The following is a 121,896-nucleotide window of genomic DNA, read 5'->3' on the forward strand; positions in this document are numbered from 1 at the left end:
AGACCGCTCAGCGCTTCATTTACGATACTTCATCAAACAACTCTGTCTCTTCTTGTCGAGTATACACTAGTTCTTCCGCATTTAAAACGTTAAGCCCTGACCGAGCTAGAGGACCAAAGATGGACTTTTCATCTGACTCACGTTGGTCCCTATTGATATCGCGGGACATTTTCGTTTATTTTGCCAAATGCGGGACGTTTCGCGGGACGGAATCTTACGCGGGACATTTTGTTGAAATGCGGGACTGTCCCGCGTAAAGCGGGACGTCTGGTTAGTTTAGTGTAGTGCCAAAATTATCTGCGGAATTGGGTCGCAAAGTCACCGCGGATAACGAAAATCGTGAATAAACAAAAATAATAGAATAAAATAAATGACTTAAAATTAAGTGCAAGCGCTAAAAAAGATATTTCAGCATGAGAAGTATGATCTATTAACAAAACTAAATCATTCAAGTCACAGAAGTTCTGCTCCACCTCAAGAGGAGAAGGGTGTTCAGTAGGGTGCCAATGAATGTATGGGAAAAAAACGACCCTAAAATTTCAAAAAGTTACCCTATACAAAATGTTCACCACCTCGAAAAAAACACCCAATGCCAAATTTCAGCTCAATCGGACTTAAGGGAGTCTTAAAATGGCATGGAACGTCGAGATCAAAATCGTCAAAATCTGGGACTTCGGAATACGAAACGAAAAGTATGGTTTAGGATGCCAGTAAAAATAGTTATCTCGATTTTTCATTCGGAACCAGCTACGAAATGTTGATTTGCGCGATAATATACCCTATGCAAAATATTTGCTCATTCGGACTTCATTTTGCTGGTGTCGCAGACGTTAAAATTTGAGTTTTTTGAAAACCGAAAAATCACCGGAAATTGGGGTTTAAAAAAAGAATTTGATACCAAATGCCTTAAAATTGCATGACACGTCGAGATTTAGACCCTTCCGGTATTGGATGCAATTGAAATACTTTCACCCTCTAAAATCAATAAGGTTAAATCTGAGACTATTTAAAATTGCTTCAGGAAGCCGAATTTTTCTATCAATGATGATGGTGATATTCTGCTGGTATAATTAATGCGTCGTGAGCTTGCTGATGTCGACAGTACAATAGCGTTCGATTGCTCAATGTCTTTTAATGATTAGTGCAAAAAGGACCAAAACATGATTTGCTGTGATCTGATTACAGATACCGATATACTGGAAAGTGTTGAAAAAGCTGAGAAAAACGCTGAAGATAGTAGTTCCATTGAGATGGAGAATATTCAGGAAGGTTCAGATTATTGTGTCGAAATTACATCTTCGAACGTTAAATCAAACCTGAAGAATATGTCCGGAATATTGAAATCAACTGAAAATATTCCTGTGAAACTATTCGAAAATTTTTTTGTGATTGAACAGTTCCTGCATGATCGTTACGATTTAGTTTGAATAACATACTTAATCAATATTTCTTTGTTAACTTAGTTCCTCATGCTGGTCGGACTCAATTTTATACAGACTCGATTATATATGATTCGATTATGTAAAATTTAGGACTCGATTACATACAGTTTGAAAAAAAAGGTTTTTTTTATAATTCAAATATGAATAATTTCAAGAGCAAAAATTAACCTTTCAACATTAAAGTGAAATTTAAGTGGCTTTTATAAGTACAGTGGGTTAAAAATCGCGATTTTTGAAGATTTTGATTGAATTTTCATCAGGAATTGTTTATATCGATATTGCAGCGAAATTAAGAGAGATAGAAGTTGGGCGTCAAAGAACAAATTGTAGAGGGGTTAGAGAGCTTTAATTTAATTGATAGAGACAATCAAGTTTAGTATGAATTTTTGGGATAAAATTAATAATTACAAATTAAAAAAAAAATAACTGTTAAATTCCCCACTTCCAAAATGTTATTTTAATCCACTAATTTAGATGTTCCACTACTATATCCTGTACTAAATTTTCTCATTTTTCAAATGAAAGCAACATAATTGGATTACGTTGCGTACTTTTCAATGTAGAGTAAGCTTGAGCCAACAGAGTCCGAAACAAAGAAAAAGTTCTATAACTCTGTTATCATTGAAGTTCGAACATATGCGTAGGAGGATTTTTTTTTTCGTGAAATATAACCGTCTATCACCTCCTGAGAGATTTTGGAAAAAATATTGTTTTTATATGAGAAAGGTGTTTTTTAACTTTAAGGGATTGAATCAAAAATTCAAATTCATACCATATTTGGGACACTTACCCTAATATATAACAATTTATGACATAAAAAAATATTATGAAAAAATGTTCTGTATCTCGATACCTCCCTAACTCGATGATTCTTTTAGATATCGAGTTAGGGAGAGTTGACTGTATTAGGTTGGGGAGAAAGTTATCCATTATTTTCTCGATAGCTGGCTTCAGTGATCAATATCTTAAAATTCAGATCTCTACTGCAAACAAATGGACCGTTTGAAGCTAGCAACTGACCAGAAACGACCAGAATCGGCCGACATTGGAAAATTTCCAGAGTGATAAGAAATCGGAATCAAGAGAAGATTGTGAAAATCTATTGCTGGAGTTTTTCGCCTATGAGGACCAAGACTTCTATGATGAGACATTATGAAGCTACCTTTAGAATGGCAACACATTTTCCAACAAAACGGTGCATATTTGACCAAATTAGATAATCCGAAGTATATTAAAAATAGTTCTGAATTTCACCCAAAAATAATGCATAACATTTTCCTCAACCTAATATACAGTGAAAAGAAATAATAGAATGTATACAATCTAATCCGCCCTGTATATAGTGTTTCATGTAGAATCGCATTTGTTAAATTGGAGTTTTCCAATAAAAATATACAAATAATATCGAAGGGAAGATGTTTTGAGATATAAAAGTTAAGCAAGATTTTTTAACAATGCATTTTTTAAAATGTTATTTTTCCTTGTTTTCCAACAACTTTGTCATATATCATACTTCAATCAGACATCTGGATTTTGAATTACGATTTTTTTGAAAAAAGATCCAAGAACAATGAAAAAAATCAGTAGTAATTTAAATTAGTCATATGATAATGAAAATTGTGATTTTAGTTAGTTTCCTTCGTAAGTACACCCAGGTTTTTTTTACGCGGGGGATACGTACCTCGTAAAAAAACCGCGTTAATTGGAGATGGAATTGGAGATTTTTTAACAGTGCATTTTTTAAAATGTTATTTTTTCTTGTTTTCCAACAACTTTGTCATATATCATACTTCAATCAGACATCTGGATTTTGAGTTACGATTTTTTGAAAAAAGATCAATGATCAATGAAAAAAATTAGTAGTAATTTAAATTGGTCATATGATAATGAAAATTGTGATTTTAGTTTTTTTTATCCCATTTATTTATTTTAGGCTCTTTAGCATTTTAGCTGTAACAGAGCCGAATTTGAATCGTGTACATGTCACACGGTTATCATATCTATAATTATAGCACATTACATTACACAGTTGCCATTGCCAGTATTCCTTCTATACCATTGCATATGGTACATTTACACAGTAGCCATTTAGGCATAAGAGTACTCTTTCTGTTCTTCCATTATCCAGTTAGACCACCGGACAGCGGAGACAGTTGATTGATCATTGTTGAGTTATTTATAGAACAGCAGCCCGATGTGTCTTGCAGAGCAGAGCAGTTGTATGGATGAATCGATCTAATTTCGACCGTGGATCGATCTCCATCGCTGTTGATTGTTGCGTGGACGTAGCTATTCTGTAACAACACAAAGATGGTTAATGAGGGCCCTGAGTTTTGAACTCACGATCGATCGCTTACTAAGCGAACGCGCAACCAATGTGGCTACGGAGACCCCCAACGTGATTTTAGTTAGTTTCCTTCGTAAGTACACCCAGGTTTTTTTTTACGCGGGGGATACGTACCTCGTAAAAAAACCGCGTTAATTGGAGAATCCGCGTAAAAAACCGCGTTAATTAGAAAAACTGCGTTAATTGGAAAATCCGCGCAAAAAAACCATTTCACCAATTTTTTTGGTTACTGGTAGCTATAGTTCGGTTTTCCTTACGAATGAGGACATCTGCTGCTGCTAGAAGATTCCTTTGTGATGTGTACACTCTACTGCCGAGGCACGTGCAGTACCACTGTTGGACCGTCCAGAGCTAAGTAGACAGAGAAATCCATTCACGAATCACTGTCCGTAAAAACCCCGCCCCATTGTACAGCCCGCTGAGTTACCCGTTACATTACACCTAAAATCCACGTAAGAATCGTGATAAGGTGCAGCACTAATTTCATTCATAAGCGCTAAGCTCCGTTACAAGCACTAATTACCGTAATATGCTCTGAGGAAACATAAGAGAAAAATGTGGGCTGAGGGGGAGATGTGATATTGCACTGGTCTTAATTAATTGGCGTTAATTGGAAAATCCGCGTAAAAAAAACGCGTTAATTGTTAAAAACGAACTATTGAATAATCGTGAAATATAAGGCATTATCTAAACGCACTAAATCTCACGTCCCGATTTGTGTTACTAAAAAAATTTAATCTATCAAAAAGCAACGACGAAAACAACTTGAATATATCCATACCATTATAAAAAAATCGTAGCGGCTCATCGTTCATCAAGCTATCCAAGGGGAAAACAAATATTGCGCAAATGGATTTGGTGGTCTCTTGTTTTGGACAGGTAACTGGCCGCCTCGATCGTGCGATTTGGCACCGTTGGACTATTTTTGTGGGGGTATGTCAAATATCTTGTATATGCTGATAAACCAGCATCGATTCAAGCACTAGAAGACAACATCACACGTGCTATCAGTGAACCGGTTGGTATGCTCGAAATAACTCAAAATAATATTTAAAAAATAATTTCCTAATTTACCTTCTGCAAATTAAAACGCCTAAAGATCACCCTTTAATCCTAAAGTAGTTTTTGTTGTGGATTTTCGAATTCAAGCTTCCAGCCAAATGAAATAAGTCGAGTTTGTGTGTAAGATTGAATCACACGTAAGCATCTTGATATTTTCATGCCACAAGGCCACCAAAACTTCCTACTAAAGTGTTATTTCGAATATTTTTATGCATTCTAAAGTAATATCTAAAGTAATAGAAAACCAATTTATTTTTATATTTTCTTCGGTCGGAAGAGCTTGTGTGAATTCAAAAAAATTCTACTTGGAAAACTCAGTGTTTCAGTGTCACTGTGTCACGTATCAACAGTACATGCTAATTCTGAAGGCTAATTTGATGATTTGCTTTTCAGTGCAAGCTTTCTTTCATCGACACTTGAATTTATTAAATGTTGATATTTCGTAGTCCTGCGTTAACAATGCGATCGTATCTTGGATGACACCCTTCCGTTTTTTTGTAATTTCAAATCATTCCTGAAAGCTCCAAATGATGACTTTCGATATGGTATAGTAATTATATTCTTGTGAATGTGCGAACGTATAACGGATTAATAGATGTTATCGAAGCTACAATTTGGTATGAAAAATCCAGAGAAGTCGATGTACTGTTGACAAGCATCCCAATTATTCCGACATATGTGTAAATTTGGAATAAGTTCGTGAGATATTACGCCATGTCGTCCATGCGTTTAGCTTTCATCCAGAAAACTATTCCATAATCGCTTTGAACCGTTAAAGAAAAGAAGAAATCCGCAGTGGTAGAGAAGAGAGCTGTATCTCGATGGTCACGAAGTTTAGGATATTTCATACAAAAAATTGATTGTTGATGATATAGGTAGCTTTTTTTCCAGAACTCTAATCGAAGAATAAAACCCTAACCTCACTGAGTATGGAAGATTTTCACTACTCGCTTGAAAATGTCCCGTCAGTTATGGAAACATACAATAAAGGGTGTATCACATCAAATTGCATCACGGAAAAAACGCTGTAGAAATTCGCACAGTAGACCGATCTTTTTGAAAATTTTAGACAGTAAAATAAACACTATTAAACAACTTTTGGCATTTTCTTTTTATTCATACTTCGAGCCCAAGCTCTCACCTTCCTCTTTACCCCGTCCATAAGGTTCTGTACAACGTCAGGTTGTAGTTTTTTTTGAACAGAAATCCATTTTCTCCTTGAAGTCCGCCTCCGATTTGACAACTTTTGGGTTCTTCCGGAGGGCCTGCTTCATAATCGCCCAATATTTCTCTATCGGGCGAAGCTCCGGCGCGTTGGGCGAGTTCATTTCCTTTGGCACGAAGGTGACCCCGTTGGCTTCGTACCACTCCAACACGTCCTTTGAATAGTGGCACGAAGCGAGATCCGGCCAGAAGATGGTCGGGCCCTCGTGCTGTTTCAATAGCGGTAGTAAGCGCTTCTGTAGGCACTCCTTAAGGTAAACCTGCCCGTTTACCGTGCCGGTCATCACGAAGGGGGCGCTCCGCTTTCCGCAAGAGCAGATCGCTTGCCACACCATGAACTTTTTGGCAAACTTGGATAGTTTCTGCTTGCGAATCTCCTCCGGAACGCTGAATTTGTCCTCTGCGGAGAAGAACAACAGGCCCGGCAGCTGACGAAAGTCCGCTTTGACGTAGGTTTCGTCGTCCATTACCAGGCAATGCGGCTTCGTCAGCATTTCGGTGTACAGCTTCCGGGCTCGCGTCTTCCCCACCATGTTTTGCCTTTCGTCGCGGTTAGGAGCCTTCTGAACCTTGTATGTACGCAGGCCCTCCCGCTGCTTGGTCCGCTGGACGAATGAACTTGACAAATTCAGCTTATTGGCGACATCCCGGACCGAACTTCTCGGATCACGTGATCACGCTTGTGATCTTTTTCACTGACGGAGCATCCATTTTTGCCGTTCTTCACCATCCGGTCGATGGTTAGGTTCTCGAAGTATCGTTTTAGTACTCTGCTGACCGTGGATTGGACGATTCCCAGCATCTTACCGATGTCCCGATGTGACAACTCCGGATTCTCGAAATGAGTGCACAGGATTAATTTACGACGCTCTTTTTCGTTCGACGACATTTTTCCAAATTTATGAAAAATTGACAGTGAAGCAAGGCCAACGTGATCTATACACTCTTATCTGATTATAAGCGAAAGCTGAAGATATAATTCCTAAAAATAAAATTTCTACAGCGTTTTTTCCGTGATGCAATTTGATGTGACACACCCTTTATTCCACATCACTCCCAATAATTTAAATTCTCAAACCTCAGTTGAAAATAAAATGCACAGCCGTACTGGACACGTAACACATTGCCTTCAAGATGGTCAATAAAGTTTTCGTCAAACATAACAAGTTCTACACGCAGTTGCTCACCAAACCGAGTTGCATCGTGATGGATGACGAAACCTACATCAGGCCTTACTCTTCCTTAACAGGAACATTACGTCGCCAGGTGCAAATTTGACGTTCCGAAGCATATTAGGAAAAAGTAAATGTCGAAATTCACGAGAAATTTTTTGACCTGGCAGACGATTTCCGGATGTTAGGGCTCACTACATCTCTTCTGGAACTAGAAGCGTAGAGATATCCAAGAAAGAGGATTTGAGAAGCGTCCCATTTCTAATAAAGCACACACATTCAACTTTGTTTTGGGCAGATCTTGCGTTTTGACACTACTCTCGAAACGTGTTGGACTAGTACGACGTCAGCAATGAGAATTTTGTGCCAAAACTACCCATCCTATTCGTCGGAGTTTTGCCTTACTGAAAAAGTTGGACTATCATAAAGATAGAATTTCGTAAGCACCCTAAAATTATTGAAAGCGAGTTGGTACAATAAAGCAGCAATGAAGATATGGTAATGGGTGGAATGGAGAGAAAAGTTCAGGCATTCGGAATGAGAAAGAAAATGGAATAAAATAAATGAATCAATTCATCAATAATCAGTAGTTTTTTTTCGGAAAGTTTTAAGGGAGTTCGATAAAAAGTGTAATTTTAGTGAGCAATGTTGTGTGCCATTTTCATCCAATACCCATTATCTTTATATTTGAACTAACGCTTCGTTTTGCGGTTATATTCGGATCAATTATTTGAACAAACGTATCAATTTTTATGACAACAACCAAATACCTGGATGTCACATTCCGGCAAACTCTCCATATGTTTACATCGTCACTCACAGCATAAATGTTTCTCTGTTACTCGATCTCTCACTCTCCTCAGTCACTTTGCCAGACTATGATGGAATTTTCCTTCTCTCCGTGAATGTGGTGGGCATATACAGTTTTCCTTGTCGCGAGCGACCCACGACCCGAGTCACCCACTTTATGCTTCCTCCCACTATACGAAAGAAAACTTTGCATATACTGTTTCTCTCGTAGCATATGTTCCTCTTCTGGGCTGGGAGTGAGAGAACCACCCAGAGTACTCATTTTTCCATGGGGTCTCTTCTCGCGGACGGGCTTTTAGCTTAGCCCCATATAAAATGCCCCCAGCGCATAACCCATGGTTTAGTTCAATTTCCAGCTTCGTACTGTGCGCATTCCTCTCGGGTTCATTTGGCAACGACAATAAAAAAAAGTAAAAACAACGCAAATCAGGGCTTCGAAGTGTTTTTTTTTGTGGTGGAACCAGCAGCAGCAGCATTTCCTCATTTCTTTTTCGGTTAGTGTTTCGCCGATTGGGTGCGGATGAGAACTCCTGCTTCCCGGAATAACTCGACTTGTGGATAGACAGACAGACTGACTGCGGCGATCATCGTGCTGTGTGTTTGTGTGTGTATATGTTTTAGGTGGACTACATTTTCCCGGTGCTACGAATTGTGAAGAGAAGTGGGTCTATTTTCATCAGCATCAACAGCAAGCATGGACCAATAAAACCTAAACGATTTCGAAGTGAAAATTAGTGGATATTTTTGGATGTCTCCCAACCGTTTGTCATCGCCTGGTGAAGAGTGATTGAAAGCCGAACAACTCTATGCGTTTTTTGGTGCGTTCGAAGAAAATTCAGAGATTTGGTGCCTTGCGTGGCAGTGAATGAAGATGAACTGCATATTCCAAGTGATTCTGTGTATGTTGTGTACGAAACGTTGCCACCATCGAAATGTGGCAAAGCACTGAAAACTGAACTGTTCGGATTTGGACGAGTTTAATGTGATGTGATTCTTGCAAAGTATTTATACGATGTAGAGCATTGCTATTCTGTTTGCCTTCCTCAGAACCACAGAATGGCAATAAAAGGATTGATGGTTTTGTTTATTTGGTCACCATTAACTACAGTTAGTATAATCGTTTAGTTCTCGTCGATTTTCCACCATTAAACGGATCTATGCCATTCTGCGAAGGGCTTGCATAGAGCATACACATTGAATTCACGTCGCTTTGTTGTGCTCTTCAGCATATTGTGAAATATAGATCGATGGACACTAAAACCATTCAAATTACGCTGATTATGATCAAATGCAACGTTTCTTGTATTGATTGGATGAATATTCATGGAATCCACTGGCTTGAATACCTCCACAAGATCATGTATAATTTTGGAAATCAGTTTGAATAGAAGTGCTCAAATTATTATCAGCAAAATTTTTCATTCCCTTGAAAAAAAAATCACCTTAAACTCAAGACTGTATTGAACTACAAAATATGAATGTGGGAGTGGATGTGATTCTGGGAGTACAAAGTTTCTAAAAATGGGGTATTGAGATCAATTGGGCTAATTGTGTGTTAGGAGCTCCGAAACAACTTGTCTCCTGTCGACGATTTGATGGATTTTACAATATTTTTAATACCCTACTGAAATAGATTCTATTTTTCTTTGTTTTATATTTTGTTTTGTTGTACGAAAATTACAATATAAACATTTAAACATAGAAGTGAGAAAGTTATGAATTTCACAACTGAACGTTTTTCTATATTCGTTCAATTTGTTCTCTTCTTATGACGGGATTGTTGATTAAAAAAACAAATCTTTACATGCTCATCAAAAAAGTAAGTAGAGCGGAAAAAAACAGGAGATTTTTGGGACTTTTGTAAACACATCTGAAGTACGATGGAAACACATCATTTAAAATGTGTAAGTTACTATTGTTTTCATCTATTGTTAGAAAAATAACGTGAGACAAAAATTATTGTTGCCTAATTTTTCATTCATGTTATTTATGGTGATTTTTTAGATCGTATTGCATTCAAAGACAAACGACAAAAGTTCGCACTGAGACGATCAAGAAGTATCAAAAACAATCAAATCCATCGAAGAAGCTCAACATTTGATGTTACATAATACTGATGTCACTTCAAAAAATGATTCTTTTAGTAAAATAAAAAAAATACTCTTGAGGTGTTCCACCTACCTACCTTGAAGTGTTTTTGGTTTTGTATTCTTGAAATATTCAAGACTTGTTTTCTAAATTTTTTGGGTCGCAGAAACATCCATTTTAAAAATTTGAATCTTTTGAACTGTTTGACCGATGTTTTAATCTTTATGCAACAAATGAAATGTACCTTTCTTCCTTCTGGAGGAATCATGAAACTGCATCACCAATACTTTCAGCCTCAAAAACCATGAAGACGACTTTTGAAAAGCTAAAATTTAAAAAGGGATACATTAGATTGAAAAGTGGGTATTTAGAGTAATATTCAAAATTACAGTAAGTTTTCTGAAATCAACAAAAAAAAACTGTTTTTAATACTTCTTTCATGTAGGACTATGTCTTTCATTCTAGACTGGGGTGTAAATTTCGAAGTTTTAAATTGAGCCGGGGCACTTTTGTATCCGCGTGCATTGCACAATGGACGAATGCACAGAACGAGTTTAGGTGAAAATTTACATCTTGAACTCGACATTTATTATCTAGACAAAAACAGTCTTCGACAAAGTTGTTAAATATGATAGAGCGCTGATTTTCATGTTGTCAAAAATAGAATGACAAAATTTTAGGTGAAATCTAATTTTCTTATCCTTATAGATAGAGGTAAACATAGTTTGACAATGTTGTACCTCCGGTTATTTCAAGCAACATTTTAGAACAAAGTTCTATTTCTATTTTGCAACACAATCGAATTAGCTCTTTTGTTCTAAGCTACAGTAGGGTCACCATGAAAACAATTTTGATGTTTCAAATTCTACATGCAGACTGTCCTCGGACGACTTTTAGAGCTTACCAAAACAATGCTTGAACTTGTCAATTTCTTAATCCTACTCAAAATTGTTGATATTTTTCCCCAAAAATATGCCCTTTTCATTTGTTTGTCGTTCTTTCTGGGGCAAACATAAAAAAGTCTATTGGCGGCATTTGATAGGGCATATTTGACTCTACATAATTTGAAAGTTTCAGAAATATGTTGTTTTCAGAATTTGTGAAAATTAAATTTGAAATAATGAGTTTAAAAAACCTTCAATAACTTTGTAGGATGGAATAGGATGGCGATATTGGCAAGTTCTGCGTTGCAAAATATTGGTCTGGATCAGCTCTCGTTCGAAGACATTGTTGATGTAGAATTTGAAGTATGAAAGTTAGATAAAAAACCGTTTTTATATATTAAGGATAGAAGAAAAAATTATTACAATATCTGGGGCTACAACATTTCCGAAGTATGTTCACCTCCATCTGTAAATATAAAAAAGTTAGATTTTTGATTCTACCTAAAATTTTGGTCACATTTTTTCTGACAACATAAAAATGAGCGCTCCATCATATGTAAAATTTTGTCGAAGACAATTTTTGTCTAGATAATAACCGTCGAACTGTAGATGCAAATTTCCACTTTTCCACATTTCCATTTTCATAGATCATTACGCATTGTTGCGCATCGGATTGTGTTTCCCTAACGTGGACTACTAAATGATTCCTTGATCAGAGACTGATGAACTTTGAGCCTCTATAAAAAAAAAATCAATAAATTGACGATTCATTCACGAATCAACAGTCATCCAACTCAAATGGCCTTTCTCAAGACCGAGAGTTCGGATTAAGTTTTGTCAAATTGACCTTTTTCAAGGCTAAATGTCAATGAACTGAAGAAGTTTACAAGCTCTGTAATTAGAGACTTTTCTCTCCCTCATTCACTATAGAAGACGAATGAAATTTGTAGTTTGAATTCTCTATAATAGAAAAAAAACAATAAATTGACTATACAAACAAGCCAGGAGTACTTTTGTACCGAGCACTTCCACGCCAAATCAGCCAAAAAATAGCCGATTTTACGTGACTCTCTCCGATTTGTTTTAAACTTTGTACCCATACATACCCATTAGGGTGCCAATGAAAATGATCATCTCGAACTTCAAAAAGTAACCCCATAAAAAATGTTCACCACCTAAAAGAAACACCCTATGCAAAATATCAGCTCAATCGGACTCAAGGGAGAGTGGCGCAAAGCGGTCAAAGTTTGAGTTTCTTGAAAATCGAAAAATCACCCAAGGGGCGAGAAAAGGAAATCGGGGTTTTCGAAAAAAAAAATGTTGATGCCAAGTGTCGAGATCTAGTGTCAACTCAAAAAAAAAAATTTTTTTGTCAGATATCGGCATTATGGGACTTAGTTTTTTTTTCGGAGTACGAAACGAAAAGTATGGTTTGAGGTGCCATTAAAAATGGTTATTTCGATTTTTCATTCGGAACTTGCTACGAAATGTTGATTTGCACGATAATATACCGTTCTGAATCATATTTCGGACGCTTAAGGCATATGATGCAGAAAACAGATCTAAACTCTATGCACAGGTATTATTTGGTTGATATTTTTAATAAATTAGTTCAATATGCTTTTAAGCTTTCAACTTTGGTACCTATTTGATTGAAAACATAAAAAAATCATCGAATAAAAGGCTTTTCAAATGAAGCGAATAAGAATCAAACTTCGGACACCAAATCAAATTTTGGACAGATTGAATTCAAATTTCGGACACTTTATTTCGCAATTTTTTTTGCGAAAATTACATTACACTTGATTATGTTTTATAGTCAACTGCGAAACACTTACCTAGCAATTACAATAAACTGTTAACGATGATGAGAACTGATGAAACACGGGAGAAATTTAAATATATATGAACGGGTAAATTTTACGTCCTCACGCTATGCAAACGTCAAACCAAACGATAATGAGTAGTGTTGTAAGATTTCTGCCGATTATGTTATAATTCAAATGTAGTTCTCATGTGAAATGATAGTGAATCCAAGGGATCACTCTAAAGAAGCCATTGTGATATTAATTTGATATTTATATCATCAGTGCATAAGGCATTTCAAGAAATTAGAACAAAGTGTCCGAAATATGATGTTGTCCGAAATACGAATCAGAACGGTACCCTATGCAAACAATTATGCAAAACGGTTTTCAATAAACTCAAATGTTAGCGTCTGCGACACTAGTAATTGAAGTCCGATTGAGCTAATACTTTACATAGGGTATATTATCGTGCAACTCAGATTTACGCAGCAATTTCCGAATGAAAAATCGAGATAACTATTTTCATTGGCACCCAAAACCATACTTTTTGCCTCATACTCCAAACAAAAACAAAAGACAAAAAGTCCCAGAGTGTTGATTTTTGATAAAAAATTGTCTTCGAGATGACAGTAGATCTCGACGTTTCATGCAATTACAAGACATTTTACATCAATTTTTTTTTTCGAAACCCCCTTTTTCTTTACTCCCTCTTGGTTGATCTTTTGATTCAAAAAAAAAAAAGACTTTGACCACTTTGCGCCACTCTCCCTCAAGTCCGAATGAGCTGGCTTGATTCTGCATAGGGTGTTTTTTCGAGATGGTGAATATTTTTTATGAGGTAACTTTTTGAAATTCGAGATGATCATTTTCATTGACACCATAAAGTTCACCTTCAGTTTTCAACCGAAGAACGCAACCCTCACCGTTGAAAAAATACCTCATTCGCATCCGGCTAGCAATGTACTACGCTCTGACGCCACTTTTAACTTGGAAGAATTGTACGAATCCTCGAAAATTGAATGATCGATCGGACCCCTACAGGGTCGATATTCGGCCAAAAATTTTTGTTCGAGTTAACTCCAGATGTCGGCGTTCTGTGCATTTTTAAGTCATTTGGCATCCATTTTTTTTCTCGATTTTCATAATTTCCCTAGCTGAGCCGGCAAACTTCGTCCCGCCCAAAATTTGTTTTTGTTATCAATACCTTCAAACATTCACGTTTTCTTACTAAGCGCAAATTCATGAGTCCAATCTGTTCATTGATTGATCTTCTAATCGACCCCGTTGAATTTACATTTCACTAAAAAAATCCTAGTACTTCAACCAAAACTCATCATTCTAATATAAGATTATTTTCAGACACAATTCTCGTTCAAGAGTTTTCAACCACTTGCAAATAAGATGTTTCTCCGTTACATGGAATAAATGTTTGATACAGAAAATATGATAGAATAAAGACAGACCCCTTCCCTCTTCTCCCCTTAGAAAGGGGGAGGAATGTCCATTCACCATAGAAACGTTTCGTGCCCCCTAAAATCTTCACATGCCAAATTTGGCTCCATTTGCTTAATTAGTTTTCGAGTTATGCAGAAATTTGTTTTTCATTTGTATGACAGCCTACCCTAAGAGAGGGGGAGGAGTGTCCTGAAACCTCCACATGCGAAATTTGGTTTCGTTTGCTCGATTAATTCTCGAGTAGTGCAGAAATTTGAGAGGGGAGAGGGGTCTCAAACTATCATGAAAACCTTCCCCGGCCCCAAAAACCCCTACATACCAATTTTCATGTCGATCGGCTCAGTAGTTTCCGAGTCCATAAGAATCAGACAGACAGACAGACAGAAATCCATTTATATATATATATATATATATATATATATATATATATATATATATATATATATATATATATATATATATATATATATAGATGTACGCCCTCCTTGGGAGATTTTCGGGGGGCAAAAAATCAAAACATTGAGCGCTTTGAGACACCCCTAAATCATGTCCAATTGAGCTGAAATTCTGCACAGGTCTTTTTTTTGGACCAACGAACAAAATGTGAATGGTCGGTTCTTTAAATTCGATGATGGATTTTTTCCATACATTCATTGCCACCCTAACCTATACTGATGGCCGGTTTTGATCGTTTTAGACGGTTTTAGACGGTAAATTATCTCTTATGCCGGCTCGCTGTCTGGACCATGACTAGAATAGAAATCGGATAATTCATCGAAATTATTTTTTTCTTCTTCACATCATATTTTTTATTTTCGATGGTAGCCAAAATGTCACATTTCATTATCATATGACTGATTCTAGTTGGGATTATTAGATTGAGATATTAAGATTAAATAAGGGCGTATTCGGAATAAGAGACACATTCATCAAAAAAAATTATTTAAAAACTATTTGACTATCTATAGTGTGGTTCTCGTTAAAGCTGTTGTATTCTCAATGGATAAAGAAAACATCAAAAATTCAACAACTTTAAAACATATACTATCAGAATCGACCTTCGGAACGTCTGTTTGATTTTCCTAAATGTCATATTATATTTACATTCATGAAAAGTTAATTTTATTCTGAATTCAAAAAAACAATTCCATTAAAGTTTAGCTAATTAGTATACGATGTTATTTATGTAATTGAAAAAGAAAGCTATATTATTGAAGTGGGTTTTGATTTTTTATTATAAAAAATCGAACTTCACTTATTTGCGTGGAATTATTCACAGTTTAAAATATAATTTACACCTTCACTTTTACACTCACACAACTATAAGGTGTGTAACCTATTTACCGAAACGCTTGCAATTCGGGCCATTTTTCTGATCTGATTTTTCCTGTGTTGGATTCAAAGACGATTCAGTCAATTATTCATGTCCACATTCCACGCATTGCTGCACCAGGCTGGCATAATTCCATAACCCTCATCAACACAAACTATGTTGGTGCTGCTTGAAAATAATGCACGCACATGCACACGTATATCAGCCACCTAAGAGCATCACCCTTTTTCCCAGCTGATGATGATGGTGATGAAATTCTCACAGACGCAGATTTTCGCAACATATCAGCTGGTGCCGGATACAACCACCACACGTAAACAACCGCTATCCAAATACGCTTTCTTCTGCATGCTGGTCTGTCTTATCAGAGCCACAACATTATCAAACATTCATTCGCCACACACTTGCGAAGTTTGAGCGAAACGGAGAGAACCGAGGCTGCGACAGACTCTCACGTGACAATAACCCACTCGTATCATATCTTCCCACGCGATGCGGCCACGGTGTGAAAAGCAAGCGAGCCAGCTGCGCCGTGCGGGGGTGGTGGGTGTTTACCGGTGTGTATCCCATCGCTTCACCGGCGTCGTTATGATACGAGCCCAAACATGCCAGCGGAGCATTGTCTCGCGGTTGCGTTTCTCACATATTGCGGCATTTTCGCAGAGTTTCTCTCGAACTATGGGGGGGTCGCGTTTATGTGTGGGGATCTGTTGAATGTGCAAGGGATGCTGCTGCGTGCTCTCTCGAGATTTTTTGTGCTCGAGAGGAACACTAGCGAAAGAATACAGTCCTTGTTCCCCGTGTTCTCTCGCGTTGGGGATATGCTAGTTTTCGTTGTACCCATTACCCAGCAGCCAGACTTGGTTGACATATTTTTCCAGGATTCATTACCAGCCCGTGAAAATGTAAATAATAGGCCCAAAATGGTACGTCAAAAGAGAACTAATCGATAGGTAGCTTTACAGAACTATGTTTCATGGGCCACCCCCCGGCATTAATGGCAACCATGCCTAACGTCGATCCATCATCTCTCTCACATCGGGGGCCAAATTATTCCAGTAACAGCCGCAGCAGAGGAAGTCGCACCGTTTGTGTGTCACCGTTCCTGCTATCGAATCACTAAACTCGTTCAAGAACTAGCTGCTGGTGAGCCAAGTGTTTGTACCAGGCGCGTTTTGAAGGAAAAAATACCAAATCTCTGACTTTTCGTTTACTGTTATCACCGCGCGCTGACAAACGACAGTGAAAAATCGAAGGGACTATGGAGCAGCCTTCGTCGATGGTAACGACATTTTTACCGACTGAAATTTCCTTTTCAGATTGACATTTTCATTCAGTGAACGAACGCAGAAAAAAATTATACATAGTACAACATTATTGTGTGACGAAAATCGATAAAAGCGAAGATCTCATCGAGTTGTGTAGAAAGGCGGTGGAAAAACGAGTGGTTCGAGAGAAAGAGTGTCTGGTTTTCGCCTTTGTGTCCCCGAGTCGGGTTCTTGGTTTCGGTTGATCCTTTTTAAGCCTCTGCGAATTATTTTTTGAACACACAAAATGGCCACATACGCCGCATTCAAACACGTCGAGCTGTACAACGTTGGGAATGCCAAAAAGAGGTGAGTTTTCGTTTTGTGCTGTTTCTTTTTATTCTTTTCCCGATGATAGTGAACGTTGCGTGTATTTTTGTAAATTGGGTTGATAAAAGGGGAGTCAGCGGAAGAATCGTGCTGCTGGCGAAGTGTATCAATCTGCATATATTTTGGATCGACCTTGGGCAACTCTTACCGCACGGAGAAGGATAGAGAGGGAAGGTTAAATTGAATTCGGGAGCTCCAGAGGAGTGAGCAGCTTTTCTTTACGATGGAATTATGAATTAATTATATCGATGATTTGCCTGCACTGCAGCCATTTGAGAACAATAATCGTCGGAGGTTTTTATGGCCATTTTATTCATTCAGTGTCCGAGAATGAAAACAAAAGGGAAGCAAGAAATTATATACAAATTCCAAGCGATACGATGCTGTGATCGATCGAACGAAGCAATTTTATGTATTTATTGCCATTGAAACCTAGACAAAAAGCTGGGAATGACCTATATGTTAACACTGTAAGGTTTAGTCGATAAACTAGTCAACGTTGGTTCTATGGATGATACCTGCAGAACACGCTACGTTATTGGTTAAACCGTTGATATAATTTTTGATGATTTTTTATGCACTCTATGACCTTGTGTTCGATTCATAGAGATTATTAGTGTGAAAATGCACAAAGATAGCACTGAACGGTAGGAAGAAAAATTCATTAGCTCTATTATAATTGAGATTTGGTCATACTCATTGAACGTTTTATATCAAACATCACCCTCTATCTCATCTTACCATTTTTGCACTGAGTAACCTTACTCCCTGTGTATATATTATGGTGCCAATGAAAATGGTCATCTCGAATTTTCAAACGGGACTCCCTGCTGAATGTTGATTCCAGCAAGAAAATGCCGTTTGAAAAATTTAAGCACAGGCTCAACAAAGGTCACTTGATGGTCTGGGTATAGGTTCCCGAATTTTAATTAGAGCAATGGAAATCCATATATATTGTGTTGCTATTTTAGTAAAGTTTATGAATAACTTCAATCAGAAGACGAAGCTAGCCTTTCTCATGATGTTTTCCTTCGTACTGTTGATTAAAGCTTGATTCATTTAGAATCCGGAATCACAAAACCAGCTGTATTTCGGGATTTATTGAAAGTACAAAACTTGTTTTAGCATCACAATACAGGTGATTCATTGTTCTGTCAGAAAAAAAATATTGAAAAAAATTTTTCTTTACACTTTGGAAATGTGTACGTTATATCGAGGTAAAATGTACGTTATATCGAGTGACGTTATATCGAGGGTACGTTATAACGGGGGTACGTTATATCGAAGTTTCCCTGTATAGCTTGAGAACTTGTCTATATATATGAAAATGGATTTCTGTCTGTCTGATTCTTATGGCCTCGGAAACTACTGATCCGATCAACATGAAAATTGGTGGTTTTTGGGGCCGGGGAAAGTTTTCATGATAGTTTGAGACCCCTCCGCCTTCTCTAAGGGGGTCTGCCATACAAATGAAACACAAATTATTCGAGAATTAATCAAGCAAATAAACCAATTAGGCATATTGAGGCTTTAGGGTGCAATAAATGTTTTTATGGTGGTTAGACTCTCCACCCCCCTCTCTAAGGGAGGACTGCTATACAAATGAAACCCAAATTTCTGCATTACTCGGGAATTAATCAAGCAAATGAAACCAAATTTGGCGTATAGAGGTTTTAGGGTGCAATAAATGTTTCTATGATGGTTAGATACTCCTCCCCCTCTCTTAGGGGGGGGGGGGTTCTGCCACGCAAATGAAACACAAATTTCTGCATAGTTCAAGAACTAATCAAGCAAACTGAACCAAATTTGGCATGGCAGGTTTTAGGGGGCAAGAAACATTTCTAAAGTGGTTCAACACTACTTCCACCTTTTTGAGAGGGGGGGGGGAAGTATCTATGATGGTATGACACCCCTCCCTACTCTGGAATGGAGAGAGGGTCCCATAAAAATATTACACATATTTCAATCAAAAAGATTCCAACCAAACATGGCAATTGAAAATTTTCGGAAAACTCTGAAGGAAAAAGGGAAAATTCGGAAAATTAAATTCTCATATATTCTACAATTACATAGTGACAAGTGCTGTTAGTCCATTTGATGTTTGCTCTAGCGAAACTTTTTGCTCTAGCGAATCTTTGTTCGAAACAGGAAATGGATTTTAATGTGATGAAACGCACTCCTATATCTTCTTCTATCTATACCAATAAAAAAGTATCGCCGAATGTGTTGAAAAGAGTAGAACTCGAGGAAGGAATTGTCCGATTTAGGGCTGTCTTTATTCTATCATATTTTCTGTATAAAACATTTATTCCATGTAACGGAGAAATATGTTATTTGCAAGTGGTTGAAAAATCTTGAACGAGAAATGTGTCTGAAAATAATCTGATATTATAATGATGAGTTTTGGTAGAAGTGCTAGGAATTTTATAGTAAAAGGTAAATTAAGGAAGGATCTTAGCGGAACATACGATCGGATGCTGAGGTTGAAGGTATTGAGATATTTTACGCAAACTCTCAGACTATGACTTCGCCACAAACACAACTTTAACCAAAGCCCATATTCGGAGAGTCCATATGCGAGAAGGTTAACGTTATTTTTGTGCCTGCATGCAAACAAACAGGACGCTGAAGCTAAACGTAGAGGCCAAAAAAACACTACTTGTACCTCGAAAGTTGTACAACAGGGTTTTGACGAAGTACGAAGCATGAATGCTGACGGACGACGAAATGTACGTGAAGGTGGATTTTGGACAGCCCCCAGGCTCTTAATTGTATTGTTTCTCAAAAAATACATGAAAAAGTTGTTGTTAGAAAAACTATTTCTCTGTAAAAGTGCCCGTCTTTCGATGTATGGACGACTTGTTGGAAATTGTAAGGGCTATTCATATAATTTTCTTTTTGAGAATTTAAAAAAAATTGTTTTTGGGAAAAATCAATTTTAATTTTTAAAATAATTTTTTTCAGCGATTTTTTTTTCAAAAATGTTTTAGCTTTTTTTTTAATTTGAACAATTTCCTATATTCTATCCTTTGACCTAAATTTTGTATGTATCATAGTTTTTAAGGTATAACTTTTTGTAAAAATCGTAAAAATCTCAAAAGGCAGTCTAATTGTTTTTTGAATATTTCAAAAAAACAAAATTGCTTGAGAGACCCATGTGTTTACACCCACAACGTTTTGCTGCTTTATGAGATGGTGCTGCCAACTCCTAAGGAGAGTTGGCATGAAACTAGTCAATTTCTCCATAGTATTGTGAATATCGAGGTTGCGTTACAATAGGTTAGAGATAGGAATTGCGTCACGTTAAGGGAGGGGCCAGGTGGTTCCAATTCCGAATTTTTAGCGTTACGTATTTGGTGCACCACACAAGTGAGTGTAAAAGGGTCAACGGTGAGAATTTGACTTTGTCACATGCACAACAAAATCCTGGTGTTATTATTAAACTTATTAAAATTATTAAATTTGAGCATATTCCAACATTTACATATCACGTTCATGGATTCATATAATACAGAAACAGTTTACAGTAGTCAATCGCGTATTTTTTTATTGGAAAGCGAAATCCAATTGGACTAACGAATCCAGAATTTTTTTGTTCTTATTAAAATTTTGAATTATTTTTCTCACCTTATATAATTTCTATGGGCGGAGACGAACACAACAAAATAAAAACGATAAATTTAGTATGTCCACCTCCATTTCGGATCGCTTTGAAAACTCGATTTGGCATCGAGTCAGACAGCTTTTAAAGTGTTGCCATATTGATTATAGCCCATCATTCCCGAATTACTGCCTTGAGACTGGAAATGTTGTCAAATTGTCATCCGTTTGCATAGGGATTGCAATCGACTGCCAGCAGGTCATTTAAGAAGGGGAAGGTCCTTCTCGGCAAACCATGCCTTCGATTGCTTGGAAACGTGGATCTATGTATAATCCTGCTGAAAAAACGACATCCTCGGTAGCGTTATTCTCAATATGGCCAATCATAACGTCCTCCAGTAATTGAAGATACTTTTCGGAGTTCATTCGGGTGAAAATGAAACAAATGAGAAGCTTGCTGTGATAGCATACGGCTCCCCACACTGTCAAACTTCCGCCCCCAAAGTTTCGCTTCGATCTCATGACATGCCGTTGACTTAAATTATACCAATAGCAACTGTAACAGCCCGGACCATCCAAATTGAACTTTTTTCGCCGGAAAATGCAACATTTCTCCATTCTAGTTTCCATTCCATGTATTGCCGGGCGAAAATGAGACAGTTCTGCTTAAGGGTGGCGGTCAGTTTCGGCTTCCCTTGAGGTTTCTTCCACATGATGTTTGGTGACTCATTCAAGATGCGCGCAATATGCCTCTTCGTTACTGGAACAACCGATTCTGCCTTTATATATGAGCAGGACATCGTTTCCTGGTTGCTTCGTGTCTTATTCGACCTTTAAGACGCAAAGCAACTTTGGTGTTCCCATTTGTTGGTCGTTATATCCCATATTTCTGGCACTATTTAAAGACATTGCGTACCACTTTCTCAGATAGACCAATTTTTGTTACGATCGAATGATTAGAAAACTTTTGTTAAAACAACAAAAAATAACGTAAGTAATACTACGTTGAGACGGTAAAGCTTTTTTAGAAACATGAGTAAGTTATGGAGAAAGTCTTAATATGACTATCTGGAAAAACAGAAACAAAACTAATCGTAACGAAATTTTTTATACATGTAATGTATAAAATTTTGTTTTTGTCATTTTGTCAAAACATTAGATAACATTACATTACATAGCCACTAGTGACGTAGCCATGAAATGAGCAGTGAAATCAGATTCTGAGTAACTAGTGCTCATGTTTTACTTAATCGCCATTCGATGCAATAGTATAAACCCACAATCGGATATCCATTCGAGCAGTGTACGATTTTTATTTCTGTGCTGTGCTTCCGAGATCCCATGCAAGAGCCTATAGAGATGGCGTAAATCACTCAAACAAATGTTGACATACTTGCTTCCTGAATGTTCCCAGTAAGTGCCATTTGTCGCCGAACAAATCCTGCACACACACACACACGACCCAATCGATTCCGCCCACTAGAAGCTATGATTCTACCTCGTGACGACCTGTCCTTAACCCCGAAAAGCGAGTGCCCTCATCGCTCAATCTCGCGCACAACTTTCGGCTGACCTTGTGACTGTTTCCTTTCTGCTTGGTGGGATTCCTTTGGTTTTAATTGCGCCCAGGTCGCAATACTCTCTCCGTCTACCAATCTTTTTTTCCCTTGTTGGGTGTGAACCCCAACCAATACACGCACGCTGCTGCTCGTTCATTTTTGGACACCAGCAGTACTATTATGGGAAAATTCATTGGATAAAAGGTGGTCACCAGTAAAACATGCAAATGAGTTGCGTCTTGGCGATTTGGTTGGGGGAAAAACTTTCCGAAGGAAACAAAACTACTAAGACGAAAGCTTTGATTAGACGCGGCAAAGTTCACCGGTTAGCGTTCTCGTATCGGGGGCGACGATAGGACGACGACTCGACTGCGGAGATTGCTGAATCGGCAATGTGCTGCACGTTATCGGACCGTCAGCGATGGGCGGCCGTTGGTTATTATTGGGCTGAAGGTGATTTCTGTCCACCTCAGCCTTATTTAATTAGTCATTCGGCCAAACAGTCTAGGCGCCGAGATGAAGAATTAGCTGGTAGCTGCGACTCGGGAAAAAAAGCAAGAAAGTGGTAATCTAGTCCCGATACAATCTAACTCGCACTAACCAGCTTTAACCTTGACCAGGATTGTTCGTTTTAGAGCAGAACCGGTCAATATTTATTCTCTTCGGGAAGGCTCCGCTTGCAGGAATAATTAAACATTGTTCCAACCCAATTAATCTAGCAAACAACACAGACACGTATGCTCTTTGAACGAACGGAAGGTAAGATAGATAACTGTGAGTGTTTTTAATATGCATTGAAATCGCGTACAGTCCGAAGTTGCTGGTTGTAGTAGCAGTGGAAGAAAACAATATACCTCAAGGCCATAACAAATCGTGAGTATGTTTGAAAGTTAGTGGACTGCTTTCCGAGCTTGCAATCATCGATTTTCTCACAACGGACATAGGTTGATTGGAAGGTCCGAGCGTGGGCTGTCGTCATTAGGTATGAATCATGACCATATGAGAAGCATTAATTGATTTTTATTGACCTAACAAAAAAATGAAAATGTTTTTCTCGAAAAAAAGGAAGTCTATGTTTGCCAGAAGTCCCTAGTTTGAGTCAGATTATGCGACATTTCTGAAAGGTTCAAACATTGGTTTATAAAGAACTCCTGAGTTCTTATTATATGACATGACTGGCTGACCCTCTTCCAAAACAACATGAATATACAGGACGTTAAGTAGCTAACCCGGAATATTCAAGAGATTATAGACGATCATATTGGATGAAAACAAATCCTATATGGGTATTTGTAGGAAAATGGTCAAATCTCAACTATGACAGATAACTATAAGATTCAGAACGCTTATAACTTGATGATTTCTTAACACTTTGACGTCTGCACGATTCGTAAAAAATTCTTCGCTTGGCGCCGGCAGCGCTAATTGGGATTACTTGGTTTGTCGCCGCCCGTTCTTGACGTTATCGTCAAATTATAAATTGTTAAGTTTTACTAATCTCATCGATAGTTTTCATGAGTTTTCAACCCTGTTCCCCTACTTTCATGACGTTTCGATGATATACATACGTAAATATTACAAACCTGTCCATATTCCCCCCACTATATGTCTATGCGGGTAATCATCGAAAAAATGTTCTGCTTTTCGGTCTGTTTTTATTGCAGTGAAAAAATTGAAAAACATTCGGTCGATTAATTCGAAAAACAGTATATTGAAATTCAAGAAACTGCATTTAAGTTTGGAGAAACGTGAGTTTCGAAAGATATAATTGAACTTCTTACTTATATGTCCGTATTTCCCCACCTCGCCTATTTATAAAAATATAAAAATTGTTGGGCGTGTGTAAGTTATTGTTACCTAAACAATACCCCAACAGAATGCAAACGATACTAAAGTGCTGTCGTCGGCCACTGAGATACTATGCGCACGTAACCACTGTGGTGTCACCGGACGCCAAAGTGTTAATAGATTGCAAAGAAGTTTGCATCAGTTGATTGGAAATATTTGTACGCATTTATCACAATAAAAAAAAATTTTTTTTTAGATAAACGATTGAATAATTGTCATTGTCATTTTAGTCAACCATTTTCTCAACGTGTTAAATCCCACGTTTTGATTGTTCCAATTTTTGCTCCTCAAATTGTACCAGCCAAAACAGGCAACTAGAGTAAAAGCTTTTTTATTTCTTTTTTTATATAATTTACCCTTCACTGACCCCCACACCAATAGGCTCATAGGGAGCCCACTGCACTATGGTCCAGGAGGTGCATTTAAGTGGAAATTAGCATCTAGAGCTCGACAGTGATTCTCTAGCCAAAAACTGTCTTCGACAAAGTTGTCACATATAATAGAGCGTTCATTTTTATGTTATCAAAAATAGGGTGACCAAAATTTACGATGAAATAAAAAATCTAACTTTCTTATCTTTATAGATAGAGGTAAACATAGTTCGACAATATTGTAGCTCTGATTATTTTAAGTAACTTTGTGGAACAATATTTCTTTCTATCTCTTCAAATAACCGATATAACGCTTTTTCTCTAGGTTGAGTTAGGGTTACCATGATTGTATAACGTCTTCTATATTTTGTCCACCGAAAACAAAAACAAAAATGTGTCTTCTTTGAACCTCCATGTTGAGTGGCTATAAGACTGAACTGAAGTGATGCTGCTTTAAAGTTTACGCTTACTATATGCATTTAAAAATTGCAACTTGTTCATTTATATGCAAAAACTCATAATTTCAAATTTAATTTACTCAAATACAAAAAATAACACTCCTTTGGAAGTTACACCTTATGTAGAATGAAATGAGCTCTTTAAAATGCTATCAATAATTTTTTATTATGTTTGCTCCAAAAAGAACGACAAGCAAATGAAAAGGTCGTGTTTTCGGGGATAAAACATCAATAACTTTGAGTAGTATTAAGATACATACAAGTTATGCACCGTAAAATGCGTGGATTGGAAAGCTCTAAAGATCACTCAAAGACAGTTTTGATGTAGAATTTTACATATAAAAGTTAGAGCAAAAAAACCTTTTTTTTCATGGTAACCCTAACTCAACCTAGAGAAAAAGCGTTATATCGGTTATTTGAAGAGATAGAAAGAAATATTGTTCCACAAAGTTACTTAAAATAACGAGGGCTACAATATTGTCGAACTATGTTTACCTCTATCTACAAAGATAAGAAAGTTAGATTTTTCATTTCATCGACAATTTTGTTCACCCTATTTTTGATAACATAAAAATGAACGCTCTATTATATGTAACAACTTTGTTGAAGACAGTTTTTGTCTAGAGAATCACTGTCGAGCTCTAGATGCTAATTTCCACTTGAATGCACCTCCTGGACCATAGTGCACTGGTAGTGGACACTTATTAACAGATAAAGAAAAAAAAAGAATAATTTAGGAAAACGCGGAGAGTAAACTACTAGCTAATAAACTAAACGAAGTGAAATCCCAGTGGAACTCAGTTCCTTTGAACGGATTCACTTAAGATAGGAAACAAAAAAAAATTAAATAAATAAATAAAAACAAAACGGTGATAACATTTATGACTTGGAGACTATTTTGAATTAATTTCAAAATTTATAACAATTAAAAAAAAATAAAAAACAATTTAAAAAAAATCAGAATGGTAAAGTCTAAACTCTAAATTGGTTGGCACATTTAAAGAATGTATTCATATACGTTCCTGATTATATGATACTTCAGCTTACTTTTGAAAATATTGTTATTGGTTATTGATTTCAAATCATCAGGAAGTAAATTTAATTTTAATGGACCGTAGCTCATAATGCGCGTGAAACCCAAGTTTTTGTATGCTCTACTTCTTGTTAACTCATTTGCATTTCTCGTATTCGGAAGGTTCACTCGAGTTGAAAATTTTATGTTATGATGGAAATTACGATTATTGTATTATGTATTATGCACAAACATAATTGTTTGAGTATCACACAATCCTAAAATAGGAATAATTCTGTCGTGTAAACTAGTGTAGTTCGAAATTGTCGGATTTCGGAACGGTAGATTAAAGATTACTTTCACACATCTGTTCTGAAGTGTTTGGATTTTTTTTTAGTTTTGATTTGTCAGCATGACCCCACACAACGATTAAATATTGGATTATGGAATGAATACATGCGAAATAAAAACGCAGCAGCGCTTCTTAAGGCACAAAACAACGTACTCTTTTCATGAGACCACATAGAGTTGAAACTTTTCTCGATACATGATTTATATGAGTGTCCCATGAAAGACAAGAATCTAAGTGTAGCCCTAAATATTTCAAAGATGTGACCTTCTCAATTGACAAGTTCCTGCCAGACGGATCGAGATGTTGACAGATTTTCTTGCGTGGCGAATAAAAAACCATATGTTCAGTTTTAGTTTTAGTAAGGTTTTAGTTTAGTAAAATATTCCATGAGAGCCGCTAGATCGGATTCCATATCTGCTACAATGGATTCAACATTAGGACGAGGGTAAAATAAAGCTGAATCATCTGCAAAAATTCTCTGTATACCTTGAAGTTTTAAATTTCCTAAATCATTGATGAAAATCAAAAAGAGTAAAGGACCTATGTTACTTCCTTGAGGAACTCCCATGCAAATTGGGCGTAAGTCACTGCGAACACCATTAAACATAACGAATTGTTTTCGATCAGATAGGTAGCTTTTCATCAAATCATTAGCAACTCCTCTTATACCATATCTTTCAAGCAAAAGCTTTTTTAAGATCGATAAATAAGCCACATACGATCTTTGTTTGATCAATTCACAGATCAGTTCATCAACGAGCTCGATAATAGTGCTCATTGTTCCTCAGCCTTCCCGAAAACCATATTGACATTCGTACATAGCATTGTTTATACGCAAGAAGTTTACAAGCCGTGAAGTTAACAGCTTTTCCAAAATTTAACTGAGAACAGGTAATGCTGAAATCGGTCGATAATTCGAAGGATTGCAGGAGTCTCCGGATTTAAACACTGGTGTAACTTTGGCGATTTTCAAAGCATTTGGATAAATTCCAGTTACGATTATTTTATTAAAAATTTTTGAAATTATCTCAGAAATCTGATCTGTGTTTGATTTTATCAGTTTAGCTGGAGTATTATTATAGCCTTTGCTTTTCTTAACGTCGAGCTGACTTATTAAAATGCTGACTTCGTTCACGCTAGCGGGTCTCAAAAAAATAGAGCTGCTTATAAATTTTAAAGGTTTGAGATAGTCAAAATTATTTATTGGTAATTTACTGGCCAAATTATTGCCAATACTGGAAGAATAGCAATTAAGCACTTCAGCAACATCTTTATCAGAAACTATCGTTCTCCCATCAACTCCCATCAATTTGATTTGTTCTCTAGGTATAACGCGACCAAAAATTTCATTCAGTTTTTTCCATACATTGGAGTGACTTGAGCCATTGAGTATATACATAATATACTTTTTTACATCGTGTCTTCAGAATTTTAACTTTTTTGGATACGTGAACAAGCATATCCCTATTGCATTCTCAATGCAATGGAAGTCTGAAGAGCAGCCAAAAATTGCATCGTACCCTTTGTAATTCTACATCCAATCAAATCGAATAAAATTTACTCACTCCGTTCCAGTGCATTGGAAAAATAAGGACACAAATTTCGACATATGCCCACTTGTTCTCGCGAGAAGAAAAATGAATCCATTGGTGTGCTTCTCAGGGCCACCGAACCATTCTCTAAAAAGTTGTTTCAATACTAGTCAATGCAACGATTGACTAGTATTGAAACGATTGCACACACATTGCAAACCAGATGGGAAGAAGAAATTTTCCAATGGTGAGAGATGTGTTCATCGGTTGAAAATTAAAGATGAGAATTCTTTCCACTGCGATTGATATAATAGCCGATTCGATTTCGGATTGTCTGTTGCCGTTCTGTGAAATGTTCTGCATGATATAATTTGTGGATTTTTTGAAGAGTTATGTTTTTGGGAGAGTTAGAGATGTTAATTCGAAAAAATATACAGAAATCTACTTGGATATTGGACAAGTTAATTAAATTGACAGTAGTGATATCAACTTGGATACAGTGAAGTGAAATTAGGGTTTTCTCAAATACTTAAAAACAGCAAACATAAAAAAAATAGCAATGTTGTGTCATAAAACGAATTGTAGAGCGATTGTAAGACCTCAATTTGATAGATAGAAACCATCAAGTATATTATGCATTTTTTAACACAATTTTTTTTATTTTATTTTGCGCTTGTTTCGGCTCAGGAAAAGCAACTCTGTAATAGTAAAGATTTCACCATTTGCGTAGAAAAATTTATCCCATCAAATATGGTCTCTATCAACTCCTGAAATGTTCCGGGTTAGCTACCCAACACTCTGTGTAAATTCAAAAAATTATGATTCAAGAAATTCTCAACCCAACAGGAGTGGATCGATATTGAAGAAATACTTTCTGTTCTTTTTCTTTTCTGTGGGAAAGACTTTTTTCTGTGAAATGGAATTTTGTAAATTTGCGTTCTTTCGGCGTAATGAAGTAAGGGTGTCATATCAGCACAAATTAGTTCAGAAATCTCGTTTTTTGAATAGATTTAATGTCAATACCTATTTTTGCTGCCAACGGATTTTTGCTGCCAACGGATGATTGATTTGTATACCTTTCGAATCAAAAACTCTTTAAGATTCGTTTGATATGCTATTTATTTCTGGTCTGTAATATTACCATTTCCCCATACATTTGTTCCACCCGTTTGTGTGCTTACCTTCCCGTGCCATCAATAATGAGCAATGGACAAGGAACTATTTTTACATACCTACCTGCGAATCAGTCGCGCGTAAATCGGTCGCTCGTAACATTTGCTCTGCAATTGCGGAGCTGTAACGTAGACTTCGACATCTTGATAAGGCTACTCTGGAGCCCAAAGAGGTTAGGTTTATGTCGCCAATAAGGATAAGCTTGAAGCCCAGTAGAAAAAAAAATTAGACGTTCCACAATAGATCGAAAACAATGGATGCAGTGGTTCACATCTAACAGGAAAAAAAAACCCTGCAACATGTGAACAGACATTGTGGAGAGAGTAAATATTGCAATTTAAGCTACGCTCGATGGAAACTTATTGATATGGACCATGTTATACAGTTACACTCCTGTCAACGAGTAGTCAACACTATATCGGAGGGTTGATAGTGTGTGATGTTTTGAAAGAAATCGCGGTGTGATTTTGCGCGCAACTCGATGAAATGATGACAAAGCGTCGGTTTTCATGTCGTCAGGTGCAGAGCGCTTCGGTTTTTCATGCTTCACACGCACACATTGTTGTTGGTTTTATGCGTTGCCAGATGTAGATTTAAATGATTATCTTAAAGCGGTTTTAATGTTTTGTTTGTAGAAATGTCATTAAAAAATATCTATGTATGTGTGCCTGACGCGACATTTCATATGTTTTCAATGAGTCTATGGTTATTTAAATCATACCGCCATTACTGTCCATTTCTTTTCTCATTCTATGTTCATAGAAGTCGAACAGTTTGCTGATTAAAATTCGGTCGACAAACACAAACTAACCTCAAAGTGTCTCATTTTCATATATTTCTAAATAGGTCAGAGAATTTGTCGAGACTTCCACACGAACCGTCATTACTGACATACTTTCAATACGCCGACTGTTGAATTCACCTGCTTCTCCTCAAGCACATACATTGTTCTCGGCTAACGATGGGTTCCAGATTAGGTTTCCCCGAATTTATGCGTTAATCACTGCCGCTAACCCTATTTAGAAGGAAGAAAGAAGAAAGGCCGTTCCCACCAAGTGAACAATCGCAACATTACATTCCATTGCACGCGCTTTTCTTCACCGCGCCTCTGAAGAGGGGGGAAACCCTTGCCGTAACATGTGATTAATAATTTACTCAATGGTTAAATCGTCCATAATAGTCACAAACGGTAGCGGCGACGACGACTGCTGTGGCGGCGGATCGGTAGAAGCACTAATGAAGTCATACCGCTCAATCCTGACTCGGAGTGTGAAGGGCAGTGTCTTTCGGATGCATGCCAGCCGGGGACCATAAATGGTGGGCTGGCCCGCCGATTATTGGGATGTTGTTAGTAACTTGCCCACGTTTCGGATGGTGCTGTGCTTGCTTTACTTGGCCAATTGGAGAAAGCACGATGGCGCGCGCGCCTGTGACCCAAGACCGGGCAGCAAGGGCATACAATTATCGAACAATTACATGGCCGCAAAATGCGGTTATAATTTTGATTTACAGTATGTGTTTAGCGGTACTCCAATGTAATACAAATACAGTAACGCCTTTGATAATGTAGCTGGAACTTACGAGCACGTGATCGGGATGTTGTAATCAGATTTACGGCCAAACATCAGGGAATAATCATTTCCAATTAGTCGTGTGGCGGTCGGCTGGTCATATAGTTATGAACTACATCCTAAACGCTAAAGAATCAAGCGCGTTTACTATTATATGCAATATATCCGGTGAACTAATTCCTTTTTTTTCTCTATTTTCTTTCAGGTATGTAATCGTTACTGGACAGCGAGCTGTATTATTCGTTTTTATCGTGTAAATTAAGCTTCAAAACGTAACTAGCCTGTTACCGTGTGAGGAAATCGTCAAAACTTCCCTTGCGTCTACCGGAACTAACTTCCTTGCCCCTGGCATGGAATGAAGTCGCTGTTCGATCGAACAAACAGTCTGGAAGACGCTCGAATAAGAATTGCCTTAAACCCAGGAAAGACCAATTCATTAACTCAAACCGATTTTGCTATGTTTTTCCATTCTCTCTGTCACTGTGACACCTTGTGTACTAATTTGTAATAGCGCCTTCTGGCTGTCCGTTTAGTCAACTTGCATCATTTGACATAAGTTTCTGAAGCGAGGGATATCAACTTGTGCCTGTTCTCACGCAGACTCGTTTCATTCCAAGTTCACGACCGGATGGTGGACTGCTAAAGCTATCTATCTCAAAATGTACCACGTTCCCTTTCTCTGCGCGAGCATTCGCGCTTGCTTTGGCGCGAGATGCGCGCCGGAAAGAGCTGGCAACTAACAGCAGTGTGCAACATTGCGTGCAACAACAAAAATCAATTAACACACACCGAACGAGCGTTGCTCATTGTTTTAGAGAATTTTTACATTTATCGGCTGATGCATTTGCTGCAGATCGACGCGGAGAGTTTCCGGTTGAAATTGAAGTGTGTAAAAAGGCATAACACACTTTCACCCCGACAAATTGCCTCGGAAACGTCAATTGAGTTATTGATTGGTTTTCTTTCCCTTTTGATTTGTATGAGTTGGGTTTTCGAGTTTCCACCTGAACCACAACTAAAAATCCGGACTCATTAAAAGCGCTGCCTGAGGGCTTTTTTGACCATTTTCTTTTTAAAACTTCACTGAATCATGCCAAGTGTGTACAGAATCACAGTAAGCTTTGGTTGTCAGGATAAATTTGTTTACATCATGGCTTCACCAAAGTAAGCGTTAAGTTCCTTGTCTGCCTTGTCTGTCTGCCAAGGCCTGGTCCTGTGAACCAGAAGAAGTGCCTACAAAAGAGACTACTGCCTTTCTGGAGCAGCATGAGGTGGATTGTATATTATGGCCGTACTTGGCAGGCTGTCGCTACTTTTGTCGCTAATTGTGAATCACATACTAAAGAAAAACCTATCAAATGGGAACAGGGATCATGCAAAATATGATGGTGTACGAATTAAAGTTCGAGCAATTGTGTATGGTAAGAAAACTGAAAAAATGGTCTTACAATAACCATAATACCTACTAATGTATACCTGTTACATTGAATTATGGAAATTAAAAAGCATTTTTCAATCCCAACAACATTTTCGTGTTCGTATTTTTACGTGTTCAAATTTTAACTTGTCAACTTTGATTTTGATCATACGGTGATACGGTGTATTGACATGGAAAAAATGATTCCCTATCATGACAGTGGGTGCTTCGCCTAAAATGTTGGACAAATAAAATATACCTCTTTGTCTGTTCTGAGGAAAATAAGTGTAAATTGAGTTCAGAGCTCTTCACCATTGTACAATGGCCCAGGAGATGCATTTAAGTGAAAATTAGCATTTAGAGCTCGACAGTTATTCTCAAGACAAAAACTGTCCTGACCAACATTTTCGATGAAATAAAAAATCTAATATTTTTATCTCTATAGATAGAGGTAAACATAGTTCGACAATGTTGTTGTCCCAGTTATTTAAAACATCTTTGTAGAACAAAGTTTTTTTTCTATCTCTTGAAATAGGCTTTTTCCTAATTTGCGTTGGGGTCACCTCAATGGTTTTTTGCTCTAACTTTTGTATTTTAAATTCTACATACAAATTGTCTTTGAAAGACTTTTAGAACATACTGATACAAACAATTTGCGATGCAGAATTCGTCAATATCTCCTCACTCAAAGTTATTGATATATCATCCCAAAAAATACGTTCTCTGCAATTGTATGTCATTCTTTCTGGGGCAAAGATAAACAAAGTTTAGAGTTTACTCTACATAATGTGTGATTTTCAAAACTATGTTATTTTTCGTATTTGAGTAAATTAAAATTGAAATCTTGAGTTTTTGGGTGAAAAACCATCAATAACTTTGAGTAGGATTAAGATATTGACAAGTGCACCGCAAAATGTTGGTCTTGATAAGCTCTAAAAGTCGTACGAAGACAGTTTTGATATAGAATTTGAAATATAAAAGTTGAAGCAAAAAAAACGCGTTTTCATGGTCACCCTCATGCAGCTGATGAAAAAAGCGCTAAATCGATTATATTAAAAGATAGAGAAAAGCTTTGTTCTACAAAGTTAATTAAAATAATTGGGGCTACAATATTGTCGAACTATGTTTATCTCTATCTATAAAGACAAGAAAGTTAGATTGTTTATTTCATCGACAATTTTGGTCACCCTATTTGTGATAACATAAAAATGAGTGCTCCATCATATGTAACAACTTTGTCGAAGACAGTTTTTGCCTAAAGAATAAATATCTCCCACAAAGTGGTTTTTTAACTAAGTTGCATTAGGGTAACCATGAAAAACCCGATTATTTTACTCTAACTTTTATATTTAAAATTCTACATCAAAATTGTCTTCGTACGAATTTTAGAGCTTATCAATACCAACATTTTGCGATGCAGAATTCGTCAATATCTTAATACTGCTCAAAGTTATTAATGGGGTTTCACCCAAATATTCATGATTTCAATTTTAATTTACTCAAATACAAAAAATAACATACTTTTCAAAATCACATATTATCTAGAGTGCAATTTGTTCTTTCAAATTCAGTCAACAAACATTTTCTATGTTTGCCCCAGAAATAATTTTAGGAGAAAAATACATCCTCAGAAAAATCGTTCCTCCTGAAAATGAATTATAAACTACCGCAAATTCAAATGTGCAAGATAAATCACATATTTTTTCCAGAAAATATGAAAAATAAAGGGTGTGTCACATCAAATTGCATCACGGAAAAAACGCTGTAGAAATTTAATTTTTAGGAATTATATCTTCAGCTTTCGCTTATAATCAGATAAGAGTGTATAGATCACGTTGGCCATGCTTCACTGTCAATTTTTCGTAAATTTGGAAAAATGTCGTCGAACGAAAAAGAGCGTCGTGAATTAATCCTACGCACTCATTTCGAGAATCCGGAGTTGTCACTTCGGGACATCGGTGAGAGGCTGGGAATCGTCCAATCCACGGTCAGCAGAGTACTAAAACGATACTTCGAGAACCTAACCATCGACCGGAAGGTGAAGAACGGCAAAAATGGATGCTCCGTCAGTGAAAAAGATCACAAGCGTGATCACGTGATCCGAGAAGTTCGGTCCGGGATGTCGCCAATAAGCTGAATTTGTCAAGTTCATTCGTCCAGCGGACCAAGCAGCGGGAGGGCCTGCGTACATACAAGGTTCAGAAGGCTCCTACGAAAGGCAAAACATGGTGGGGAAGACGCGAGCCCGGAAGCTGTACACCGAAATGCTGACGAAGCCGCATTGCCTGGTAATGGACGAAGCCAACGGGGTCACCTTCGTGCCAAAGGTAATGAACCCGCCCAACGCGCCGGAGCTTCTCCCAATAGAGAAATATTGGGCAATTATGAAGCAGGTCCTCCGGAAGAGCCCAAAAGTTGTCAAATCGGAGGCGGACTTCAAGAGAAATAGATTCCTGTTCAAAAAAAACTACAACCTGACGTTGTACAGAACCTTATGGACGGGGTAAAGAGGAAGATGCGAGCATACGGGCTTGGGCTCGAAGTATGAATAAAAAGAAAATGCCAAAAGTTGTTTAATGGTTTTTATTTTACTATCTAAAATTTTCAAAAGGATCGGTCTACTGGGCGAATTTCTACAGCGTTTTTTCCGTGATGAAATTTGATGTGACACACCCTTTACCAAAACTAGGTTGTCCCATAATTTTTATCAGCGTTTTTCTCGGCTTGCTGTGGCGACTGATATGCCTCTATGTGCAGTATATCTGTCATTAAAGTTAATTTTTCCCCCAACACCCACCTAGAATGGTATAAATATATTAGGGAGAGTATCGAGATACATAACATTGAGTGAAGGAGGGTTGATTGTATTTCTTTCACAAATCGTCATCTCATGAATTTTGGATTGAACTCAGCTGATTTAATGCGTTTAATGCAGAATTTTTTCAGAAACACTTCCCTACAAAATGAATTTTTCGGAATTGATTTTTTGAACGCCCTAACGTGGACCGCTAGTTAAACTTTCATAGAAATACCGAGTTGCATTCTGAAGACTGTTTCAGAAAATGTTTCCTTTTCACGGAAAAAAATATGCATTATTTAAGCAAAATGTACATGGACACCTCTGAGTTCATGCCATTTTTGCAATACGAACTAAATTTCAGGTTAGTTTCTGTGAAAAAGTATTCTACAAAGAAATATGTTAAAAGGAATATTTTTTTCCATGTATGAAAGGAAACGAAGAGTAATGAAACGGGTGGTATGTTTGTACATGATGTGCAAAACGCGTGTCATCTGTACATGTTTATGTTTGTGCACCATTAGGCGTGCTTTTTCGCCTAAAAGATTCATGCTGTGAACGACCCAATACCAACTTGAACCGGTCCCGTTGTATCATGATCCCATTAACCCACTCTCAATGACAACATTTGTCATGTTCGAGCAACGACAAGGCTACTAATTTACCGCACATTCAATTAGCGTAAACGTAATCCTCTATGAATTACACACTCCACACACATGCGCACACATCCGCCCCTCATTCCGACATGGAAAATGGTGGAAATTTTCCGGACCGTACCAACATAGCAGTAGGAGGTCGATCACCATACCGAAAGTTCATTGTCACGTAAATCATTCTGAGTCCACATGGCAGCGTATGTCGCTCTGTAAACAAAAAAAAAAACAAGCCAGCAATCCACCACATATGCTTGGACGCGCGAGACGTATGTACGTTTGTATATGCTGGTCAACAATTTCTGCGCGCCAGTACCTGGCTGGATCGACCTCAGCCGAGAACACCAGGAGCAGCGCGACTGGTCGACGGCTTTTTGCCGGCCCGCGAATTTATAATACACTTTCCACCGGCCGCCGACGCCTGCGAATTTGCATATTCCATTTTAAAATAAAACACTGCAATAAATAGCACAAAGTACCGACTACTAGAATGGCAGACGCTAGCCGGCCTTGGTGGGGTGTGCCTCACAGGTTGGGTCATCGAATGCCAATGACACTTGCAGTGATTTTCACGTACAGGAACTAATACGAATCATGAGCTATCTTCTTCAGTTTTTTTGGAGTGCTTGCATATTTGACAACCCTACTTGTTTGGCCCCCGACTAGAAGATGAAGTTTTGCAGCTCATTCTGGACGAGTTCGCGAGAAATGCATCATCTTCATCGCGATCTGATAATAGTTTCGAAAAGTTTGCACTCGTTGTAGCTGGGAAACCCAACGGCCGATGACCCTTCGTGAGCGTGTCATGGGGGTACAAGTAGTATAGTAGTTCCACATCCATTTTCAGAATAAACACACAAATACATTAGTATACTCGAGGAGAGCGCCATTCGCATTGCAGCGCTATAAATCAGGAATTTTCATCGAAGCGGCGGTTGGAATGTTTATCTATATTGCGGCCAATTAGCTTCGTGTGTCGCCTTAGTTCCATATTTCGATTGGTTGATGCGGGAAGGGACGGTGGATTGAATTTTAGTGCCAATTATGTCGATTGGGTTTTGATTGCTGCTGATAAGATGGAAAACCGAGACCGAGCAAAGCGTGGAAAGTAATTATATATAATGAGTGCTGGACGAAAGAAGATATACAAGAGCTCTACGACAAGTATCTGACATTGGCTAGAAATGGCATTGATAGTACTTTAAAAGTGAAATTTTTCTGAAATACAATCTGGCACAGTGATAAATGTCGGACTGACAAGCCATGTGATTATTGGGATAATGTATACAGCAATGATAAAATAACTATGTTTATTGGAATTAATTTGAAACACGAAGCTGATTGTTTATCACTTGCTGATTTCAATGAAAGCTATATAGCAACTAATACCTCTTCCAATGATTATTTCGTGTCCCTCGTATTATGCAATAAGTGTGATTTGTACTAAAATTTATTTGGATATCGACTGTCTGTCGGTGACTAACCCCAGAAAGCGGGTTGAGTTTAGCTAGAAAACTCTCCAAATTACATTTTGGAGTAGGAATCGAAAAGTAAGAGCGGTTTGTAGGAACCAATTCTATTTTCAGATTTCTTTTTTTCATATCAAATGCGTAGTAATGAATCATCAGCTTTATTCTTTTATGATTTTGCTGGAGTTCCAAAACTTGTTGAGAAAGTACACCTAAAATAAGTTTTTAGTATCCTTATATATTACATTAAATTAGCTTAAAAGTAACAAAAAATGTGCTGTCCACTCATACTGGTACAACATTTACTCAAACGAGTTTGTGTATAATATATTGTATATTTCATAGCAATAGAAAAGCAATATGAGAGAGCAAAATAAGAAACAATTTTCAAATAAGCAAATATTAACCCTTGTGTAGGATTCGAAATTTGGAAATGTTCTGTTCTCTGTTTTCCACGACAGACATCAATCTATTCATAATTAAATTATGACAGTTTTGAGATAATTTAAAAAGAATAAGGAATTTTATTTTTTTATTTTTTATTTAATCTAAGAATTGCTAGGGGTGGGATCTGGAGAATCCGAAGGATGCTACATCTTCCCCTAGTGTGAAAATCCCACAAATATTATTTTTACTACATTGAATTAATAAAAAAAAAATCATATATCCATTCTGGTGAGTCCGACACGGGACTACTATACGTAAATCTTTGTTAAAATAAAAGAATTTAGAAAAATATATTTTTTAAAATCGAAGAAGGGTTCACGATATAAACAGGCTGTTTTTGGGGTATAAAAATTGGTAATGTTGATGTCATTTTTCCTAATAGTCCATTGATTTCCTAACAACATTACAGTACTTCATATTAAAATCATACATCTAGATTTCGAATTACAAATTTTTGAATTTCTTCATACGTAATTTTGTAAAAGATTTTTCCCCACCTGCAACAAAATGTCCCGCATTTCCCCGCAAAACTTTTTTCAATGAAAGTGTTCCTCAAAGTGTCTTTTATCACTCAGCACTTGAGTTTTTTACCCGAAATTTTAGTTATGAGTTTCAAAGTTAACCAATGGTTCGAAGATCAATTTTTTCCTCCTTTTTTTGTTTTTTGGTGAAACCGAGTTGAAAAATGAGCTCTGCGTATCCAAAAACATGCATTTTGATACCGAACACGATAAAAACTGAAAATTTTGAACTTTGCCCCTTCAATATAATATAAAACGGTCTTTAAACATGAGAGCGTCGAAAGAACTCAGCACAGAATTCAGATACTAAACACCGCTTCTCACTTGTGTGTTGCGCGCCTCATTTTATACACACACACATCTAACATCGCCCGATTTGTCTTCGCTCGTTCTAAGCAAAGCATAAAACGGTGCTGACAACAAAACATTTGATCTGTGTTTCGGAGTGTACCTATTCACCAGAGCGCATGTGTATACAAGAAGTGAGAGCTCAACTGAGTACAAAAATTTTGCTACACATCAGCACCGCATTGCATTCTGAAGAGTGCATTCTAATTATATTATATCACTCGATCTTTCATTGTATTGCAACTTCATTAAATCTTATTTGTGCGCCAAATCTTTTTTAAATCTGAAAATATAGTTAAAGTTTGTTCCTACACCCAAACTAGCGTTGGCTGAAAACATTTCATCCTTGACAGAAATGAATCCATTTCGTGTGCTGGAGGGTCAAATCCGCAAATAATGAGCTGTTTCAAAAGCTTAAAAATGGTTTGTATGTATGCAGACATCTCTTTCTGTTTTTTATTCTCATTTCATTTGGGATTGTGCCAAAAAAATAAGTCCATACGACGTCAATGGGAATCGAACCAAGGCCGGCTAGAATGCAAAGGTATTTCACACAATCACGCTATCCATATAGCTACCCGTGCTGTTATAAAGAAACGTGATAATATTACACCTCATCATAACATGAAGTTGGAAAGTGTTTTCTAAGAGGATAAAGAAGAACATGAACGAGAATATATCTTTCTCTGTCTGGGCCATGTATTTGGCAAACTATACGAAAAGCTTTCAATTGCTTTCATTTAAATGTGTCTCCTGTTTCGCTCGCTCATATTGGCTCTAGCATATATATTAAACAAATGATATACATGTATTGGGGAGTAGAACATTTTCTGTTATTTTTCAGTTCATTTAAAATAATAATTTGGGATACCATAACATGTGCTAAAAATTACCTTTGAGTGTAGAAACTATCCCTTTGATGCGTTACACATAGAGTATAGACATCCAGTATTTCATTCACTCACATTGATCTGTCAGGCTCATTCACTTTCAATCTCAGATTATCGTTCACTCAATTCTTAACCCTTAGTGTCATTCAGCTATTAATTGCTTTTACTTCTTCCCATGTTAACCCGATGCCTGACGGAATCACACCTATTGATTCGCAGACTCTATCCATCATGAAAAGGAGTTTTATTTCCGATGTTATCTCCCCAACGATAATTGTTTGCTAAAAGATAGCGGCACTCCCCTCGCAGACAAGCAGCTTATGATAGATGAGACTGGGCTCTAAATCCACCCAAACCAAACACGAGGCGACGCAAAAGATCATGTCAGCGATGCGAAAGCAGAATAAAATATGTTATGATCTTGTTATGCTCGCTATCTCATCTCGAGTGGTTATAACTACGAGGGTTTGGCTCTGTGGGAGGCCACTTTGGCACGTAGGCGACACACACACGAAAGAAACCCGGGGACGTTCCAGTGTATCCCGCAAAGATCTTATCATTGTTTCGGGGGAAGCTTCCCGCTATTGTAAAATCTGGATCAAAAAGGGAACGGGGATGTCAGTGATGGCTTCATTTCAATATGTTGAAAGATTCTATGAGCTTATGTACAACCAAACCAAATTTTCTATCTAATTTAAGGAGAATATTTGTAAAATTATCTGATTTTTTAAAATTGATATTCATGGGGAACAAGCAAGTTTGCTACTAGTGAACAATGAAAGTCGTCAACTCCCATATTTGTTTATACATGGCATATAAAGATACAGGCTTCTCGAAAATATCTTTCACATGTAGTAAAACGGTAGGATTATACTCCTAACTTAACACGTTTCGTTGCCCAACACGATCCGGCTTAGTTTAGACAGGACCCAACTTGCGGATAAATTATTAAATGAATGTCAAACTTTGTTTGTATACAAGTTTTATTTGATCTAGCAATATTTTCTTCAATTTGAAAACGAATTGACAACTATAGCACATGCCAATGTCATATAATATGGGTTTCGTTTGAAACAGTAGTACAAATCGGGGCACTGGCAACCCTATCCCATCCAATTCAAATTGAGCGTAGGCAGCATAAACAGGGCTCACGCTTAGGGGGCTCACGTATTGTTTAATGTTTGAAGTCGTGTTAATGTTAATATTTGATTACGTTGAATAGTTTCATTTGGCAAGCGATGTTTGGATACCCATCCGGAAGCTTTCTAGACGATTTGCAATTAAAATCACAGCTGAAGAATCGCGCGGAGCACTTTATTTTTGATTTTAGGTTATGATTTCTATGCTCATGATTTTCTATGCTGGCTTCTAAAAGGCGGCCAACTCAGCAATCCCTTGGTACAAACCATCTGTAATATATATTGATAAAAAAGTATAGAATGAACATTATATTTTTATTGTTTGGATTTTATGATTTTACTACACATCCATACACATCCATATTCATTTATATTTAGGTGCCAATTTCATCAAATTCGGTGAAAATCCTATTCAATTATGACGCACAGTGGGGCCGTTCTGAAAAAAGGCGGTCAAAAATCTTTTCTCGTCTTACCTTACATTTTAGAGGTTAGGTGTCTTCAGAAAAAATGTTCAGAATGCTGATTTGGATAATTTGACGGTTTCAAGTAAACTCTTACTAAGTTATAAATTTCATGAAACTTCGCTAAAGATACATAATATCCATTTATCAGTCCTTCAGAGATATAACTGTTTTTCTGGGGAGACTATCTCAAAACTAGTTTCCAACTGAGGTTATACCCAAATTACATTATATTAACTCAGTATGGTCCCCAAAGTTTTAGATAACATGAAAACACATAACTTTGCTGAAGACACTACTAGTATTAAATGACACCATTACGATGTACAGTGGTTACAAAGCAAAAATATGTGACTTTTATCTATTAAATTGTTTCAAAATACGCGCGTTTGTGCATCAATATTCCACTTGTTTTGTTCGTCAGGGTTTGGAGTATACGGCAAACTACTTTTCGAACTCGGGAACTCTCGAGAACATCACTTTTTATACCAATTTTTACAACGGATTTACTCAATTTTGCTCTATTTTCTTCATACTCTATCTACTATTTATGTTTCTTTTTACATTGGTTGTGGCTGCCATACAAAGGAAACACAAATTTGTGCATTACTCAAGAATTAATCAAGCAAATGCAACCAAATTAGGCATTTGTAGGTTTTAGGGTGCAATAAATGTTTTTATGGTGGTTAGACACTCCAGACCCCTCTTTAAGGGTGGGCTGCCATACAAATGAAACACAAATTTCTGCATTACTCGAGAATTGATCAAGCAAATGAAACGACATTTGGCATGTGGAGGTTTGAGGGTGCAATGAATGATTCTATGGTGGTTAGATACACCTCCCCCCTCTCTTGGGTGGGGTCTACCATACAAATGAAACCCAAATTTCTGCATTACTCGAGAATTAATCAAGCAAACGAAATTAGGTATATGGAGGTTTTAGGACGCAATAAATGTTTTCACGGTGGTTAGACACTCCAAAAAATCTGAGAACCACTATATTAGTTTGACATGGAATGGTTGTTATAATATATATGTCATAGTAATATAAGCGCAATATAAGAGACACTTTGCAAATTGGTACGCATCAAATGTATAAAAGCTGTTTACGCTCTCCTTTTTAATCTCAGCAAAAAAAGCCTTCTTCTGTGTATTCTTATAAGATCCAATTTCATTTTATAATGTGGTTCAATATTCTCGTACATTGGTATAACAACACCAGTGGTTATGTGAATACCACGCTTACAACCCTTGGACTTGGTTCGATTCCTGCTTGGCATATTTTGGGATTATATTTTTGGGTTCAATTCCAAGCTGACATTCAGTCTGAGAGAATGAGAGGTCTTCTCCATACGTACAAATATTTTACCTCTCTCAAAAAGGTGCTTTTATTTGTGCATCTGACACTTTAATACAAAAAAAGCATCTTTTCTGCCAACGCTAGTTTGGGTGTACTTCTAATCCTACGAAATAGTTTTGAATTGATAATTCATGTAAGTAATTTCTCCAATTTTACAACGACGTCGTTTATTTTTAGAAAATTATTGTGTTTGATGAATGAAGATATGCAAAAACTTGTTTGTCACGCCATGCCGAAATAGATTCATTGATAACATATTTTCCTACGAAAACGTGAATAGTTCCCTCAAAGCTTCCTGTCAAACGAATTCCCCGGAGCCACCGTAGATCATTTCGAACCAGTTTAATCCAATTAACGTCACGAGCAGCCGACTGGTTTCATCGGTCCGAGGCGGCATAGCTTTCCAGGTTGACTGAGCCGAAAGCTGATCGATACCGTTCGGTATCCCGTCGGGGAACTTCTTCACATTTGCAGGTCTTCCAACCTAGCGAGGTCGGCTAATCCTCCGACTGACTGAGCAAGGGAGAAATATATCCATCGTCCATAAAATGCGTGCTCTCGTCGGAGTCGGTGACGATGCATCATGTTTTGTGTGCGCTTATTGGATTCACACTTGGAACTTGTCATAAAATGCATTATTATATACAATCGTGAACGATGTTCGAGAAAGAGGTGCGATGTTGCGGTTGGAATTACATGCCGTTTCTCTATAACGGTCGTAAATGATGATGTTAAATTCCGACGACAACGGGAACCACGTGTTCTTTCTCTTCCGAGTCAGTCGAGGTGAAAATTGGATTAAGCGGAAAATTACCAAAAATATACCATGCTGAATTCAACTGTGGTCTATATGTTGGTCATAAAAACACTATGGTCTCCGATGCGTGGAGCGATTGCGCCAGCCAACGTGGCTCCGAGTCAGCCAAAAATACACCACTCAATCATGGATGCGCAACGAAATTTCATAATACAACTTCCCGGGGAAAGAATCAGCTGTTTCAATTATCGTCAACGTCTTCGCCGTCACTTCGCGATGATTGCAGTGATGTTCAGAGCGCATCGTCCCGAGAATAAACCTCATTTATGCTTTTCCTCGTGAAATTGCATAATTCTCACTCTTCTTCCCCGATGAGTATGTGTTTGTGTGTGTGTAGCTGCAAGTGGTTGACGTCGGGCAGAATTTCTGCAGAACCCATCCTCGATGCTTCAGTCGTGATCTTTTCCGTGACAGCGTCGTTGTGGGTCACACCTAAAAGGAAAATGTTGCACACCAACGATTCTTGAGTGCGATTACTCAATTGCTCGTGTTGTGGAGTGACATTTTGCCTCAGGAATGATAATTTCCCAGCGCTATGTTCCTTAATTGAGCATGTAGCGTTGAAGGAAAAACAAAAATAAAACCTGACCGTGGGTTCATTGAACTAATCATATTCCCCAACATTATGCACTGATTACGAGCAGCATAAGACAGCGATTATTTGGTAGAGCACGACATGACAACATGACACGCGGTAGCAGGCAGCAGTCATTAGCATTCGATCGAGACGACGGACGACGACATATGTGCCGCTCGGTTGGACATAAGTGGTTGCCGAAAATTCGACCGACATTGTACAGAATAGTCTTCCTGCTGAGCCCGCTTCGAACCGCGCCGACAGGTTCACATTTCATAGTCCGGTAGCATTATTGTTCGTATGTCAGATTTTTCTTTTTTTTTAGTTCCACTCTCTAGTTGTTCGTTATTTTGGATATTACATGCCAACATCGAAGCGCACACTAATGACAGTACGCGACGGTTCCGTGCGTCCTGCTATAACAGCAACAATTATGCGCCGGACGGTGATGCATCAGCGCTTGTGGGAATTATGGCCCTTTGCAGTGACTTCCATAACGCTGGCTGGTGGAATGGTGGGGCTTGGATGGAGATAAACAACAACATATCGCCATTGATGCATTTCGGTGTTGTTACAGTTCGATTGATGTCGGTGTTGCTATGCGTGATGGAAACGGAAGGAAACATACTGAACCGGATGAATACCGAACTTGAGCGTTTGCTGAAATCGAATGTTTTGTACCATCTATATTGACCGGGAAAGTGGTAAAGTTCCGGAGATGTACGTGAAACTAATGATGCTTGTTTTGTTTGGCGTTGTTGGAGGGCACCAGGAAATACCACACCTCACTAATATAACTTCGAATCTTTCCAAATATTTCCTGCCTTGGGGTTGCTTTTGTTCACTCTGACGGTGATTTGTATTAGATTCCACGTCAAATTGCAGAGGAAAGACTTTTGATTATTTCAAGTATGCATTGCCGAATCTCCGAAAAATGTAGGTGCTCTGGGTACAAATGGGATCGGTATTCAGGAACGATTGTGTTTGTTCGGATCAAAATTTTCTTCAAACATTCGTTCTGGTATACATCTTGACTCATAGCCAAACCAGAGGGTTTCAACTTGGCTTAGGAGTACCTCTCTCGTAAATGGCAATATACATCATCACTTTCTGTTCGAACTTATGTTTAAACCTATATTTAATATTCGGAGATGCAGTAGAACTAACGATTGTTTCCGAAAAGAGGGAAGTAACATTCGTTGTCCAAAACAAAACATTTTCCGGAATAAATTTTTATCAACCTCAAGCATTGGGATATCAGCGTCGAAATCTGTTTCTAAGTGTATTCCAAAGCTCTTGTCTTCTTCCGGCCCTTCATTTTGTTTTGCAGATGGACTGGTGAGAACAGTTGAACTTTTTTTTGTGGCATCCCGTTGGCTTAGTGAGTCCTTGTTGTTGGAGCCACGTTTTGCGTCCAGAATTTTGACTGGTCTTTCACTACCTTGCTTGCGAGAGTAGTTGTTGGGGATCTTAAGATATGGTAAACAGTCGAAGCCGCAACATTTTCACTTTCAAAATGTACATTTATGAACTCGATACAAGAAAACCAGGGAATTTCAGTTTGCTATTGACAATAGAAAGTATTAGGCTGGGGAAAAAAGTAATCCATTATTTTTGGGTGAGATTCCAAACTTCATTTAATATGCTTCGAATTGTCCGATTTGAGTTATATCGTTTTGTTGTAAAATATGTTACTATTCTTAAGGTAGCTTCATAATGTTACTCTCATAGTAATCTTCGTCTTTATTGGCGAATAACTTGAGCAATCGATTTTTACAGTCTTCTCTTGATCCCAATTTCTTATCACTCCGGAAGTTTTATAATGCGAGTAAAAGGTGGTAATCGTTTGGTGCCAAGTCCGGATTATACGGTGGAAGCATACAAACATTCCAATGAAGCTTCCGGAATCTCTGGTGAGTCACTAGAGACGTGCAACAACACAACACCTCTTCTGTTGGCCAATTTTGAACGTTTCTGGTCAATAACTAGCTTCAAATGGTTCAGTTGTTGACATTAGAGATCTGAATTTAGTGTATTGCACTAGAACAATAATTTATTTTTAAAAACATTTAAAAAAACTTAAGATTGAAAAAAAATTAAATTGCATTAAATTGTATTTTTCTGTTACAGTATTGACATATCATTCACAATTTCAGCGGTGTGGCTTGCATTTTCACCTTTATCAAAGAAAAAAATGTAAAAAGTACTAAATTTCCTTTTTATTGACTTCCATAGTTAACACCCTGTAACTCACAACTGAATGGAACAATTAAAAAAGCAGAAAATATTTTTTTTAGTGTGACCTCTACACCCTCTACACCGAGCATAAATTTGAAATTGTACGATCGGTATCACGCGAAAAATCCATCACTAGAGCCAGCTATCGAGAAAATTATTGATAACTTTTCCCCCAACCTTATGTTATTAATTAATGGTTCCAGATTCTTCCTGCAAAATACATTTTGTGACTGAACCATACTCGACAAAAAAATTAGAGGGACAGAGTGCGAATTGTTCATTCTGAGAGCCGCGTAGGATTTTCTACTTGTGGTACGATTTGCGATTAAATGCTCCTTTAATTTACTCCAAATTTTGAAAAATCGGCTAGAAAAAACGGATGAACGTATCAATATGAAACGTTCACAGACGTTTAGGGGATACACTAGGTTAAAAATTTGCCTGCAAACATAAGAAGTTACGGCGATATTTGCAGAATTACAGAGGATTTTGTAGAGCACAATAAAAAACCTGTTTTTGGCATTTTTTTGAAATCGATGCAAAAAAATTAAATAATTTTTTTTAATCAAAGTAACAAATTATCCTTGTGCAGAATTTATTGGAGTTTTCAAAACTGCCTTTCGATTTGCGGTGAGATGGTTTTTTATTGAATTATTCATCATAGACGAATTGTTGAATTATTCATCATAGACGAAAGGGTAATTTTTCATTCAGACTGAAATATCTCTGTGTGGGAAGGTTCTACAGGAACGTTCTGAGAACCAAATAAAAGTTGGTTCATGAGGTTAATTGGATTTGTCGTTGAATTGGTTAGCAAATAATTGTGTGAGTCCAAAATATTCTGGAAAAAACAAAGAAATATCGATTTTTCATTTCTTCCCGATATTGTTGCCCACTACACTTATAGAAATACACCAAGATAAAAATATGTACGTAAAATATTCTAATACCTGAAAGTTGCGGCTTCAAAATGATGCACATTCCATCGATATGCCTTGATTTTTCACAAAGTTACAGCATGTCAAAAATCACTTAAAATTTCTGACTTCGCACTCTGTTTCTCTAATTTTTTTGTCGAGTGTATATCGAAAATACGGTTGTATGAATTGTACAGGGTTTTCCAACTTTAAATTTCGAAAGTAAATTGAAATAAAACACACTTAGAATTCGAATTTCGATGAAACTTTTGTTCCAAATTAATGTTTGGTTTATGCCATTATGTGTGAAATACAACATCATTCAAATGTCCACATAGGGCTTCCTCGCACACCTTGATCCGGAACAGGTAATTTTCGATGACTTTTCGGCACATATGGGGCGGTATCTCGGTCATAACTTCACGAATGTTGTCTTTAAAATGTTCAAGAGTTTACGGAGAGTTTTCATAGACACAGTCTTTCGCATAACCCCACAAAAAAAAGTCTAGCGGGTTCAAATCGCATGATCTGGACGGCCAATTGGCATCACCAAAACGCGAAATTATACGTGCCTCAAATTTCGTTCGCAATATGGCCCTGTTCGGTCGTATTGTGTGGCACGTGGCGCCGTCCTGCTGAAACCACATGTCATCCGTATCCATATCTTCAATTTGTGGTAAAAAAAAATCGGTTAACATGCGACCATAGCGCTCACCATTCACAGTTACCGTCTCGCCGTCCTCATTTTCAAAGAAATACGGCCTGATGACTTCACCAGACCATAATGCGCACCAAACAGTGACTTTTGGCGGATGCAATGGCCTCTCAACAATCACGTGTGGATTTTCTGAGCCCCATATACGGAAATTTTGGGTGTTCACATAGCCACCGAGCTCGAAATGTGCCTCATAGCTGAAGAAAATTTGATGCGAAAGTTCAGCATTTTGCTGCTGTTGTTCGTTCACCCAATCGACGTATGCCCGACGCATTCCATGGTCATCACGCTCTAATTTTTGTACCAGTTGGACTTTATATGGATGTAGGTGCAATTCCAAATGCAAAATTCGCCACAATGATGTGTTTGACAAGCCCAATTGCTGTGCACGCCGTGGAATCGAAACATTCGGGTCATCCTCCACACTGGCAGCAACAGCAGCAATATTTTCGGCCGAACGCACATTACGATGATGCACAGGTTTCACAATATCCGCTACGGATCCAGTTTGTTCGAATTTACGCACTACATTAGCGATTGTGTACTCTGTAGGCCGTCCATGACGACCAAAATCCGTCCGTAATGCTCGAAAAACATTTGCCGGTTTTTCATCATTTTTATAGTATAATTCAACAAAATTAACACGTTGTGCGATGCTAAAACGATCCATATTGTAAAATGGCAGACATTCAACTAACGATATGACGCTTTGGTTGACAGCTATGTCAAGGGGTTGTCAGCGCAGGGCTGTATACTTTCGGAAGCCCGAAATGGAAAACCCTGTATAAGACATTCAAAGACGTTCGAAGAAGAAGAGATGAATGATTTGCCACGTCCAGGACGACCTTCCACCTCTTCAACTGATGAAAACATCGATAGAATAAAATAAATGGTACTCGGCCTTGAAAACTTCTGACTTTTAAGTTTTTAAGTTCCAAACTTTTACTTAAATCTACTAATACAGATGTTTCACAACTTTGTTCTGTGGTAAATTCTCTCATCTTTCAATAGGAAGCAACAAAATCGTTCTATGCAGCATACTTTTTGAAGTAAAGTCTCTGTCATTGTTGATATTATGCGTATAAGGACCTTTTCAACAAATATGTCCGGATACACTGGATTCTTTTTTACGCGATTTTTTTAACGTGATTTCATTTTACACGATTCTTTTGAAATTGCGCGATTTACTCGAAATTACGCGATTTTTTACGTGATTTACGCGATCTGGCACTGCCTACCGTCACTTTGTTGGGAAGAGAAAGAGAAGAAAAGAAATTCTGCGAGAGCGTGTGCGACTGTGGTTGTGACGAGCGCGCGCCAGTGATGAGACAATCTTTTTTCACGCGATTCTCTCGAATTTTGCGATTTTTTTACGTAATTTGCTCGAAATTACGCGATTTTTCCACGCGTTTTTTTTGCGCGCACGCATTAGTCCCGTAAAAACGAATTCAGTTTGTATGTATTTTTTTGTCATGTGAGAAAGATGTTTTCTGACTTTAAGGGAATGAATCAAAAATTAAATTCCAGTTCTATATGCAAAAATAAAAAAATATAAGAGTAGAACTCCGATTATTCGCGAAAGCACGTACCGTGGTAAATCTCTAGGCCTTCCCGAAATTTGTCAGAGAATGGTAGGATCACGCTTTTTTGTTTTGGTCATGAATTTCACATTATATGGCCACTAGTGTACATGACCTCAAGGTTATGTTCTCATTGCAGCGGGGCGTCAGCGTGGCTTAGTCCCATGCGCGAAGTTTTAGCGAAAACACTTCACGCCGACGATATTTGTACTTTTTCGCTACTCTCTTGCATATGTTTGTATGTAGTAGTGACATAATCTATTACATTAATTCCTAAGCGTATTATTTAACCCTTAGCGAATGAATGCTGCCGTACTCGCGACATTGCAAATATTCTGAAAAAATCGAATGCCGCCATACATGCGGCATTCCGTTATATTTCAGAAATTCTGTTAGGTTATGCATTTTTATGCATGCAACGTGATCTGGAGCATTCCTTCCCGAGAGTGTAGAGAACATACATATTTTACATATTTTTACGTTTACCAAACGTATAGTATAGAACATACGTTTTCCATCGTCGAGATTTTGACCCGGATACGTTCAACGGTGCTGGAATACTTCAAAACGAAACCAAACGTCATTCTTTCTTACACACATATTGACAATTCTCATAAAACACGCCGAAGACTCGCTGATGGTACGGTACAAAGTGAGTGATTTAACACTAGAACTACCGACAGTTGTTATATACCTATTTCATTTTGACCGGTGTGATAAATTTTTAGTTGTCAAAATATGAAAATTCGAAAAAAAAAATTACAGAGAAGGAAATATATTTCATTCTAATATTGCAAGTACATGATGAATACATCTATTTGCATAAAATATAGTATTTTAATTTGTATTTTCATCTAGACATACACTCAACAAAAAAGTTAGAGAGACAGAGTGCAAAGTGCAAAGTGATTTTTGAAATGCCGTAACTTCTTGAGAAATCAACGTATGATGATGGGATGCATATCATTTTGAAGCTCAAACTTTCTTGTTTTGGAACATGTTATGGACATATTTTTATTTGGGTGAATGTAGATGTTGTGGACAAAAATATCAGGAAGTAATAAAAAATTGATTTCTTTCTGTTTTTTCAAACTTTTTGTATACTACCACAATTTTTTGCCAACCAACTCAATAACAAAACCAATTAACCTTTTTAAACAGCTTTCATTTGATTCTTATAACATTCATGTAGGACTTTTACATGCAGAGATATTTTTGTTTGAATGAAAAGTTATCCCTTAATCTTTGATGATAAATAATTCAATAAATAATTATCACAACGCAAACGGAGAGGTGGTTTTGAAAACTCCAATAAATTTTGTATAATGTTAATTTCAATTTTATCAATTTTAAAATTTTAAAATCAATTTTAAAAAAAGTGTCAAAATTACGTTTTTTATACTATTTTAGAAAATCATCTGTAATTAATAAATATTTAGCATAGTGTATCCTCTAAACTTCTGTGAACATTTCATATTGATACGTTCAGCCGTTTTTTCAAGCCGATCGATCAAAGTTTGGAGTAAATTAGAGCAACACTTCATCATACACTGTACTAGAAATACAAAATGCTATGCGGACCCTCCAAATGAACGATTCGTGACTTCCGTTTTCATGCGTTTGTGGGTATGACGATTGTAAGGAGTGATGATATTCACTCATATACTTATGTATTTTCACATATACACGAACTCTACCCCTCCAATTATGGCTTTGAAAATGCTGTTTATTTATATCCTTCCTGGAGTGCATTCAGCTTCAGACATCAGCAGAAATTATAGCTCTATAGCAATAGCTAGGTCATTCTCATCCGAAGATGACGACAGTATCAACATTCTTCTTGGTCTACGTAAATTGATTCTCTTTACTATTGCTCTCTGAGGAAACAAATATTTTTTCTTATGATCGATCATCAAATTTCAGAATTTAATTTCATAAACATCTTGATCGATATCAAAAAAGTCTTCTTTGGAATCTGTTACGTCCTCTAGATATGTTCGGGCGTCTCGGCAAGAATGGTTGAGTTTTATAACTAGATAAAAATGTATATTTAGAATATTGTTTATTTTTCCCCTCAATATAATACAGAACTTACTTACACTGTAAACTACTATAACTGTATTTTTTTAAATCAACCCAATTGTCCACAATATTGTGAGTATTTCAACTGCACTCATTTCAACATTACCTATTTCTAATGTATGCAACAACTGAATAAGAAAATGAAATTGCATCACAATATATTAAAAAATTCTAAAAAATCCCAAATTTTGTGATTTAGAAGCAGTATCTGTTCCGGAAATTTTGATTGGCTGGTATCGTAGTGGTAGATCGACGTTGTTTATAAGCAATTTTGGAATTAGACACATTAAAAATCACGACCGGTGATTTTGACCGGTCGGTATAAATAGGTATACAACATATGTATATCAGAAAAATTGGAAGTGAGAGACCAAAACAATTTATAATATATTGATCAATATTATAAATTGTTTTGGTCTCTCACTTCCAATTTGAATTGAATTTAGAAAAAGTCATAACACCATTAAAAAATATAAAAATAAATTTCAATACTAAATCTTGCGAACAAATCATATAACCGGTCATTTTGACCGGTTGGTAGTTCTAGTGCTAAGTAAACACGTCCATCTCAAACCACGTTGACGCCCTGCTGCAGTGAGAACATGGCCTAAAGATTGATAGTTTAATGATTTCGTATTGATAAACCATAGTTTACATGCTGAAATATGTCTGTACGTGTTTGCACCTCGATTATAGTCCTTTATTGCGTTACCCGCGATTTTCGTTATTCGTGGTGCACTTGCCAGACTGCTGATTATCGCGGATTCTACTGTTTTTTATATAATTTTTGTTGTTGATTTTATTATATACAGTGAAGAAAAACTGAAGACTGTTTAAACTTGAGTCCGCCCTGTACATCAATTTGTTCGAATATCACCATTGATGGTTTTAAATAGGATTTCAATTTAGTTACCGCCCAAAAAAGGCTCAAAGTGTTTACTAGACAAAAAAAAACATTTTACAGTTGACATAAAAATTATTAGTTTTAAATCCTCTTTACCACTCGGGACATGTTGTATGCGATGGAGCTCGACCAACATAATCCTCTTCGAGTAACCGATCCGAACTTATGTTACCATCTTTCCCCAATCAAAATAGTGCAAAAGCACATGTCAAAAAAGCCTAGCGTTATTGAGAAATGATACAAATTTAACACAAATTTCTACATTACTCAGGAATTAATCAAGCAAATGAAACGAAATTTGGCACGTGTAGATTTTAGGGTGCAATAAATGATTCTATGGTGGTTAGACTCTCCACCCCATGAAACCAAATTAGGCATATTGAGGTTTTAGGGTGCAATAAATGTAGCAGTGAGACTGTCCACCCCCCTCTCTAAGGGGGAGCTGCCATACAAATGAAAGACAAATTTCTGCATAATCCTAAAACTGCTCAAACAAATGGAGCCAAATTTGTCATGCGAATGTTTTAAGCGACAAGAAACGTTTCCATGGTTAATAGAACCTCCTCCCCTCATTCTGAGGGAGGGGGGACTGTCATACAAGTGAATCATACATTTCTGCGTAATTCAAGATCTTATAAAGCAAACTGAACTAAATTTGGCATGTGGAGGTTTTAGGGAGCAAGAAACAATTCTAAAGTGGTTCAACACTCTTCCCACCATTCTGAGGGGGAGGGGGGGAATTTTTCTATGATGGTATGACACCCCCCATCCTCTGGAATGGAGAGGTGGTCCCATAAAAATATTACACATATTTAAACCAAAAATATTCCAACCAAACAAGACAGTTGAAAATTTTCGGAAAACTCTGAAAGAAAAAGGGAAAATTCGGAAAATTAAATTCCCATATGTTCTACAATTACTTAGTGACAAATGCTGTTATTCCATTTGATGTTAGCGCTAGCGGAATTGATCTTTGTTCGAAACTGGAAATGGATTTTAATGTGATAAAATAAACTCCTATATGTTCGTCTATCTATACCAATAAAAAAGTATCGTCGAATGTATTGATAAGAGCAGAACTTGAGGAAGGAATTGTCCGATTTAGGGCTGTCTTTGTTCTATCATATTTTCTGTATAAAACATTTATTCCATGTAACGGAGAAACATCTTATTTGCAAGTGGTTGAAAAATCTTGAACGAGAATTGAGTCTGAAAATAATCTGATATAATAATGATGAGTTTTGTTAGAAATACTAGGAATTTTATAGTAAAAGGTAAATTCAACGGGGTCGATTAGAAGATCAATCAATGAACAGTTCTGCGATTGGACCCATGAACTTGCTTATAGTAAGAAAACGTGAATGCTTGAAGGTATTGATAACAAAAAACAAATGTTGAGCGGGACGAAGTTTGCCGGGTTAGCCTGTATGATATAAGGAAGAATACAATCTAGAACTCTTTTCACATGGAAAATAATGATCTTGTGCGCCGTCGTCGACCGCATTCGGGCGTTGATCGCAATGACAGTTTCAAAATGTTACTGTGACACAAACGAACATGTTCAAACCTTCATGACGGCGCAGATTCCAGCCTCAAGTCAATACAATGGCTTGTTTCGCGAGAACTAGACTCACTTCCCGCCATTGTTTACCAAAGTTCAAATGAACCTCACCCATAATAGAGGAGGCATCTGCTCGCACTCTCCTCCTCGGGGCACAAGAGGTCTGGCGCGACGTCAAATTCAACAATTATTCAAAATTGAAATCGATCCCATCATCATCAGTTAACAATGGTGTATTATCATCCCTAAGAGTCATCGTTCTCGTAATTTACATGGTTTCGGAGTGGAGCTCACCGTCTGGAGTTAGAGACGCATACCATACCAATATCATTGAACAAACAGTAAAAAGAAAAGCCTGAAATAATCGACGCTTGTGTTGTTCATCAGTGCGCCTACACGCTAAACTTAACACACTCGATTGCCCAAAACAAATCGGACGGGTGTAATTTTACACTCATTTTCACTGTGCCCATTCACTGGATCGATGGAAGGCGCGCGCACGCCTATCCAACCGCAGCCACCCAAGTCCTCGGATGTTGTTAATGGCGGCTTTTCTTTCTCCGATTACCGCAGCAAGTAATCATCTGTTTGTTTATCGAGCTCTGAATCACATCAGGCCTCATTTTTACCTCTAATCTAATTTGTCTTACACCGAAGAAAACTGTGGAGAAAAGGGGGGGCGGCCTTGTCGCATGCGAAGAACATTTTTCTTCAGCTCCGCTTTCGCTTCGCATTGGATAATAAATCATACGCGATGATCGAGCTCTCAGCTCAAGCTTCGCTGTGCAGCGATTATTAAGGTTATTGAGATTGACTGTAGAGGCTGAGATGCCTGCCATCATGAATCATATGAATTCATCGTAAACGACGCCACCCTGTCACTCCTTGTTTGCTTCGAACCATTACTACAATACGTAGTATGATTATGAACAGACAGAGAATAGTTCCGTTTTCCATATTACTGGCTACCCGGACAACACTCTTATCTGCTACATTTTTACCTTTAAGTGGTTCTAAAATAAAAAAAATTAAACTTGTATTTACAAAAAGCGCATAGTGCTGGCGAAAACGTAGTTCTGGGTTGGAAAGAGAATAACCTTAAAAACCAATCGGTTGGGTAATGGTTTGGGTTCGAGTTGATCTCTATAAAAGTGTTTCCGAGTTTTTATGTAAACCTTTCGAGCATTTGATATGGTTACATGGATGCAATAATTAGATTACTGCAACCTCTGGTGGAAATATTTTCAGACTGTTATCTTTCAACGAAACCCCGCTTGAGTATAGTAAAGTTCAACAAACAGTATGACTACAAGACCTAAAAGCATTTCGGCAGCTTCAAAAGATTTCAACAAGATATCTACAGAAATGGCTTATGCTACATTAAAATTTGTATCGCTCTTGTTTCCGACCTGCAATTATACATTCTTGTCTAGTACCCTGGTATTTTTCTCTCCTTTTCGGTTTTTTTAATTTTTATCGTTTTTTTTTCAATTCATCAAATTGACCTTCTCAAATCAATACCGAATTATATGAAACCCGATAAACAGAAAATGCAACCAATTACGCATAGCTGATTACATACTTCCATCTAGGTTTGAACCTCTTTTTTTCGGGTGGTTTATTCACGTCCGTCAACATTTGATCCCATTCGCGCTAATCGCTTTTCTGAACCTTGTTTAAAGTTCATCCTGTTATTGTGTATGACCTTCTCCTTATGCGATTAATCCTAGAATATGTTTTTTATTCTTTCTTTATTTTCAGGTGAGTCACCGCCCATAGATTTTGTTGAACCATCGCCAATAAAAACAAAACGGGAAAAAATTCGGCTCGCAAATCAAAGTGGAACTTTTGCCAATTCCGAAACGACATGATGTAGGTCATAACAGCGCAGCAAAAGCATCAGAGGGATGCGTGCTGAAGCTTGCTTGAATGTTTATGTTTATGCGAAACAGGACCGCACTCGTCAATGTTTTTTGGTATTCCAATGAACTACTTTAGCCCTAATGTAGGTGCGCCATGACAACAATCGGTAAATAAATAAAACTAAATCTGCTGGGAGGAGCAGAGCCTTCGCCTGTCGGGGTGGGTTCGGTAGATTGTTGTTTATTGTATCGCTGGCGATAAACCTATCAGAGAACTGTTACGGACTTTATCAAAACTATGTCAGGGTTAACCTTGACTAAATAAAACGTAGCACCGTTTTTGGCCTAGGGATAATTTTTTTCCGATCTGACACAGTCTGGAATGTGATTTGATATAAAATCATCTCGGTCATTCTCAACAAATAATTTCTAGGTGCCATTTGTTCATGCCAAAAGAAACTCTCCAAAAACTTTACACTTATTCGCTTGAATGTGAATGCTTTGCAAATTTTTCCCATCCGTTTGGGCAAAACTAGGCCACCACAAACCGTTCGGGAGGAGAACAGGATAGTCGCAATATATTCTGGATTGTGTAAGAACTCCGTCTCCTTGTCCCACCTTCCCCGAACGCGCCAGTAAATCCTTCCTAATCCATCAATTCAGCAGGATGTTACTCGCCTTTCAGCGATTAATTTTTACTCCGTCTTGGAATGGAGTAGAACGTGAGCAGGGCATTATTTTGTCAATATTTGGGGCTTTTAACCGTGTAAAGGCAAAGCGTATGTATATTTGCTGAAGTTCGTTGTTGTGAAAAGTTAATGCACCCTGAGAACGGTTTTATTTTCTGTGTTTTATTAGAGTGATTTCTAACACTCTCAATCATATAGGTGTTGACTAGTTATCAGCAGATCGCATAATAACACGAAGTTTTTATGTCTTGAATGATCTGTTCTATACAATTGTATATTTATTTCATTTGATTTTTGTTTTATACAAAATTCTTTCAAGATGTATGGACAGCTAATGCTGTGCATCTTAATTCTAGATAAACAAAATTGCATTCTGAAATGCACGTTTTATGTGATTTGTTTTTTTTCTGTTTTTGAATGTTGGACATTTTAATTTGTTTCTTGAATGATCTTTTTTTATTTGACTTAATTTATTGGACTCAGTTAAACCAGTTCTGCAAATAATTTGGTTCTAGAATTTCAAATATTTTCAACTGATAAAGTAAATATAAAATTAAAATTTCCTCTTCGCAGAGAGAAATGTCGTGAAACGACCAAGCTTTTTTTCCACATTTCCGTCCGTACTTATTTCATCTCGAATGTTGATGTATTCCTAACAGCAAACAGCTCATTTGCTGGGTTGTTTTCGAAATGTCGCTGATTGATTTGAAAACTAAAAAGAAAAATCTGCACAATCGATGCAGCGAAAAGGGTGTTACATACAACAAAATAACAAAAAAAATCAAAGTTTGTCCAGAAAGTTTTAAACGAATCATCGCAAAGTTCGGTAATGAGTGTTCTATCGAGGATCTCAGCAGTAGTGGACGAAAAACTGGACCAAGTAATCCCGAATTAGACCGAAAAGTTGTAAATTATATTCAGAGGAACAGTTCTGCATCTATTCGTGTTTTGATGCTTGAAAGTTTAAGATTACTTTTCGATACACTCCTTAGTCGTCATCTTGAAAACTGCTTATGAATTGTCACAATCGAACACACCCTCTTTTAGTATAGACACCTCCATTCTGTGTAAAATATTTCACTCGTGTTTGTAATATTTCAATTGTAACAGTATTTTGAACATGTCCAGATTATGTGAATTCCAATTGAACAAAACATTTCACTGCACAACATATGAGAAATCGATTTTTCCGAATTTTTACTATTTCCTTCGACATTTACAGGAAAACCTGTTTTTGTGCGGTTGTGCGATTTCTCATTTGTGTGATTGTTTAGGTGCGATATTATTATTTGTGCGATTAGTTTGTATGATTTAAGACGCGATGTCATAATAAAATCGCACAAAAAGAGCCGCACAAACGAGGAAGCACACGGAAAGGGACCGCACAAAAACAGGTTTGCCTGTATTCTTTTGAAAATGTTGATTTTTTGTTCCAAATAAACCTTATTGGTATTGTTGTATTGCACTTTGTCTACAGTTTCGCGTAATAGACAGGGTTGAGAGCTAGTAATTTTTCATATTGAGAAAAAAGAGTATGGAAAAATATGGGAGGTTCTGTGCAATACACGAACGCATTATTAGTATGGGACTACGAAATTATTTTACTCAATTCGTTTGTTTATCACTTGTTCTGGATTGCATCGAAATTTTATATATATTTCTTTAGAAGAAAGCCGAACGGCCGATAGTTAATGTGGTTTTGCGGAAGTGAAGCAGTTGATGATGGTTGAATTATGATTCATTCTTGCCCTCGCGTGAACAATACACAAGCTGGCTAAACTCACAATTTGTTTCCTTACAGGTATTGCACTGAGAAATCATCACGAATGCTATTGCGGTAGTCTTTTACGTTACTGACAAATACTCGGTCACAGGTGATCATAGACTACTACCATTCTTCCACATTTATGAAAGACTCCATAGTCATAGTCAACTGAGGATAGTCAGCTGACTAACTGACTGACCATACCCGTATTCAGTTAGTAATGACTTTTGGCTTCTTCACGCAGTCTATCCGCCAAAACGACTAAACAGTCAGTCGGGCGTTAAGTCGCTATCTCCCTCTACCGACTCGACTATATCATTTCATTCTTCCCAGTCAAATTGTCCTCATTGCATTTTTAAGTGACTTCCCCCAGAATGAATTCGTTCCACTCTTTCTTTCTCCCATGTACGCGTGAATGCATCGATGTTTGTGTTCAACGTGGTTTGACATACGCTACAGGTGAGCTAGATTGTTTAGTATCATACACGAAAATTACTCACACGTATAAAATAGCGTCAGTGTGTGTGTGCTAACTAATACTAACACGAGGACATTTATAGCATACTTGATAAATGTCTAAGTTCGTTGGTTTGAGTTCACGATGGGTAGACAATAAACCGTTCATTGATGGGGTAACTTCTTTTTTACATCAGAAATCATGTTTTCGTTCATACACGGGTATGAATTAGTGTCAGGGGGAAATGGAAGTTTGGATTGATGTCCGTTGGATGAAGAGGCAGATTCGTTTTCATTAGTCGAGTCAGTTAAAATAACCACTGACCGGACTAGTTCACCAATCATCCTCACTAGTCAATGCTAGTCAGTTCATTTTCTAGTCAAGTCACTTTTTGTTGCCGGCGACTGCCGAAGCAGTTCTAGTCGAAGCGAAGCTACTGAGAGTAGAGTCGGTCCTCATTTTTCACCTTCGAATATTTCGGACCCTGATAAAAACCATAACAATGCGTGCGTCTGATGTTAAAATACAGAAGCACTCTAATACGGAATGAAAATCGATACAATACCTCCATTGAACAAAATTGAACCATTGTGTGCGATATCTTTCATTCACAATACCATGAACACTCCTAAGGGACTTTGGTCGTAGGTATGCGAGCAGATAACACTCTTTCTCGAGACAACTGTCACACACAAAATTTTTGAAGTGCAAAAGCAAAATTACTTCGGATGGTCGATAGTGTATTGCGAATGAAATCGTGGTGCACGAAATTCGTTGAAATAGTACATTTCGTAGGTTTCCATGCCGTCTGTCGGAGAGTGCTCATGTGGAATCAATATAAAATCGCTCGTGACGGTTGTGTTTCAACTGAGAAAAAGACCGCCACGATAGCTTTTATAGCTATAATACCAAGAAGATTAATAATGATTGTAACGCATACTCGAAGTGTCGCCAGCTTGTGTATTGTTCTCGCGAGGGCAAGAACGAATCATGGCTCAACCATCTTCAGCTGATTCTTCAAAACCACGTAAAGTATCGGCTCTTCTCAAGACCACCAAAACATTCTCCGAAAGAGTTACAGGTCGGACTTGATTATATACAGACTCGATTACATACGATTCGATTATATACAATTTTAGACTCGATTACAAACAGTTCAAAAAAATTTTTTTTTTCGAACATGACTTATTTCAAGCGAACATGAAATGAAACGTTAAAGTGAATGTTAATCGGCTATTACGAGTACAGTGAAGTAAAAATCGTGATTTTGGTAGATTTTAGTTAAAGATTTACCAGGATTTGTTTAAAAAGATATTGCACCGAAATTAAAAAAGATAGAAGCTGGGTGTCAAAAAACAAATTGTAGAGCAGTAAAAGAGATTTAATTTGGTTTATAGAAACATTCAAGTTTATTATGTATTTTTTGGATAACATTAAGAGTAAAACTTAAAAAACTACAAACTTAGAAGTTTTTTTTCTTTTAGAATGTTACTTAAATCCACTAAAATGTATTACTAAAGTTTTGATCCAATCTAAAATAATATCCAAATTTATGTCCTGGACACAACCCGCTATAATTTTTCGTTGCTTGAAGACCTCAAATTTGTAGATTTGATATTCCAGGATGACTATTCTTTATGTATGATTTTTGGCCTTTCGGGTTATTGGGTTTTCGATGAAAAAAGGAATCTGTGTTATACGCCAAGCATTTTTGGAAATGCAAAATCACCTTTCGATATATGTCTACTGTTGTTTGTTTATGTGGTACATTTGCTTTTCTATTAATTCAAACGATTATAGGTGCTTGAAGATATCTGCTTGAGCCACGTCAGCAAATTTGCTTTTCCGTTTTCTCGAGTTCGTTTATTTTTACGGACTCAGTTACATAGGTTTTAACTTTGTTTAATTTATTTCACTTTTACTTCAATCAATTTACTTTCCCAGAAGTTAGTCTAGTACTTCTTTTATAAAATTAATATGCACAATATAAGACTTCTTCAATCATGACTACCGCAAATCATTATGAGTGACCGTGGCCATAAGCCGAAGGAAACTGTTTTAGGCGAATACATTTCTCCCTTACATCCCATTTCTCCCATGTATTCCTCCTTTGTGAAGGAAACATTATTGAGTATTCGTGGAAATTTCAGACCTTACCGTAATAAAGGGTGTGTCACATTATATTGCATCACGGAAAAAACGCTGTAGAAATTCGCCCAGTAGACCGATCCTTTTGAAAATTTTAGACAGTAAAATAAAAACTATTAAACAACTTTTGGCATTTTCTTTTTATTCATACTTCGAGCCCAAACCCGTATGCTCGCACCTTCCTCTTTACCCCGTCCATAAGGTTCTGTACAACGTCAGGTTGTAGTTTTTTTTGAACAGAAATCCATTTTCTCTTGAAGTCCGCCGAAGTCCGATTTGACAACTTTTGGGTTTATCCGGCTTCATAATCGCCCAATATTTCTCTATTGGGCGAAGCTCCGGCGCGTTGGGCGGGTTCATTTCCTTTGGCACGAAGGTGACCCCGTTGACTTCGTACCACTCCAACACGTCCTTTGAATAGTGGCACGAAGCGAGATCCGGCCAGAAGATGGTTGGGCCCTCGTGCTGCTTCAATAGTGGTAGTAAGCGCTTCTGTAGGCACTCCTTAAGGTAAACCTGTCATTTTACCGTGCCGGTGATTACGAAGGGGGCGCTCCGCTTTCCGCAAGAGCAGATCGCTTGCCACACCATGTACTTTTTGGCAAACTTGGATAGTTTCTGCTTGCGAATCTCCTCCGGAACGCTGAATTTGTCCTCTGCGGAGAAGAACAACAGGCCCGGCAGCTGACGAAAGTCCGCTCTGACGTAGGTTTCGTCGTCCATTACCAGGCAATGCGGCTTCGTCAGCATTTCGGTGTACAGCTTCCGGGCTCGCATCTTCCCCACCCTGTTTTGCCTTTCGTCGCGGTTAGGAGCCTTCCGAACCTTGTATGTACGCAGGCCCTCCCGCTGCTTGGTCCGCTGGACGAATGAACTTGACAAATTCAGCTTATTGGCGACATCCCGGACCGAACTTCTCGGATCACGTCTAAACTGCTTAACTACGCGCTTGTGATCTTTTTCACTGACGGAGCATCCATTTTTGCCGTTCTTCACCTTCCGGTCGATGGTTAGGTTCTCTAGTATCGTTTTAGTACTCTGCTGACCGTGGATTGGACGATTCCCAGCATCTTACCGATGTCCCGATGTGACAACTCCGGATTCTCGAAATGAGTGCACAGGATTAATTCACGAATTCAAATTTACGAAAAATTGACAGTGAAGCATGGCCAACGTGATCTATACACTCTTATCTGATTATAAGCGAAAGCTGAAGATATAATTCCTAAACATTAAATTTCTACAGCGTTTTTTCCGCGATGCAATTTGATGTGACACACCCTTTATTAATTCGCGACCGTTTCAATAAACACAACAGTTATCCCCCAAACACGATCGCAACACTAATGGTCGATAAATATCGCTAATCTACAGAAATATGTTTCCGCCCATTATCAGGTTTTTATTTCTGTTTTCCAAGCGGCAACAATTTTGCCAGCCCGCGCTTGTGATACCATATGTCCATATGTCAGCAATATTTTTGCCCCAACATAAATTACAATCAATTACCATGCGACCATTTGTTACCCATGGCCTGGGGGCATTTGCTGGTCTCTAAACCAAACCAAACCAAAGTTGCACTGAATGATCTCGAAGGGCGGTGGCGGCGCCGCGTGGAAAGCGCCCTCGCATAGATAAGAACTCAACGGCTTCGAGGACACCGGAACTCGAGCGTGGCAAAAGACGCACGCGTCTTGTGGTAATATGCAAATTGGTTTACCGTACGGTTAAGGTAGATGCGTAGCCATACTCGGGCAAATCTACCAGGTGACAACGTAATGAGATCGTTTATTTTTTGCCGCCAAACAAGTTCAGATTTTCCACATTTTCCCAGCCACAAGCGGCGATCCGATCCGTTGCGGGCCGTAATCTGCTGCTCGGCTCAGCATGTGGTTGAATTTATTAGGTTTATTAAGTTGATTAATTAAAATTTGCGGCTTGTGCTATTAACGCTAGTAGTGCCCAGCTCGGTTTGGATTGCAATTGCAGTTGAGCTGAACAATAAATTAGCCAAGATGCTGGAGCGATGATAAGTCAACTCGGACGACTTCTTGGGCTCGGGCAAACTCACACTCACGCCGCCAGAGCCGCCATTGGGAGGTGGAGTGGCTGTTGATTTTACTCCCAACCGAGGTCGATTGACCCCGAAGACGGAGTGTCATTATTCAAGATCCCACATGGATTTCGAGTACTTCGCGTTAGGGGGAGCACTCATTGTGTTGCTGCTGTATGCAATATTTATAGGAAGGCGAGAGCACGAATAAGAGCTTTCTAATTCAATCAATTGATCAAACAAGCTTCGAGCTAACCGTATATTAAGTGATCAAATCTGATGTTGAAACGACGGAACCAATCTTTCAACGGTGGGCGTTGGAGAGCTTGTATTTTCTTGAATAATTCTTTTGAGGAAGGATTTATCGGGGGTCAGAAATGATCCGTTTTGAAAGTGACGAGCTGTGTGTATATTATTTATAACTTTCAAAAATCTCACTTCGCTGTTCCGCTCATACACCGACGTGTGATATGATTAGTTACGGTTATCCCCGACCGACCACCCGGTAGTTTTTCGTTAATTCTATTAGCATTTCCTGTACAATCGAACCGATGCGACTATGAGTGTTCACTGATTATGATAGAGCCACGAGCCCGTTGGTTTGAGGGGCTTCTGATAATTAATTTCTCTTAGTTAAAAAGCAGTGTTTCAGGCTTCAAGCTTTTTTTTCATCTTCTCACGCCAAATGTTGAAAGATTACGGTTACTATATATCGATATAATACCGCAGCAAATGATTGCCATTATTTATAACCTTTGGCTGATCAGTGGACGTAAACACGGGTAGCTCTCGCGCCGCATTCGTGGTGGAAGCAAGTCATAAAACACAAGGCTCGAGGAGTTTATTCGCGGTTGATTATGGGATAGCGTATATGCATATGCGAAATTAGTGAAAACAACAGTCATTCGCGTGTGTGCGTTTGTGTGTGTATATCGCCCTCGTGGAAGCTTTTGCTCAAACCCACAAATCTAAATTTTGCCTCCAGGTAGAGACCGGAGGTTCCGTTTTCTTCCGTTGTTTGTTTGCGAATGGCGCTTTTTATGGTCACTAATAACCATCGCGATCGGTAGACTGACAAAGTGGGTATCTATTTTTTATATCGATCGGAAATAGATCGTTGGGTGTTTGTTTTTATTGTGCGGAAAATAGATTATAAAATGTCATATGAGAAGGAATTTCTATTCGATGACGACTTTGCCACACTTCATTGTTTGTGTGGTTCAATAATTGGATTTACAAGGTGTGCTTGAAGCGAGAATGTCATTTGAATTGGGATCATTAAACACGCTGGCACTTATCGTCTGAATTTGTTTTTTTTTTGTTTTGGAGTGTCAAAATTTGTATGACATTACTCCTTAACATACTCTTGTACCGCGTAAAATAAAACCGCGTTAATTGGAAAATCCGTGTAAAAAAAACCGCGTTATTGGAAAATTCGCGTAAAAAAAACCTCGTAAAAAAACCGCCAAATAGCGTTGTAATGAGATTTTACAATTCTCCATATAGACCACAAAGTGATTCCCTAACATGGACTAGAAAATTAGGCAGCGTGACGATGTAAGGGGCTGTCCACATACCACGTGGACAGAAAAAGCATGATTTTAGACACCCCCCTCCCCCTTCGTGGACAAGCGTGGACATTCCTTCTACCCCTCCCTCTGTTGTTCACGTGGACATTCCTCTGGTTTTGAGGAAAAAATCAAGAAATTCTATTTTTTCGCTTAAATTTCATTTCAAGTTTGTTTCTATTTTCTATTCCATATGTTTATTGATAAAAATTATAGCCTTACCAATGGTAACGATTTGTTTTGAAATCTTCGATTTTTTTCAACATTGTCCGGAAACTAATTTTTTTCTACCGAATTCCATTTACGTTATCTCCATATCCATTTTAAAATATCGATTGTGGGCTTATTCTCGAGTATTTTTATTAAAGCTGGCTGGCTGTTTGAGTTTTAAAAAAATCAGACAGTGAAATCAAGCAATTTGTTTGAAAACAGAATTTTCTCGTCTAAACATCAATGACTTTCGCTTTTACAGCTTCGGCAGTGCCTGATGGCTATAATGAACCTAGTAAAAACAAAACAGGGGTGCTCCCTTGGCCGAGTGGTTAGCGTCATAACTAACATGCCGGGTGTTCGGGTTCGATTCCCGTTCTGGTCGGGGGAATTTTTCGTCAAAGAAATTTCCTCCGACTTGCACTGTGATCACGCGTATTCTAGAGCTTGCCACTCAGAATGTATTCAAGGCGTGTTATTTGGCATAGAAATCTCAACTAAGTACTAATAAAAAAAATGACGCAAGTAATACTTCGTTGAGACGGCGAAGTTCCTCTAGGAACGTTAGTGCCATTGAAGAAGAAGAAGAAGAAAAACAAAACATCTGCAGTATCATTGTGATCGATGATTCCGTTGACCTACAACCCTTAATTGTTAAATCATGCTAAATATTGTCCTGAAAAATTCGTGCTGATTCTAAGCAAAAAACCAAAAGCATATTTTTGTAGGCCTACATCTTTTCGGTCATAGATGCACCGTTTTTTTCTGAATATTTCAGCATCCTTCATGCAATTTTAGAATTCCATCCTCTCAGAGCTTATGCTATGCAGTAAGTTGAAGTTCTTACAAGAATCTTAACAGTTAATAATCTGACGATGCAATATCTGGTGTGTAAGGCGGGTGGAGTTTTAGAAGTGCCCTAGAAGCGTTCTGGATCGTTGATTTCCATACGTTCAGCTGCTATCAGTACTTGTTGGAATTCATCGAAACTAGTTGCTTGGTAGAAGCTCATGATACAGATTTTCTTCCAGTCCTACCAGACCCAGCCATAACTTTCTTCAAGCGAAAACCTGCTTCGGGGTTCCATTCACTTGCTAAGTTTTTTTTAACTCAACATTCTTGTAAATGATTTGCCCATTACAATTCGCTACAAATATGTATTTTCGTCGCGTTTGTGAAACGAATCGCAGATTGAGATAGTGTTTTTCGGTAAATTAAACCTTTATTTGAAATTAACACAATGTTGTGTTTAAGAGGGTATTCTAGTCTAGAAATTTGAGAAAAAATCAATTTTTTTCTTCATACTTCTCTAATTCAGACATTTAAGAATATATCATAGAAGAGACTTTTCGAAAATCTCATTATTTATTAAGTTATAGTCATTTCAGTGATGCGATATCTTATCTAGTGCGGCCATAACAATTAACTTCAAACGCGTTTTTCTCGAAACATGTTTTTCAAACTGGCTTACACGATATCTCAAGTTCTACTTAACCGATCTATGTTTATATTAATACAATCTGTATGTATCTTTCTATCGCATGAACCAATAAAAAATCATAATTTCGTAACCTTACTATTTTAAAAAAATTAAGAAACTTTAAAAAATGTTTTAAACAGCATTTTTTTCTTCAAATTTCCGCCATTTTATCAAAAAACACGTTTTTGACTTGTCCGAATTTTATGCGATAGTGGCATCTTTACTGATTTTAAGGTGAAATTTGACTCTGTAAACGTTAGATAATAAGTAATTGAGTCTGATTAATAAACGTTTTTGGGAAAAAAAAAATCTTTACTGATTCAGAATCTGTTCGATTTGTTTGTTTCAGAGAACCAGAAGTGCTGGAACCTTGTACGCCATGGCACAACTTTTTTTTGAACTCTCTCACTCGATCAGCTTCTAATTATGGGTATATTTTTTTCCGTTCAATTTTTGTTTTATTGTTGAAAGATAAATAAACAAATATTGATATAATGAATGGTAAAAATATTCTTTGTTTTACTTTTTCGGAGCTCGAACAAACATCCGAAATTCGTGTCTCTATTCCCCTTAATCTGATCGAGTCAAATGAACTTTCCAGACAACTCAAAAAAAGCGTATTACGAAAATTACCAGACATCAATGAAGAACAACATCATTGCAAAAAATAGATCTCCAGAGATACGGCCCGTACACTCATGGAAGAATTTGTTTTTCGTTTCAATGTTCAGAAATCCATGGGAGTTCTCGAAAACAAACCAGTTTTGTCATCAAGAGCAAAAGCTGAATTCAACCCGCACTTAAGTTGTGATTTTGAATACTACAAAAAATCCAACATTCTTTGTGTTGTTGGGTGTCTTTATCCTGGCGGATTTAATGGTCCTCTTTTACCGATTGGAAAAAATTGGATCCTAGTTCATATGAGTTACCTTCAGAATATACATATCAGGAAAGAGGTCATATGAAAAAATATGGATGTTTGACCAAGCAGCACTCTCAGGCAGTTCAGTATTTTTATTGATGAATACTGAGTACTCAGGGCGGGCGTGAAGTTCAAAAAATCGTGTAAATACAAAACAGATTCAATTCAATATTGATTTCTAAATTGAATGTTTTACTTTAAAAAATACTTTACGTGTCCACGTGGACATTATCAAAACCCCCTCCCCCCTCACCGTGGACAAGCGTGGACATTTACGTTACCCATACCCCCCCCCCCCCCCACCTAAAGTTGTCCACGTGGTATGTGGACATTTGTCGACTGATCGACATTCATCGACTGATCGAACATTTTTCAGCTGTTTGGCATTTGAGAAAAATAAAAATTAGAAAAAGAGAAATAAATGTTGCACTGTTCTCAATCATGGTTCTGATTGCTAAAAACGGTCAGTTTCTTTATTTCAATTAAACCGCTTGAACACTGTTATAATATATTTGTCCATCGGAATGGCAGCAAAAACTAAATGATCATTTATATAATATATATTTCTAGAGCCAATATGAGCGAGCGAAACAGGAGACACATTTAAATGAAAGCACATAAAAGCTTTTCGTATAGTTTGCCAAAAACACGGGCCAGCCAGAGAAAGATATATTCTCGTTCATGTTCTTCTTTATCCTCTTAGAAAACACTTTCCAACTTCATTTTATGATGAGGTGTAATATTATCACGCTTCTATATAACAGCGCTGGCAGCTATATGGTCGTGTGAAATAGCTTTGCATTCCAGCCGGCCTTGGTTCGATCCCCATTGACGTCGTATGGACTTTTCTTTTTGGCACAATCCCAAATGAAATAAGAAAAGAAAACAGAAAGAGATGTCTGCTCGCATACATACAAACCATTTTTAAGCTTTTGAAAAAGTTCATTATTTGCGCATTTGACCCTCCAGCACACGAAATGGCATCATGTCTGCCAAAGATGAAATGTTTTCTGGCAACACTAGTCTGGGTGTACTTGTCATATTTCCATTCTAATCGATATATTTTCTTCCCAACAAAAAGAAAAAAAGAGTTTTCTCCTTGATTGGGGCTTCAATTTAGAGCACAATTTAGAGACCTGAAGTCATCCAACCGCTTCAATGGCAATAAATCTATAATCTTTTATAAAAAATTATTTACACAATTATCATATGTATTTCATATAGGCATATGTTCTGCCTCTCTACTTCTTTCGTGGTCCTCAACAAAACTTTGTTAGTCTTCTTAGATGTGGTACACAAATCACGTAACACTAAAATAGATTGAATAAGCATAAATCATAAAAAACATCCTTATTGGAACTAATAGTAGCGAGGCTAATGATATTATAATACAGCTCTCGACAATACCATACAAATCGAATTTATTTAAATCGAATCCATTAAAATGTACTTAGTACTGATACTTAGTTAACACTCATCCGTTGAGTTTGAGCTTGAGCCTGGGTACCCTGTACATTTCGTATTTCACACACAGATTTATCTGGAAAGGTACAGATTTTTTCGTTATTTTTAGTACAGATTTTGTACGGTACAGAGTACAGATTTTCGTGAAAAAGTACAGATTTTTTGGATTGTGGAATTTCTTACATTCAAACAAAGCAACATTAAGGTACATCACGACTTTTACGCCGCAGTATCACTTGGAGCAATTTTTTAAAACTTTTAATTCATGATAGTACGCAATCTAGATTCAAAAAAACTATGTATAAGCATTATAAAACACACGAAGGACTTGTAAATGTAAATGTAGTATTTGTAGTAAATAAATGAGTATTTCTTCATGCTAAATTTGTACAACGAATATTTTCGATGGTACAGATTTTTGGACGAACAAGTACAGATGAGAAAGATTCTTAACCCCTCTGGTAAAGATTAAAATGTGGCAAACCTGGGGGGTGGAGAGGGGTGGAGAGCCTAACCACCATTGAAACATTTATTGCACCCATAAACCTCAATATGTCCAATTTGGTTTCATTAGCATGATTAATTCTCGAGTAATACAGAAATTTGTGTTTCGTTTGTATGACAGACACTTTTCATGTTTATCGATTCAGTAGTTTCCGAGTCCATAAGAATCAGACAGACAGACAGACAGAAATCCATTTTTATACACAGGTCGGACTCGATTATCCGGGATTCGATTATCCGGAATATTTTATTTTTATTTTCGGAAATTTGGAATAATTTGTATAATAATTCTATATTGAATAGCTAATATGGGTATCAAAAAAAAGGGCTTGATTAGTAGAATGCAGTTATTTATGAAAAATTCATATCCAAAATGGCCACTACCACAAAATGGCGCCATATATATTTTTTTCACAGCACCATCAATATGGGTATCATTTGAAAGGGCTTGACTAGTAGAATACAGTTATTTATGAAAAATGCAAATCTAAGATGACGACCACTACAAAATGGCGGATTTCATATTTTCTCAGAACCCCATCAATATGGGTATCAAATGATAGGGCTTGACTAATAGAACACAATTATTTATGAAAAATGCCCAAAAATGTATCAAAAGAAAATTCTCGACTAGTAGAACATAGCAGATAATGAAAAATCCAATTTCAAGATGCCCGCACTAATGATGACTAATAGAATACAGTACAGGTCGGACTCGATTATATACAATTTTGGACTCGATTATATTTAGTTTGGAAAAAAATATTAAAATAAATATATAAAATATTTTTTTTATATTTCAAATATGGCTTATTTCATGAAGAAATGTAACCTTTCAACGTTAGGGTGAAGTTTAAGTGTTAAGTGTTGCATGTACAGTGGGGTAAAAATCGTGATTTTTGAAGATTTTGCTTGAATTTTCACCAGGAATTGTTTATATCGATATTGTAGCCAAATTAAGAAAGATAGAAGTTGTGCGTCAAAGCACAAATTGTGGACAGGTTAAAGAAAATCATTTTAATTGATAGAAACATTCTAGTTCAGAATAAATTTTTAGGATAAAATTAAAAATAACACAATAAAAATTATTTACTTTTAAGTGTTTCACTTCCAAAATGAATTAAAATTCACTAATTTAGTTGCTCCACTACTATATCCTGTACTAAATTTTCTCATCTTTCAAATGAAAGCATAAGAATCGTCTTCCGTAGCGTACTTTTTAATGTAGAGCCTGTTTGAAGCAACAGAGTCAGAAACTATAAAAAAGTTCTGTAACTCTGTCATTGTTGAAATTCGAACATATGCGTAGGAGGATTTTTTTCATCAAATATGATCGTCTATCACCTCCTGAAAGAATCTGGATAAATTAATTTTTTTCATGTGAGAATGGTGTTTTCTGACTTTAAGGGGATGAATCAAAAATCAAATTCCTCTTTTATTTTCAAAAAAACTAAAAATACATGCAAAAAAAACAAATAAAGAAAAAAAAATGTTTTGACTCGATTATCCGGAGGATTCCATTATCCGGAGTGAAAAAAAAAATCAAAACTGCGGATAATCGAGTCCAACCTGTATATAGATTAATTCCTGAGAATCTGATGATTGGCAAAATCCATCTTATGGGGGAACAAAATGAAAGCCAATTGCGGCTTATGTTCATAAGATGTGAACAACAAGATGCGTTGTCTTATCCTCTGACAAAATACATGCATATCTAGAAATTTTACAGGGCTGGAATAAGACTCCATGAAATAGTAATTTTTATGTAATCAAAATAATTTTAATAAATCCGCAAAACAGCGAAAACTGCAGCCATACTGTTTTTCTACTCCTTTTTACTCCGAGAGAATGTTAATGCCTCACTTACGGTATAATCAAACTGAAGGGACTCGTATCCGAACGAGAAAATAGAAAGAGCTTGCCACGGGTAGATCGAATCTAGAGGCGAGTGAGCTGCAGAGTTTAAAGCCTCTTCAAAACAAAGATCGAAGATAAGTAGCCGCAAGACTGTTGCTACATGTGTCCGACCGCATCTGCGGCGTATCTTCTTCTAATATATTCAAAGTCACCACGCAACAAATATTGTAACGTAGTTCTACGTGAATTCTGCGGTCGTGTAAGAGTTCATTTATTTTGAAACAGACCAATGACAAGATTAAGTGGTGGAGGAAAGTGGGATTGAACTCACGATCGACCGTGAGCTGGTAAGCTATTTGACTACGAAAATGTCACGAGCCTCTAATATCGAGAGATTGTGGTGGAATATCAATTGAGCAATTGAAAATTATCTATGTGCGCACGCTATGTATCTCATCTGGTTAGAATTTGAACAATTGAATCAATCCAATTTTGATTTAAATTTTCTTCAGTACACAACTTTGACCATTCTGTCATTGAGGCTGAGGCTGCTGAGATAATTTATGATATTTTTTGTTCTGAATTTTTAAATTCAGTTACTGTATTTATGTCATTAATGGAGATCGGATAGAATCCGATGACCTATCTTGGTATCATCTCAGACTTATATTCAAACAACATATTGATGAATTTCGATTAGGTATATTGTCACGATAATATTTTCATACCCTAAGCAGAACAGATATTCAACTGTAGATCATAAATTTGTTGCAAATGAACTCTATTCGATGATTAGGTATGGTTATTGTATTAAGTATTTATTTCTGGCCGAGATTTTTTATATAAAAAAAATCCTCTGGCTTGCACTAACACAGTTTTTCTAGAATTTGCCATTCAGAATCCATCCAAGGCGTGGCATATGGCTCGGAAGTTCCCACCAAATGCTAATTAAAATACGTTACTACGTTGAGACGGCAAAGTTTCTCTGTGAACTTTAGTGCTATCCGAGAAAAAGAAGAAGAAGAACAATCGCGAAGTTTTTCCAAACATAAATCAATTGAAGAGAACTAAAACCCTTCGTTCGAGAAACTGACCACCATCTCCGCATCAAGTGCTTATGGAAACGACTTTCTTGGTAAGCTAATCTCAAAAGTTACTTTCAGCGCTTTTCCCACAATCGGCGGTGTGTACTTGCTTGCCTTCCATCCATTAATCAACAATTTATATCCATCTGCGCACAACTGCCGATAAACTTCGCCTCCCAAGCAGTTTCCATCAGCGACAACCACTAATCTTTGCTTGTCATAGAAAAATAAAACAACAAAACCACAGCACAGTCATTACTCGATTAAACATGGATGAAAGTTAGTTACACGGCACCGGCGGTGCCTTTTACTCGATGCAGTTTCAGTTAAATTAATCCAACTGCGCGGAGTCTGAGTTAGAGTTTTTATTAGTGCGCTTGAATGCTAGGTGTTCAAAGACTCTCCGTTGTAAATGTAGTGTAGCAAAATACCGGAAAATCATAAGAGATGGTGTGGCGTAGAGGGGACAGTAATAATTTGAAATGCTATCAGTCGCCTTCATTAGTGCCGCATCGGTGCAAATTGGTCGGTGAAATTTTCATTGATTCTTCGCCTGCTAATACAGGTAAACTTCGATATAACGCACATTTCACATTCAAAATTGTACGTTGTATCTAATTGTACGTTATATCGAAGCATAATAAAGTACTCACAAATGTAGTCTATAATACATTATTGTGTTGCTGTTTTAATAAAGTTAATGAATAACTTCAATCAGAAGACAAAGCCAGCCTTTCTCATGATGTTTCTCTTCATACTGTTGATGAAAGCATGATTCATTCAGAATCCGGAATCACAAAATCATCCGTATTTCGGAATTGATTGAAGGTACAAAACTTGTTTTAGCATCACAATACAGATAATTCATTGTTCTATCAGAAAAAAAATATTGAAAAAATTTTTCCTTCACACTTTGGAAATGTGTACGTTATATCGAGGTAAAATGTACGTTATATCGAGTGACGTTATATCGAGGGTACGTTATAACGAGGGTACGTTATATCGAAGTTTCCCTGTAGTAGCAGTAGATCACCATTTCGCTTGGAGACAGCGAGATTTTTCATCGCTACAGAAGACGATTCTGTTGCTTTCATTTGAAAGATGAGAAAATTTAGTACAGGATATAGTAGTGAAACACCTAAATTAGTGGATTTTAATAACATTTTGGAAGTGAAAACTTAAAAGTTAATAAGTTTTAATGTATTATTTTAATTTCATCCTAAAAATTTATATTAAACTAGATTGTTTCTATCAATTAAATTGAAGCCTTTTAACTGCTCTACAATTTATTCTTTGACACCCAATTTCTGCTTTTCTCAATTTGGCTGCAATATCGATATAAACAACTAGCCGACCCGGCAAACTTCGTTCCGGCCAAACGTTGTTTTTTGTTATCAATACCATCAAACATTCACGTTTTCTTACTAAGCGTAAGTTCATGAGTCCAATCGCAGAACTGTTCATTGATTGATCTTCTAATCGTCCCCGTTGAATTTACCTTTTACTATAAAATTCCTAGTACTTCTACCAAAACTCATCATTATAATATCAGATTATTTTCAGACACAATTCTCGTTCAAAATTTTTCAACCACTTGGAAAAACATGTTTCTCCGTTACATGGAATAAATGTTTGATACATAAAATATGATAGAAAAAGACAGACCCCTCCCCTCTTCTCCCCTTAGAAAGGGAGGAGGAGTGTCTATTCAACATAGAAACGTTTCGTGCCCCCTAAAATCTTCACATGCCAAGTTTGGTTTCGTTTGCTTGAGTTATGCAGAAATTTGTGTTTCATTTGTATGGGAGCCCCCCCTTAGAGAGGGGCAAGGAGTGTCGTACCACCATAGAAACGTTTATCGATCCCTAAAATCTCTATATGCTAAGTTATATTCCATTTGTTTGATTAGTTCTCGAGTTGTTCAGCACCATCCTCTCCCCCTCTTTAGAGAGGAGAAAGGAGTGTCAAACCACCATACAAACATTTATTGCTCCCTAAAACCTCCATATGCCAAATTTGGTTCCATTTGCTTGATTAGTTTTCGACTTATGCAGAAATTTGAGTTTTATTTCTATGGAAGCCCCCTCTTAGAAAGGTGGGAGGAGTGTTGAACCACCTTAGAAATATTTCTTCCCCATAAAACCTCCACATGAAAAAATTTAGTTCCGTTTGCTTGATTAGTTCTTGAATTATGCGAAAATGTATGCTTCTTTTGTATGGTAGCAACCCCCCCCCCCCCTCCTTCTAGACTTCTTCGCAATTAAAAATTCTTCCGGGGCACTCTACGGTAAAATCAGATTATAAAATTTCATCTCTAATAACCACGCAATCTTATTTTGATAACAAATTTTCGTACAGTTCCTCGCGCGATTCTTTCCCTCCAATTTTTTCTCTGCGTTCCGATTCGGTATGATCTGGGCCTTAAAACTTCTTTATGCTCTTCTTCGCTTTTTGCGTGTATTTTAGGATCCCCTAACTTTGCATGTCTGTCACTTCCGAACCGATGTCTGTTTTTCCCGAACCGTTTCAAAACATCAGACACTGTGGATTTCGGAAATTTGTTTTGTTAACTCGCCAGTGGATAGACCGGGATTTTCGTTTCGAGCGTTTGCTTTGGTGAAGCCAGATGAACTTATCCTGACAACCAATGCCTGCTGAGATTCCATAAACTTTGACCGTTTGAGAAAGGGGAGCGCGATAGCGCTCTTCTTGTTTTATGCAAACATTTTTGACTTGGAAGCTTTAAACGTAGGATTTCGTCTTCCGGGAACATATTGGGGGTACAAATTGAATAAACCCCTCTATTCTACGCGGCGAATGACGTGAGATGGCTCGAGTCACGATGTTCCCGAAGGCGAATGGGGTGACTATAATTTGTCACTAGGTAAGATTTCAAGTCGTGTCCTCATATGTTATCGACTCTGGTATTAAATAGGACCAAAAAATTAAGGTGGCTTCCAAAATAAAGTGGGAAACTTGGCCATCTCACCTCATTCGCCGCGCGGAATAAAGGGGAAAGATATATTCTATCGCCTATGGCTCATCCATTTTTCGATGGATTTGAGCGATTTGTGAAAAGCGCTTCAAAAGCCGTCAGGGCGAAATATAAAGTGATGTGTAGGATGTGATAATAAAAAGAACAATAAAGTGAGAAGATCAAATCTAATTTGTTCAATTTGCAAAAGAAGACTTCACATGCTTTGCGCAGTAAACCATAATCTATATAAATAAAAATGTAAGGCAAAATCTGTTGGTAAGCGGAAAACCCGAAAAAGGGATGGTCCGATTTTAACCTCCTGTATTTTGTTGTATTCGTCTCTTCCCGTAGATCAATATAGTGGAGAGAAAAATCGGAAAATTTTCAGAAAATCCTGAACGAAGGTCTGAAAATTGAATTCCCACATGTTCAAAAATTACATCATAATAAGCGTTGTTAGTCCATTCGATATTTGCGCTATCGAAAATGATCTTTGTTCGTAAGTGAAAATGGATTTTCAGGCGAAATAACGCATTTCCATATCTTATATCTATAAATAAAAATGGAAGGCCAAATGTGTTGATCTATATTTCGTTGTATTCGTCTAGACCCGTAGATCAATATAGCGAAGAGAAAGATCGGAAAACTCGGAAAATTGAATTCCCATATGTTCTACAATTAGCTAAGCGTTGTTAGTCCATTTGATGTTGGCGCTAACGAAATTGATTTTTATTCGAAACTGGAAAAGGATTTTCAGACGGAATAACGCATTCCTATATCTTCTATCTATATAAACAAAAATGAAAGGCCAAATGTGTTGGTGTGCCCTAAGCCCCAGGAAGGAATGGTCCGATTTGAGCTGTCTTTATTTTGTAATATTCTCTGTATCAAACATGTATTCCATGCAACGGAGAAACATGTTGTTTCCAAATGCTTGAAGAATCTTGAACGAGAATTGTGTCTGAAAATAATTTTGTATTATAAGGACGAATTTTTGTAGAAGTACTAGACAATTTATAGTAAAAGGAAATTGTAAGGAGTCAAAGGGTAATCAATCAATAAAGTTTAGTGGTTGGACTCACTAACGTTCACTTAGCAAGAAAACGAAAGTATTCAAATCAAAAAATCTATTTTGGGCGGGACGAAGTTCATCGGGTCAGCTAGTTATGAATAAAATTGTTAATTTATGATTTTCTCATTATTAAAAAAAATATATTTTTTATAAATAAGTAAATGCCACTTTTTATGTGTGTTTTCACTTGAACACAACTTTTGTGACTTAATCGATTATCTTCCTTTATTAGTATTTTTCAATAGGCCCAAACTCATCCGGATTTTTGCCATATGCTGACAAAATTTACCACGTACTCAAACGGTTAAGCTTAATTCTGTGTATTTTTTAAAGATAAAAATAGCTTAAAAATCCCTTAATGGCAGAATTTTAACCTGTCCGGATTTTTTTCGTGTTCAACCTTTAAATTAGAATGTTATTGTAAAAAAAATAAACTATGGGTTCTTTTCTGATGGCTAGTACCCTGCAAATTATATTGTTTGTTATACTATAATATTTCAAGCTTCGGTATTTGAATGCATTTATCTTTGTGCATAATGATAAGTTTATTCGGTGATATATTCCATAATTCTGATTGCCCTCTGAGTTCACTCGAAAAGGTGACACTATCTACCTTCAACACATTTCAGTCAGTGAGGGAAGTGAATTATGATCAGACGAAAAAAACGCATAAATCAATCCGAAGACCTGATTTCAGTGAAATTGAAGGTTTTACAACGATCACCCTTATTCTGCGCCGCCAGACATGGAAATGGGAATGAGAAACGATGGTTCATCGGTGTTCACTTGAGATGATTTTTTTCATCACATTCGTCTTCCACAATAAAGAACTAAAACAGGTGACACGAACCATCTCGTGCCATTCGCCGCGCAGAATGAGGGGAGGGAGGAATATTTTCACCCATTTTTCATCACTTTTGCTTCCCCAGAATACGACAGATTTCGAAACAAACTTTCCAAACGTTACGAAAACACCAACCTGTGGCGGATTTATGCCACACGTAACAAACATATCCAATTAAAACTCATGGCATTCCGCGCGACCCTTCGCTGCGTGCCTTACTAATTTATTTCCTACTAACAACACGTTAGGTGCTATAAATTTGTAATCAAAAAAAGGAAGAATCCCTTCAAACGGTGCACTCTGAAGGTGGAGACAGAAACGACAGAAAGTGTGGGAAAGTTGTAAATCTTGGCTCTGAAATGCCCCCAACAAAACACACGAAAAAGATCGATCGAACGCCGTCGTACGCAGATTAGGAGATGAATGTTATTAGTGAGGTGTCATCCAGTTGACTTTTATGCGACATCCAAAATGCAGCCAGGGGAACAAGCAGCAACAGAAAATGAGAAATTTGAATCAATTATGGATGCTCGGAGCGTGTTTCTCGCATTTTGATGACAGAGCAGGAATTTTCTCGGCTCTGCCTGTATACGCACTGAAACATGGATTGGATTGGATTGAACCAGGAAGTTGGATGTTACCGCCAAATTCGTCCGAGGCGGTTGATTGATCCCGTACCCTTACAAGGAGGCGTGTAAATTGGTTGCCAATCCACACCGAGGCAAAATTCGAAACATCTTTGGATGAAAATAAGTGCACGAATGTACGGAAAAGAGAAGCCGGTTCCAGTTACAACCTCAATTACATCCACATGACCATGTTTACTCATGTTGCGATTTAAACGCAATTAGATGGTGGTGATAAGTGGTTAATTTAAATGTTTGCTCATAATTATCGACAGTGAGAACTTTTTTTTTCGTTTTGCGGCGAATGTTGTGAGAGGCGTTGTTTGAAACGAAGGAATTTGTTTCTTGGCCAACTTAATATTGCATGACGGAATGATCTCGGGCTTAGGCAAGCGTGCATGTTTGGTACAGTCCATGATCAACGCGCTCTCCTGTTGATCATGGACTGTACCAAACATGCCATTATTTGTGGCGAGCCTGCATTCAATCTTGAGTGTCTTTCAGGCTCTTGTTAGCTACTTTTGGAAACAACGCTCAGGTGTGGTTGAGAAAATAAGGTTAGACGGGCAGATCTTACAACAATTTACACGAGGAAAACATTGCTCCAACGAATCGTGTAGATGGAACAATTGTTCCTACTTCACTTGTCGAATCTATTCAGACTGTGACGAAACCTGAACGAATTTGGTACTCTCGCACTTTCTCGACAAATCTCGCTTAACTTTTGAAAAGGTCCTATGTAACAAAAGTAAACAAATCGAGTTAATGGATGCACGCTCTTAGTTTTCAATCATTGAATGCATTACAAAAACAATCGTTCATGTATCTATCTTCTTCATCTTTTTATCGCCGATACAAAAAATATCCAATGTGCAGATTCGGATTTTAAGCACTCGGCTGTTACTTCGGACGCCACTTTCCTCCGACGCTCGGAACGTCCGAAGTAACAAAACAGTCAAAACAACACAAAGTCGTACTTCGGTCGTTTTGGGTTTTTGTTTCTTACAGACGTTGTTAGCGATTTCAGTGCAATTCAACGAGTGATAACAACAATAATATGTCTTTAGAACGAAATGCTGATATTTGAATTGTTGTTTAGTAGTTAGTTTCAGATTCGCATTATGCAACGTAATATGTCCAATGTGCAAACGCGGCAGTCAAAACGTCCAATGTATCATTTTTCGTTCCTAGGCTTCAAATTTTAGTTCAAATCACTGAACAACAGTTACGATTGGTTTTTCACAGTTATTTTTGACTGCTAGTGGTGAAAGTAGCGATAGAGATCGATACCTTTCAATACAATTCGCAGATTAATGTTCGGGTCTTCAACTTCGTTTTTATCGAGTTGACGGAAATGTTACATTGGACCTTTTCAAAAGTTACGCGAGAAATCTTTCTCACTGCTCTTGGTACTTGGTCAGCCAAAGAGTGTGTAAACCGTTAAATCAATTTTCTGCGGAATCAAACATGCTTGCGACTAATCAAGTCAACATAATACTCGGTTCCCGTGACCGAGGTGTTTGATTTTAATTTTTTCCAGGTCGCACTGGCTCACGGGTATTCTCGAACTTACCACTCAAAATACAACCAAGACGTGTTATTTAGCATTGCAATATCAACTGAATACTTTAAAATGACCTATTTAATACAACCTTAAGACAACGAAGTACTGCTAGAAACATTAGATCAACACCAAAGCTTGAAAGGGTCCACACAACCCATATGCAGTTCTATCGTTTAGCTACGATTCACTTTTGCATTTCGCGTAGCTGCCATTTCCAGTTTCCCTTTCATTAGTGTGCTAAATTTAGCATATTAACCTCTTTCAATCGGCATTTTTTCCATCATTTTCACGCCTCATTGCGTCGTTTCTCTTTCGTCTGGCCTCCTCTAGCCCAACCTTTTTTATGCTAGTTACTTCCAGTATATCAGATTACTTTCTTTCTTCGTGCGCCCCGTGCGAAGATATCTTCCTTCCAACAGAGTTACGTGTAAATTAAAATAATTGCATCGTCGTCTTAGGCATACAACCACAGCGCTTCTCTGAGCTACTCCCCGGGATTACATTGCATTTTTATTTTCCCCATTATAACGATACTTTCTGAGCCGTTGTAGATATGGGGTTCTTTCTCTGCAACTCCGCACGATTTGTTTTCATTAGGGAAGTCGAGTTACCCTCTTGTGAGCAATTGTTTTGTTTCGACAACGCAGTGTATTAACTGACATTGTGTAGCTTAGTAAAGCTTTGCAAAAATTAAATACACACCCGGTTTTTGTGCTCCTGGCCGTTCATTGGCAAGACTACCGTTTCCAATTGGACGCTAAATATAATGATTATTGTCAATTCCATGAAATGTTACAAGACTCATCGCGTTGTCGATTTCAACGAATCTCTAAACACTCAGAGTTCAGAGTCATCAGTTCTATCTCTAAAGTACCTGTTGCCTGTTTGCTTCCCAGAGAAGCATGCTCCGAACAGTAATTTGGTTGGCATTGTATATTTGGCGACCGCGAGCAGGGCCCGAAATCTTCGAATGTGAAAAATGAAAACCGGCTTTCCTCTCAGTAGCTTTGCTTCAACTTGGACTACTTCGGCATTCGCCGTCAACTTGATATGAATTGACTAAAGATCGATCCTAACGAAACGATTTTCTAAACGACGTATAGGGATCGATGCACTGATTAAATCAGTACCAAAAAATCGATCTTTGTAAAATCGAATGCTGGGTAAGGTTAATGAATTAATTCACCTAGAAGGCGAAGCAAGCCTTTCTCATGATGTTTCCCTTCGTGCTGTTGATTAAAGTTTGATTCATTTAGAATCAGGAATCACAAAAACAGTGATTCCAGTATTTTGGGATTGGTTAAAAGTACAAAATAAGTTTTAGTATCAAAATGCAGATAATTTATTGTTCTTTCAGAAAAAAAAATTCAAAAAATTATTCCTATACACTCTGAAAATGTGTATGTTATATCAAGTGACGTTATATCGAGGGTACGTTATAACGAGGGTACGTTTTATCGAAGCTCCCCTGTATTTTTATTTATATAGATAGAAGATATAGGAGTGCGTTATCTTGCCTGAAAATCCAATTACACCTTCGAACAAAGATCAATTTCGATAGCACAAACATCGAATGGACTAACAACGCTTATCATGATGTAATTTTCGAACATATGGGAATTGACATATGGGAATCTTAGGATTTTCCGCTTACGAACAGATTTGGCCTTCCATTTTTATTCATATAGATTCAACAATTGATATTCGTCCAGAACTCCGCTGACAACAATCCCATGAAATCCATCCGTGCCATACGTCTGGCATTTTGTCGAAATCCTCATAGTAATACCAGTTCGAGAAAAGAACGTTTCGGCTCATCATCCAATTTCGTCATAATTTTCACTGCCAGCCTAGTGAATGTATTGATGTAAATATAATTTGTGACCACTTATTCTGTAATGATCAAACTTTCAAAACTACTTCTCCAAAATTTAGTACCACTAATTTGACAATCTTGAAGACGACCCAATGTTTATGAAATTTGTCAGTTGATTTCAGGTGAGATTAAAATCAATGTTCACTGAAAAACATATTTCCAATAAAAATCTACTATCAAAAAAATCGAAAAGATCGATTTTAAGATTTCTTGAAATACAAAGAATCGATCCAAAAAATCGAAAATCGGAGAAGGAAAGATCGATCTTCTAAATATCAATCCAAGATCGTCCAATCCTAGACTGATGAACTATCCTAGTCAATGGTTATTCTAATTGACGTGACTAATCAATACAGGTCGGACTTGATTATATAAAATCGCAATTTCACTTTCAACGTTATTATTATTTTCGAATCCAATACATAATCGAATCACAAAAAAGCTATTGTTCTATTAATGTTTGACATTCATACATTAATGAAATTTTTTTCTTGAGATTCGATTATGTATAGGATTTGAAAATAATTGTTGAAAAAAATGGTCGACTATATATAATCGAGTCCGACCAGTACAAATCTGCTTCTTCATTCAACCCATACTTCTGCTCCCCCTGACATGAAACTTGTTACCCGCTTACATAATTTTATTTTTACGTCCGTATAAAGTTAAACGAAAACTTGATATCTGATGCAAAAAAGTAGTTACACCATTAAAAGATGGCTCATTGTTTATCTACCGTGAACTCAAACCAACCAACATAAACAGTTACCAGGTATGCTATAAAGATCCTGCGTTTGTATTAGTAGATAGCATGCAAAATAGCGTGCAGTTTGGGAGGAATTGTAAACAACATTTTAGCTGCCTTTGTCTCCGAGTTCAGTTTTGTGAAATACAAAATCATACAGAAAACGGGTTTATATCAACAAAATTTTCAAACTTGTCAGTGTTTCTGAACACAACACTGCACGCTATTTTATATGTGTGAATAATTTTTCATGTACGATGCAAAAAAATCTAGCTCACCTGTAGTATATCTCAAACCACGTTGAACTCAAACATCGATACATGCATACGTGTTAGTCAATACTCATTTCCAACTGAATACTAAGGTGAATTTCTTCAAAGTCCGCTGACTTTCCTCAGTTGAATATGACTTTGCCGGGCCCTGACCACTGTTCCATTACGACGCGTACTTAGATCCATTCTAACGACAGTTATCCCTTCACAAAAACGTTTGAGGATCGCTGAATTGCAAAATCGCTGAAATCATTTAAACCTTCGCGGTCGTCATAATTTTTTATATGGGTGCCGTACTGGTCGCAATTAAATTCCCTTGAAAGAGCATGTATCATTGCAATCGCGGAAAATCGCGGATAACCATGTTTTATCAATACATAAATCATTAAACTACACATCTACTACTGACGTTTTTTCCGATAGATCATTCAATTTTTGCGAATTCTAGCATTGTTTTCGAGTTAACAGTGGCTTCAAAGAACAACGCATTTCTAGCCGGATGTAAAAAATGGGAGAGAGCTATGTTTTTCGGCGAAAAACTGAAGCTGGAAATTAGTTTCGCAGAAATTTATGTCGCCACCGCCACCACCACTCAAAACATTCAGTTCGGATTTTCTGTTGCCGTTCTACCAAAGGTGCTGCATAGCATACTCTGTAGGTTATTTTTTTGGGAAATGGCTGTTTTGGAACCCTTTGAGGAATTATTTTTGCTAAAAAATACTGAAAACTATTTGGATATTCTGAAAACTATTTGAATATTCAATAAGCTCAGTGTTTCAGTTTCACTCTAAACAACGAGAAATCAACAGTGCAAGCTAATAATGAGAGATGTTGTGACGATATTTTCAATATTTTCTATAATGTTTGTTCACGACGGCAATAATTTTGTAGTCCTATGTTACAAAGCGATCGTGTCTTGGACACCATGCTTCTATTTTTGTTGTGTTATTTTTACTTCAAAAACCACAAACCAGACCCCAACATACTTGAAGATCAATGATTGTATAATACTTTTACCCAAAAGCTTAAGTTATAACTGAGCTGTTCGGTTTTCAATGGCATGAACTCGAAAAATTTCCCTTGTCCAAAAAGACAGTTATCTGAGGAATTTTGCCTTCAAAAGTCAATTGAAGGTCTTTTGAAAGTCCTGCATGTGGACCTCTAACGAAAACCATGTTGTCATCAGCGAATTTGTCTGCTAAACTGGCAATATCTTTGACATGAAAGATATGAAAACGAGGGATGAGATAGCCGATGATTCTATTTTATATTTAGTAAAGTGTACAATATGCCAAAAAAGGTCAACAGTGTGGATTAAGCGTAAAATTGACTGTCCGAACAACCCAGTAGAACGTTTACATGAATCATCTTGCTTAATCCTTTGAAGAGGTATGCACGTGACATTATTGTTTAGTTCAATACATAATGCAATTCCACGGTAGATGAGCCGAAAAATGGTACATTTTGACGCGACTCTCTCCATTTTTTTTTGATAATTTGAACATATGGTGGTAGTTACCTAAATTCACAATTTTCATGTTCATATGATCAATTTTGATTACGACTGATTTTTTTTTAAGGACGAATACAGAATTTTTATTATTATTATATAAAAGAATCGAATATACGATTAAAAGATTATATGAACAAACATTAATTTTCGTTATATAAAATTGACCATATCTAGAGAACAGTTAGTCCTAGGATAAAACATTATGTACAGTTTTCAATCTAAAATCGCATCTAGATTCTTTTTTATATTACTTTTCTTAAATCAATATGATTTCGCAAAGCATTGAAATTTTAAAAAATTTTCAAATTTTATATCCTCATTTCGGAGAGTCTGACGCCGCACCACTATATGTCAAAATTTGTTGAATTCATAGGGTTTACTAATAATAATATAATTTAAAAAATCGAAAAGGGGATCTTTCAAGATATGAAAGTTTTTAACGAAGTTTTTTTTAACACCAACAAAAATCGGAGGTGGTCAGGGCAGCGGTCGTCTATTTTGGTGTGGATTTACTCCATAGTGAAATACCTGAAACGATGCTGATGGAACGGAAGTAAACGGAAAGAATGACAGAAAGGATGCCCCAACAGGATACCAGGATACCTAGCAAATGATCGCACAAATGAGCGCTCAGGAATTCTCACTCAGCACATTTTCAGTAAAAAAAAAACGTTTGCCCGTCAAATTACAAGCCTTTGTATACGATAAACATTAAACCAACAAAGCCATCGAGTCAAAATAATATATTCAAATATAGCAAACGTTTCACTGTTTGTTCAGGGATAATGTACAGAAACACCGAGCAGGCGGAACGATCCTGAAGCCGCGATTCCACTCGATAAACCGATGTAGCCGACCTGCCCACCTAAAACCAACTGGTTGAAGGCTAGTGGTGCTAATGAACTGTCGGAAGAAGAAACCCAAAACAAGTAAACTTCCAGTGAAGGAACGCGAATGCCTGCAGGCATGAGTCATCGGTTCCGACAGGAGACGGGCAGGACGTCTGCATGCTATATTACGCGCACATTTTACCACACAATCATTACACACACATTGGAGGAGACACGTGTTATTAAGTCGAGTTCCCAGTGAATATCTCAGAAAATGCTAAGAAAGGATTCTTATCCTTCTCAATTTGATATTTTCCGCATTTGCTTACCATCGGGCAGTATGGCATACCCTCGATCGGGACAATTTGCTCGCTTTCGGCCGTAAACATTCTCACAAGAGAAATAGCTTGTATGCGAGAGATATATCTGCATGGCACGAATAAATGTCTTCAAATGTAATCATAATGAACAAAACTGAGCAAACCATCACGATATTTCTAAATAATGTTCGATAAATCACACAAACAATTGTTTTCACATACTTTGAAATGACCTCAGTATGTTTTCACAAAATTAAATGTCTTGACAACGAAAACATGTCTTCACATCTGGCATCTATAGTTTGTGCTCAGAGAGTGCAGGAAAACAAGAGCGCGGACTGGAGAATTAACGCACGAATACTGGGAGAACACGCTCACCGGATGAACGGTTTCTTCTCTTCGCTGGTGGGTATGAAGGGAATAGATTGATGGAATCTCTCATTCATATAAGCTGTTTCTCTGAGCTTTATAGTCTCTGAGAGAAACAACTCATGAGCATATTATACTTCTGCTGGGCCATTTAACACCGTATGATTGGAAATTTAGAATTTGGGCGCCTTACAAAATAAAATTCGTAGTACTTTTGTTATTCAGTATCTAAAATACAGAACGATTACAGATGACTGAGGGTTAACTAATCTACGTACCGACGTAGTTGTTACCTTAAATTTTGAGAGCACGGTCAAGATAAATCCATTCTCGCTTAGGGGGTGCGTATTACACACTTCTCCTATATGTTCGAAATCAAGAGGTTTTCTTTTTACAAAGTGTATGTTTATTTTTGTACGGCATTTTTGTTTGTTGTGCCAGCAAGGATCGCTCATCGACTTTAGGTTTTTCAACTATTATCATTGAGTGATCGGTTCTTAATAAACTCAAAGGCATGCAAATAAACTAAGCTCCATGGCGTTATTCAATTGAATATTTAACGGGTCAGAATACTTATTGCCGTTTATAAATATGCAATTGGACTTTTTTTTCGTTACTGAACACAAACCAGTCATTTACCCAGCATTAAGTTTGTAATAAACCGTTGGTATTGGGTTGTTTTCGATTGTTCATACTGTGTGTGTATTTTTCTTTAATCTTGCATGTGGTTCGCCCGTAGAACGGAAAACAATAACAATATCACGCTCCGGCAGTTTCTTGGATTCTGCGATTCATCTGATGGCAGAAAATCGCTAGGCAACAATTGACGGCAATCGCCGCAAAGATTGCGAAGTGAGGAAATTTGATCAAACTTCAATCATAAAAACAAAACAGCAGATTCCTGTATGCCGCTCTGCTCCAGCGCGTCTGTGCTATGGTTAGATGGAAATAAATTAACTTTGTTTTTTTTTATACTTTTTCTTATTCTATCCATGGGTTGATTATCTCACGTGCCTGGCGATCAGTGTGCTCGGATTGTATACCGGCTAAAGAATTACATAATCAACTAGCAAACCTTTGCCATTCCGTTAGTTTTCGATAGACTGAGGGCAGTACCTTATAGAGAACTGACAGTGGTTAGGGTTGCCTCATCCACTCGTACCGTTTGCGGTATGAAAGCAAAGAATGTTGATATAATTTTTTTCGATTTTTATCAGACTTTGCGGAATATCCCATTATCTTCTTCTTCGTCAGCAGTTCTGATCGTAGTGTGACTCACGCCGGATCGGATTGAGTGGTTCTCCAAAGGAATGAGGAGCATGTGAAAAGCACGAAAGGTGCACCTTGGAAAGCACACTTCAATTCAATCAGGGGTCCAACGGAATCTATGTGCTTGCGCTCGGAGCCGATTGCCTCTGTGTGGACTAGCAATGATCAATTTCTTTATTTCGACTATTTTCAAATATTTCCGTAAGACATAAAACATGAGGATGCTTTTGCTTCATGGACCTTGCACAAAGGAACGTTGAGCCCAGCGTCGGTCCCTAGGGTTTCTATCACATAAATTAAATCTCCCCAATCTCTCTACAATTCGTTCTTCTACACCATCCTGTTATCTCTCTTACTTATGCCGCAATGTCATTTTAAACATGTCATATTAGTCTTCAATTACCAGCATGGATCATAGTGGCGTGAAATCGTGGTTTTGAAGAAAGTCTCATCTCATAACATATGTGTTGAGAAGGACACTAAAAAGAGTATAATTGTGAATTGAATTGTGCTCGCCGTTATTTGCTCCTTTTTGACGGCAAAACTGGGGGAGAAACATACTGAACCATTCAGAACGTGGGATTTTCGTTTACATTTTTCATGACATCTTTCAATTGCTCAATAGTTTGTTTCGAAAAATATTTAGTGTTATTCATTGTAATATATGGTTAAAAATATTCCCAATCGACTGATGCTTATCTGCGATCTATCGAGGAATGATCGAGCTATGCATCGAATGCATCGAAGTTTTAGGAATAACTTTTAATTAGAAAGTTTCGGTGAAAAAAACATGACTCTGAAAAGAGCCAATGGTTTGCATAGTTTTGTAGAAGTTGAAGTTGGTAGCTCATATTGGGTTGTCGGAAAAGTGCGTGTCGATTTTTGGGAAAACAAAAGTATCGTTTGTATAGGCAGACCTACATAGACTTACATCTAGAATAAAGCTCTAGTAGATTTCTTATTATTTTGTTTTATAATCTTTCGCCATCTCTCACGCAGTCTGAAAATGCTATTCTCTCGTATTTTAGTTAAAGTTTTTGCGATTAAAGTTTTTGCGATTGAGAGAATTTCGCAGGGATCTTTTGATCGTTTATGTTTTTCAAAAATCTATAGCATTACTACTCTGAATTGCAGAGAAATGAACATTCAGAATTTCTTTGAACTCATCATTCATGATTTAGAAGGAATCTAAACTCACAAATATCACAAAGCATATTAGCAAGGGATGAATTGTTATTTTTTAAATTTTGATGTTATTTGATTCGATTATAGATATATTTGCTATAGTCTCACCGTTAAAGATGATTCTACTTCGAATATAACGAACAAATGTTATATACAATTTTATTACATTGACTTCGAATTTGAAAAGCTTCTCTTGAGCAATTTTACATTCTGAAACGTGTGTCTTCATCAATAACTGCGGCTACTCCTACATATACATCATACAAGGTAATGTTGTTCCTCACACTTAATCTCTTTGTAATTTCTTGAATTCGTCAGATATTCTGGTTTCATGAAATTATCTATCACTGGTTTTGAAAAGCCTCCAAACATTTGTGCGCAGTGCAAATAATTTGGGATCGGTGCAACGATCATACATATTAATCATATTAATAAAAAAAGTGAGGTACAGTTTCGTACAGGTCGGACTCGATTATATGTGATTCGATTATATACAATTTTGGACTTGATTATATACAGTTTGGAAAATTTTTTTTTTTTTATATTTCAAATATGACTTATTTCAAGGATAAAAGAAACCTTTCAACGTTAAGGTGAAATTTAAGTGGCTATTACATGTACAGTGTGGTAAAAATCGTGATTTTTGAAGATTTTGCTTGAATTTTCACCAGAAATTGTTTATATCGATATTGCAGCGAAATTAAGAAGGATAGAAGTTGGGTGACAAAGAACAAATTGTAGAGCGGTTAGAGCGCTTCAATTCAATTGATAGAAACAATCTAGTTTAATATGAATTTTTAGGATGAAATTAATAATAACACATTACAAATTATTAACTTTAAGTTTTTCACTCCCAAAATGCTATTAAAATCCACTAATTTAGATGTTGTACTACTATACCCTGTACTAAATTTTCTCATCCTTCATATGAACGCAACAGAATTGGCTTACGTAGCGTACTATTTTGTGTAGAGTCAGTTTGAGGCAACAGAGTGCGAAACAAAAAGAAAGTTCTTTAACTCAGTCATTGTTGAAATTCGAACATTTGCGTAGAAGGATTTTTTTTATCAAAAATGATCATCTATCACCTCCTGAGAGAATCTGGATAAAATTATTTTTTTCATTTGTGAAAGGTGTTTTCTGATTTTAAGGGCATGAATCAAAAATCTAATTCCTCTTTTATATTCAAAAAACGAAAAATACATGCAAAAAAAACCAATGAAAAAAAAAATTTTTTTGACTCGATTATATACAGGATTCGATTATATACAGTGAAAAGAAATCAGAAACTCTATATAATCGAGTCCGCGCTGTATCAGGGGAATTTAATTCAATGTAAACATTAAATATTATGAGCTATTATGACTATTCTCATTTCCAACCAGAAAAACTTCCCAGAATATTTTTAGAAATCATTTTCATTCTGAAAAATTAAAAAGTACAAAAATCAGCAGAAATCGTTTCTGCCAAATCAGGCAAAATTGTGTATTTAGCAGGATATCAAGAAACGTGTCGAAAAGTCTGGGAAAACCTGAAAAATCAGGAAGGTTGGCATCTCTGGCCCTCGCGAGAACAATACACAAGCTAGCCAAATATCGCAATTTGTTTCCTTATGCGGTTTCAGTGCATACACTGCACTGTGTATGCATCCCGAACGTTCTTCTGTGATAACAAGGCGAACGTTCATGGTAATGCTTCCAATTTTCGTCAATTTGAGCCAGCTACAGATTAGAGAAGCCATATCAAACAAATCTTTGAAAACTTTCGATTCGATTGCTATGCAAATCATCAAAAACTGGTAGCACGGTGGCGTACGATTCTACGAGCATGTTTGATACATCTCAAAGGGAGAAGTTTGATTTCTGTTTGGAAGCACTGGGTACTCTTTTCGTCATCACTACAGCTTACCGCTCCCGATTTTCCCCGATCCAGACTTCCTAGCTATTGACAAACGATCCCCTTCTACTATGTTTGTGACATTTGAGTTGGCGCCCTTCATCGATTTCCGTAACACGATGTAAGAGTATTTCGGAATTTCTACGATGCGCGATCAAAATTTTTATTCGTGGCCCGAACAAGAGGCATAGTCATCTTCAACTGAGGATAGTCAGCGGACTATGAAGAAATACCCCTTCGTATTCAATTGAAAATGACTTTTGGCTTCTTCACGCAGTTTCTCCGTCAACAAGACTCAATAACCACTCGGGCGTTTAGTCGCCATCTCCCTCTACGACTCGACGACTCTCAATTCATTCTTCCCCGTCAAATGGACTTCATTGCATTTTGAAGTGACTTCCCTCAAAATGAATTCGTTCCTCTCTTACATGTATCACGTATGCATGTAACGATGTTTGAGTTCAACGTGGTTCGACATATACTACAAGTGAACTAGATTTTTTTTTGTATCGTACACAAAAATTACTCACGCGTATAAAATAGCGTGCGGTGTTGTGTTCAGAACCACAGTCAAATTTGTGAGATTTGTTGATGGAAACCTGTTTTTCTGTATGTTTTTTCCAAAAAATTGACTCGGAAACAAAGTGAATTAAAATTTTGTTCAGAATTCCTCCTGTACGTTATTTTGCACGCTATATACTAATACTAATGCGAGGACCTTTATAGCATACCTGATAAATGTCTAAGTTTATTGGTTTGACTTCACGGTGGGTTAACAATAAACCGTTCATTAATGATGTAACTACTTTTTAGCATCATAAATCAAGTTTTCGTTTCTCTTTATATGGACGTATAAATAAGATTGTGTATGCGTACGTGTATTGTGTAGATTCAAGTCAGGGAGAAATAGAAGTGTGGATTGAAGTCAGTTGAATGAAGAGGCAAATTGGTATTCATTAGTCACGTCAATAGTATTGACTAGAATAGTTCATTAGTCATCCTTGCTCTCAACGCTCGTCAATTCACTTTCTGTTGACGGCGAATGCCGAAGTAGCCTTAGTCGAAGCGAAGCTACTGAGAGGAAAGTCGATCTTCATGTTTCATCTTCGAAGATTTCGGGCTCTGTGCACGACACACCTAAACTGCCAAAATATGCATGATTGACGTTTTTTTTTTTTGTAATTTTATACAATAATTACTTTTTTGAAAAAATCATAATATTTGAACTACTGGACCGATTCAGATGATCGACATATTCGACGAATCGACGAAATCGAAGAATTTAAAGCCAATCAGCTAGTATTTTTTAAAAAGAATATTACACTTGCAAAAATTTGGATTTTGTTCTTATTATTGTTGATTGTATTTGTTTTTATAGTTAACATGGTTTCGAGAACAAGGGCGCTATATTTTTTGTATTTTGTCTTAAAAGCTCGGATCTTTTTACATAAATATCAAAAAATCAGTTAGAGTTTTTCGTTTTTGAATTATGATTCAAATAATCTATATGTATAAAATAGAGTAATGTCTGTCTGTCTGATTCTTATGGACTCGGAAATTACTGAACCGATCGACTTGAAAATTTGTATGTAGGGGTTTTTGGGGCCGGGGAAGGTTTTCGTGACAGTTTGAGACCACTCCCTCCTCTCTAAGGGGGGGCTGCCATACAAATGAAACACAAATTTCTGCACTACTCGGAAATTAGTCAAGCAAACGAAACCAAAGTTGCCATGTGCAGGTTTTAGGGTGCAATGAATGTTTCTATGGTAGTTAGACACTCCCCCCTCTTTAAGGGGGGCTGCCATACAAATGAAACATACATTTATGCATTACTCGGGAATTAATCAAGCAAACGAAACCAAAGTTGGCATGTGAAGGTTTTAGGATGCATAAAATGTTTCTATGGTAGTTAGACACATCCACCCACTCTCTAAGGAGGGGCTACCATACAAATGAAACATAAATTTCTGCATTACTCGGAAATTAGTGAAGCAAACGAAACTAAAGTTGACATGTGAAGGTTTTAGGGTGCAATAAATGTTTCTATGGTAGTTAGACACTTCTCCCCCCTCTCCAAGGAGGGGGCTGCCATACAAATGAAACACAAATTTCTGCATTACTCAGTAATTAATCAAGCAAACGAAACCAAAGTTGGCATGTGAAGGTTTTAGGGTGCAATAAATGTTTCTATGGTGGTTAGGCACTCCTCCCCCTCTCTTAGGGGGGGCTGCCAAACTAATGATGCATAAATATCTGCATAACTCAAGAACTAATCAAGCAAACAGAACCAAAGTTAGCATGCGAGGGGTTTTAAGGTATAATAAATGTTTCTATGGTAGTTAGACACTTCTCCCCCTCTCTAATGAGAGCTGCCATACAAATGAAACATAAATTTCTGCATTACTCGGAAATTAGGCAAGCAAACGAAACTAAAGTTGGCATGTGAAGGTTTTAGGGTGCAATAAATGTTTCTATGGTAGTTAGACACTCCTCCCCCCTCTCCAAGGAGGGGGCTGCCATACAAATGAAACACAAATTTCTGCATTACTCAGTAATTAATCAAGCAAACGAAACCAAAGTTGGCATGTGAAGGTTTTAGGGTGCGTAAAATGATTCTATGGCGGTTAGGCACTCCTCCCCCTCTCTTAGGGGGGGCTGCCAAACTAATGAAGCATAAATATCTGCATAACTCAAGAACTAATCAAGCAAACAGAACCAAAGTTAGCATGCGAGGGTTTTAAGGTATAATAAATGTTTCTATGGTAGTTAGACACTTCTCCCCCTCTCTAATGAGGGGCTGCCATACAAATGAAACATACATTTCTGCATTACTCGGAAATTAGTGAAGCAAACGAAATTAAATTCGGCATGTGAAGGTTTTAGGGTGCAATAAATGTTTCTATGGTGAATAGACACTCCTCCCCTCTCTCTAAGGGGTGACTGCCATACAAATAAAACCCAAACTTCTGAATAACTCGAGAAATAATCGAGCAAATTGAGCCATATTTGGGATATGAGGGTTTTTGGGTACGAGAAATGTTTCTGTGATGGTATGAGACCCCTCCTCTGGAATGGAGAGTGGTCCCATAAAAGTCCAAACATGACAATTGAAAATTTTCGGAAAACCTTATAAAAAATGGAAAAGTTCGAAAAATTCAATTCGCATATGTTCTACAAATACATATTGACAAGCGTTATTAGTCCATTTGATTTTTGCTCTAACGAAATTGATCTTCGTTCGAAAGTGAAAAGAAAACGTGGATGTGATAACGAAAAATAAATTTTGGGCGAGACGAAGTTTGCCGGGTCAGCTAGTGATAAATAAATTTGAACCTGCCATGTGCATAGTTAGAAACCATGAAATTGTCTTACAAAATATTGAACCTAATAAAAAAAATATAAAAAAAAGAGCGCCATTGGTCCCGAAACCTTGTAAACTATAAAAAACAAATACAATTAATAATTGCGAAAACAAAATCCAAACTTTGTGCAAGTGGGATATTTTTTTCAAAGAAGATTAGTAAATTGGCTTTAATATACCAATGGTCAGATAATTTCGAAATTTCGGGAAGACCTATAGAATTACTATGGAACTCTCTTCAGTCGTGGATAATCGATATTTTAGTGTACAGGGTGGACTCGACTATATACAGTCTCCAATTTGTTTCCACTGTATGTAAAAAAAATGTTTTTCAATTTTTTATATACATATATTTTTCCCTTCGTTGGATATAAAAGAAGAATTTTAAATTACATATATCCGGAATCTTTTAGTAGGTGATAGAGTATCATATTTGATAAATAAAAATCCTACGCATATGGTCGAATTTAAGCAATGTGGGAATTTTTAGTGAAAATGATATTCGGGGAAACTTCACATAACTATTATTACTGGTTTTTGCTACTCATTCGAAAAAATGCACCGAATGCAATAGACAAAAAAAACAAGAAACAAATCGTTAGCATTCTATTCCGCATTCCATTCTTGCTTTTTTTCACAGCGAACGGTAGCGTTCAGCCAGTGCTGAAATAGTTCGAAATTGATCCGTAATGGCAGCCGAGAATGGGTGTTCATATAATGAGAAATGGCTGGCAGATTGGTTTTCCGGGCACTGGCGTTAACCATTCCACCGCTAATTAATAAACATGAAGATAAATTGCTCGCTGCGAATGGACAGAAGCATTCACTCGAGCCATATGTGCAGCTCTTCCAAAAAAAAAAGCAGCAATAGGCGAGAAAACACAAATGAAATCTACTTATTGAGCCATAAAAAATCCAGTGAAAATTTGTAGTTGAGTAAACCCCACCACACGAGCTTCAAACGATAAAATGATAAATATGTTTTGCTTCAAACATATAGCAGAGATAATACAGTTAAATCCCAGAATTCGCGATGGTTCGCTGCTTTCTCTATCGCACATATTGTTGGGTTCACGGACCGATCAGACCGCGGCGCACAATAAATGATAAATAAAATATGAAAATGCACATCCATATGCTTTGCGAAGCAACGGAAACCCGTAGACCACAAAGGAACGGCAATTTTGTGTTTTCTTTCTCCTTCTAGTGCACAAGGAAGATGAAATCGACAAAGTAGCCAGGCTGATGATTCATTCCATGCGAGTACACGCTGCTGTTGAGCCTGACAGATTATTTGCGTTTCACATATACAGCTGCTCTTCCAAGTGTACGCACCGAAGGTATCCCTCTCTCCCGGCTTGTTTTTATTCTTTGGCCGACAACGACGGCACCCACACAGCTGCAACCAGTCCACCACTAGCAGACGACCTTCGGCGATCGGCTTGAATTGATGGTGTCCTCCTGAACTAGTCCTAGTTGAATTTTTACTTCATTTCGAGCTCTCCAGCTGACGACTACAAGCCGTGCTGCTCTGTATCGCGACCGCATTTCGTCAAGTGTTGAATTTCTTGCTTTGTTTTTAGTTGGTGTATCCGGTACGCAATTATTCCGTGGCCCCAAAAACGGAAAGAAAAACTTCAGTGAAGCTTGTCGTCTCTCCATTTAGGAAGCATTCGCAGCAACAACATTAATCCAGGTCGAACGCCGCAAAACCTTGTGCCGTGTGCCACTTTCGGGCATAATCGTAAAGGTAATATAGTGCTTAGAAGCTGTGAGTTTCCCAATCGTGTGACCACCGCGGAGCTGGGCAGCTAGCTCTGTCCTCACCAACGTAATCAGTGTTATCCCTTGAAGTGAAATAGTTTGTCTTCGAAGAATTCATCAGATTGATGTTTGTTTTCCGATCTCTTTCTTCCAGAGTCCTCAAGCCTCCAGGTGGTGGAAGCAGCGATCTATTCGGAGCCGATAACGAGCCACTAACTCCACGCAGCATGAACAAGAACAGAATGCAATCCAACATCTTTGCCGTCCCGGAAGCACAGCGAGCTGGAAATGGTGAGTTATCCGATATCCGATATCGAACGTGGCATTTCTGGATTCTAAGCCGTGTACATCGGCAGTATGGACGATAGTACGGTTATGTATGAGTGAAAAAGGGACTACTAGATCAACTATTTTCAGTGCAAAATGAACATTAGGGTTCCCTTCCAGAATGATCTGTCGGTGAACGTGCGTGTGTGTGTGTGTTAACTCGGGGAAGCTCTCTGTCTGTCGCAGCATTTGAGGCTTCCTTTTGTGTATCACAGGTACCATTTTCGCAAGCCAGCTCAAAAAACAATGATAAAGGGATCTGAACTTGTATCTTCCCCTGATGTTCGCTCAGTGTACAAATGTTGTAAATTTAAATTCATCACATCAGTTTTTTCAGAATTGATACCAGCTGCTTCTGCCGTAGTATGCTCTGGAATCCCATCATTGTTCGATTATTCGTAAGAAAGTGAAAACTTTATATTCTGTCAAATATATACCGGGAATTTGTGTTTTAAAGAAAATGGTTTATTTATCATCTAAACTTATATTTTCCAACGAACAATTTATTCATCGAAAGACTTTTGACGTAGGACTACGTCTTTCATTCCTGTACCGGGCGGAAGTTCAAAGTTCCGAAAACGAGAACGTGACGTTTAGAGTGCAAGGTTTTTTTCGTTAATACCTCTTTGTCAGAGTGATAATCGCTTCATTCGGAAGATAAAATGTCCAAGAGTTGTATGATTGTTAATTATTGACCCGAGAACTTGTTTCAATAGCTTAAAAATTGCTTCGATAACAGGCTATTGGAATCACACAAATCTGTTTTGCAAAATGTTCATAACAATTTGCTGCGATAACGTTGGTTGAACAATATGCGTTCAAACTACATGTCAAAATCACGACTGAGTGCCTAAAGTTTATCAAATTAAGCAAATTTGAAAAATACGTACACTGGAGATGCAATAACTTTAGAGAGAAATGTAAAATACATTGATAGTTCAGCCATTCTTCCGTTAAAATATTTTGGAAATCCACGATAAATGAACGAAATGAACAAGGCATCATACCATATGCCAGACTTGCAACGAAGAACGTAATCTATCACAAACCGACCGAAAATGGGATTTGTTCGCAAATGAATTCCGAAATTGTTACATTCAATCACTGGTTTAATCAATAATTTAATCAATACACCCGAATGATTATTAAGCCAACACTAGTCTTACGTCAACCTTGCGGTTATATCTTAGGTATAACCCCAGTTTTTATAACTGTATTCAAGAATTGCCTTTAGTTCACGCAGCGAATTCGTTTTATGTCTTCAATGCTTTCTGAACGGGTCCCACGAAACCAGTATAGCTTTGACAGAATGTATGGTGTGTGGATCGGTTGCGCCCATGTTACATTCCACCAGGTCACACTATAAAATGTTTTTCCTGTGATTTATATTCCTTTGTTGTAGAGTCGAATGTATTCTTTTTAGTTTGAAGGATGTGCTAAACTACAGCTTATCATTGAGATTTCTCCTCTAGTATCGATCTAGCCAGCGAGCAGTCAACAGCCTTTGTTGAGGCTGAGAGTGAAAACTATTAAAAGCTACGAGTGAGTTACAACAAAACCACGCAAACCAGGCCTACCAAAAATACCTACTAGAGAGTTGTTTTTGAAGTATAGTTTCTGTCTAAGATAACAAAGAAAGTGATGAAATGGTGGATTGAATAACATTATTTCGAAGTCCTACGTTAACGCTGCGGTCGTATCTTGGAACCACTCTTCTAACTTCATATTAACCTCTTTTCCTTCAATTGCACTAGCGTTCTTAAGTTCTTAATAATGCGCTTAACCGCAGTGCATGCAAGTATGGAAAAATTCATTCGCTCATTTCTCCACACCTATTATAATGGCGGGTTTACACTAGGGAGATCTATAGCTATAGATGGATTTATTCACCTGAAAATAGGTGTAAACGGGTGAGAATAAATATGATACACTTATTCGAGGTATATATAACTTGAATAAATTCAACATATGTAAACGCTTGTGAATTTCTCACTGGTGAGAAATCACTAAAGTTGGATGCAGTTCTACTTCAGGTGAATAAATTCACCGAAAATATGAATATATTCATTATAGAAGTTTACGCTAGTGTAAACGATTGATGCGATTTCTATAAATCTCATCATATTTCTTCACATAAATATATCCCTAGTCTAAACCCACCCTAAATCACTCTTGTATTTGCTTGGAATAATCATGGCGAAAAAAATGCAGCAAGCAAGATCATTCCATACTAGAAACAAAAAAATGTCATTGCAAGAGTGCACAGGAAACAGCTCGATTTCAACTATCTACCTATATTTTACTGGCGCGATCGAGGCTCAATGATTGCTATTTGAGTGAAAAACGAATGATTCTACAGAGACATTCGCTGGCTCAAGCAAAAGTTTCCAATTGGATTCTATCCCCATCTAACGTCATTTCTAGAGGCAAATGAGAGAATGCAAAATTGTCTGAGAATAAATGAGAGTAATCGAGACAGTAGGTCATATGAATAGAAACAAAATTCAGCTTTACTTTACTTCAATCGAGCAGTTGAGCAGTGAGATAAAGTTTTTACTACGTTTGGTATGAATAAAATTAACAACTAAGTATTTACTTTTCGAAAATGGATGTTTAGCTAATTTCGTATGAATAAAACAGCATTTATCAAGTATATACTTCGTAATTATCACGTGTGCGCATGAGCATACTTTGGATCTGAAAACACATTCATTCGTTTTTATGTTATATCCGATTTATGTTTAATGCTGCTATCTTGCGCTTAAAGTTAAAAACGTTAACATTGATGGATTGATGGCATTGAGCTTCGTTTACTAGTTTAGGGAAGCGTCAAAAAGATGATTAATTTTCAGGCGGAATGAACACGTTTTTAAATTTAAATCATGATTGAAAAATAATCTTTCCATACCAAATTAACATTCTGTTTAAATGAAGAACGCTTTTTTTGCAGGCGGTGAAAAAAATCTTGTATGAAAATTGTTTTTGCAGACAACTTTATATTATGATAAAAAGTTTCAGTAACAATGTTGGAAATTTATAGACAAAGGGTTAAATAAAAGCCGGAAATAAGTGTTTTAAGTAATTAAATAACATGATGTAAATTTTTTTTTGTTTTGTCCCTAATTGAAAGTCGCCACCAGACGTCGACACTATTCCTTTGTCATCGCGAATACACGCTTTGTCCAAAACAAAAACGTTCTGAAACCAAACCTAAACAATCAGTTGACAGATGTTTGACAAAGTAAAAACTTCGTTCGAATTCGAACATGGGTTAAAATGAAATAAGTAAAGTAAACTTTTATTCATGCGGATTCAAGTAAATACTAGGAAAGTAAAGTAAAGTAACTTGGAAACGGGCAGAATAAGTAAATACTTTTTTTTTATTCATACGACCTAGTATTTTGCCGTTTAACTCGAGTATGAACTTTGCGAAGATGATAGGAGAATATTTTTTGTTTAAAATGAAGTGAGGCACAAACGGAGAATAGAAGGGTGAGTTTTATCGGTGAATAAGTGTTGTTGAACGAATTTCGATCCGATTTTGTCCATACCTGAGTGCTGTAATTATAATTACTGTAATTATTTCGACCACGAAGTTTGGTAGTTATACTGATAACTTTGATCACTGATGTTTCTTGATTCATGTTATCATTGTGGTTTTGAAAAAATCTTGTGAACCAATGCGTCAAAAGTTAACCAACCGCTAACGAAAAAACTCGCGATAAAGTGTTTTTATAAATTCAATCCAAGTGTCATCGATCAAATCATCTCACAAACGAATCTTGATGAATATCAACAGTACACATTTCAAGCATTCTGAGCTAATGGTGATCTTATTGTTTTGAAAATAATACATATGAACTTAAAGATTGTTGGTCTGTACGTGATTAAGCAAACTTAAAAATTATAAGGCTTCTCGAACACATTGATAATCTATATATCAATCACAAAACCAATAATTTCGTCGGAGGTTCATTTTTACCATGTATGAAATATATCCATCCAGTCCGCTATTCATATCGTTTGGCTATCAGTTTCCGAGCTACTATTGTATCATTCGACAAAATCCAACGAAAAACAGCTGATTCAATCTGATTGCTTCTCTTTCTCATCTCTGTTTTCCTTCATTTTTCTCGTTTTCCCCATTCCCAATTCGCGCCCAAAAAAATGTACCTACGCTTGTGGACTGGTGCCATACCGCCCACCAGTATTTCGACAAGGGATCCATAGATACTATTTTCTCGGTACACTATCATAATCTAAATCGCATTTATGCCTGTCCCAATATTTTGCTGCCAACCGACAGTTGTTGTTTGTTGTTGTTGCAACTCATGACTGCTTCTTCTTAATTTCAATGTGCTTGCATTTATGTTATGTTCCAACACCATCCAGCGTTTATTGTTTCCCTCTTCCTCCCACTTATGCTCGCCCCCAGTTTTATATATTTAGATTAGAGATCTAGGATAGAGAGAGAGAAAAAACGTAAATTCTTATCGAACGCTGAAATCTCAAATGCTTGTTTCCTCCGAATAAACGTCATTATATCCCAGCTTGTTCACAGTTCGTGTGAATAGGAAGCTGAACGCGTCCGCGCGCCCGCGCTCCTGCTCAAGCCCCGTAATATGTTTTTGTGTTGCGTCGTTTAAGTTCGCGCTTTCTGCTCCTCAGTTGGAACGCGCTCGATAATGATTTGCTAGTTTTGCCCTTTTGGAGTAGATGAACATTGTACTTTGATTAGAGTATTGTCCTCCAGTCTGTGGGGTTAATTAATCGTAGTATTGTAATGTTCAGCGCTTGCACCCGGCACAAATTGGTGCAGCTGTAATTGTTTTAACTGGTCGAGGAAATCCTGTCGAATGATTCAATGACGTTCAATCGAATGGCGAATGATGGATACCGGTTTTCAACGGATTCGGTTCAACGTCATCCTCCCAAAAATTCAAACTTATCGCTTATCCATCACGTGGGTAATAGTGACCATACAGTGACCGGCACAGAAAAAGATTCACGTAGTCGAATATAAATCATATCCAACCCATTTGTTACGCATTACATTTCCCATCATTGACAAATATATTTGATTCGATCAACGGTTTACACAATTAGAGTAAATTCACTAAACTATGTTTTAACTTAACTTTTTTATTTAAATTCGTGCAAATGAAATAATAATTTCCTCATTTCATTTTCATGCAAGATAAGGGGCTGTCAACATACCGCGTGGACAACTTTAGGTGGGCAGGGAATTCCAAAATGTTCAGGCTTGTCCATGGTCAGGAGAGGGTAGTATAAATAAAGTCCACGTTGACACGTTTAATGAATATTACAAAAAACACATCCACTCCTATGATCAAAAATGCATTTCAAGAATTTTTAAACATTTTATCCACCACTACTCACTATATTCATCAACAAAAGGGCTGAGTTGCCTGAGAGTGCTGGTCGTCCGAACATTAATATTTTTTCAAAACTTTGAACTTCTTCGCTGAAATGTGTGGTTTTGAAAGTAATGCATATGATCTGAAAACGATCGATCTTTTATCATAGCTAATAGAGGATCATTATTTCGTCAAGACGACACCACCAAAGATTGCTAGAATGTTGCAATACTGCAAAGCACGACATTGTATTCTTACGAGCAGGTTTCGATTCAGTTTGGTGTAAAAACCGCTTCGTTACCATTTATCGATCCCAAGGTTTCACGAAAATGGAGAAGGACACAAGATTCTTTAATGGGTGCATGATGGAATTGAGCGATCTTAGATCGATATTTAAAATATCGATTGTTTTCATTCCGATTTCCAATTTTCAGGATAGTTTCTTTGTACTCAAAAAAATCGACCTTTTGTTTCGATTTTTTCGTTCCTAGATTATTTTTTTTTGTAAATTTGTTTTTCAATGTACATCGTATTTAATCTCACCAAAGACCATATGAAAAACTTTGGAGCGCTTTACAAAGCTAAGTTTCTAATTCGTAGGTCATCTTTAGTTCTCAGTCAGTTCAAATAACCCATTCTGGGTGGTTTCACCAAGCTGCGCCATGTTATAGTGTGCATCTCGTTCTACGCAGAGGATACTGTTCGTTTAAGCTCTTCCAATCACTCATACTGCTTGTAAGCTGCATCTAGAATTCGTACGATCACTCCTCATAAGTTCTTGATAGGGTTTTGATCTGGTAAAAAACTGCCCAGTCCAGAATCTGAAGTCCCTATTGATTAAACCATGTCATGACCTTCCAGATTTTATAAATTGATGCCAAATTACCCAATTCATAGGGTGTTTTTGATAGAAAAACAGTGGTAAACTATTCTGAAGTACTTCATTGCACTTCTGACTGTACATTGGTGTTGATGAAAAGCTTTGGAGATGGGATTTTTATGGTTTCTCAAAAAGGCCTAGCTTAGATAGCTTACCATCAACGCAAATGAACAGTCAGAAGTGCAACGGAGTACTTCAGAATCATTTACTGCTGTTTTTGCATTATATACAATGTGATAATTAGGTAATTTGGTATCAATTCATATGATCCGGAAGGTCATCGCATGGTTTAATGAATTATGGCTTCAGATTCTGGACTGGTCAGATTGTTTACCAGATCAAAACCCTATCAAGAACTTATGAGGAGTGATCGTACGAATAGTAGAAGCAGCTTACAAGCAGTATGAATGATTTGAAGAGCTTAAACGAGCAGTTTCCTCTGCGTAGAACGAGATACACACTACAACATGGCGCAATTTGGTCAAAACCCCCCTGAATGGGTTATTTGAACTAACTTCGAACTAAAGATGACCTACAAATTGAAAACCTATTGTAATTCATGTGGAATCGACGTTAATTTTGTAAAGGAGTGTGATTTTTTCCATCTGGTTCTATAGTTATGAAACACTGGAATTTTAGTTTTTAAAATGTTTCGCGCCTGGCCATGACAATAAAGTTCAAATGGCCAGTTTTTAAATGAAGATAGTTATTATATCCTACACTATATACTTCAATTCAACCGACTTCTATATGTAATCTCTGGAAACTCAGAAAAAATGAGTGGTTCTATAGTTGTGAAACGCAGTGTATGTGTTCGATATGGTTGATAAAATCATCATCTGTCACACAGATGACTTCAATTTCAATGCCAGTAGTGTTTGACCGTAGTAGTGAATGAAGTAATTTATGGGAGTTCCATCATAAAAAGATATGGATTCCATACCGTTTGATATTTGTATTCCATACTATGCAACATAATCTCCACGAATAGATTCCATTACTGAATACAACATTGATGTACTTATAAGTACGCGGATTGTTTTCTTACCAAGAATCGAATACCTCTCAAAGTATTTCCGGAGAACTTAGGAATTTCCTACATCAAAAGATTGTAACACAAGGCTCAAATCCTTTGGATATTTGGGATTCTACCGAAAGTGAGTATCCTACAGTATATCCGATTGTTCGAGAATACCTAAACCGGATGATGAAATCAATTTCAGTCGAAAAGTTGTTTTCTAGAACTGACGCTACAACCAAGAATAGGTTCGACTGATTTCCAGACGTATGGCTCGGTTTGCTTGTTTTGGGATCGTTGTCAGCTGAATTTTGGGCCGATACCAGTTGTTGAATATCTAAAAATGCTTTTTCAATTATTCATTTAATTAAATGATTCTTAACGGTACGATATGTTTTTTGACGTAGAACTACGTCTTTCATTAAGGGTGCCAAATCAGAAAACAGGTCACGTTTTTATGAAATAAATAAAAAATTAGTAACTATTTTTGTCGCAAACGGATTGCGACAATTTACATACAAAACGAATCGGAAATTTCCTAAGATTTGTTTTTTATGCTATGTATTACAATCCTCTGATGTGAAAACAGTTTAAATTGATGAAAACTAGAAGCATTTCCATTTTCCCATACGTTTGTTCTGCTCCTTTGTGAGTTCCCCTGCCCATGCCGTCAATAACGAGCAACTTATCGACGAGCAACGAAGGGGTATGATTTAAAGTCTCCGTGAACAAATAAAATAAGAAGATTAAGAACGAAGGGGAATATTTGCCTAGAGCATAAATATTAGATTTCGCTGAGGCAAACTTTCAGTATCGTTCTAGATACGAAGCAATGAACATCGCTTGTTCTTTCTTGTTTTGCGTCATCACAAGTCTTCGTTTCGGTTTGGGCTTTGGACGCGACCAAATTACTTACTCGCTGATGTCTTTGGCATTGCAATCATTACATCAAACTGATGCCAGGTTCTGAACTACACAATTGTGTGGGGAATCATTAAAATAGGCTATCATCCGCTTACCAAGAAAATAATTGTTCAGGAATGTTGTGTGTCATTAGGTTTCGCATGACAGTAGCAAAACTATCTCCACCAAGGATGTCAGTTAAGCTAATCGAGATCGGAAATATGAATAGAAAGGCCATCTGTTGAGAAGAGCGCAAAGCTGAGATAAGTGTGTGTGTGTGTAAATAATATCCGGAGTTAATAACAAGCGACTTGAACAAAAAAACAGCGTAGTTCTACGTCAACAAAGTGGTCGTGTCTTGGACACAACCTCCTATAATTTTTTTCTCGGATCAAAACAAAATGAATTTGTATTTCCCGTTTAATGAAAAGATGACACTAATATCGATTAAGAAGATGAATCGTTTTTTTTCTCAATATTTTTCAAAGATTCTCTGGTACCGATTTAATCAGTGCATGGCAATGAAAGCGAACCAAATCTCTTTGATAATCCAGCAAATAATATTGGAGTTCATTATTTGTTCAGATTCTCAAAAAGTTTCTTACGAGTAAGAACATCGACTAACTGGGTAACATAAAAATCACCATGCCTAGATTTTGACGAAAAGACCGAAATACATTGATGTTCCATTACAGAACGATATCACTTGCCACTAACAATTAATATTCCCATAATAATTTCACGAGAATCGCACTGTAGAGGCGAACCCTCTGGCCGCGAATATCACACTAACGTTCCTTCCCTTCTCCTGGTGACTGTAAGACGTTAATGTTTAAAGTTCAAATCAACCAAACTTGCACAATGAGAATGTGTTGCTATTTACATGCGCGATTCAGTGTGTTCTTTGTGCAATCTCGCTGATTTAGGTCAATCACTACGAAGTATACAGTTCACCTAAATTCAAGCTAAAGCTCTATAAAAATAAGATTTTCTCCACTATTATTGGCATGAATTTCGCAAGATTTTCGAAGTTGAAACACAATTTATATATGAAACCATCTATCACAAGGATACTGCAGGTTTATTGTTTTGAATAGGCAGCAGTCAAGTACTGCCTAACCTAGTTTCGCGTTCTGTAAAAGAGAGAGTGTGTCATTGATGTTTAGACGTGGAAAGCTTTTGGGAATACTGAACTTGTCATAATGGGATGATGAATCTGCGGATGAGCCAAGTGAACGGTTTCAGAAATTGGGCACGGACTAACGTCTATGAGATTGAACGACAATTCGGGGATTGAACGAGCCAAAGCTCTCTAACACAGTACAACATGACTTGCTCAGTCTTGTTTTCAAATAGTAGAGGAATGTCCACGTGGACAACAGGGGGAGGGGTATAGGAAATGTCCACGTGGACAACAGGGGGAGGGGTATATGAAATGTCCACGTGGACAACAGGGGGAGGGGTATAGGAAATGTCCACGCTTGTCCACGGAGGGGGAGGGAAAAACATGGTTTTTCTGCCCACGTGGTATATGGAAAACCCCTAAGCCCCTGGCTTTTATGTGAGTAAATATGGATCAACATCACGGACTCTTGGAAAATATGATTTGTTCGAATGCTTCCATATATTAGGATGAATCTTTTTCATATCGGTTACTGTATATTAGTATATTTAGTTTTCCCATTCAGTAGCATGATTTACGATAACATTACGCTTGTACAACTTCCTTAATGTTGATGGCTGGTTTCTTTTTCGTTACATTCGAAATCGTGTCAATTTATTTCTCATTCATATCTGAGTACATTTATTCTCCTTCCTAGTATGGCAAAATCAAATGATCCCTAAGCAATGTTTATCATTAGTATCGCTCGTTCCTATTGATTCACATCCACTCTAGACATTAATTGCATCTTCATCATGACTACGGCATGAAGAGAGTCTTTGGTTACTTGTCTTTCACCAGTGATTTTTCATCGAAGCATTTTAATCAATCCCTTTTTACTATATCCCCGCAGGTGGTGACACCCCACGTCGGGCTGTCCAAGGCCAGGATTCGCACAACCGTCTGTTTGGCGAAGTAGATCGCCCTTACACCCCGGTTAAGAACCACATGAAGAGCAACCTGCCGATCGGTGCCGATAAGGCCGATGGTGCCACCAAAGCTAACGGCCACAGCAACGGAACGAAGACCAATGGGCATCACTCGAACGGAAACGGACACGCCCCTACCAACGGCCACAGCAGCAATGGCAGCAACGGTACGGCCAATGGACACACCAACGGCACATCGTCCTCAGCCCCGTCGCAGAATGGATCCACTCACAGTAAGTTTCGATTTGATTTCGTTCCGAAAGAATTGCTGAATTCGATTTGGTTTGAGATTTTGTTTCCCTTCTTGGTCGGTAATAGATCATAGAACTTACACTCCATCACACACAGCAGTAGACGAGAAGCACGATCATTATTTTTTTTACACTAACATCAATTTGTCTCGCATGCTTGAATGTATTTTGTATCCAGTTCTTTTTCCTTAAAATGTCTTCCGCCCGTTTCTCGTACAATTGCATATAATAACAATCTCAAATTCCATTCGCTGCAAGAGGGTGACAGGAATGAAGTTCGACTTGAGTAGGACTTACAGGTTTCACTTAGTCACCAGAGACACCAATAACATACCCACTTCCATTATCAATGGGCAGAGGACTTTGAGAAAGCGACATTTGGCTGATTCCGTCGTTTGTTATTTCTTGGTCAATTCGAATAAGAGGCATTTCTGTTTTCAACTTTCCCGTTATCGCCAATCTATGGTAATTACTCCATTCATCTGTTTGTCACGGTTCGAGATAGGTTGATAATCGAGCGAAACGTTGCATAGTTTCAAGAGGTATCACTGCACACGAATTGAAATTCGCTCTATAAAAAATTCTGACTATGCCCAAATCACGAATCAAAGCACTTCGATTGATTTTCTCCCAATTGGACGCTACGTTTGGCAAAACAAATCATTGTCAGAGGAAGATTTTTTTATGTTATTCCTTTGTACATAAAGCTTTCATTTATATTTTTGTTGTTATCACACAACCTGTGCCATGAGCAATAATTGGAACTACACTAAAAATGTCCTTTACTTTCATACAGTGTTCCTGAGGAGATTAAGTAAGTTTGACACAAAAATTCAAACACATCATATGCGTGCATCATTATCATCTTCTTTCGTGACGCACTATTTACTTCATCCATCTTCAATAAATCATCTACATTCACATCAACGCTTGGTTTATTAAAAAGCATTTTGACACATTGACCGCTCGACATCCTCCCGACAAAGCGCATCCCCATCTGTTATGAATCCACCATGAATACCTCCCATTGACTCTGCTGAAAACTTGGCATCACACTCTAGATTCTAGGCTGGACACATATCAACTCAGCTTGGAAGAAAATTATTGAGCACACAACAACCACGTACTCCTAGACACACCGCTTGTGCGAGAGAAATCACAAATTATAGAATAGAATCTGCACGACGATGGCAATTGTGACTAGCTGGCGCGGTAATTCGCGATTTGAGAGAGAGAAAACCTTGACCGGGTGACAACATCATGTTTAGCTTGTACACAATCGTTAAAGTTGTGCGCATCTACGTGACGGGTCATATGATGTGACGCTAATCGATTTCAGAGTTTGTTCTTAATTAATATAAGTGCAATTGAACTAATCATATGAGGGATACTAGGGAACCCACCTGACGATAAAATGCACTGACACTGCACAGTGGAACACAAGGTCGCCCGAAGACAGAATGTAAAATTTTAAACATACAAGTTAGAGCAAAACCCGTTTTTGTTATACCTCTATCTATAAAGATAGGAAATAAAATTTCAACGAAAATTTTGGTCACCCTATTTTTTGACAACATGAAAATGAGCGCTCTATCATATGTAACAATTTTGTCGAAGACCGCTTTTGTCTACAGAATAACCATCGTACACTAGATGCAAATCTACCCCTAAAATCGTGTACCGTTGTAATGAAATATATTTATTAAAGGTACAAATAATATTTTTGTATCAAAGTGCAGATAATGATTATATTATGGTTCTTTCGGAAAAAATATTGAAAAAAAAGTTCCGTAACAGTTTTGGTGAATTTTCTTACTTTACTTGGGATACCCTCCATCAAAGTTTTGACTTTCTGTTAGTCAACACTAGCGGCAATTTCGTTCCACGGTCTCTTCATGTCTGCAGCATCCTGAGTCACTCTGGCACTCTTCTTCAATTTCGTTTGACAATTGCCCATTTTTTCTCGATTGGGCGGAATTGGGAGAATTAAGGTCTTTTTTAAATGTAATCGATCCCATTGTCATGGTATCACTGAAGCACCTCTCGACTGTAGTGATAGCTTGCCAAATCTGGCCAAAACTTCACCGGACCTTTGTGAGACTTAATGAACGGAAAGAGACGTTTTTGCAGGCACTCTTCCCTATACATTTTCGTGTTCATTGTCTTGTTTGCGACGAGGACCTTGGTTTTTCTGTCTACAGCTGCAAATCCCTTGCCAAATCAAGAACTTCCTGGCAAACTTATCAGCGAAAACGAACCCAAATTTGCTGGGAACATTCCCTCTGGCAGTGGTCTCATAGAATTTTAGACCTCCGTGCTTTGTAAAAACCTTGTTGTACAATTTTCGAACGCCTCTTTTGGCCACCAGATTTTGCTTCAGCGTCCTGTTTCGTTGCTTGTAGGCACGGAAATTACGATAGCCTTATCGCATAAGATTCTTCGGATGGTAACTTGGTTAGAGTTGTGTTTATTAGCGATGTCGTAGTTCAAGAGTCTCGAGTTTGTTTTAATTGTTCTCAACACCTCCAATCCAGCTTCCGATCGTAAATTCTACTACCACACATCCGATCACGGAAACGGTTCTGCACATCATATACGGTCGATTTAGCCGCTTTTTCGCTATTTCGCGATTTTAGTACCAGACCATTTTTATTGTGTCCAAAATTAAATTTCTTCTCTCGGCTTCCATCCTGCACAATCTTCACAAAACAAAACGGATCAACGTGAAATTTTTAACGTCGAACGATACAGGTAATCCGAATTTTCTGTCAAAAGATTTCAGATACGCCTACTACGACGATCGCTGCTATAAAATGAGCAGTGATTCCGGATTCTAACGGAATCAAATCTTACCCCCCGTTTCCCACTGATACTCCTTCAAAATAAAAATTGGAGACATTCCGAGAGAATCAATTGGGCAGACAGTGAGCGAAGGTGGGATCCGTCTCGTGCCGTCATAGATCCATTTAATTAAATAAATTAATTGAAAAAGCATTCTTAGAAATTCGACAACTGGTATCTGCCCAGAACTCAGCCCATGTAAGCCAACCATGACGTACACCAAAAAAATCGAAATGAAAATTAAACTAGATGTGGGTTATGTCTGTGATACAAGCGCCAGGTTGATTGACGTAAGACTACCGTTGGCTCAGTAATCATTTGTTTGAAGATGCATCTGAATCAATTCTCAATGAATGAATATTTTGAAAGATTTATGAAGTCCAAGCAAGTGCTTGAGTGCAAGAGCTTCTTTCGTGCATGTTTTGCGGAGGCATGGTTCTGAGGTGAAATTTTTTTCACGTTTTCACTTGCTTGGGGAAAACTGTGTGTGTGAAATAAAATTCACATCGGAGATAACTTCCTTCGTGGGGGAAGTAAAATACGAAGTGTCCTACCATTCGTTGCCATCCAAAGTGAGATAGGTCTCGTCGTCCATCATCACCGCCACATCGCGATTCGCCGGGAAAATCGACTTGACCATCTTATTCAGCCGGTGCAACTGTGTCATTTCCTGCAACTCCGAGACCAGTGGACGGGTCTTCCGTTTCCTGACATGTATGTCCATGTTCGCTAGGTACTTTTTCGCTGTTTGGCCAGTTGCACGGACCTCCCGGACAAGCGCACGCAGCGATGTAGCCACTCTTCCCTCGATCTGCCTATTCAGCATCCTTTGGAGCTTCTTGTTGCTCAGGGTCGTCTGCCGTCCGGAACCGGGCTTTCTTTCGATGCTCTGATTGTTGTCCAATAGTGTCAACATGTTGTTAATGCCGGAACGGGTGTATCCGGCGTTCACAAAGTGCGACGACGATGCAAAATGTAAGCTCATTCGAACTTCATTTACTGGTATCGCAAACGTTGAAATTTAAGTTTTTTGAAAACCGAAAAATCATTGGAAATCGGGACTTTTTAAAAAAAAATGGTGGCAAATGTCTTAAAATTGCATGACACGTCAAGATTTACAGTTATCTCAACGAATTTTTTTTTGTCAAAAATCGATCGGGCCAAAAAATGACCTAGTGCCAAAAAAACATTTTTTTTGACAAAAAAAAAATCGAGATAACTGTAAATCTCGACGAGTAATGCAATTTTAAGACATTTGGCATCATTTTTTTTTTGAAAACCTCGATTTTCGGTGATTTTTCGTTTTTCAAAAAAAAATTCTCTCGAGATGACACTAGATCTCGATGCTTTATGCAATTTTTAAACATTTAAACAAACCCCCGATTTCCTTTACTCCCCCCTTGGGTGATTTTTCAATTTCCAAAAAACTCAAACTTTGACCGCTTTGCGCCACTCTCCCTTAAGTCCAATTGAGCTGAAATTCGGCATAGGGTGTTTTTTCGAGGTGGTGAACATTTTTTATTAGGTAACTTTTTGAAATTAGAGATGACCATTTTCATTGGCCCTCTAACATACATATGCGTACCTCTTATTTTCGAATTTTCTCTCTCATTTTAATTTTTTTAGAATTTTTCTAATTATCTCAAATATTTTCCAAAGTATTCTATTGTTCTAATTTGGGTGAAGACAAACTCAACGATATATAAACGACGCAGATCTGATCAGCCGTTCTCCTATGATGATAATTTACACGTACGAGGGAAAATCCCTCTTTTATATATAAAGATAACGGAAAAATAATTCTCAGAATCTAATATGGCTGATACGAGAGCAGTCTAGTAAACGGTCGACATTTTTGGTGACAATCACATAGCTCCTTTTTGCGAATATTATGGCGAAATATATGCAATATAAACACAATATATACAGTCACATTAAAAATGAATGCACTACAGTAGACACGACCGTCAGTTGAATGTTTAGATGTTCTCTCTTTCTATCGAACATACACCGAAGAGCAGTTAAAACATACTACATTCATTCTCCCACTCGTAGTCATAACTGTCGTTTGATTCCGGCTCATTTGATTTTAGTTTGAATGTCATTTGACTGCCAATGATTTGAATGCCAGTTCTTTCATAGATGATGGACGATCATTTTACAAGAAACAAAAGTACCTGAATAATTTCATAGCAAATATGTTGAATAAACGTTTTAAGAAATGAACACTGTTGATGATGGAACGATGACGGTAAAATGAATAAAAAGAACAAATGTCGAGGTGTCACACGACAGAGTAGTCAAATTAGAATTCTTATTGGGAAACTCTAGTTGCGTTATTTTCGCTCCACCACTGAATTCATTGAAATTAAAGTGATTAAGGTTTGAAATTTTGAAAAGCGTTTTGAACAACAATTCTATATTGAATGTAATGTTCTACTGATAATATAATCTCGAAATTTTGCGTTCCCGGAGAACTAATGTGTCACCTTGGACAACTCAGCATTCGTGTTTGTACCTGTGAATCAACAACAGTTTGTTTTTCATTTCATAGATGACAACGACCTCTGAAGGCCAACGTGGTTTCCGCCAGACATTTCGGTGCTTGGTTTTTTGTATTGGTTTCAGTTCTCCCGTTTTACTTAACAAATCACGCTACATGTCGTGACAAAACACGGCTGTAAGTTGGCATGGTATCAAAATATTTGCGGGCACGCGCTTTCAATCCATTCAAAACTCGTCGCGTGATGATTATGATTTGATGGAGGAATACTTTGTGGCTTTATTAACAGGCTAATTATATGATGTTGTCATCAAGGTTAACCACTCTGAATGGTGATATTAAACATGTTGCGAAATTGTATCGCTTGAAATCTTAAAACTTCGCACATTCGATATTGTAGCCATTGCACGGACCACAAGCACTAGTAGTAATTATTTGCAGGAAGCGATAAATCCTCTAAACATTCATTCTTTTTTTCTCCAACAAATCTGGAATGTGTCTTCGCTGCTCGATGTGTGCTCCAAATCAATTGAATACTTTCCTTCTTGTACTACCAATCCGTCAATTCCTTGAATGAATTGCCCGGTGCATGCCACCTCCCCACCCACACACACATCATACACATATTCTTCGACAAACAAGGTAACGAAGACGCTACATCAGATTCAGCCTGGCCGTCCCACTCCAACCCGGGTGGTGCTGGTAATACACTGTCGCTGGGCGGGTTGCTCGGTTCACCGGCCCGACGCGGCCATCACCACCACCAATTCTATCCCAGTGGGGAGGCACTGAATCCGACCTATGCGTCCAACATTAATCTCTGTATCAGTGACGACATCATAATAAGTGTGACCGATCATGACGAAACAAGCGACACTCAACAACAACAACAACAACAGCAGCAGCTACAGCATAGATCCAATCCTACAACTCCCACTACTGCTACCGGTTTCAATACTAACACCAATATTCTAGCGTCGCCCAAGTCATCATCGTCCACATCTACGATGCCCCGCTCTCCCCGATTTGCTCAGCGGAACCCGGTCACCGGCAATGGAGTCGAGGACTACGCAGACAAGCCGCGGAAGCCGAGCTCGAGGCGTGGATGTTTAGGTACACCAGCCGGTGATGCTTTTTGTTTACTAACCCCTTCACTGTTTGTGTTCTGTGTGATTTTCTCCTCTTAGTTTTGAGTCAGATGATTGTCATTTGTTTGTGAATAACATATTTTTGAAACACATGTTTCAATTTTGCAGGTTTGTGATTATGTACAGCTTTGTGGGTTTCATTGATTTGCAGGTTTTCCGATATTTGTGTTTTTATTTTTCTGTTATCCGTACTAAGCAGGGAAATGTGTGGGAAAGAATTTTTAAAATTTTGTGGCCTTTTTTCAATTTTTCTTAGAAGCTCCCGAAGTATGATTGGATCATTCCAAGGCCCAACCTGGTGTTCAATTGCACCATTTCTTCATTTCTGCTGCACCCCGAACCAATCTGGCGCTCTTTTGATATAGTACGACACCAGTTTTTCAAAGGTTTTTTGATATAATATACTATACGATCTCCTAGTCCGTGAATAGTTTCAATGCTTCCAAGCATTCCCACTTTTCTCGTACATTTGTTGCTTTTTTGTACTTCCAGACCAGAACAAGGCCAACAACAACGAGCACCAAACGTTGTTGTTCGGCTGCTCCGCAAGACTTCTCGTTTGATGTTTGTGGAGTGAATACCGTTTGCTGACTAGCGTTGAGCTATACTGTCTTTCTCAAGACATGGAGAGAAGGAGTTTGGGTTACGTTTGTCCACAAGGACCCTCTTTTCAGGGCTAGAGACGAATGAACTGAAGAAGTTCAAAGTCTCTATAATCCAACACGGACGGACAGACTGCTGCTCTGCAGATCTGACGCGTCCAAATTTCGCTTCCACTACTCCACTACATCTCGTCTCATATACTCCTATACTTGCTGAACATTTTTGTCCTTGTATTCTAACAAGACATGTATTCTGTGTAATTTTATTTGCGATAGTTAGTGAAATAATTGAGCTCGGGTTATAACTTTAACCCTTTGAACGACAATTTATTCTTAGTTTTAAGAGGAGGGATTGATATAGAAACTTACGGTTCATATTCACTCAATTCAACACTGTCATTATCACTTTCGCATAAAATATCCCCCATTCTTTAAGCCATATCTGTTATTAACCGTCATAACTTTAGTTTGTTCAGGAAAGCTGATGACGAGCTGAAATCGTCATTTCCGTTCAAGAGAATGAGTACCTGATTAAATCCACATATCTTACTGAATCATATAATGAACTTTTGAAAATCATTGCTTAATTTTTGTTTATTTTGATTGTTCAAGCATGCGGATGAGATTTGATTCAAGTAACTCAATTACTTAATTTGACTTACATTGAATTAATTGTAGAATTTCGATTGCATAGAAGAGTCGCATTATGGATTTTTAGCTCAACTCAGGGACTGATCATAGAATGTATCCATTACATGCTCGGAATATGTTTGAATGTGATCAATGAGGTTCTAATCAGCTATTCTAATAAATTAACCTTTTTAGATTCTGAGTGAGTAGCGATGGGGTGAGGCTAACTTGTTTTAAAGCATTCAGGTCTCATGTGCATATATTTCAGAAACAAAATCGTCCATATATCCTGAACATATATCCATGCCGGATATTTCGGCTTCCAAAAATCAAGTTTTAACTAACCACACAATATTATTAAATTTTCATTTTTGAGAGTATTAAAAAAATTTTTTTTCGAGATAACACCAGATCTCGACGTTTTATGCATTTTTAGGTCATTTGGCATCGGAAAAAAAACGATTTTTCCTCCCTTGGAAGATTTTCGAGGATCAAAAAACTATGAATGGATTATACCTGTTATAGAACCGTAAGGTTGACGTAGGACTGCCGTTGGTTTAGTAATCAATTGTATATTTTAATTAGCAATAATCCCACCTCGGATGTTCCTCATTGGGTACGATATTGCCGCAGCGCAGAGCTATCTTTTGTGTGTATTGATTAAACTAGTGAATGAAACTATTTACGAATTCAATTGCAAACAAATCCCAATTGAAGTCAATTCATGCATTATGGTAGTAGTTATAGCAGCAAATAGTTATCAACATTTTGCCTAATCATCAAACAGTATGCGTAGAAGTTCAGTGAGCGACATAAAGAGATATCTTCCAAAAATACAAAAGTACTCACTGCTCGCTTCTATTTTGCAATGTCGATATCCCCAGGTTTCATGGTTTTGAAATCTGTGTTAGGGAAACATTCAGAAATGCAAGCGAGTACAAAAGTACCCGCAGCTTGAATCTATTTTGCAATTCCGATTTCCCCTGGCTCCATAGTTTTGAAGTCTGTGTTAGGGAAACATTCACCCATTTCAGCGATCGTACCTCATTCGTTACGCAATCATAAGTGGATTTCCGAGCGGCACTCGCTTATATACCGATTGGTGATTTCAAAAGCCTGTTTTGAAAGCAACTTTAGGGCTATTGAAACAAGTCTTTGGATCAAAAAGTAACAAGCATATGACGCGTAGACATTTTACCTTTCGAATGAAGTGTTTATCATACCAATTCGTGCAATTGTTTAGGAGCTATTAACGTTTAAAATCTCGTTCTCCGGCGTAACGCTTTCGTTTTTGAATCTTTGAACTTACACCCCAGTTTAGAACTGAAAGACATAGTCCTACGTCAAAATCAAAACTTTGAGCGCTTTGAAGCACCCCTTAATAATGTCCGATTGAGCTGAAACTTTGCAAAGCTCATTTTTTGGGCCAATAAACAAAATATACATGGTCGGTTTTTGAAACTTGACATGACCATTTTCGCTGCCACCCTTATTTTCAGTCTATGAAGAGAAGAGAAACATTGCATCGCAAATTTATCCCCTCCGCCTATTGTGACTCTCCTGTCGGCTGGTATAGCGGCTCACCGCCGAGAAAAGAGAGTATTTTTTCATCCATGAAACAGTACACATCAAATTAAAACCAAAATAGGAGCAGAACAAGAAAACTTGAAACGTGTTGGAACATGTTTTTTCCTCCACCATATTTGACAGTAAGGAGTTCAGGCTTTTGTCAAACGTGAATAAAGGATTTCGTGTGTTTCTATGCTTTATTCTTGTCGCACCGTGCTTTTTCGTGAATTATGAAGACGATGATGGCATGCTCGGCAACCATCAATTTCGCACCAAGTCGGAACGAACATGTTCGGTACAATTTTAGATCTTGAATCTTTTTCCAACGTTCGTTAACTGAAAGTGGTAGAACACTTCAACACTGTCCTCTTCTCTTAGGCAAATAGCACATTTGGTTGATTTCGTCGTTTCATCTTCTGAAATAGCTGGATTACATTCGTTTATCGGGTCACTTGTCGCAATTCGGAATGCAGAAGGTGCCTATCATGGCATCTTCAAACGGTCTAACTTAGTAACTGGCTCGTGAACCTGCACCGATGAGAAAATACAAGCATCGTGTACAATCTCTTCCATGAAATCGCCAAACGTTCTCAAATTCACAATACCTGGTGTCTGCGATAATGACCCCTTGCATTTTGTAGTCAGCTGGAAGCTCAGTGACTAAGTCCTTCAGCAAGGTCGGATTTGCTAGATGTTCCGGAAGGTCCGTTGCTATTACGTCATCGCAAAGACCTTGGACCATTATTTTAAACTCTACGAGGGTTTCCAGTCGGTCAGATAGCGGCGAAGGAGTTGACCTAGTTTCATCGATAAGAGATTCGATTAGCAGTTTCGCATGGCCATAGCGCATTGTCAGTGCTTCGATTACCTGTGGGACTGGAACTGGTAGGATCAATCTGTTCCGCATTGATTCCCAAGCATCACCCTTTAGACAGCGTTGAAGGCGTGTCATATTTTCATCGTCTCTGCTTTGTTTCTTTGCTTTTAAGAGGCTTTTAATTTTATAGTTATTTTATTCGATTTTGCATTCATTTATTTATTTATTTACTACGTCTTCACCTATAATGCTGCACAGACTGAAAACTCTTATAATATTTGCTTTATTCTATTTTTAAAACTTTACCTACACATATTAAAATTTAAAAAAAAAACAGAAATTTTCAATAAATTAATGCTCATTTCAAGGGGATGGTTTTATCCGAGCACAGCATATCGAACGAAGCTCCGTCTTTCGGTTCGAGCGATATGAACTTCGTTCGCCCAGACTTGAACACCGTATTCAGGACACTGCGAACGAGACAGCAATACAGTGCCTTCAATACGTATACATCACGGAATTCAGATCGGAGAATTGCGAAAGCTCTTGCGGTGATTGCAGTGATGTATTCCTAGAATGTTAGTTTGCAGTCCATTGTTACCCCTAAATCTTTGATCGATGTGACGCGGTCCATTCTGCTGCTGTCACTTCAGCATTAAAATCCAGTTGTGTCCGAGATTTGTTGAAGGAAATTATTTTGCATTTCGTTGCGTTCATTACCATGTCGTTTGATATGCACCAACTCGCCACGGTGTCAACCTCATGGTGCAAAGTGGCACAATCGACCGATGAGCTGATTACTTGGTAGATTTTTAAGTCTTCGGCGTACATGAGATGAATTAAGATGATTAGGTCCTGGTCGTTCTTAGGTCGTTCACAAACATAATGAAAATCAACGGTCCGAGGTGGCTACCTTGTGGTACACCAGATGGTGTAGCGAAGCAGTTCGACTTTGAAGACCTCTGTTTCACGAAAGCGGATCTTCCTTGCCAGATACGAGCGCAGCCACATGATGAGCCAACTTGGGAATCCAAGTTTGACGATTTTTTTCAGTGCTAGATCATGAGGTACCTTGTCGAAGGCTTTAGTGAAATCCACGTAAATGCTATCAACTTGACAGCACTTATCCAAGCTAGAGTTGAACAGGCTCGTGTAGACCGTTAAGTTTGAAACAGTTGAGTCGCTTCCGTCAGCGACAAGTTAAATAGGTGGCAAACAGGTGGTCCTAGCACATCAGCAAATCGTCGAATGAATACAGGAGGTAGACTATCTGATCCGGGACCTTCGGCTGGGTCAACCGTTGTCATTGTTGTTGCAAAATTGGATTGGTTGGGAACCTCCTCTCGGTTTTAGAAATGGCACCTTTAGAGTGATCTGGATTACCATCTGGCGAAGGTGGCCCTATTTTTGTTTCCTTTTGTAGTAGTTTGTGGAGCTAACTCTTCCAATTGTGTTTCGATTTGGGAGTCGCTGCAATTGAAGCTCGACTCTAGTGTCGCGGGTGGATTAGGTGGTTATTACTGATACCGATCTCGTGCGATTGGAGAGACATTCGCGCACACCCAATCACGATTATTTACCGAACTGTTCTCACCTGCACAGGAGATGTGCCATATCTCATCATTTTTGACAGCTTTATTTGGGATGTGCTGCAAAACTAAAATATGAACATTGTATGATCATATTTTGTTTCAAGGTTTAGTTCTCTCAACTCACAATACAGTGGACATGGTAGAACGCCACGACTTACTTACTTCACGGCAATTATCGTTCCTAAGTCTCATCGTATAGACATGCAAACATCTGCATATTCTCAGGCAGTCAAGCGGCACTTAAAGCTCAAAATACTTTTGAATGCTCTTCAAAAATTGTCTGGGAATGCATTTCCCTTTTACGGCAATTAAGTCAGATAAGTTCGGTACAATTGTACTGGTTTCCTGGCCATTGCGGTATAGAGGGCAACGAGCGAGCAGATGAAGCTCACCATTCACTGGTCCAGAACCATTCTTTGGACTAAATGGGAAGACCGGGAAGTGACAGCCAATTGGATGGCTGCAAAATTTGAACAGGCGAAAAAATTTATTATGCCGAGTATTAAAATTACTCAACAGCTGCTAAGCCTTAGTAAGAAAGACCTCAGCATATTCACTGGTCTTCTAACATGACCAGTGCTTGGAAATATTGAGCTTGTTAAGTAATATTGAAAATATATTTTGATCAGTGTAACGCGTTTATTTTGCTTGTCGATGCTGCTGTCATTCATTCGAAGGCAAACAAATTTACAACTGTGTTTATTCATATTCATTCTGTGCTATCTGAGCTTTCCCTAAAGCTCGAGTCATGAGAATTCATTCACATTTATTCATTGCCATTCAATTCTCAGGAAAGTTGTGACTGTTCATATCCCGATAGGTGTGTGATTTTCTCATCGAGTCAGTGCCTTGCTTATTCAATTATTTTTGAAGTTACTCCGAAAGGGCAACGCAAATTGGTGGCGCAAGAGGAGATGCTAACAAAAGAGCAAGATCTGCATGCACACTCACAACTAAGGATTGCATAGGCTTGGACGGCGAGGAGGCATTCTGCAGAATCGATCCGAGTAGCGAATGCAAATTTTGTCCGCCAAAGCTGGAATTTGGCAATTTCATCCGCTAATCCTATAGCATAGTTTAATCCGTTTGCTAAAAGAAGCTCGAAATATTCTCATTGCGGTCGTGTTTTGGATAGCACCATTTTATGTTCGTGTGTTCGGAATTTGAGTCAAAAATTAAATGTTATTTGCCTCAACGAATTTCTCCGTTTCGTCAGTGTCCGAGGACGATGCTGATAGTTAATGAACTGGCATATTAATATCAATGAATGACAATACTGGGGATATTTTCTTTTGCTCACATTCCGTGAACGCAGAATAGAACGAAAGAGAGAATGAAAAAACTTGGATGAATCAACTGTGAGGGGCTTGCTGTGATTGTGAGGTTCGGCGTTGGTTCATTTTCGGTATCCCGAATGCAATGCTATAATGATCGCATGTGGTCGGAAATTCAGCTAAAAAGGTTGATGTGATACAGATATTTCCAAGCACTGAACATGACACTGCCCGAGTAAATACCATCTCAAAAACATAGGTTTAGCACAAGATGATATTTGTCGCTTTTGTAATGCCGAAAGCGAAACCTCGGATCAGTTGCTCTGTAACTGCGGAGCTCTAACTAGACGCAGACTTCAACACCTTGATAAAGCTATTCTGGAGCCCAAGGAAATATGCTTTGCGTCGCCGATTAGTATTATAAATTTTATCAAACAGATTATTCCTGATTGGCACCTATCTCGCTATAACTTTCAAGCTACTCCTTCATCAATAAGTAGTAGATAAGCTTAAAGTGTAGCATAAAAACGGGGTATACCACAATAGTTCAAAATAATGGACGCAGTGGTTCACACCCAACAGGAAAAAAAACTCCTGTCGTAAAAAATTTGTATTGGCCTCCTCTGATCGAAAAGATTTTTTCTGTTCGGGTTGTTGATTTCTCAGTTGCTGTGGCAACAGTAGGTTTCAGACTTCCTAGGACCCTTTGACTTTGACTGATCTTCTAATTGACCCTTTTTTAGGGAATGATAATACTTTGTAGTTAAAAGCCTCTACAATGGAGGAAAAACTATAGGATAATTGGAAAATCTCAGAAATTATCCAAACGTAGATCCCACATACTGATTAGTGCCTTCAAGAAACAAGCACTTGACATAACGGCAAAGCACAATGCACTGGGTGAGTGTATAAAAGATGTCATTTGCGATTTGTTTTCCATAACCCATTTGTTGTGTGGACACCGACTGGACAACATCGTTGCTGGACGAGCTGGATGACGAGGGATCGAGTGTCTTTCTCAAGGCAATGAGGGTGGAGGTGTAGTGCAGGAGTAGAGTAAAGTTTTCCAAGGGCCTTTCTCAAGGCTAGAGACGAATGAGCTGAAATAGTTTAAAGTCTCTATAATACAAAACCTGACCTTGTATTCCAGTACCGCAACACTCTGTCGAGTCGAGTAAACGAGTCGTTAGAATGCTCACTCGGAAAGCAAACATTATTCCAAAGTCTTCGGAAGTGTTACAGAGCAACCAACATTCCAATGCTTGTATTTTTAAAATTTTACTGAATCAACAAAAAAAAACTGCAATATTTCTGGAATGAAATGGATATAATAATACTCCCACACATTTCCTTATATTTGTTTTGTGTACGTAGATCGTGTTGCTGAGCAAGTAAAAAAATTTTCCATCTGTTTTCTTCCCCAACCCTAGAGTCTGGCAATCCGGTGACCGGCGAAGGATACAAATCTGGCGGCGCAGCGGAAATCAACACGACCGTCCCATCGCTGAATGGTAGCGGTAATGTCATCAACAAGAATCGCATCCCACCCGGAGGCTTCTCATCGGGACTCTGGTAAACACATCAAACACCACAATAAAAACAACAACACAGAACCGCGAACACGGGATGGCCCTTTCTAGCAGAAGATTGTAACAATGATCACGATTTCCCGATGTAACGATACATAACATCAGCAACACAGAAACTTTTCCTCATTCCCCTCTCAACACAAGCAGCATGGAAACCTTTACATCCCCCCATACCCAAGGGGTACAGTTCCAAATCTTAAGCTAGTTGGCCCAAAAATATGAGACAACAGTTACGTCGCCAACCCAAAACTTTGTGGAACTAAATATCCGAAAACGAGATAGTTTTTTATCCATGGAAAATTTCAGCATAAATTTTTAGAAACAAACGAAAATGGTTGCATATAAAGACAACGACACATAGACATCATTTCCATAAAAAGGGAGAAAACGAATCGAGCAAATATATGCGATTATAGGGAAAATTACCTTTTTCTGTGTAGAATAGAGGAACAATAAGAGGAAGAAAAAAATACAGCAAACATAAAATTTCTCGCTAGAAGAAAACAAATCTCTAGAGATTCCTATTTGAATTTTTGGAAGATTGCCGAAAACAACTTTTGCAGATTGAATGATGGAACGAAAATCGAACCTACGACGATTGCAGGCAAAACATATATTTATCAGTCTGTTCGTTGTGAAACAATGACGACGAGGAGAATCACTAGTGTGTATGTATTTATGAATGGAAATAACCATCGTTAATAATATCACAAACACCCACTCTTTGGACTGATGAAGAAGTCAAACTAATAAAAAAAAAACAATATTGAGAGCAATTGATAAACTTATCACACAATAAATCAGTAACGCACGAACATATTTAGAGTGCATCCAAATAGAGGGTTGAAATGTATAACTTATAATCAAATAAATAAACGTACATAGTAATGGAAGGGTTGCGAGCGGCAGAGTGTAAAATCCAGCAGTTTTCCATTCAGAATTATTTTCTTCGTTTTACCATTGAGATATACGACTCAAACCTAGTATTTCTGTCCCTTTGAGTGTCTTTTTTTGTATTCGAACAATGTGTAGAGTTAGTAGCTTGCGCGATCGAGGTGGAATGTAGCTATGATTAAATTAATCAGAAATACCATTTCGACAACGATCACATTTTTGCTATTTAAACAAACCTTTATATACTTGTCATATTATTGTATTTGTATTCGCCCAATTTGAAACCCCTTATAAACAAACTCACTTTTGTATGAAGTACGCATTACACGCAACCGGAACGAAGGGTGACACTTCCTTCCAACTGCTATTATTCTCGAAACGCGTTCAGTTTACTGTTTCCCTTTCTTCCATTTTTGTTCAGTAAAATTGATTTCCTATTTGATAATTTTTATAAAATTATTAAATTTGTCTCTATTCAATAAAAGTTAATAAAATGTGAAACAAAAACGAAATAATGTGAACGAATGTGGCCTGGAAATAAAAAATAAGTGCCCTCTATCCGGGCGAACACACGATTACAGCGAAATAAAAAAAAAGTCGAAAATTCCGTTAAAGATTATCTTGTTAGGGAAAGAGAGAAACAGGTTTATAGGCAAGTCAAAATTTGATGGTTGATAGTAATAGTTGAATACAATAATACTGGTTGGAATGAAGAAGAGAACGCTTAAGCGTAGTTTAAAAAGAATGAAGGTTATGAAACACGCATAACCAAGGAAAAGTGTAGCGATGTCGATACATTCTATATATATATTTGCATTAACGGTTGGCATGGCGGAGACGACGTTGAATACAATCCAGCAAGTAAACAGCTAATCGTAGGAAAAAGTATCTTGATTATTGTACTTGATTACTTCACTTCTTTTCATTTGTAATAATAAATTTTAATTTAACGCGGGCGCGTTATCAATGATCCGAAATACCACCCAACTCGTAAAATAACTCGAGAACTACAACTGATGAAATATGGCACAATGGCGGTTATCAATGTAATTCCATTAGGTTCAATAAAATTCAACTAGAAAACGATAAGCCCGAATAGAACATAATGGGCCCTATTCCAGAAAACGAGACTAGCAATTCGTCTCGTCTCGTCTCGGTTTCAGTCACTGTCGAGACGAGCAAAATATCCAATTCCAGTACACGAGTTTCATTGAAATGCTTTATTTGGTAGACTGGAGAGACTTCAGTCAGTTTTTCTCGGCATGATCAGTGATGTCAGATGAGATGGTTGTTGTTTGGAAGAGGCCCATTTGAAAATCTGTAAGATCTAGCAATTACTGAACTGAATTTGATGGTTGCACTTGAAAACATACATTGCTTATGCAATACTAGTTTAGCCGTGAAA

The 121,896-nt window shown here is 37.5% G+C and overlaps 1 protein-coding gene and 1 pseudogene across 3 annotated transcripts; one reads left to right on the forward strand and one right to left on the reverse strand.

Annotated features, from left to right (window-relative positions):
* The first annotated feature begins 8,393 nt into the window (after positions 1-8,393).
* LOC129780396 (microtubule-associated protein Jupiter) lies at positions 8,394-121,441 on the forward strand. Of its 3 annotated transcripts, XM_055788615.1 has the most exons (8): positions 8,394-8,551; positions 16,945-17,241; positions 94,339-94,475; positions 98,720-98,755; positions 104,706-105,014; positions 105,829-105,846; positions 111,352-111,489; positions 119,439-121,441. In XM_055788615.1, exons 2-8 carry the CDS (start codon positions 17,180-17,182, stop codon positions 119,582-119,584), a joined length of 846 nt encoding a protein of 281 aa, XP_055644590.1. In that variant the 5' UTR covers positions 8,394-8,551; positions 16,945-17,179; the 3' UTR covers positions 119,585-121,441. The 3 variants fall into 3 exon arrangements, with proteins under 3 accessions (XP_055644590.1, XP_055644591.1, XP_055644592.1); XM_055788616.1 differs by lacking the exon at positions 105,829-105,846; XM_055788617.1 differs by lacking the exons at positions 105,829-105,846; positions 111,352-111,489 and having other exon boundaries at positions 8,395-8,551.
* Positions 113,226-113,398, reverse strand: LOC129780908 (U4 spliceosomal RNA; annotated as a pseudogene).
* Positions 121,442-121,896: the final 455 nt, after the last annotated feature.

This window comes from Toxorhynchites rutilus, chromosome 3 (assembly GCF_029784135.1).
Source record: "Toxorhynchites rutilus septentrionalis strain SRP chromosome 3, ASM2978413v1, whole genome shotgun sequence".
Classification (NCBI taxonomy): Eukaryota; Metazoa; Arthropoda; class Insecta; order Diptera; family Culicidae; genus Toxorhynchites; species Toxorhynchites rutilus.

Coding starts and splice junctions, on each gene's coding strand:
- LOC129780396 (XM_055788615.1), top strand. CDS start 17,180: ATGGCCACATACGCCGCATTCAAACACGTCGAGCTGTACAACGTTGGG. Junction 94,476..98,719: donor AGCACAGCGAGCTGGAAATG/GTGAGTTATCCG, acceptor ACCGCCCACCAG/TATTTCGACAAGGGATCCAT. Junction 111,490..119,438: donor CTCGAGGCGTGGATGTTTAG/GTACACCAGCCG, acceptor CCCCAACCCTAG/AGTCTGGCAATCCGGTGACC.